General features: G+C 31.5%; 5 protein-coding genes and 1 pseudogene across 5 annotated transcripts; 2 read left to right on the top strand and 4 right to left on the bottom strand.

Moving 5' to 3' along the window:
* Nucleotides 1-18,307: 18,307 nt before the first annotated feature.
* Nucleotides 18,308-24,253, bottom strand: LOC134699381 (ornithine decarboxylase-like). The gene is made up of 9 exons (XM_063560982.1): nucleotides 24,197-24,253; nucleotides 23,613-23,729; nucleotides 23,246-23,336; nucleotides 22,519-22,595; nucleotides 21,598-21,770; nucleotides 21,022-21,159; nucleotides 19,681-19,858; nucleotides 18,498-18,657; nucleotides 18,308-18,336 (listed from the first exon to the last, which is right to left on the bottom strand). Exons 1-9 carry the CDS (start codon nucleotides 24,251-24,253, stop codon nucleotides 18,308-18,310), a joined length of 1,020 nt encoding a protein of 339 aa, XP_063417052.1.
* Nucleotides 24,254-34,688: 10,435 nt separating this feature from the next.
* LOC134699379 (ornithine decarboxylase-like) lies at nucleotides 34,689-48,556 on the top strand. The gene is made up of 10 exons (XM_063560981.1): nucleotides 34,689-34,784; nucleotides 35,615-35,705; nucleotides 36,439-36,515; nucleotides 38,174-38,346; nucleotides 39,302-39,439; nucleotides 40,101-40,272; nucleotides 42,858-43,017; nucleotides 44,329-44,459; nucleotides 46,170-46,381; nucleotides 48,526-48,556. The coding sequence occupies exons 1-10, from the start codon at nucleotides 34,689-34,691 to the stop codon at nucleotides 48,554-48,556; spliced, it is 1,281 nt and encodes a 426-aa protein (XP_063417051.1).
* A 7,759-nt stretch (nucleotides 48,557-56,315) lies between these two features.
* Nucleotides 56,316-71,137, top strand: LOC134699378 (ornithine decarboxylase-like; annotated as a pseudogene).
* Nucleotides 71,138-74,171: 3,034 nt separating this feature from the next.
* Nucleotides 74,172-109,510, bottom strand: LOC134699377 (ornithine decarboxylase-like). Its single transcript, XM_063560980.1, has 12 exons — nucleotides 109,448-109,510; nucleotides 107,231-107,836; nucleotides 90,004-90,036; nucleotides 86,372-86,462; nucleotides 85,544-85,620; nucleotides 84,661-84,833; nucleotides 83,695-83,832; nucleotides 82,657-82,828; nucleotides 81,123-81,285; nucleotides 80,567-80,697; nucleotides 78,974-79,182; nucleotides 74,172-74,279 (listed from the first exon to the last, which is right to left on the bottom strand). The coding sequence occupies exons 1-12, from the start codon at nucleotides 109,508-109,510 to the stop codon at nucleotides 74,255-74,257; spliced, it is 1,881 nt and encodes a 626-aa protein (XP_063417050.1). The 3' UTR covers nucleotides 74,172-74,254.
* On the bottom strand, nucleotides 108,908-126,437 carry LOC134699386 (uncharacterized). Its single transcript, XM_063560988.1, has 4 exons — nucleotides 126,324-126,437; nucleotides 121,836-123,889; nucleotides 113,999-114,160; nucleotides 108,908-110,802 (listed from the first exon to the last, which is right to left on the bottom strand). Exons 2-4 carry the CDS (start codon nucleotides 123,864-123,866, stop codon nucleotides 109,513-109,515), a joined length of 3,483 nt encoding a protein of 1,160 aa, XP_063417058.1. The 5' UTR covers nucleotides 123,867-123,889; nucleotides 126,324-126,437; the 3' UTR covers nucleotides 108,908-109,512.
* A 2,461-nt stretch (nucleotides 126,438-128,898) lies between these two features.
* Nucleotides 128,899-130,777, bottom strand: LOC134699376 (piggyBac transposable element-derived protein 4-like). Its single transcript, XM_063560979.1, has 2 exons — nucleotides 130,491-130,777; nucleotides 128,899-129,997 (listed from the first exon to the last, which is right to left on the bottom strand). The coding sequence occupies exons 1-2, from the start codon at nucleotides 130,775-130,777 to the stop codon at nucleotides 128,899-128,901; spliced, it is 1,386 nt and encodes a 461-aa protein (XP_063417049.1).
* Nucleotides 130,778-132,747: the final 1,970 nt, after the last annotated feature.

The following is a 132,747-nucleotide window of genomic DNA, read 5'->3' as shown; positions in this document are numbered from 1 at the left end:
AAGCCATAGATTTGTTGTAAATTTACACATGGCCTGGGCCGTGATATTCGTTAATTTTATCCCTCGCTAACGCTCAGGATAAAATTCGAATATCACGGCCCAGGCCATGTGTAAATTTCCAACAAATCTATGGCTTCCATGAATTATTTCTTAAATAACATATGGATAAAATGCAAGTGTTGTCTGTTATCTCAAAAGCTGCTGTAGATCGAGGAAATCTTACAGGTATGTTCACATTATCGAGTTGTACCTTCTGTCTATAATTTTATAACATACTAACTGAGAATATTATGGTAAAGACATCTAAATTAAGAAGTGATGTATAGACATTGCAGTTAATTTTTGCTATTTCCGGATTCGCGTTTTTTAAGACAATACAAACCCACGAATTACAGTACGACACATTTATCGCCAAGTCCGAATATTCGCCCATTCGATAGTCAAACATATCGTACATCTCCAGTAGTTTTATATCTGTACAAACTGTCAAGTAGCATTGAAGTCATTACGTTCCATGCAAGTTTTCCTTTGAAATTTTCAAATATAAAAAAGAAGGTGTGGCATAATTGCCAATGAGACAAGTTGGCTCTCCACAAGAGCCCAAATGACACATAAATTATTAACTATAGGTCACCGTACAGCCTTCAACAATAAGCAAAACAAATACCTCTTAGTCAGCTATAAAATGCACCGAAAGGACAAATGTAAAACAATTCAAACGAGAAAACTAACGGCCTAATTTATGTACAAAATGATCGAAAAACAAATATGTAACACATCAACAACCGACAACCACTGAGTTACAGGCTCCTGGCTTGGAACAGGCACATACATGCAGAATGTGGCAGGATTTAACATGTTAGCGGGATCCCAACCCTCCCCTAACCTACGACAGTATGGACTGGGAAAGTCTAATAAACACTAGTCTATCCTGCTATAATATGTTTACTAAGCTTTCCTTTTAACCGAAGTAAACTTAAGTTGCTGTTTAACCCTTTGATGGTTAAATACAGATTTACAAACAAAACAAAATAATTATGTTTTACAGTTTAATGATAGATTCAAACTTTATTTTATCTGTACTGGATATCTGAAAACTCATTCTTTTCCCAAATTTCTATTCTGAATCAACGAAGATCTTCCCTAAAAATAGAAAATATAGTTTAATTAAATTTACAGTTTGAACATATACAAAGGCATTTCGAAGGCATAGGTGAAAAAATGAATAAAATCTAAACGCCATATAGGAACAATATAAGTAAAAAAAAACTTAGTTTTCAACTTCATATTCTACATGCACGAATCCCATCTAAGTTTAACTACTTATTTTAAATAACTAACTTGATCTGAAATATCAATAAAGCTGCTGCACAAGTGACAACAAGTAAAATCACAAAAATACTGAACTCCGAGAAAAATTCAAAACGGAAAGTCCCTAATCAAATAGCGTAATAAAATGTTCAAACAAATGCTGTTCGGTTGTCTAGCTGACTAAATGGTATGTCATTATTAAGTATTTCTAATGGTTGAACCCTTACAGATGTTATGGAAAACAACTTCTTTTAAGATATCAGTTCTGAAATAAAATACTACGGCGATCTAAATTTACTTCAATCTACATGTTCTTTATTTGGACTCTGTTGGATACATGTAGTGTCTCATTGATAATCATATATTCTATAACAATAAACATGCGATATCAATCTCCCGAGATACATGTATAAGTTAACAGTTTGTTAGCTTTTTGCACATACTTATAAACCTACACTGCATGTACACGAATGCAAGTGTATGCTGTAAATATTGCAATACTTGGTATATATGAACTATAAAATAGTTGTGTACAAATGTTGTTGTTGTCAACATTAAAGCATAATATTTTTTTTCTTTTAATTTTTTTTCTTTTCTGTTATTTTTTTTTCTTTTCTCAAACATGACAAATTTACGTTGAATAACAAAGCTACCATAGTTTTCTTTCGCATATGTAGAATTCCTTGACTCTTGACATACTGTTAAAGGATGAAATGTTAGTAAACGAATATGCTCCAATATCTTTAAAGTAAATCCAATCTCCAGTAGATAGCTCAGGTAGCTTAACATTGTCTATTATTAAATCCAGTCCATCACAAGTTGGTCCCCAAATAGTACTGTTGAATAGCTCTTCGTCAATAGACTAGAAAATATTAAATATAAAATTCATATGTTTAGGAAGAAAAACATTTGCTCATATTTGCAATAAAAGTTCGGTATGTGGTTTAGTCAAATAAGATTATAATATGAGTCAAATAAGAACCGATTTTTAAACACTTCCTCATAAAAAAACTGCATGCACATTTTGTATGGTAATTCAGTCATTTTTTAAAAACATAAAGATATTTTTCAATTTTTGTCAGGAAATAAATTACATGTATGCAAGTTGTAATCAGTTCTTGAAAGCTTAATAGAACACTGGATTTTTAACTTCGTACTTATTTTCAACTGAATTTGATTTGAAGGCTTATATTATGTCTAATGTATACGAAACGCGTACAAAATTATACTCTGAGTATATCTGAGTATATGACAAGAAAATAGTTTTTTTTTTTTAAAGATTTTTGATGAAATTTAAAAACAAAACACAGTTTCTATGATTGATATGTCTGTTTATATATCCGTACAATCTGAATGGAGCTGTTTATTCTCTAATATCATAAATATATATATATATACATATATGTATGTACCGTAAATTTTCCTGAAATCACCTTCGCCTTTTCCGAATCTAAAGCCTCGGTCACACCTTACCGGATAGCTCGAACGGACGCCTAACGGATAACTTTTTTTTCAATCCGTTCATGTCCGTTAGACGTCCGTTCTTATCCGTTAGGCGTCCGTCCATATCCGTTAGCCGTCCCTTAAGCGTCCGTTTTATCCGTTGACGTCCGTTCTGTACGGTGGAAAATTTTAAGCATGTTCAAAACTTTGAACGGACGTCCAACGGATAAAATGTCCGTTGAACGTCCGTGAGGCGTCCGTTTTGTACGGTACTCGTCCATTTTGTATCCGTTACGTGTCCGTTATGCATCCGTTGGAGATCCTGTAGACCAATTCACCAACGGACGTCTATCGGACGCCTAACGGATAAAACGGATGTGAACGGACATTAACGGAAGGATAACGGATAAAACGGATGCCTACCGCATGTAAAACGGACAAATGCCAATTGAAATTTCTCATGGTTTATTGCCTTTAATTTTTAGATGGTTTATTGTCATTAGTTTTCAGAATATTTTGTTCATCCGTTTTATCCGTTACGCTTCCGTTAGGTGTCCGTTTTATCCGGTACTCGTCCGTTGGATGTACGTTCGACGTCCGTTCTGTCCGGTACGTATCCGTTTCACGTACGTTCAATGTCCGTTGTGTGTCCGTTATGCATTCGTTACATGTCCGTTAGTACAGCAACAGACTCCCAACGGATAATTTTTTTGTCAATGGATAACTTTTTTTTTCCGTTAGGCGTCCGTTCGAGCTATCCAGTAAGGTGTGACCGAGGCTTAAAAGACTATTGGTAATCTCTTTCTACGTACACCAAACTGAAAATAACGTTACGGATAAATTTTCATTTTTTAGAAGGTTTTAAAGCTAACACAAAGTTTTGTTATACGCTTTTGAAAATATTACCTATAATGCATTTGATTCTGAAACGGCGAATTGGATTGGCCAGTGTTTTATGAAACTGTTGTTTTGTCTTCGAGTTATGATATTGATTGCCAACTTGTTATCTCCCGCTTGTTTTTATACGACCGCAAAATTTGAAAAAAAAAATCGTCGTATATTGCTATCACGTTGGCGTCGTCGTCTGCGTCTGCGTCGTCGTCGTCGTCGTCCGAATACTTTTAGTTTTCGCACTCTAACTTTAGTAAAAGTGAATAGAAATCTATGAAATTTTAACACAAGGTTTATGACGACAAAAGGAAGGTTGGGATTGATTTTGGGAGTTTTGATCCCAACATTTTAGGAATTAGGGGCCAAAAAGGGCCCAAATAAGCATTTTCTTGGTTTTCGCACAGTAACTTTAGTTTAAGTAAATAGAAATCTATGAAATTTTGACACAAGGTTTATGACCACAAAAGGAAGGTGGGATTGATTTTGGGAGTTTTGGTTCTAACATTTTAGGAATTAGGGGCCAAAAAGGGCCCAAATAAGCATTTTCTTGGTTTTCGCACAGTAACTTTAGTTTAAGTAAATAGAAATCTATGAAATTTTGACACAAGGTTTATGACCACAAAAGGAAGGTGGGATTGATTTTGGGAGTTTTGGTTCTAACAGTTTAGGTATTAGGGGCCAAAAAAGGGCCAAAATAAGCATTATTCTTGGTTTTCACATTATAACTTTAGTATAAGTGAATAGAAATCTATAAAATTTAAACACAAGGTAAAAAGAAGGTTGGTATTGATTTTGGGAGTTTTGGTCACAACAGTTTAGACATTTGGGGCCCAAAGGGTCCAAAATTAAACTTTGTTTGATTTCATCAAAAATTGAATAATTGGGGTTCTTTGATATGCCGAATCTAACTGTGTATGTAGATTCTTAATTTTTGGTCCCATTTTCAAATTGGTTTACATTAAGGTCCAAAGGGCCCAAACTTTAACTTTGTTTGATTTTGACAAAAATTGAATCCTTGAGGTTCGTTGATATGCTGAATCTAAAAATGTACTTAGATTTTTAATTATTGGCCCAGTTTTCAAGTTGATCCAAATCGGGGTCCAAAATTAAACTTTGTTTGATTTCATCAAAAAATGATTAAATGGGGTTCTTTGATATTCCAAATCTAACTGTGTATGTAGATTCTTAATTTTTGGTCCAGTTTTCAAATTGGTCTACATTAAGGTCCAAAGGGTCAAAAATTAAACATATTATTTGAATTATTTTCAATATTATCGGTATTAAATTTGAATATCGACACATGAAAGTTTGTCAGCATTGTCAATCTTTTTAACGTTAAAGTACCAATAGTTCGGTCACTACTCAATTAAGTTTGTCAATAACGTAGCTAATTTTGACGGTAAAGAAACACCAATTCGATCACTTCTCTGTTACGGGCTGTACATGTATACATTGAACATAAGAAAGAAACATACATTTTGTGCAAATTGGGGTAAAAGTTTTGTAAATAGACTAGTCCACGTATACCAACAGTATGTAATCATCCAATTCGATAGACTATTGTATACCAAAAGAAGAAGAAGAAGAAGAGGACCAATTTGATTTAAATACAGGTCGATCTATAACTTGCTTTGGTTCATCGAAGTTATGACCATAGTAAAATCACAGATTTATATATCAATTAGATTGTTCTCGAATAAAGAAAGAAATTCGTCATCACCACAACTGTTCCGACATATGCAACTGGACGTACACTAATAATCCCCGAGGGATGTGAATATTTTCTAGGAAAGCTATTGAGTATTAAAGTTTCAAATCATTTTCGGGATTTATTTTCTTTCTTGATATTCAATGACAGCAAATTTAAAGAATAAACTGCTTGTCAGATATTTGTCCAGTTGAACAGACTTATAATTACATTCTAAAATAGGGACAGATGACATTAAATTCGTTGTCTTTTGTTTTTAAACATCTTTGGTCAAATAGCGATTATGATTAAATTTGGTTGACGTTTTTCACACTTGATAAAGAATATCTATTCGTAATTTTTCGATTCCATTCCAAGAAGACCTTAAATTTGCTGTCAATGTTTTAAGACTTCTCAAGTACAAAAGTATTTTTCTTTATTCGTTCATATTATATTCCGCTTCGGTAGAGTTATCTTCAGTGAGTTCCAGTTATTAATTTGTACGTGGCTTTTAAAAAGTCTAAATCTAAGTGTTCTCATTCATTTATTTGCCTAATAAAGACAAATAAAAATACTTTGGTAAAGCTATTTATAATTTCTAAGTTCTCCTTTTTATTAGACATCAATCAAGGACAAAAGGTGTAAATCATTTCAATCGGACATATGAATTAAGTTTCCCGTCTTTAACCAAAAATTGTGTATTTCTTAGTAAATTAACTTATTTGAATTCAAATAAATAATATCACCAAACATAATTAAATAATTCCACGGCGATCAATTTTTATTTGTCACCAACTTGAATATATATTTTAAATATGTGTATTGGATGCTCCCCTTGTCTTATAATTCACTGATCCGAATAGACAGTCACACCTGGCAAGGTGTGCCCGAGAGGCGTGGTTAAATACCGAAGTGCAAATAACAATTTACCTTTCAACAAGCCATCTACGAGTATTGCTACAGAACCGTGAATACACACATAGTATCAACCAAGTCATAGCAGAGATAGTAAAAGGTCAATAAGAGTACACCAACATATTGTCTTTACAGATTATTGTACTTTACTTTGTTCACCTTATCAGTCCGAAAATACATTAATTAAAAATCAGTTTATAACTTTTTGTGTTGTCTACAAAAATAATTCGAATATATACGTTTAACATAGATATATCTCATGAATATGTACAATTGAACGTATGTGCGTTTTATCTTCTTATTATCGGATGGTTATAAGATAAAGCATTAGTCATCGGCGCGCTTACGATTACGTTAAAATATGATTAAAAACCAAGACTTTTAATGATTGTTTTTTAAATCCCGGCATGCAAAAACCAGGAGAAAACGTCACGACCTACAGGAAGTAGTTAATATTTTTTCATTAAATATTGAATTTCTCCTTTATTACTGCACATATAGCGATAAAACTTTGTGAATATATATATTATGTCATAATGAACATATTTAAACCATAAGTAAAAAATCGTGAATTTTCCCTTTAAGGTCCAAAGGGCCCAAACTTTAAACTCTGTTTGATTTTGACAAAAATTGAATCCTTGGGGTTCGTTGATATGCTGAATCTAAAAATGTACTTAGATTTTTAATTATTGGCCCAGTTTTCAAGTTGATCCAAATCGGGGTCCAAAATTAAACTTTGTTTGATTTCATCAAAAATTGAATAAATGGGGTTCTTTGATATTCCAAATCTAACTGTGTATGTAGATTCTTAATTTTTGGTCCAGTTTTCAAATTGGTCTACATTAAGGTCCAAAGGGTCAAAAATTAAACTGAGTTTGATTTTAACAAAAATTTAATTCTTGGGCTTCTTTGATATATGCTTTATCTAAACATGTACTTTGATTTTTGATTATGGGCCCAGTTTTCAAGTTGGTCCAAATTAGGATTCAAAATTATCATATTAATTATTGTGCAATAGCAAGAAATTTTCAATTGCACAGTATTGCACAATTATAGCAAGAAATATCTAATTGCACAATATTGTGCAATAGCAATTATTGTTTTCAATTGGAGTTATCTTTCTTTGTATAGAATAGTAGTTGAATCAACTTTAATCATAGTTTTATACAATATACAATGTATTTTCATTTTTACTACCAACTGATAAATTAAAACAATCTTTACCATTCAGTGATAACAAGCACTTTTTATTACATTTTAATATTGTATGATGTATTTAAATGAGCAGTTATTGTTGCAAACTCACTACTTCATTAGAAATTTGAATTGAAATCAGTACATTATAACTTTAGTATAAGTGAATAGAAATCTATGAAATTTAAACACAAGGTGTATGACCATAAAAGGAAGGTTGGTATTGATTTTGGGAGTTTTGGTCCCAACAGTTTAGGAATTTGAGGCCCAAATGGTCCAAAATTAAACTTTGTTTGATTTCATCAAAAATTGAATAATTGGGGTTCTTTGATATGCCGAATCTAACTGTGTATGTAGATTCTTAATTTTTGGTCCCATTTTCAAATTGGTTTTCATTAAAGGGAAACTTCGCAAAAAAATCAAAAATTCATATTATGTCCATTCTGTATAAAAATGCTCAAATTTATAAATATTAAAGTTTTATTCCGCTAGATAAGAGATCACCATCGATTTTAAATTTTGAGTATCAGTTCTTTGCGTTCCGCCATTTTGTTATCTTGTCCAAATAAAAATCACGATATGTCTATAAACCATAAAGAAACAAAACTACAGTAACCGATGTTGTCGTAAATACGTGTCGATATCTTGTCAATCGTACGGTTGTTTTATCTGACTAACTAACTTGATTCGGAAAATGTTCTTATATTTTTAATAACCATATAGTCTGTTATTTTTAAACTGTTAATATTGGAATTAGTTAAAAAGTCAAAGTTCAAATCATAAATAAGAGTTCCGTGAAAATTGTTTTCGAAAATCTAATTCGTTCATAATTCTTTAAAGTAATATACTTTATCCAAATAAATTAGGATCTTCGCTCCACTGATCACCCGCATGGCTTAAGGTATTACTCCCAAAGGTATTGTGAGGGGTGTAAGGTGACACGACCAGGTATTCAAGCGATTTCCTGTCGGGCCTGCAAGTTCATGCATCGTTTCACTTCTGTAGGTATTGATCAGTGTACACGGCCGATAACTTATAACTTTCCATTTTGAACTATCAGGTGCATGTATAATATACATCTCTGTCTTGCGTGTCCGAAAGTGGTATAATATACTAGTCATTACTGAACTCATACGCTTGTTTATAAATAAAATTTCTGGTGTAAAGAATATTATTTATAAAAAAAAAAAAAAAATGATACCAAAAAAAAAAAAAAAAAAAAAATTGAAGATATACAAATATACGTATTTTTTCCAAGGGTTAATTTGGGGAAAATCAGAGACATATAATTGTATTATATGTCTCTGGGACAATGTAATATTTACTCGTTGTCAATAGAAAAGGACATAGTTGGATCATTCCAGAAATGTTGATTAAAAAAATGTGCGCACTTGTCGACGATTCGTTTATACGCCCGGATAGAAAGTTACGGAACTACAGCGCAATTTAAAATATATACAGCCCGTAACAGAGAAGTGATCGAATTCGCGTTTCATTACCGTCAGAATTAGTTACGTTATCGACAAACTTATTTAGAAGTGACATAATTTAATTTTCTTGATCGACAAAATATTTCATGTCCAATGTGTAAGTTTTCATTGTGTAAGTAGAAGTTTTTTCTTTATATAGTCTATAATCTCGATACTTTCGTTTCCATGAAAAGGCTAATATAGCTAACGTTTACATACAACAAGAACGAATTGCACTGTACATGCTGTAGTTTATACATTGTTTCTTTGAAAGTTGTTATAAGGAATTATTTGAATCACTGTAACCAGGTTCATTTAATTTTAGAAATCACCGATTATTTATTATACACTGCTTGCACTGTGAATATTTATGGGATTCAACACTGTAATAGTTTTTCTTTCGTCTGATACAGAATACCCCATATCTTTTCTTTTCATACCTATCTGTTTATTATGTCCCCGGAATTATGTCAATCATACATTGTTGCAATACCGACAAACAAAAAAGAAGATGTGGTATTATTGCCAATGAGACAACTACCACAAAGAGACCTAAATGACACAAACATTAACAACTATAGGTAACCTTACGGTTATGGTTGTACTTTGTCACAGTAAAAACTGAAATAAATTTCTTTCAAATCGAAGCAAAAAATATAAATGTACCCTTTAACATTTGAAATGTTAAAGACAAAATTGCTCTTTATCTTAAGTTATTGACGAATATTTGAAATTTAAACCTCTACAAGATGTGATGTACGGCATTTCATTATATCATTGGTAGTGATCCATATCTGACAGAGAGAGATATTCATAATTCTCAGAAATTTTTCGTAAATATTGTTAGATACCATTAATCGTTCCAACAATCAAGACAACAGAGACAAACAGGGAAAATTTTGAAAACGGAAAGATATGACTTGAGTGTAAGCATGTTCAGGGAGACGGCACCCAATTTACCAAAAAAATAAATTGATGTTTTAAGGAACTGTAGAGAACTACACAGGTTTTCAACTAGGGTAGAATTCAAAACCTCTAATATGAAAGCCTCGAAATCAATAATACTTTTTCTGTGCGGTAGTTATATCTACAAAATCCAATCATGTACACGACATATACTACATGTATATTCATACATGTATATTTATATATTTGGGAATTTATTTTTGATTATAAGGTTATTTATATATGCCTCTGTTCACTGCACAATTGTGAATTGTCTTCCTAAAGACCAGCAAAAATAAATGGCACAAGTTCACGTAATCATAAAAAAGTCGTATAATTTACGTTATCGAACAAAAAATCACATAATCAGAGATCAATATTTTAATTAGATTGAAAAAATCAAAAATACGGAATATTATAAGAGAATGGTTAGGAAATCCGTTTCCCCTACATGTTTTAAAAGTCAAAGAAAAATGTTTTCCCTGATACAAACGTTTTAAGAACTAGCTTCGTGCAACCTATAGACAAATTCGACTGTATATAAGGAAGTTAATCTGTTTACTCTGATTTGAAACTATCTTATAGAACTTTTTTTTAGTAATTGAGAACCTATGAATAACAGGTGAAATGTTGCATGATCTATCAAAATGACAGCAAGCGCAGTTTTCCGGACGATTTTTATTTGTACACTGCTAAAAACTGTCAGGTCCTGGCCATGGTATATTTTGGAGAATTTTTTTTACTGATTTTTACTAAAAAGAATTTCTCTGTGTGTGCGGCCATTGCAAGACATAGTTTTGCTCGTTATTTTGTCATATTAAAAAAAATCTCAACAAAATTTTCTCGTTTAAACTGTACTAGAAAAAAGTTTGGCATGTGAAACGGACGAAGATATATTCTAACAGAAGTACAAATACCAGTCCTCCCTTTTGTGTATACATATGAGAAAACATTTCAAAGTTATTGATTGAATTCAAATCCATCACACATACGGTACACATTGTAGTCCGAAAAAATGAAGGAATTCATTCCTATCAAACACCTTTTTAATTGTTTACCAGTATATTTCTTTTAGTTTTGGGTAAAATTGTTAAGGAAATAATACTATCAAGACGTCCTTCAATAAACCTTTTTTTCTGTTCTGATTTTGCAGAAATGACTTCTTTTCGCCCAATCGAAATGGTGCATGGACATATTTTGTTTCATATTATTTGAATTATTTTCAATATTATCGGTATTAAATTTGAATATCGACACATGAAAGTTTGTCAGCATTGTCAATCTTTTTAACGTTAAAGTACCAATAGTTCGGTCACTACTCAATTAAGTTTGTCAATAACGTAGCTAATTTTGACGGTAAAGAAACACCAATTCGATCACTTCTCTGTTATGGGCTGTACATGTATACATTGAACATAAGAAAGAAACATACATTTTGTGCAAATTGGGGTAAAAGTTTTGTAAATAGACTAGTCCACGTATACCAACAGTATGTAATCATCCAATTCGATAGACTATTGTATACCAAAAGAAGAAGAAGAAGAAGAGGACCAATTTGATTTAAATACAGGTCGATCTATAACTTGCTTTGGTTCATCGAAGTTATGACCATAGTAAAATCACAGATTTATATATCAATTAGATTGTTCTCGAATAAAGAAAGAAATTCGTCATCACCACAACTGTTCCGACATATGCAACTGGACGTACACTAATAATCCCCGAGGGATGTGAATATTTTCTAGGAAAGCTATTGAGTATTAAAGTTTCAAATCATTTTCGGGATTTATTTTCTTTCTTGATATTCAATGACAGCAAATTTAAAGAATAAACTGCTTGTCAGATATTTGTCCAGTTGAACAGACTTATAATTACATTCTAAAATAGGGACAGATGACATTAAATTCGTTGTCTTTTGTTTTTAAACATCTTTGGTCAAATAGCGATTATGATTAAATTTGGTTGACGTTTTTCACACTTGATAAAGAATATCTATTCGTAATTTTTCGATTCCATTCCAAGAAGACCTTAAATTTGCTGTCAATGTTTTAAGACTTCTCAAGTACAAAAGTATTTTTCTTTATTCGTTCATATTATATTCCGCTTCGGTAGAGTTATCTTCAGTGAGTTCCAGTTATTAATTTGTACGTGGCTTTTAAAAAGTCTAAATCTAAGTGTTCTCATTCATTTATTTGCCTAATAAAGACAAATAAAAATACTTTGGTAAAGCTATTTATAATTTCTAAGTTCTCCTTTTTATTAGACATCAATCAAGGACAAAAGGTGTAAATCATTTCAATCGGACATATGAATTAAGTTTCCCGTCTTTAACCAAAAATTGTGTATTTCTTAGTAAATTAACTTATTTGAATTCAAATAAATAATATCACCAAACATAATTAAATAATTCCACGGCGATCAATTTTTATTTGTCACCAACTTGAATATATATTTTAAATATGTGTATTGGATGCTCCCCTTGTCTTATAATTCACTGATCCGAATAGACAGTCACACCTGGCAAGGTGTGCCCGAGAGGCGTGGTTAAATACCGAAGTGCAAATAACAATTTACCTTTCAACAAGCCATCTACGAGTATTGCTACAGAACCGTGAATACACACATAGTATCAACCAAGTCATAGCAGAGATAGTAAAAGGTCAATAAGAGTACACCAACATATTGTCTTTACAGATTATTGTACTTTACTTTGTTCACCTTATCAGTCCGAAAATACATTAATTAAAAATCAGTTTATAACTTTTTGTGTTGTCTACAAAAATAATTCGAATATATACGTTTAACATAGATATATCTCATGAATATGTACAATTGAACGTATGTGCGTTTTATCTTCTTATTATCGGATGGTTATAAGATAAAGCATTAGTCATCGGCGCGCTTACGATTACGTTAAAATATGATTAAAAACCAAGACTTTTAATGATTGTTTTTTAAATCCCGGCATGCAAAAACCAGGAGAAAACGTCACGACCTACAGGAAGTAGTTAATATTTTTTCATTAAATATTGAATTTCTCCTTTATTACTGCACATATAGCGATAAAACTTTGTGAATATATATATTATGTCATAATGAACATATTTAAACCATAAGTAAAAAATCGTGAATTTTCCCTTTAAGGTCCAAAGGGCCCAAACTTTAAACTCTGTTTGATTTTGACAAAAATTGAATCCTTGGGGTTCGTTGATATGCTGAATCTAAAAATGTACTTAGATTTTTAATTATTGGCCCAGTTTTCAAGTTGATCCAAATCGGGGTCCAAAATTAAACTTTGTTTGATTTCATCAAAAATTGAATAAATGGGGTTCTTTGATATTCCAAATCTAACTGTGTATGTAGATTCTTAATTTTTGGTCCAGTTTTCAAATTGGTCTACATTAAGGTCCAAAGGGTCAAAAATTAAACTGAGTTTGATTTTAACAAAAATTTAATTCTTGGGCTTCTTTGATATATGCTTTATCTAAACATGTACTTTGATTTTTGATTATGGGCCCAGTTTTCAAGTTGGTCCAAATTAGGATTCAAAATTATCATATTAATTATTGTGCAATAGCAAGAAATTTTCAATTGCACAGTATTGCACAATAGCAAGAAATATCTAATTGCACAATATTGTGCAATAGCAATTATTTTTTTCAATTGGAGTTATCTTTCTTTGTATAGAATAGTAGTTGAATCAACTTTAATCATAGTTTTATACAATATACAATGTATTTTCATTTTTACTACCAACTGATAAATTAAAACAATCTTTACCATTCAGTGATAACAAGCACTTTTTATTACATTTTAATATTGTATGATGTATTTAAATGAGCAGTTATTGTTGCAAACTCACTACTTCATTAGAAATTTGAATTGAAATCAGTACATTATAACTTTAGTATAAGTGAATAGAAATCTATGAAATTAAAACACAAGGTGTATGACCATAAAAGGAAGGTTGGTATTGATTTTGGGAGTTTTGGTCCCAACAGTTTAGGAATTTGAGGCCCAAATGGTCCAAAATTAAACTTTGTTTGATTTCATCAAAAATTGAATAATTGGGGTTCTTTGATATGCCGAATCTAACTGTGTATGTAGATTCTTAATTTTTGGTCCCATTTTCAAATTGGTTTTCATTAAGGTCCAAAGGGACCAAACTTTAAACTTTGTTTGATTTTGACAAAAATTGAATCCTTGGGGTTCGTTGATATGCTGAATCTAAAAATGTACTTAGATTTTTAATTATTGGCCCAGTTTTTAAGTTGATCCAAATCGGGGTCCAAAATTAAACTTTGTTTGATTTCATCAAAAATTGAATAAATGGGGTTCTTTGATATTCCAAATCTAACTGTGTATGTAGATTCTTAATTTTTGGTCCAGTTTTCAAATTGGTCTACATTAAGGTCCAAAGGGTCAAAAATTAAACTGAGTTTGATTTTAACAAAAATTTAATTCTTGGGCTTCTTTGATATATGCTTTATCTAAACATGTACTTTGATTTTTGATTATGGGCCCAGTTTTCAAGTTGGTCCAAATTAGGATTCAAAATTATCATATTAATTATTGTGCAATAGCAAGAAATTTTCAATTGCACAGTATTGCACAATAGCAAGAAATATCTAATTGCACAATATTGTGCAATAGCAATTATTTTTTTCAATTGGAGTTATCTTTCTTTGTATAGAATAGTAGTTGAATCAACTTTAATCATAGTTTTATACAATATACAATGTATTTTCATTTTTACTACCAACTGATAAATTAAAACAATCTTTACCATTCAGTGATAACAAGCACTTTTTATTACATTTTAATATTGTATGATGTATTTAAATGAGCAGTTATTGTTGCAAACTCACTACTTCATTAGAAATTTGAATTGAAATCAGTACATTATAACTTTAGTATAAGTGAATAGAAATCTATGAAATTTAAACACAAGGTGTATGACCATAAAAGGAAGGTTGGTATTGATTTTGGGAGTTTTGGTCCCAACAGTTTAGGAATTTGAGGCCCAAATGGTCCAAAATTAAACTTTGTTTGATTTCATCAAAAATTGAATAATTGGGGTTCTTTGATATGCCGAATCTAACTGTGTATGTAGATTCTTAATTTTTGGTCCCATTTTCAAATTGGTTTTCATTAAGGTCCAAAGGGCCCAAACTTTAAATTTTGTTTGATTTTGACAAAAATTGAATCCTTGGGGTTCGTTGATATGCTGAATCTAAAAAAGGCTTAGATTTTTAATTATTGGCCCAGTTTTCAAGTTGATCCAAATCGGGGTCCAAAATTAAACTTTGTTTGATTTCATCAAAAATTGATTAAATGGGGTTCTTTGATATTCCAAATCTAACTGTGTATGTAGATTCTTAATTTTTGGTCCAGTTTTCAAATTGGTCTACATTAAGGTCCAAAGGGTCAAAAATTAAACTGAGTTTGATTTTAACAAAAATTTAATTCTTGGGCTTCTTTGATATATGCTTTATCTTAACATGTACTTTGATTTTTAATTATGGGCCCAGTTTTCAAGTTGGTCCAAATCAGGATTCAAAATTATCATATTAATTATTGTGCAATAGCAAGAAATTTTCAATTGCACAGTATTGCACAATAGCAAGAAATATCTAATTGCACAATATTGTGCAATAGCAATTATTTTTTTCAATTGGAGTTATCTTTCTTTGTATAGAATAGTAGTTGAATCAACTTTAATCATAGTTTTATACAATATACAATGTATTTTCATTTTTACTACCAACTGATAAATTAAAACAATCTTTACCATTCAGTGATAACAAGCACTTTTTATTACATTTTAATATTGTATGATGTATTTAAATGAGCAGTTATTGTTGCAAACTCACTACTTCATTAGAAATTTGAATTGAAATCAGTACATTATAACTTTAGTATAAGTGAATAGAAATCTATGAAATTTAAACACAAGGTGTATGACCATAAAAGGAAGGTTGGTATTGATTTTGGGAGTTTTGGTTCCAACAGTTTAGGAATTTGGGGCCCAAAGGGTCCAAAATTAAACTTTGTTTGATTTCATAAAAAAATGAATAATTGGGGTTCTTTGATATGCCAAATCTAACTGTGTATGTAGATTCTTAATTTTTGGTCCCGTTTTCAAATTGGATCACTTTAAGGTCCAAAGGGTCCAAACTGAAACTTTGTTTGATTTTGACAAAAATTGAATCCTTGGGCTTCTTTGATATGCTGAATCTAAAAATGTACTTAGATTTTTAATTATTGGCCCAGTTTTCAAGTTGGTCGAAATAGGGGTCCAAAATTAAACTTTGTTTGATTTCATGAAAAATTGAATAAATGGGGTTCTTTGATATTCCAAATCTAACTGTGTATGTAGATTCTTAATTTTTGGTCCACTTTTTAAATTGGTTTACATTAAGGTCCAAAGGGCCCAAACTTAAACTTTGTTTGATTTTGACAAAAATTGAATCCTTGGGGTTCTTTGATATGCTGAATCTAAAAATGTACTTAGATTTTTAATTATTGGCCTAGTTTTCAAGTTGGTCCAAATCGGGGTCCAAAATTAAACTTTGTTTGATTGCATCAAAAATTGAATAAATGGGGTTCTTTGATATCCCAAATCTAACTGTGTATGTAGATTCTTAATTTTTGGTCCAGTTTGCAAATTGGTCTACATTAAGGTCCAAGGGGTCCAAATCATAATGTGACATGAACCTATGTTGCGTCAACTATTTAATCACAATCCACATTTAAAGCTGTATCAAACTTAAAAGTTGTGTCCATACTTGTCCCATCTATTCAGGGTTCTACATCTGCGGTCGTATAATGCTGCGCCCTGCGAAGCAACTGGTTAGATTTGGCAAAGCTGATAACAGAACCAATCTCTTTAGAATTTAAAATGATAAGGATTATTATTAATCTTTTAAAACGTTTCCTTACCTTAAAATGTGAAGGTACATAAAATCTTGGGTCAACAAAACATTCGAACAAGCAACCGTATATACCATCATTAATTACATACATTCTGACGGGTGTATTCTCTGTTGTAGGATCGCCACCACATTCTGTGGAATCTGAAGATGAAATTTGGAAAATATAACCGGAAGAAAAGTGACTTCAGGAACTTTTACTATAATTTGCAAAGTGTTTTATAGGAACTCTCGTTTTGAATTGAATATGTATATGAACTCTCTGACACGTTTTGAATATTCTTATGAACTCTCGTTTTAAATATTTATATGAACTTTCGTTTTAAATTGATTATTTCTCGTTTTAGTTTTAAGTTGAATATTTCTTGATTTAAATGTATCGTTATACTGAAATATAATGTTTCTTATTTCAAATATCCAAAGAGATTATAGATTTACTATTTTACAACTTAATCCGATGGCGGTCAAGATTGTGAGAGATAATACATGTATCTAACACTTGAACTACAAAAGCAATTATCGCTATTTTATTAAGTTCAGCTGGTGGACACTAATCCTATTATTATTGCATAACATTGGACAATTATAGTTATATTTTATGAGAACCTTTTATAAACCCTTATATTGGACTTAATTTATATGTTTTGTAAACTGTTGCTTGGGCAGTCTTCCCCTAGCTTTCGAACTGTAAACTTGTGTTAATAAATTTGTGTATATATTTTATACGGTCTTGCGTTTAAAGCAGCCATAATGTCGATTATAGACCTACAGACTTTAATGTAACCCGTGCTGAAGTTCACAGACTTATGCCGGAATTTCACGGGGTTATTAAAGCACCAATATTAGACTATACTTATTCAGAGCTGTACATGTTGCATATAAATGATTTTCGTCGAAGACCATACATTGACCTATACTGATTTACTTTTATAAGTTGTTATTTGGATGGAGAGTTAGTTCATTGACACTCACACCACATCTTCCTAAATCTATTGACTTGAATATCGTTTTATGTTGTTATGTTGCTGCCCTAATTATTATACTAACAACATCCTTTCGTCCATTTTTGTTATACTTTGTGTAAAAACTGTTTATTCAGTTTTGTTCAAATATACCACTAAGTTTAAAATAGAAGATGTGCTATGATTGCCAATAAGACAACTCACCACAAGAGAACAAAAATGACACTGATAAACAACTATAGGCTACCGTAATGTATCTTATATAATTACACCGGGAATTTACATTAATAGTCAAATACACCCGACAAAGTGGTATTAACCGAACTTCATTTGACAAAATCGGTGGGAATTTCGATCCTACATGATCTTCACTATCCAGTGGCTAATCTTAAAATTTTCATAAGTGGGGGCCCACTGACTGCCTAAGAGGGGACCCACTTTAGTCATGCTTCAGTGATTCAGTATTTAAGCAACACATTTTTTCCCACAAAAGGAGGGGGCGGGCCCCCTGGTCCCCCCTAAATCCATCTCTGCTGTCTTACCTGTATTTGGCCTTCTCTATTCGAGTGTACTGAGTGTACTACTTGCTGTAATTTGTTATGGCATATAGTGATATACTCTTTAAGTTTCAAATAAACAGCAACACCGTCCAATTTTCTTATATCTTAAGTGTTTATAATAAAGTTGTCTTAGATAAATATTATTTGCTACATTCAATTTATTTGATTTATTGCAAAATTATACGTACTAGGTTGTACGATTTCTTCGCCCATATCGGTTTTCTTGGTTATGATATTGACGGCAACTGTAAACGCTGAGGCGACGTAGTATCGTCCTGGTTCGGCTATAATGCGAACGTCATTTCCGGGGAAATATTTATCTAAGGATTTGTTTACAACTTGTGCAATCTGCCAAAATAAAAATAACAATTACAAAATCGATAACAAGCTGTCTAGAATGTCCAATTTTTTTCTGGCTATTCTCCTATTACCTAATTCAATAACCATTATCATGATTATCGTAAAACATTAGTTAAATAACTGATAGAATTGGGAAGAGAAACGGAAAATGGATCCAAATATGAACCTATATATAGATATACTGTTCCAAGATATCAGAAACAACAACCCGACCGAAGAGCACAAAACAGTTCAACGCAATCCAATGGGTCTTCAACGAAGCGAAAATTCCAATTCCACGCCCGGAGGCAAGCATCATTTCCCTCATTAACAATGATAATATATATTGTCAATGGAATCCACACTAAAGTTTAGTAAAGAAATATTAAAACACACAATTCTGAAAATGACAAGTTGAGAAACAAACCTCAGATAGTATGCAAAATACGTTTAGTTTTTACGGTCATTAGGCATCTATGCCTATTATAAATTCATGCACTGGACTATTTCGGTAAAACTGCAGTTCTTCAGTCAAGTTAAGTAAACTTAAAAAAGAAGATATGTAATCCGATTAGATTTATATCGCTAATATCGTATGCTAACTTATTGAGTTAACTTTTTCCATCAGGTTCTGTGTAAAAATATGTAAATATGTTGGTTATTTTAAATGTCTGACATTCAATGCGACAGTTAAAAAAACTGAAGTCAACTTCAAGCTGGATCCGTAACGTAACGAAACTCGCCAACAAAGTGCATTTCAGCATTTGCATTTATAAGATTTGATCACATGTCCAAAAAGCAAGGCTGCCAAAAGCATCCAAACAAAGATGATGTAGGTATGTTATATGAAACAATTCATCAAAAATGATTTATTACAAAATTTCATCAACCTTTTCCTCCAATCAGTTTAAACTAAGACTTGAAAAATATTTGTGTCTAATAGCCAATGAAAAATAGCAATGATCAGCAATCTATACTGTCTATCTCGCAAAACATAGGTCGCTAAGATGTCTAAGCTTATCTGAGCGATACCTCTTTAAAGGTGATGTCTGTTTTCACATTTTGTATGTTCTTTCCAGGAAACCCACCACCTATGTCCAGGAGGTGCATGTTAAATCCCATAGCTACACCAATGTCAAATACTTCTCGTGACTGTTCAATGGCTTCCTTGAACGCTCCTGTTTCTAGACACCCACTCCCAACATGGAAACTTGTTTTTAAAAAATTCACACGAAATTATATGCGTAATATTGAGATAATCTCAAAAACTATAAACAATAATATTCTGATTTTTTTCGGTTTGATATGCTATATTGAACTTGATGATTGTTACAGTTTACATAAATAATAATTAAACAACACTTGCATTGAATGTGGAGCTTATAGAAATTCCCGTATTGTTATTTTCGTTCTTACGTACAATACTTCTTCCTTAGAACTCGAAAAGTTTTCTATAAATTAAGAAATGTAAAAATCACAAGATTAATGAAATCCGAGGAAAATCTCATACAGAAAGTCCATAATCAAATGGCAATATTTATACCTCAAACGCATCATACGAAAGGATTACAACTGTCATTTTCCTGACTAAGTACAGACATTTTCTTATGTAGAAAAAGGTGAACTGAATCTGGTTTTATAGCTAGCTAAACATCTCACTTGTTCAAATTGATTTCTAATGTGATGCCAATTTGGAGGGATTAATTTGTTATTATAAAACGACTGAAAACAGAGCATACATGAGGAACATGAACATCATATTTACACTGTTCACGAGAAATAAAAAAACTCTTGAAACAAACTTTTAAGTTTGTTAGTGTTCAATTCAATTGTTTGCAAAGTTATAATTTGGTTGTTGATAGATTATGAATATTGTAAATAGTTATCAAAGGTACCAGGATTATAATTTAGCAAGACGCCCGTTTCGTCTACATAAGACTCATCAGTGACGCTAATATCAAAATATCTATAAAGCCAGCAAGTACAAAGTTAAAGTCCTAACATTGGGTGCTTTAGGAAGGATCTCGTTAATGTTCTTTGTTAGATTAATTCAAAACTAGTCTAGATTCGATGCATTTTATAACTTAGAAAATAATTAACTGCTGGTGGCTATTTGTGTAGCTAGGTTTTTGCCCCGTTTATGTACACCCCAAAGCTTGTTTTCATAGTTCTAAACATGCACAATTAACTAATGTAAACTCTGGAAATTTTCGAAGGAGAAATACTGTCGTGTGATACATCCTCATCCAAGACGGAAACATTCAGGACAAAGCCACAATGTTTTGGGGGAATAAGACATCGTTTAACCAGCTTCCGTATATAGAAACTTCAGTTTATTATGTACGATTATATATTGTATCTTGATGGCCTTACCTTACACCAATGACATTAAGTTTAAGTTTCTTAGCAACTTGGAAGACGTCCGATGCTTTCAAAGGATGACACCCAAACTTTCTTCCCAGGTGAAATTTAACCTTGTAGTTTGATTGTGGACTTATTCTTAGCACCAATCTACAAACAAAAACCCCTCTTTGAAGTAAAACATTTAAATTGTGTTTGTTAATTTTTAGACATCTTTTGAATTTTTTTGCCGCCTGCTGTCAAACACCAAACACAGCCAATCTTAACGCATTAAAGTTATATTATAATATAAAATCAAATGATTAAAATTGTTTTATATAACTTTTACAATGTAGTACGATTTCTTGTGCGATTTTTTCAAACAGTCACACATAAAGTTATTTGCAAATTGAAATACAAATCATAATTTATTGATCCTTACATTGGAATTGAATTCAAATGTGTCAAAAATGAAAAAAAAATATATAAAGTTTTTGGTAGAAATTGTTATGTAGAAATAAACCAACATAACATACAAATGTCTTCTACTATCTTATGATGCAGTAGATATTATGGAAATATTTATCATTCAAATCTAAATGTAAATACTTTGCCCCTGGGTAGACTTTCTTGATCTTTTCTAGTTCATCTTCACAATCGAAAGTCATCAAAGAAACACCTTTATCAGCAGCATATTTGAGAAATGACGGTTGTTTGAAAGTGTTTGCGTAAATAATCCTGGAGGGATCGACTCCGAGGTCTAATATCTTCTGTATCTCAATCTGCAAGTTACATAGATAAACTATTGATCGTTATCAACAATGTTCTGTGTTACTTTTCTATTAAATACTTGGGTTTCTACAAATCAGGTGAATGTTACCTTAGCAGTTATTGGCACATTAGGCTTTTAATCGTCTCCAATTCCATGTTAAAATCAGCTATAAAATCAGGATTAAATTATTCCACCATATTTTACACAAGGAATGCCAATACCAAGTTAGGAATACGATTGATGTTTTCGATTCGTTTGCTAATTTTTTGCCATTTGATAAAGTACTTTCCGTTGTGAACGTTGTTCTGATATTTTTGGTATTGTACTTTTTTATCTGACATTTGTGCGCCATTAATGAGTTATTTGTTGACGACACTCGAGCATTCGGTCACATATTAAAAACTTGTCATCGTCAATTTCTTTTGACTAGTGTCTTTTAACAAATGTGGTATATTTTCAAATTATGTAACTTCAATGTATTCTATTGTGAGGTTGTTGTTTATATCACTGCAACAACAATTAAAATTTGTTAGTATTTGACATTTGCTGATTTATAGACATGGGACCTATCACAAAGATAAACTTTTCAGGTTTGAGAGAAAGCTCCTTCTAATTCATAGAGAATTCTGTTGTAAAATTCTTTATTATTAGTTATAATGCAGTTGTATAGTCTACATGTAAATGTCAAAATTATAATCAGATCATGGTTGAACGTTTTCTGAAACCCTGATTTGATTATAAAAACCAAGTTCGTTTACCTTACTGGCACAATCAAATAAAAGTCCCATATCTGCTATGATCCTAATCACAGGGTCAACATCATTACATTTCACTGCTGTAAACAAAATTAATAACACTATATACAAATAATTCCATTCTAAATTTTATCCAAACGTATTGTAGCATTCCTATGTTCAGGTAACATATTTCCAGGTCAACAAATGACTCTATATAATTCAAAAGACATGTGAAATTACAAGCAAATGAAATCGTCATCAGAATTTAAACCGTAAATCACCTGCTTCTGTTTTGTTTGGTAGAGAGGTTATAATACCTTCACAACTTCTTTTATATCATGTCAAAATATTTTATTATCAGAAAAGCATTAACAACTCTTATAATAATGAAAATTAAGTTATATAACTACTAAAAAATCTGTTTCAATTCAATAAAATGACCGGTGCGAATTTCTATTTCGCAAGTTTTTCAATGATGCACGAGGGCAACTTGGTAAGCAATCCCAAACATCTAACATAGAAATTTGAAAGAGTGAAAAAAGCTTCAAAAACACAAAAGGTTTTGCTTTATCAAAGTACCAAATCATTGATTCTAAAAGCATTGTCGGTCTTGTCATGGTTTTGATAAAAACGAATAAAAGCGAATGACCCGCTCCTGTCGTTCGCTTACCAAATTTTTGCTACCGCTGCTGTACAAAGCCTTTCTATTATCTTACTTTAAAATAATAATAGCCTTTTAAATACGTACCATAAAATGGCTCTATTCGCGGGAAACACTCATTCCAAATTCTGTGTTTTCTTATGATATCTCCAATGTTTCCGATAGCAAATGCATTGACCTATAGTAATATAAAGATTTGAAAACATTTTTATTTTTATTTTAAAACTTCAAACATTTTATTGCATTAACAGATGTTAAAATACTCCTTAGGGTCCTTCTTGTAATATCAATTAGTAATGCAACTAGGGTATTTAATTAGGAAAAGTAATATACATTCATATGTTGTGTTAATTGCATTTTACCAAGAATCTTTCAAGCACGTATATGCGATGTTATTGATACTTTAGAATTGAAAGCTATATCATAAAAGTATATAAAAAAAACAACTTATTACCTCATGTTTAAAAGCGTCAATTTTACCCTGTATTTGGTTGGTGATGAGTGGTAATGTATCTACTAATTCTATACGTGTATTTACATCGACATTAGTCATAATCATTCTTTTGTCTTTCTGTAAAATATATCAAACGTTATGAAAATCAACCATTTTCTATATGTATATACGAGTATACATTTGAAATTAGTAAAAACCTCGCACCTACTCGATACTTTCTTAAAAGGGACCGTGTCAAACTTTTAAAACTACTTATAAGTTGTGTGTGCTGTTTATTCTGATGCTGACATGCTTTGCGTTGAAGATTGGTAAAATTTAATAATCATGTCACTCATGTATTTCTAGAATTTTGATGTTCATAACAAAGTTACATAACTGGTCAAATGCTTGGTTAGATGATTGAATGTACAGAGGGATTATGAATATGTTTGCTTCTTTTGGTTAGATAAGGCCATTTCACAACTAGCAAAGTAACAGAGTTAGTTTGAGCTACACTTGTTTGTTATCAGAACTAATGCAAAACGTTACGGAGTGTACTTTTTTTATATAACATTCATTTGTAGTTTATAATCAAAACTTATAACCTCATATTGTTCATTAGAAACCGTGTATTCTGATCTTGATGCTTGTATATTAGTCATATAGAATAATTTCTTCATCCAATAACGTGTTGAACTGGTTCCTTTATTATTCATATAACTCAACGAATGTAATCACTAAACAATGTCTGATCGCTTTTTTAAGCTTTGATAAGATAATTATAACACACGTTGATGTAAGTAAGGGTTTTCCTTATAAATGTAATGTTCTTATGTGCCTGTCGTACGTCAGAAGCCTGTAATATGATGGTGTTTGTTGGATTTTTTTGCAATTGAATAATGTTATACTTTCCTGTTTGGGCCTATCATAGCCGCCTATACGATATGGGTGTTTCTCATTGTTAAAGGCCACACGGATATCCATAATTACTTACATTCACCTCATTTGAATTTTGGTGGATAATAATCTCACTTCGAACCATACAACAGTTATCTGGTTTTTTGTTGTGTGTGTATATAGATGTTTATTTTTAACTGATACATTTTTAATGGACAAGTGCAAAAAATAAAATTACAAAAAATCCGAGGAAGATTCTAAACGGAAAATCCCTTATCAAATGGCAAAATCAAATGATAAAACATATCGAACGGATGGACAACAACTGTCATATTCCTGACTTGGTACAGGCATTTTCAAATGTAAAAAATGGTGGATTGAACTGGTTTTATAGCGCTAAACCTCTCACTTGTATGACAGTCGCATCAAATTCCAACCAGAACCTCATCATGCTTATAAACTGTTACCATCAGGCAGTTACATTCATTATATATGGTTTACATTTTTATCAACAGACCGTCCTGTTCGTTGAATAGTGTGAAACTAGTATAGTGTCATACAGAGCTTTTTGAAAACAATTGAGAAGCTATCGTAAAAAGTGAAATCGCAAAAAAACTAAATTCCGAGGAAACTTCAAAACGGAAAGTCCCTAATCAAATTTAAAATCAAAGTCTGAAACACATCAACAGAATTGCCAAAAACTGCCAACATTCCAGCAGCCCCTGCATACGGAATATATATCTACAAATTGTTACGACATTGCCGAGTTTTTATTTCCTATCATGATTTCCTTTGTAGAGTGTTCCTGCTCACAATGAAGCTATTAAACCAAGAGTTCCAAATAGTGAATTTTAAATCATAACTTCGTAAAGTTTACAGACGCCATCACGAGTTGGTTAACTGTTATGGAATATCCGTTTAACAGATGATATCAGATTTGTTCCTTATGTCGTAACTACAAACCCGTTCTTTTCACTAATGCGACCTGCCTAGTTAGACTACTTAACGGGTTTGTAATAACATGAGCAACACGACAGGTGCCACTTGTTGAGAAGGATCGACTACAGTTTTTGACCACCTGAGATCACCCCTAGTTTTTGGTGGGGTTCGTGTTGCTAAGTCTTTTATTTGTTATCTATGTTGTGTCTTTTGTACTATACTTTGTTTGTTTGTCGTTTTCTTTTCAGCCATAACATTGTCATTTATTTTTTATCTAATAGTTTGAATGTCCCTCTGGTATCTTTCGCCCCTCTTTGCTATGAAGTATTGGTTTTGATCATAGATGAATGCTAGCCATATACAGTGATGTGAAACTGGTTACTTTTTACGTTATATGTTCCCTGCTTAAGAGTTGCATTCAAACCACATCTTCTTTTTCATTTTTCAAAATATAAATATACTTACAGTTCACTTTATGTTACCCTGAAACTTAAAACGCTCTCCGCATTTATCATTCGAACTATACAATGTGCGTCTTGACATATTCAACACAGTGTCTGACTTATCTCTAACTGAATTAGATAACGTTAACGTTCAAGGTTCGCAGCATACAATATTAAGTATAAAAATATATCACAGGAAAAAAATAACCAGAAATTCCAAAAATAAATCTTTCCCCTCAAAATTGTAAATCAAGTTTGTATTATAGTTATTTTGCTTTAATGGGGAGACATATATAAAATAGAAATACGATCAGATAGAAATTAGCTAAATGGAGTGCATGTTAGGAATATCTGGCTCACAATGTAGTGATATTCGAACGGACACAAAAAATCTATTCATAGACATGTAGTAGGATTTCATACTTCTCATAATGGGTTATTTGCAAAATGCTTTTTAAACACAAATATTCTATTAAAGTAAAACAAGAGAGAGCATATGTTTATAATCCCAGTCCTCTAGCTAAATAAACATAAGAAATGTTATGATCTACGTAATTCACAAGATATTGCCCTGTACGTGTCAATGTTATGAACACTATGTCTCATCCTGCTTAATTGTGAAAGACATTGTCCGATGGTCAATACTATATTTACAAAACAATATAAAATATAGCGATAAGTAAAGGTCTTTTTTGACAGTGATTGTTATTAAACAATTTATCATGTCGCTTTCCATAATTTTTTGCTCGTACCATACTTATAGATGAAAGTAACTTACTCCATAAACCCTGATCATGTTCGTATTGAATATGTTTAATTATCTAGTTTTCTCTATCTACTTGTATAATTACGTTTGTGTTTAATTTGCGTGAATGCGCTCGTGCATATATTTTGCGTTTTCAAGTTGTTATTAGAATATATCTCAAAATATCTTTCATTTGTTTAAAATCTGTAATGTTATAAAAAAAATCATTAAAATTTGTTTTTATTTCTGGAACATTTAAGGTTGGCTCAATACGTACAATGAAGATCATAAATAAAAAAATTACGATGCTTGTATCAAGAAATGAAAAAAAACCCTTGTCAATAATGCTGAATAAAACAAACGTAGTTGCTCTGTTTTAAATAGTTTTCTGTCTTATCTGGATATATGTCAGTTACTTTTTTTTTTAGGAATCTATTCATTGCTGAATATCAAACGTAGAGCAGCCAGAGATATTTGAGCTTTTAAAGGCACAGCTGCAGTTTTCATATCCGTTCTTTTAAGTGTGTAAAAAGATACCTTTCTATTCATAAAGTCATAAACTGTGTTTATCTATTAAGTGTATTAATAAAAACGTATGTTCCTCCATGTAAATGTAATCGCATTAGCATCTTACCGATCATTTTTCCTTCTTATATCATTAATTCTACATGTTACTAAACATGTATGTCATCATAATTACTGTATTTGTTTACCTTAACTATTGTGTCTGTATTTATATTGTATGTTTCTCTGTACTTGTATCAAGTGTTTTAGAGAATAAAGTATCTATCTATCTATCTATCTATCTATCTATCTATCTATCTATCTATCTATCTATCTATCTATCTATCTATCTATCTATCTATCTATCTATCTATCTATCTATCTATCTATCTATCTATCTATCTATGAGTATGTTTGTTTTGTTCATGCATCGTTGACAATTTAATGGAATTTGATGCGACTGTCATATAAGTGAGAGGTTTAGCTAGCTATAAAACCAGGTTCAATCCACCATTTTCTACATTAGAAAATGCCTGTACCAAGTCAGGAATATGACAGTTGTTACCCATTCGTTTAATGTGTTTGGACTTTTGATTTTGCCTTTTGATTTTTGATTTTCCTTTTTGAATTTTCCTCGGAGTTCGGTATTTTTGTGTTTTTACCTTCTATCTATCTATCTATCTATCTATCTATCTATCTATCTATCTATCTATCTATCTATCTATCTATCTATCTATCTATCTATCTATCTATCTATCTATCTATCTATCTATCTATCTATCTATCTATCTATCTATCTATCTATCTATCTATCTATCTATCTATCTATCTATCTATCTATCTATCTATCTATCTATCTATCTATCTATCTATCTATCTATCTATCTATCTATCTATCTATCTATCTATCTATCTATCTATCTATCTATCTATCTATCTATCTATCTATCTATCTATCTATCTATCTATCTATCTATCTATCTATCTATCTATCTATCTATCTATCTATCTATCTATGAGTATGTTTGTTTTGTTCATGCATCGTTGACAATTTAATGGAATTTGATGCGACTGTCATATAAGTGAGAGGTTTAGCTAGCTATAAAACCAGGTTCAATCCACCATTTTCTACATTAGAAAATGCCTGTACCAAGTCAGGAATATGACAGTTGTTACCCATTCGTTTAATGTGTTTGGACTTTTGATTTTGCCTTTTGATTTTTGATTTTCCTTTTTGAATTTTCCTCGGAGTTCGGTATTTTTGTGTTTTTACCTTCTATCTATCTATCTATCTATCTATCTATCTATCTATCTATCTATCTATCTATCTATCTATCTATCTATCTATCTATCTATCTATCTATCTATCTATCTATCTATCTATCTATCTATCTATCTATCTATCTATCTATCTATCTATCTATCTATCTATCTATCTATCTATCTATCTATCTATCTATCTATCTATCTATCTATCTATCTATCTATCTATCTATCTATCTATCTATCTATCTATCTATCTATCTATCTATCTATCTATCTATCTATCTATCTATCTATCTATCTATCTATCTATCTATCTATCTATCTATCTATCTATCTATCTATCTATCTATCTATCTATCTATCTATCTATCTATCTATCTATCTATCTATCTATCTATCTATCTATAGATACTAGCTATAAAACCAGGTTCAATCCACCATTTTCTACATTAGAAAATGCCTGTACCAAGTCAGGAATATGACAGTTGTTACCCATTCGTTTAATGTGTTTGGACTTTTGATTTTGCCTTTTGATTTTTGATTTTCCTTTTTGAATTTTCCTCGGAGTTCGGTATTTTTGTGTTTTTACCTTCTATCTATCTATCTATCTATCTATCTATCTATCTATCTATCTATCTATCTATCTATCTATCTATCTATCTATCTATCTATCTATCTATCTATCTATCTATCTATCTATCTATCTATCTATCTATCTATCTATCTATCTATCTATCTATCTATCTATCTATCTATCTATCTATCTATCTATCTATCTATCTATCTATCTATCTATCTATCTATCTATCTATCTATCTATCTATCTATCTATCTATCTATCTATCTATCTATCTATCTATCTATCTATCTATCTATCTATCTATCTATCTATCTATCTATCTATCTATCTATCTATCTATCTATCTATCTATCTATCTATCTATCTATCTATCTATCTATATTTCTATCTATCTATCTATCTATCTATCTATCTATCTATCTATCTATCTATCTATCTATCTATCTATCTATCTATCTATCTATCTATCTATCTATCTATCTATCTATATATCTATCTATCTATCTATCTATCTATCTATCTATCATAAATAACTTAATTAATATAATTTCTTCCTTAATTGTACAGATAATAATCTGCTTTAGATATATTGCATTTCTTAAGATTATGTATTACTAAGTATTGTACGATTTATTGTATATATTTAAAACAGTATCAACATGTTACATTTTGTCCCATAAATTACTAGAACTAAATATATGCATTGTTTTCCATATATACAAGGGCACGTCTGACCTCATTTCGCGTAAGATCAGCTATTTCACGTTGAGAATGTTTGATATATTCGATATCACGTAATGTGTTTATCACTCCCCTTGTGTAGTCTTGATGACTAATGGATATATTTCCCCCTTTTGTTAACAAATAAGTTCTCAATTATCAATGCATAATCATATCATCCAAATATCTTAAAAGTTTGTCTTATAAATGGTTAAATAAAACGTTACAATTTGAGTAGTATAACACAAGTTTATAAAAATTGAAAAATGTAAGGCAGTTCAACACATCATGCGGTACAAATATCTAGACATAGTACTGGTCTCAAAAATTGTCGTGCTTAACCAGTTGAACATTTTAAGAGTAGGTATGCAACGTTACTAATTGAAAATATACCAAAACCGCAGGCGCTCTGGAACAATTTTTTGTGTATTTCCTTCATTTCAGGTTAATTTCTGTTCGAAACAAGTTGAAGTGGTATACCATAATACAGTTTTGACGAGATGTGGTCCTTTAGAGATTTTATGCTTTGGGCTTTTTCATAGTGTTAGTCTTGAGTAAAAAAGTGGATGTTATTTCATAAACCAACTTAAAACAGCTGTTATCGAAAATGGCATTGTTTTGGAATACAGATAAAGAATAGAAAAATATGTATACATATATTTTGATTACAGAATACTTAATCTAAATGATTATAAATGGAACGATTCATGGATATTTAGCTAGATGTATACTATATATTTCTCGATTACATCAACCCCCCTTCTCCGCACCATAACAACAACAACAACATGAAAATCAAAAACAAAAGCGAATCTGTATTAGCATGGGAGCCAAGTTACTAAGCTTAATATATTAAAACATAATCAAAAGTTCATTGCTATACAGTTATAGAAAAGGATTCATGACAGCTCGGACCAAAGACCATGCACTCTTGAAGATAACTTGGCCCACTATTAAAGATAACTCGAACCAGTGAAAAGACAATAAATAACATTTTTAAAGGCAACACTGAAATGGGAAGTCAAATTTATAATGTGGTTTCTTAAATTTGTGAATTCATATTGTCCTGCTTTTCTCTGACTGTTTATTAAGTATTGTAACTTAATCCATTTGGTGTATACTGATTGAAATTGCATTCTAGAAATACTTGATTAGTTGTGTCTTTTGTCTTTTTTATATTTGTTATAGCAATGTAAAAAGTAAAAATAAATTGAATTGGTCATGTAAAATAAGAGATTTATTATGTAATTATGGCTTAAATCATGTCTGGTTGACACAAAAAAGTTTTAAATGTAGATGTTTTTATAGCTGATTTCAAACAGCGTTTTACTAACAGGTTTATATCTGGAGCAATATCTTTTCATGAGGAGTCTTCTAAATATCAGTTTTACGGATACTTATATGACACTCATGGTTGGCAGTTTTATCTTTTACTTAGTAGACCTGTTAATTTTTTAATTAAATCATTGATAAGCAAGTATCGTATACATGCACATAATTTGAACATTGAAACTGGAAGGTTTTTGAATATAAACAGAAATGATAGAATATGTATGTGTGCAACTGTGATTCTGATGAAGATGATTATCATTTTATTTTTGAATGTATTGGATACAAAGATATTCGTATGAAGTATATCAAACCTCATTATTGGCGAAATTCATCAGTATTCAAATTTATACAATTGTTATCTGTTCGTTATATAAAAGAACTTAATAATTTTGGGAAGTATTCATGTATTGCCTAAAAAATCGTAATCTTTGAATGTGCATATCATACTTTTATTAAGATTGTTAAATTACACTAATTAATATCATGCTCCTACATATGTTTTTAATTTTATTCATTCCATATTAATGCATTACCTTACTGTAAGATTTTTTTGTTTACTATATTTAATGTAATATTTATTGTACTTGATACCTATAAGCTCTATTGAATTTGGAATAAAGAATATATATATGTACGTCGATCACTTCCCAACTTTGTTTTAGTTTGATATTATGTAATATTTTTATATTATTGTTCTAGGTTAGGGAAGGGTTCACCAAGAGTTATCAACAGTAGTCAATATTTAGTTTTCCATGACTTTTAATGCATGGATTGCTTTAGCCGTATTTCGCTCATAATTTCGGAATTTTCTGGGTTTTATTTAGCTTTACAACTTCATGTTAGATTTGTCCAGCTATTTTGTCTTTAATAAAAGTGCTAGAGATGAGTCTTATCTAGATGAAACGTGCGTATTGGGTACACATGCAAGGTATGTTTGTTTAATTTCACAGGCACATACACACACATTTACTGGAATATAACCACGTTCCCCTTATATAATGTCAATCGTTTGATTAATTAATATCAAAAAAAAATTGCAAAGTCCCTTTTAAATGTGACAAAATTTTATTGAACTATGTCGAAACTTAGATTGCGTTTGTTCAATTCTAATAATTTCGTGTGAAAAGATTGAACCTAACTTAATGCAAAAAAGTCCTTTGATGTATTGATCCACAAAACTAAATCCCTAATATGTTATCCGTTGAGATAAAAGTTGAAGATACCAGACAGCTATGAATTATTCATCATAGGTGTCACAACCTCTCTTAATCTCTAGTATTTAAATATAAAAACTATTTTTCTATTTCAGAAAGGTTAGATTTCTACTTTGCTGAGGAGGGAATACTATTCAGGTAATCTAGAACGTATTGCTTAACAGTTAATAACAATAGCATACGTTTTATACTTTAAGAAGTAAATCAGAAAATAAGTTGTATTGATTTTGTTTCCTTCATTCAAAACATTGTTCAATATTTCACTAAGAAAAGATAGGACTAGACATCTGTAAATCCAAACATTTTACTGGCAATACTCGAAATCTTACTTGTATTTTATATGATATAGCGGATTTAGGCTTAAAAAGCTGCAGAGAAGAATAAAAACAATTTCGGTAAAAAAAAACTACAGTTCTCTTAAAACATTTTTGAAGATGTCTCGAATAGTTTTTAAAAAAATCAATGTTAAGTACCCAAATGCGTTTATCTATATGAATAACATTAATGTATATATTATATCAGCATTAATTATCAAAAATAATGAGTGAAATGGTCAGAATATATAACTGTAAATGATTCATAATTGCAGTACATGTTGAACACATCCGGTTTTAAGTGCTGTTACGCTATGGATTTGCATGTTGTCAACAATTTGATACGTGATGTATAAAAGCAAACGAAATCATCTAAATCCACTGATATGTCAACAAGGAAACGAGAACTATAGAGGATAACTTTTTACACTAACGAAGACAAATGTAGACCCTAAAACACGTCAAAACGGTTTTATTGAAAAGATAGTTCAGACTGCAAAGATATGTCGTTTAAGGTGGTATGGGTGTCTTTCGCCATCTTGGATTGTAAAAAACAGAGAATCTAAGGTCCATATGTTCTATCAAGTTAGCAAAATTTGATGCAGGAATGCAGATATTTCATGTGAATTTTCATTTAAAAGAACCAATTTGTAAGAATATAACTTATAAATATTAATTATTTTACAAGAGTAGATTATTTTTTTATTTTTTTTTAATATTTTCAAATTGGCATTTTAAGGGGAAGTAACTCTAAAACAGTGAATTTTCTGAAGGACGCTACATGAAATTTTCCTATTTTGTCTATTAGCCGGAAAAAAACGTACCGTGACCCTATCATCTCTTTTGATTTTCTCAAAGCATTGTCTGAAAGCAATCTTTTTCAAATTTATTTTACAATTCTATCATTTTGTTTAGTGTCTATTCACAAAATGGTGTTTTTTCCTGTATAATCCATACAAAAGTTGTCATTTTGTCACAACCTGTAAAGGAGAAAATGCGGGGTGACCTATAATTTTTATGATATTTTTGAACATGTATCAATAGATACTACATTTTGACAAAGTATGAACACATTCTATCATTTCTATTTTAGACTCCCATACCACCTTAATTGTCTTTATTTATCTTATAAAAGGACAAGAATGTATTCTGACATTATTTTTTTTTTACATACATGACAGTTTTAATGTTTAAACAAGAAATACCGCATATCTAGATTCATTTTGGCATATATGCGAAAATGTTAAAGCAAGTATATGAGACAAGTTACAAAAAAATCAAAATGTGTATGTGGAAGCTAAATTTTACCAATTTAAATATCTTTTATTGGGAGGAAAGTAAATGAAGCTAGATGCACCCTGAGGATGCACCTCCTATGTTGTCTGAAATGCGCTATATAATTCATTATTCGGTGTGGATCTAAATTCAGTCCATACATATGCATATAACTATGAGCCTAAATCCGTTCCATACAAATTAGTATCTACAAAGTAGACGTGGCAAATTTTGTTAAAGACGTAAGTACTACTAGACACATGCCGCTATTATCGTAATGTCTGCTTATTGCTATGTCTTATCCAGTCTCAAAGCAAAGACATACGAAAGATACCCGTAAATATGTAGCTGCAATGCATGATAACTATGATGATGCTTGTTCTTATGTCTACGTTCTCAACAGTAAATATTGTTAGCTTAAATGAATAATTCGTTGTTGAAAAGAATACGTCAAAACGGCACAATGCAACAATGTACAGAATAAACTATCGGAATAATTGATACATGTAATTTTAAATGTATTCAACAGATATGCTTCTATCTAAATTGCCACGTAAATTTACAAAGCTAGACGGGACAAATCGAATTATATTAATATTGTTTTCAACCATATCAAAAATGGTAGTAAACTTAGTTATGCTTAGCAATTCGTTTATCTGTATTGAACTTGTTGCTCTGAAATATCATGAACTTAACGCAAACAAAATACCGACAGTCGATATACTTGTTACTTTCTGTATTGTTTTACTGGTATCGCTGTTACAGTTTACAGTTTATCTTAATAATTTTTCTTAGTTAGTACATGGTTAAAATATGCTTGCTGCTTATATATTATTATTTACAACAGTTTCTAGGAAGAGATATGAATATGGATTTTGGAAACAACATATTTGTAGAAATACAAGAGAAACCACAACCCATCAGCAGTCAGATCCAGGAGAAAATTAACCTTTTCAGTCATAACGTAATCATCTATTCACTTTTATTTTTATCATTGTTAAAAAACTAATTATTAGAAACCAATATATCACGCACTAATTAATTGATTGTTACTGGTTGAAAATTTTAGACTACATCTAAGCCGGATTAATAATTTTCGACAGGTATCTTTTTGCTGGGACTATTGGTCCCTGACTTTTCTATAGTTAGCCATCCTGGTACTCGGTCAAGTAAGAGCAACTAAAAGAAGTATAATCAAAAATCTTATCCGTGCATTTTGAGGGGAAAGTTTCTGTTTTCTGATGATTTTGTCGTGTTAAGAAAATATAAAGCAGTTATTTTTTCGTCATAAATTGCATTAATTAAAAGCTTGATTTTACCTTTTTGCATTGCTCTTACTTGACCTAGTACCAGGATGTCCAACCACAGAGAAGATAAACTGTCGAAAAACTATAGACTCCGGAGTATGCAAATGATTTATGTTAAATTCTTTAATAAAGTAGAAAGTTTATTTGAAAAAGTCTTTCTCCCAAAGCTAGAACTTACAATCACTTGAAGACACTGTTACGTAAACTAATATGCTTTACAATCGTATGGCATGTTAGTAATGGCGATGAATGAATCATTTATATTCATTAGGATAACATAAATAATAGTAGTATATCTTTGTACATGAGTTCGTCCTATCTGGATTATGTGTTCATCTGCATATAAACTACATGTAGTAAGATTAAAGCAAATTATTTAGTTAGTGAGCGTCACTGATGAGTCTTTTGTAGACGAAACGCGCGTCTGGCGTACTAAATTATAATCCTAGTACCTTTGTTTAACTATTTATACTATAAACTTCTATAGGAAAAAGCCATTTCTATAGGCGACCTTGGTGATATAATATCGAAACACAAAAAGTGGAAAGAATGTTTACCAAGAGTGAAACCGTTTTATGGTAGGTAATCCTCTCCCTTTCAAAAATTAATAAAAGTCACTATGGTTATAAATACAATTTCTGCAAGGTCTATTAAATGTTTATAAAAAAATCTTGGAATATGATTTAAGTATATAATGATACCTGTATAAATCATGTTTAACCATTATTTTGTTCAAGATGAGACACGAACTTCAAGGTTAAAATTATACATGTGTCAGTATACAAATATCGTAATGGACTGCCTTTACATGTTACCATTCACTTTTTATATTTTATATTGGGATATTGGACATTTTCAAACTCTATGACAAGAGGTGACATACCATTTTTTTCACAATTAATATGAATGACTACGTAGAACAATTAAAACCAGGTAAGCGTAAAAAGAAGGTTAAAAACACTTTTAAAAAAAATCAAGTTTATGAATAATGATACGTGCGGTGTACAAGTAAATTTTTAGCCCCCCCCCCCCAAAAAAAAAAATAATCTCGGTTTATACGTAAATTTTCCCTTCGAAGCGAATGTAGCTTCAAAACATCCTCTCGTTTGAAAAACCATCGATATCAATATTTTTGTTTGTACCTTATATTTATATGTTTACAATGAAAATCCGTTGAAAATTTCAATATATCAGTCGCTTTGTTAACTATTGTCTTAATATAAAAAGAAAAAGAAAAAAAAGCTTTAGTTAAAAAAGTAGAAAACAGCATTTATTATTGATATTATTCAAGATAATAGTTCTGTTTTGCAGCTGTAAAATGTAATGATATTTATCCTGTAATTAGACTGCTAGCAGATATGGGCCTTTCGTTTGACTGTGCAAGTAAGGTAAACATAAAAAATTGATAAATATAAGTATTAAAAAAATATTCATAGAATATTAGTGGAAAGATATTGTATCCTACCACTGACAACGAAGAATACACGATAACTATAAAACTGAATAATTAATGTAAACTACCTATCTATGTCCACTATATTTTATTAGTTTTAAATAAAACTAACCATATCAAGATACGGTATTTTGCGGTATGTAAAGAAAGAAGTAAGACTTACAAATGTAACCGCACACGGGAGAAAATGTATATAATGTGGTAAATGGAAGATTTGTAAAACAATTTTGGAGAAAAAAATCCCGAACATCTTGGTATATTGAAAAGTAAAATCCCAAATATTGAACTCCCGAGAAAAATTCAAAACGGAAAGTCCCTAATCAAATGGTAAAATCAAAGAATAAAACACATCAATTGAATGGACAATAACTGCCATATTCCTGAATTGGTACAGGCATTTTCAAATGTAGAAAATGGTGGATTGAACCTGGGTGTATAGCGCTAAAAACACAACAGTCAACGTACGTACACATACCACCCGCAGAACAAAATCACCCTAAATGAAGCAGTAGACTGTTGAATGTTATGGTTCATAAAGGAGTAGGTCCGGTAAGGATCGATTTTGGCCTCAAATTTCAGTTTCATCTGATGAAAGATTTTGACCACTTTTTAAACACTTAAGTGGTCTATTTCATATAATTCAATTAATTTAAGTGAAAGATTTTAACTTATTTAGTCATTAAAAACGATCCGAGTCAGGCTCAAATATGAAAAATCTACCAATTATGCAAAAAAATGTCACTTTTCAGATGGGTTTTGTTTGAAACAAAAATGGCCGCATCCGTGTTCATCCTCAATCTTTATATATGTTATGTATTATCATTAAATACAACTTCCATTTCAAATATTTTGGATGAACACGAATGCGGCCACTTTCGTTTTACAAGGAAACCGTCTAAAATTTAACTAAAATGCTGGAATTGTGAAGATTTCAGTAATTTAGCATGACTTAATGGTGCTAGTACTCGATATATGTGCATTGTATTGCCAAAAACAGTCCATATTTATGTAGAAGAAACCATTATGCTATCCAATAAATGACTAAAAGTTTACATTTTAACAATTTTGTAAAACTGCTGTATTTAGGGACCAAAAAGGGCTCTTACTGAACCTACTCCTTTAAATATTAATTAGAATCTTTTTTCACAATGCACCAAAGTAAATATAATTTAATCGAAATCTCGGAACTAACGTTCCCGAACCGGAGTGAAATTGGATTTTTTTTGGTTATCCTGATATGTGATTGGTGTTCTATATCAGAAACGTTTTTGTTTCTGTTGACGAAAGTCGTTTAGCTTGGTCAGGGAAATTTGCAAACTAAGGTTTAGACTATTACATAATTATGTATTTAACATGCGCATTTATATTTAATCAAGTCAAGGATAAAGCATTGGATTATGGTACGATAAATCTCTCTGAGACCAGAAACCCATCAAAGCAAATTCGTTCAAACCAATATGGTACAAAATGAACTAAAACAAGATTAAAACACAACCGTTCAGATAAAAGATCATACATTACAATTGTCGGAACGAAAATATTGCAATGAGTAGTGTCATATGTAATATATTATTTAAACAATTACATTGATAGGCTGAGATACAGAAGATTTTAGACCTTGGAGTTGATCCCTCTAGAATTATATATGCCAACACGTCTAAACAACTATCATTTATCAAATATGCTGCTGATAATGGAGTCAATTTGATGACATTCGATTGTGAAGATGAACTAACAAAGATCAAGAAGGAATACCCCCAAGCAAAGTACAATTTTTAAAATAAAGTAGCTTGAAAATAATTATCAATTATATAGTAATTGATACGTATAGTTGTAGAAAAAAGGGAATAGCAATAAAAATCATTGATGACAAGCAATGAGATGAAAACACTAAAAACAATACGTTATAAAATTCATGCGACCTAGGCACTTTTCAACGCCGTTTAAAAAGACTTAAGATCACATGACCACCAAAAAAAACAACGATTTTTTTTATTATAAACACTACAAAAAACCTTTTAAGGTTGAACCTAGGTAGATCAGATTGGTAAGCGGTGTTGATTTTAGATCTAACTGTATCACTTTTGAATTTAAACAGCTGCACATTTCTAGTGTTTGAAAACAAGCACTTTTTAAGAATAGTTACCATTACGAATTCATGGTGTGGTGTCTTCTTTCAAAGCATCAACCATTTTGTGAATAATTCTAAAAGAAAGCACATCTAGACTGTTTGTTGTTATTTGGAGTAAACATGGTAAATACATCATTCTAGATAGATGTGTTATAAAAGTTCAATTGTAACAGCAAAACCGTATAAAAAATAAGTCTCTGTTGGTTTCAAGAGGTGAGAAGTTTAAAAGTAGTTCAGCATGATATTCAATATGACCATAACATCCATTCAGAAAAGGGCATCATCGTAAACACAGAGATCAATTTTTCTATTGTTTTTTGTAATACATTGATTAAGCAAATTCAAAAAGACTCATATTTGATATTTTGGCCGTTTTGCGTGCATTCAATCAATCTTCAATTTTCATTACACATTCAGCAAATGAATACCGAGTTATTTATACCTACAAATATAATATCCTTGATAATTTAATATCGACTATCTTGTAACATGTAAACATGGAATTTATATTGAGAGTTTTCGTCATATCATATATATTGGACTAAAACTGCCTGATTCCTTTCCATAAAATAATTATCTTCATATTAAAGCTTAGTGCTGAGAATCAATCCACAATCGAACAACAAGGTCATTTATCATCTTGGGAGAAAGTTCGGATGTCACCCGTCGACAGCTTTAAAACTGCTACAATTTGCTAAGAAATTAGAATTAAATGTCATCGGTATAAGGTAAGAATGATAAATCTTAGTGTTGTTAACATACTATTGTTGAGGGTCGATCTGCAATAGTGTCTGTTCAATTTATTCACACATTTTTTTTTAAAAGTCAGGACTGAATGTAAATGTTAGGTTGATTCATAGATGTCTTTTGATTGTCTGCGCCAAAAGGGTGTGCAGTCTCGTTTCTTCTTCACAACCTATGACAAAAAGAAGCGGTATCTTAACTTTTAATAATTAAAATTCGTCTTTCTCATAGCAATCAGATGAATGTCACTAGTTTTCAATAGATTTGGTTTGCTTTCTTTGTTTGAAAATATTTCTACATATATTTTCCAATAAAAATATTTGAGTAAATCAAATTCAATTTCGGTTTTTAGCTTTATCGGTTTGCCACGACCTACATTATAGTCAAACATTGTCGTAAAAACAAGCTAATATCATCTTAATGACAGTCGCCTTATGTATTTTACTTTTTAAAAAAATATTCTGCCACAGTTCAACGAAAATTTCATGCTTATAAAGATATCAAGGTATAATTGCTAAATTTAGAGCAATATGCGCTATAAAAGATACCAAGATATGATTATCATTAAGAAAGCACCATAAGTGGCTTTAGAAACAAATAATTATTTTTCGTCCACTTATAAAGTCTGGGGTTTTTTAAAACTAGTTTTCATATTGGAACTGGCTGTTTAGAAGCTGGTGTGTTTGAGGCCGCGATAGAGCAGTCAAGACGTGTATTTGATTTAGGTCTCTCTGTTGGATTTAACATGAACATCATTGACATCGGTGGAGGATTTCCTGGCGAGAAAAATGTGCAGACAAATATTACTTTTGAAGAGGTAAGCCTTGGAATGCGTTTTTCCAGAGATATAGGTACCGTTTTCAGCTGAAAACATAAGCAAAAGTCAACATATAACGAACAAATTCATTCGAGTTCAAAAACACCAAACTTAATTGATGTATATATTTAATAAATTGCATGTACCTTTTATAAATTTATTGTTAAAAGTAAGTAAGTTCAGAAGCACTGCATAGATGCATTATATATTCTGTTTGTGCTATTAAAAACAACATAGTAACGGTATAGTAACCCAATTGAAGGTTACAAATATCAACCAGAAAAAGATATTTCCATTTATAGTAATTTTCGTCAACAAAATTTAGTCAACTTAACTTGATGTGGATTTCGACGGCTTGTCTTATTCGTAATATAAGCGTCGAAAAGCTGGCAACACCAAAACGACAAAAAGTAAAGGCATACCAGGGAAGGGAATTTGCAGAATTTGCATAACAAAGATATCGATACGTTAATAAAATGATTTCATCAATTTGATAACAGCAAATTTCAATTAAACAATGTTCACATTTGAATATTAGAAGCTGAGTACCGGCTACTTGTCTGGTGATACACTTGGTGTCTGACATTCTAGTATAGGTATCGACCCATGCCAGTGTTAGTAATCCACCATATGTGTATATGAACAATCTATGACTTTACTGGGCTGGTAATATTCTCGGGGACAAATAGTCAACAGATATCGACCAATTTTTAGTAATACAATAAAGGTAGAAATTGTACTGCACAAAATTCGCAGTTAATGTCTCAAATTTCTATGTTTAAATGAGAAGATGTGGTATTATTGTCAATGAGACAACTCTCTACGGGAGACCAAATGACACAGAAATTAACAACTATAGGTCACCGTATGGCCTTCAACATAGTCTTGTTTGAAGTTTATACAGCAGCTGTGTGTTTAAATTTCAAGAGCGTTAAGTGGCCTTCTTTTTCATTGTTTTAGTCCTTTAGAAGCAATTAATATAAAGAAAATAATTTATCAGCAATACAAGAAAGAATTTTGATAAAGACCATACGAAAATGTCTATATATAAAATAAAACATAACCGAATAAAATCAAAAAAATTTCCATACCATAAATTTCCTATTTTTTTTCTATTTTTTACTTAAAAGATTTTATTTGAACGTCTATTGCAATTGTTGAGTAAAACATACTGACACTTATTTTGGTGATATGTTTAGCTCTATAAATGTAATGAATTTGATATAACAAGAGGCTCAAAAGAGTCTTTGTCGCTCATCTAGATATATGTTTATAGTTTTTGCCCAAAGCATAACAAGTGTAAAAATCTTCATTTAAGGGCAATTACTACTATAAGAAGACAATTGACTAATCCATCTACTAAACATGTATGCTGATCTATTTGCAGATCTTGTCTTGATGATCAATTTTACCTTTAAAGTTTTTATCTATCTATTAAAGTTATTTAAGTGCAGTACCTCACATTATGCGTTGACCAACGATTTCAGCAATATCAACCTGTTTGTAGATTTTGCCATGTGTACGGTTTTTGCTCTCAAATCCTCTCGTTTTACTACAGCTTTATTAAAATAGACAACATATCCATTCATCTGTTCATGCTTTTATAATTTTCAAGATAATATGAGAAAAAATGAAAAACGTAAACAAAACAGAGAAATTGTTATTTAAAGGACAATCAATCAAATAAGGAGCCGACTGACAAGTAGACCTTGTCTTGCTAATCAGTTGTGTTCCATGAAGTTAATGTCAAGATTTTTCATATATTTAACATTGACTTTTTTTGTTGTGTAAGTGGATGATTAAACAATATGTAAGAAAGTTATGAAATGAAAAGTAGGGGACAGCGGGCACAGTTTCAATTTGCACTACATGAATAATGCTCGAGGATTCTGAATATCTAACCAAAATGAAAAACTTCCTTAAAACACACCTGGCTGTAACATTTTTTGTCGAGCGTGTGGCACTCATACTACATTTAGCAAGTTAATAAACGACCCTTCTATGACAGGACATGGTTGTTTATTTTTACACCTTTTTCTTATCCCAGGCATATATTACCTTAACCGTAGTTGGCACAACTTTTTGGAATTTTAAATCCTCAATGCTCTTCAACTGTTTACTTGTTTGGCTTTATTAATTTTTTGATATGAGCGTCACTGATGAGTCTTATGTAGACGAAACGCGCGTCTGACATACTAGATTATATTCCTGGTACCTTTGATAACTTTAACATTTACTAAAATTCATATGTGTAAACAGTCATAAACTCCATTATCTTCTTGTTCTAAAATGATAAATGAAATAAAATTGAGAATGGAAATGGGGAATTTGTCAAAGAGACAACAACCCGACCAAAATAAAAAAAAAGACAACAGCAGAAGGTCACCAACAGGTCTTCAATGCAGCGAGAAATTCCTGCACCCTGAGGCGTCCTTTAGCTGGCCCATAAACAAATATATACTAGTTCAGTGATAATGAACGCCATATGCGAGTATCATATAAAGACAATTAACATATATTTGAGTTTTACATGATTTAACAAGTACACATATATAAGTTATATTTAACAGCGAACCTTTTTACAGATAGCTGCAGAAGTGAACCTCTCTCTGGATAAATATTTCCCTTGTAATGACGTTCGGATTATAGCTGAGCCCGGACGGAACTATGTTGCTTCAGCGTTCACAATTGCCACCAATATCATAACAAAAAAAATCGTTCCGGATGAAGAAAATGTGTTACCAAGTTAGTTTTATTTATTTATAATTACCATTGTTTACACATTAACACTCAAATCGAGTATTTGCGACTTACTTCACAAAAATTTTCGTCAGTCATGTATACTGCAGTTAACTTTTAACAGTTTAATCGTATAATTTAAGATAAATTAGCCACCGACTTACAAAATCGGTTATATTTCCGACTTACATCTTTTTTTTAATTTGAAAATGACCAAACAAAAGTTGCTTTTGGCGAAATCGATACCAAACGAGGATTATTTGAGGGGATAATTACGTATTTATATAATTTTTGCCTTGTTCGGTTAAAATGCCCCTAGAATATTTAAAAATATTTGATTAAAATAACTATGGCCGGGCGACGTAACAGAAGACGACGATTAAGAAATGAATTGCAAATTTTAAAATAACAATATAGCGCTACTATTACATATCAATTATGCGGAACACAAAAAGTCAACGAGCCATGACTAAGCGTACAGGGCTAAATATTAGCCTTTGATTTGAGATAAACCTATATCAATACAACTGCATATCAAATACACGAACTTAATGTCACATATTTTAATATCGTTAGAGGAAAACTAAGGAAAATAGTAAGTCTATAGAGCATGACTGAACGGGCAGGACCAAACAATCTCCTTGGATATGAAATGTTGCAATGTCATACAACAACACATTTAATATCTACTTACTATAACTGTTTCTATTAAACTGACCTAAACGCAATCAAAAAGATTGTGCCGCGAACGCCTCCATCAGAAGTCCAGTAACATGCGTTACAAAACAAATAAATGATACACCCAACAACCAAATTGTGATTGCATCCTTTACACATTGGAATGGGGAGTTTATCAGTTTGAACAACCACATACTCAGTCATTAATTAAGAAATAATTCCTTCCTGTCATGCTCTTTGCTCACTTGAACATGGATAGTTATTGTATTTGTCGATATTTTACACTGAACAGGACATCGAAGGAATTATTTCGATTCTAAAAGTACAAATATAGTATTTGTTTAGGTCGAGGCGTACATAAATACCTTATAAATGTTCTCATTTCGTCCTCGTGGAGTCTGTACATTACATTTTTATATTCAATAAGTTAAAAAATCTAAAAGCAGGGTAAATAAATGTTTTTGATATACAATATAAATCAAAAGTTTATCATGTTTATGTAAGCTACTAAAGTGTATATTTTTTATTAGCATAATTTACAATGAAAACAAATAGAGAAAATATAAACTGTAAATTCGTGGGCAAGGACGTCGTATAAGAATTAAGGTTTCTATACAGTATAATAACTTTTGCTTTCAGAAGGAGATTTACTTGAACATCCAACAGCACCGAATGAACACCTGAGAATGTACTATGTAAATGAGGGTATATTCGGAAGTTTTCTGACATGTTTGATTGATCCTGGGTGTAATGTACCTTCACACTTTAAAGTGAGCGTTTTTTTAAATATCTATTTAGTGACATATATTGAATATTTTGCAAGAATATTGCATTATAATTTCCAATTAAAGAAACAGAAGTATACCGCTGTCCTATGCCAACACCTCGCCAAAATATACATGTTTCATTTCATATAATTAGTGAGTATACAGAAAAAATCAGATTCAAATAATAAAAATAATTCAAATGATTGCATTTATTTTTACTCCCAGATGAATAAAACACTTCATAGTTAGTGTGCGATCAAAGTGCTTTTCTGGATTTACCGTCATCAAAAACGCTTACACAAAAACATTTGAAAGCCAAAGATGTATAACATATATGTCTCATTGTTCCGAATTACAATTACATGACCTTGGTAACTGTAGGGTTTCCTTTGAGTTTATAATCAAGTCCCTTGTCGAGATGGCAATATTATCATAACCATTAAAATAACAGCAGACGATTACCGGACGTGGCTCTTAATTTGGTTAAGTATTCATAATCACTTAATTTGTTGTCGCCTTATATTAATAAAACAATAACTGAACTTGTTGTCGTGCTTAGCATATCCCCACTCGAGAATAAAAAGCTCACACACAGGCATCCTGAACTTTTGAGATTTTTGTCCATGAGCTAAAGCTCTCTGGAAGTCATCCCAAACAGGTTCACAAACTAATATAATACACTAACGAGTTATCGTTCAAATATATGTTTATGTCTTCTTAGATCTGGCTAATCTAATTACGTGATACACAAATCAAAAACTGTGAAAAGCGTTCATTTTGTGATTCGTTGTCTCTGAATTATATATATGTATTAACCAGTGGACTTTTAATTATTGTAAAGCTGGATACAAATAATTTATCTATTTCCTCAAAGTTAACCCTATTGTCACTAAATCATATGAGTTTTCTAACCAGTGGAATTTTAATCATTGTAAAGCTGGTGTAACACACAGTTTATCTATTTTCCGAAAACTAAAACTAATCATAATTAATTAATTAATGACATACACGCCTGATAAAATACTGAGGAATATAATAAATACTGGAGATCAAAGACTTGTCTATCAGTTCATTCGAAAAATAATTTAAGACTTCTCTCCATTGTTTTAAGGTGGTACCTAACACTACAGGGAGATAACTCTGTCAGCTAAACGTTTTAATTACATTGTGTTGTAAAAGGAATATTAAGCTTCTCAATGTTCAAAATTGGGGGTTGTCAAATTGCTATATAACCAGTGTAATTTTTCTGACAAAACGGTTGGTTAAATTTTTTATTTTTTTTTTATTTTTGTTAAAGTGTCAAAGTAAATATTTTGACAAATTTTTATGAAAATTAAACGAGCCAAATTAATTTTAGTGAAAGTGTTGGGTACCACCTTAAAGCGGTCCGTGGTGCTGATGATCATAAGAAATGTCTTTTGACATAAAAGCACAAGGAAATAACTAACAGCTTATTAAGGAGGCAGGAAGCAGCGCATTTTTATCATTTATCTGTACAGTCGTTACTCGATTATCATTACGATCTACACACAACTTCAGTTAACACTACCCACAAGGGTTGACATGGCAATATTCTGTTTCCTTAAAATTAGATAAAATATTTTTTGGTTTAAACAATGTTGTGAAATAGCTATATTCGATAAAATTAGATGTCTAAATGTGTTTAAAAAGAAGCAATCTATTGTATTTCACTGATATCATTTTTCATTCAAGGACAATCATGAAGAAGTATTATATAACAGTACGATTTGGGGACCAACTTCCACTGCAGTGGATTTAATTATAGACAACATCAAACTCCCCGACCTATCTCCTGGAGATTGGATATACTTCAAAGACATGGGAGCATACTCCTTTACTACAGCAACTAATTTCAACAGTATGCCAAGAGTCGAGGAGTACTTCATATGTGAAAGGAAACTATGGTAAATTGTCTTTCTTAACAACTATCTCTGTTTTTATTTGTTTTCATTTAATTTTTGATGTAACACGTCTTCTTATTGGCTGAAAGTGTTTTATCTATTGGCCCATAGACATAAAATTTGTCATGTGACCGTGACGTCATCAACGTTATTTTCATGATTTACTCCTGTTTAGAATTAGATGAGCGGTTTATTTTAAAGTGTGCATCACATTTTTGGTGTTATATCGCCATAGACAGAAAAAAATATTCAAGGAATTCCTTACAGAAAATATACATATAGAGGTTAACAGTCACTGTAAAAAAAACCGGCTCTTAAACAATATAAAGGGGGAAATTATTATTTACAAAGGAAAAACAGAATAAACAATAGCTTGCAAAAAAGAATAAATTCAAGTTATTATGGCATTGTAGTGGGGACTTAAGGTAGCACTACCATCTTAAAATGTTTTAAGTGAAATTTTCTTTTTATAACATTATTTAAAAGTATTTCGGAATTTGATTATTTTTTTAAATCCATTATCATGTCACAACAGGAAGTAAATACATACCTATATTAATTTAATAAAAGCACATGATAATTACTGTATTATTTACTTAGTATATGACTACTTATGACAGAAGCTTATCTTTCAGTTATACACCCTACTCAGCATATGAAGGCTTATGGAAGTAGCTAATTTTTCAATTACACTCTGAACCTTGTATATAAGTGCTTATGGGAGCAGCTAATACTTCAAATAACTGTTATTCCAATCGTCCCGCTGTAACTCTCTCACCATTAAATAAATAAGGTGCTATTACCTTATTATGATGTTATCAAAAGTATTTTATATAACTAGTGCGGTAAAAAAGCAAATCTAAAAAGATTTAGAGGAGAAAAAACTAAAACGAAGAAATATATGAGTCAATTGGTAAGAGTAGCCTTGGAAAACATCATCACATTGATAAGGTCTGAATTTACACACGTATGAGCACCTTCAAACAATTGTTGTTAGATCATTTGTGGCAATGCGTTCATTTTTGAATTTTATTTGGCCTTCCAACTGTTTCGACTAAACACAATTCTGTTGCTCCAGTTTGTATGCCAGGAATCTTTGATAAGTTTTTATAATGTGTAAAATAAACCACACTCGATTGACATGCTTACAATTATTTGTTTGTGAAGAACAAATAAAAATATGTTTCAACCAATGTCAATTGCACGATGTATATATATATTCACACTTTTATTGAAATTGTTATTGAAACGGAACATAGTACATGCTTCGTGTGGATAAATAATAAATCTGAAAAGTCACAATTGTATTATACTCTAAAAGATTGATATCCTTACAATACCTTCTAATGTATATTCTTCATAGTTGTTTCTGCATAACCTTTTGGAGCACCAGAGATCACCCCCACTTTTTTGTAGAGTCCTTAAGTGTCTATGTGATATTTTGTAGACTTGCTTCTTTTCTTTCCTCTTTTTTGTCATTGTTTGCTATGGTGCTGTTTTTTTCCATTCTACAAATTAGGTTTGAACATGTTGAATGTTCCTTAAATATTTTCCGCTTTTTTTTATTCAAAATTTGATTGTTAGTAAATCAAGAAGGAAAAACACGATTAATGGTAAATCTTTTTTTTTTTTCCTCAATCTACTAAAATATATACACAGTAAATTATTCTAATAATTAGATCTATAAAGATGAACTAATTGAATTAACAATGTTATAGATTTATTTCTTGTTTTTCTTGTACTTTATTATTATTTTTTTTTGTATTTTACTAGAAATTGATATAGTCCTATTTTTATTGCTCTTCTGCTATTTTTCTTCCCTATTTTTATATGCGACTTTCACATCATTGAACATAAAAAAAGGGTGCTTGATTTAAAAAAAAAATATTATTGATTTTATCAACATGATCAAGGGGAATTGAAGAAGGGACATCCCGTAAAATTTGTCCTTTTCTAAAATTACTGTAGGAATTTTATTTGTTGAACATCCTCTCCCACCCTTGTAGAACGTTTGTATAGTCAACACATTGTATGCCAATGTTATTATTTGAAGATTTTCAAACAAACTACTAGGCAATAACAGAAATAAAAGAAGTACTACAAAAATTTCCAATAAAATTGATGATTTATTTTTTATTCTTTTTCAGGGAACAAGTATATCAACATGATCAATGTTGACTTCTGTCTTGTTATACCAGAGCACAAAATGAATATAAAAAAACTTCGTATATGACGAACTGTAACATTTGGACTAATAACAGCTTAATGAGACTGAAAATACTATTTTCTATTAGAAGTGGGACATTTAAAAACATATCGTATCCGTATCTGATATGTTGACGTATCTAAACGTATATATTGCTGATAATTTATCATCGATTATTTACGTGCAATACTATAGTAATCCAGAGCAGGGAAAGTTAATGGGGGTAAATGAAAGGGCGATGCAAATTTTCTATCTCTTAATTTTTAATATATAAATTGTTTGTTGAATAATTGTTTATCTCATGTACTATCTGTGTTAACATACATGCTTCTTGTATATCAAAAACTAGACTTAATTATATGTATAGCCCTAAACGTAATGTTTCTACTTTATTTACAATACAATAATAAAAATATCACATGGACGACAACAGAAACTAACATTTACACACATATAACAATTTTCGTGTCAACCAATATACTTATATCACAGTTTGGGAACGAAACTGTACGGTTTTCTAATAATTTGGTAATTCGGGAGACTGTCAAGCGGTGCTCCGACATTCGAAAAATAACAAGTTGCTTGATGGAAACTTTGACGAGCTCTTATGTTCCTATATAACGTTTCTGCTTTAAGTTTTGATAGCTAAAACATTCTTTATGTAAATATGAACCAATAAATTAATAAGAAAGATATATGCATCGAAACGTTTTCCTTAGAATGGTGGAGCTCCGTGTAAAACAATCAAAATGGTCACACAACAGCGATCAAAATTGTCAAATAAACATCGAAAAATCAATGTTTGCTACCTGAATTTTCACATGTACCTTTTCTGATATATAGTCTTACCTGTCTGAAAGTTTCAAAGCCATTGTCCCAGTAGAAATCCAAATATATGCATTTTCTCCAAGTCGGATATTTTTATTGACTGTACAATCGCTCGCAAGTTGACTGTAATATCACTCGGAGCCTTCCTGTACAATCACTCGGAGCTTTTCTTTTCATCGTTTGGCCAACTAGACTACTCCGAAAGGAGGGAAACCTACTTAACCTTTCTTATGACTTCACGGTCCAGCTAGCAAGCAAGCTAGTCAATGCATTTTGCTGTAATAGTTTCTAGTGGCATATGACTAATTATAACTCTTAAGTAGATAATGCTAAACTTCTTCTGCCACATTCATGATCAGTGTATGTTTTCCATGATACTTATGTCATCTAAATATTTATTAAAACTACTGCAATCCAATACAATATATGTCTGGTATGATTTCTCTCTCCTTTTTCTGTTACGATTTTTGGTATTGTTATCGATTTTAGTTTTAACCGAAATTACACACTCAAAAGTGTTAATGATTTTTGAACGTTTTATTTGAATGGCTGCAGCCTGCATTAGCGGATCTGGTATGCGGGGAGAGGGAGTTGTTGGTGGTTGAAGCCTATTTTTTCGATTTTTATGGTGTTCCGTGGTTTGGATCCCCCTTTGTAGAAAGGCGGGATCCGCACCTGGTCTGATATCGTCATTGATAGTATGATGATCCGATTATTCATCTGATTTTTATAGTTTGGTCTTGTGCTGTCATAGTTTTGGGGAGAAATGAGCGCACACAAACATTTTTACCCTTGCCAAATTCTTTATGTACCTGTTTTAAGTCAAAAGCTCGTAGTTCAGTGGTTGTCGTTGGTTCGTGTCTGTCATATATGTTTTTCGTAAATTGTTTTATTATGAATTAGGCCGTCAGTTAAATTCGAAAGGTATTGATTCTTATTTTTCTTTTCGGGACCTTTTATAGCCGACTATAATTGCTCAAATCCATTTATTTTTTAACTTTGACAATCGTATCACATTTCCTTATTTTTATGTTGAAAATATAAATGTGGTTTGATAAAATTTTGTTTTCCCTAAATAAAAACAACTGTTTCGTTCGTTTGTCGGATGCTATAGTTGGGAATATTAAAAAGTTCCTGAATCGTGACATTGATATAAAAAAAATAATGTTGCAGAATTTTGTGTTTTCTCTGTCTTTCAGATAACAAGTCCTCTCCGATCCTTGATAAAATTTAATTTTACTGGATAAAATTGAGAATGGAAATGGGGAATGTGTCAAAGAGACAACAACCCGACCAAATAAAAAAACAACAGCAGAAGGTCACCAACAGGTCTTCAATGTAGCGAGAAATTCCCGCATCCGGAGGCGTTCTTCAGCTGGCCCCTAAACAAATATATACTAGTTCAGTGATAATGAACGCCATACTAATTTCCAAATTGTACACAAGAAACTAAAATTAAAATAATACAAGACTAGCAAAGGCCAGAGGCTCCTGACTTGGGACAGGCGCAAAAATGCGACAGGGTTAAACATATCTCAACCCTCCCCCTATACTTCTAACCAATGTAGAAAAGTAAACGCATAACAATACGCACATTAAAATTCGGTTCAAGAGAAGTCCGAGTCTGATGTCAGAAGAGGTAACCAAAGAAAATAAACAAAATGACAATAATACATAAATAACAAAGGACTACTAGCAGTTAACTAACATGCCAGCTCCAGACTTCAATTAAACTGACTGAAAGATTATGATTTCATCATATGAACATCAGGCACAATTCTTCCCGTTAGGGGTTGAGTATCATACCATCATAACATATATGAGAAGAACATAACCCATGTCATGCCAACAACTGTTTTTATAATAAATGTGTTTAGTTCCGACGCAAAGACCTTATCAGTGACTCAATATTAACGCCAAAATATGCAATCTTTAATGACTTGACAACAGTATCGTAATTATATCCCTTCTTAATAAGTCTATTTAAAGGTTTTGTAAGTATCTGAGGTGAATACTGACACCTTTTCTACCAGTAGCTACATGTATAGCTTGTAATAAACAGACATCTCATTTGTAATTATACCACATCTTCTATTTTAATATCATGTTTATTGACATATACGTGTCTTTTTTTGGGTCAGTGGTTAGCTACCACAATTCCACATTCGAATTCTTTGTTATACCAAATTAAAAAGTGTTGGTATGTGTAGAAACACCGTAAGAGAGGCTAACTTTCACGATAAAGCTTTGCTTTGAAATCTAGTTCATCCTGTGGTGTATTTACACATACAGCCAATCACCTTTTTATTTGGTAAATGACACGTGTCAAAGTTCTTAACTGATATCACAGGAAAGAAAATGTGTTACAATGTAGTTTCTTGCTAAAAGTGTGAGGTATCTAACATACACCACATGACCATTTTCAGTCTTCTGGTAAACCAATCAGAGGGTCGATATGGAACTGTGGTGTATGTGTCGATTCCCTCACACTTTTTCAAACAAACTATGGTACCTATCAAGTTACAATATCCCGATCCTGTGCTGACAAATTCTTTGTTGTATTGTTCAAATATGTATTTATTATTTTTCTAAAATTGCTGGTGAATAATATATAAAGTAACATTCAAAATATGCCAATTAACTTTCCAGAGAATCTTTCCGGTATATATAAATATTTATTTTGTACGAGGATTATTTCATTTTTATTTAAGATTAGATTCTTGACATAGCTTGTACTGTCCTTTTCTTTTTGTCTTGTATACTTATTTAGTGGTTGTTTGTTTATGTGTTACATATATGTTTTTCGTTCATTTTTTGTACATAAATAAGCCGTTAGTTTTCCGAAGTCGTTTTTCCATTATTATTTTAACATATTTTGTACTGTCCATTTCTTTTTGTCTTGTATACTTATTCAGTGGATGTTTGGTTATGTGTTACAATACATATTTGTTTTTCGTTCATTTTTTGTACATAAATAAGCCGTCGTTTTCCATTGTTATTTTGGGACATTTTAAAGATGACTATGCGGTATGGGCTTTATTCATTGTTGACGACCGTACGGTGACCTATAGTTGGTAATTTCTGTGTCATTTTGGTCTCTTGTGGAAAGTTGTCTCTTTGGCAATCATATACCACATCTTCTTTTTTATGTATAATGTACACGTTTTGTTTTTGTCTCTGATATAGTCACCCTAAAAGGGTTCCTTGATAGAATCTTAATTGTCAAAATGACTGGTTTTGTGCTTATTTTCACTTCAAATACCATAGATGAACAAATAGGACAGCAATAAACAACCAATGCAATGCATATGCAATGTATTTAATAATTTTGGCCAAGCAATACTACAGGAAAGCTCCAAGTGATTAACAGGAAGGCTCCGAGTAATATTACAGTCAACTTGTGAGCGATTGTACAGTCAATAAAAATATCCGACATGGAGAAAATGCATATATTTGGATTTCTACTGGGACAATGGCTTTGAAACTTTCAGACAGGTAAGAATATATATCAGAAAAGGTACATGTGAAAATCCAGGTAGCAAACAATGATTTTTCGATGTTTATTTGACATTTTTGATCGCTGTTGTGTGACAATTTTGATCGTTTTACACGGAGCTCCACCATTCTAAGGAAAACGTTTTGATGCATATATCTTTCTTATTATTTTATTGGTTCATATTTGCATAAAGAATGTTTTAGCTATCAAAACTTGAAGCAGAAACGTTATATAGGAACATAAGAGTTCGTCAAAGTTTCCATCAAGCAACTTGTTATTTTTCAAATGTCGGAGCACCGCTTGACAGTCTCCCGAATGACCAAAATATAAGAAAACCGTACAGTTCCGTTCCCACACTGTGTATATATGTTTTACAACTTTATTTAAATCATTAGAAATACCCAGGCGTGAAGTTGAATTATAAATCAATTAAAGATTACTTGAACAACATTGAACAATATTCATACATGTACTATTTAAATTTGCTGGGAAAAGGAAATTGAATCATCCATTTCATATGAGTCGAATTGATGACTGATATCAAATTATTGACAATAATAAGAAATGTATAAATTAGCAGGCAATCCTTATTACAAACGCCTTCTAGGGTGCGCTCGACTTAAGTGACTCAATATAAATATTGTTTTTGAATGGTTCTTAACTGATGACTTTTTGTAAACAATAAATGCTAGCACATCAAAGAAGTGAGTAAACTATGTTAAAAATTTGATAATGGAAATCTTTTTATCCAAGTCTGTAGATTTAAACTTAGTCTATATTTGTCACATTGTCCAGATTTCTGAACGAAGTTTCTCCTGTTTATATATATGCAAAATATTACAAACCTTTGTTATACCTGTACTGTTTTGATTTTAATACACCTGGCTACAGAAGGACTCTTGTAAATGATTTTTGCAGTTTAAACGCCGCATTTATGCAATTTTGTGGCAGCCAGTTTTTATTGCAGGGAGAAGCCGGAGTACCAGGAGAAAACCACCGAACTTTGTTAGGAAAACTGAAAATTTGAGTGAATTAAGATTGGAGTCACGTGTAACCGCACGAGCTGGATTCGAACTCACAACCTCGGCAGTAACTATCATGTAATAAAAAGAGTGTATCAATGACAGAACGATATCTAACATAGGAAAACACTTATTTAAACATGAAAATAATCTATTAAACCATAACACATATATATCTTCAGATACGTCTCCGTATCAGAAACGGATACGATACGTCTATTAATGTCCCACTTCTATTAGAGGTCGGTCATTTACAAACGTATCAACCGTATCGTGTACGTTGACGTATCCGCATCTGCAGATATATTAAAAACTATTATGTGATCCAGAGCTTATTAATAAGACCATACTTCATTTAAAAAAAAATAATTGGAATCTTCGAAACAATCAAACATACACTTTTAATATTTGTAATAGTGGTGTTTTGTAAAAAAATAAATAAGGGGTTCTATTAGCTACTTTTACACGCCCTTAAAAGGGAGCCAATGTAGGGCATGTACACGAATATCATACACAATCCTTTAATAATTTAGTTTAAAAACATTTCAAGATCGTATATGAATAAACACAAAAAAAAATCCAATGTACTACTTATATACACGTAAGGAACTTTGAATATTGTTCATTTGAGATTTTATCATAAAAGGTAATAGAAAGTACTGAGTATCACCTTATTTGTCAAATATCAATTTGGTTCTACGTGAGCACAAGTTCATACACAAACAAACGATTTTACCGTATTCACTCCTATCATGTCTGTAAACTGTTCCAACTATCCGGAATATCTTTAAATGAAGGGTTACATAATCCACAAAAAATCGACATTTCCTTATTGTTTTGCATTAGAAATTAATCAGTCGCCCATTTGCATTATTGAAAGTACATATATTAAAGCTCGGGATCATTATACTGTTTTTTTTGGTATATCTGCAGATGCGGATACGTCAACGTATATGATAAGGTTGATACGTCTCTAAATGACCGACCTCAATTAAAACACAGAAGTTGTCCACCTTACTTAGACCACGTAGACGTTCGTACAATATAGTTTTTCTTAAAGATAATACATTTTTCAAAGCGTGAAAATGTGCGAAGTTTCTTAAATTTCTAAACAACGTGCTATTTCATTATTATGAAACATCACTGAATGAAGAAAAATTCGTCAAAAATGTTATGTATAATCGAACCTTTTATACCTTTTGTTTATTGAATAAAAATATTATGAACTCGTTCAGTATACAGTTTGATGGTCAATGGAAACAAAAATCATATTAACCTGTTTTCAGATATACAGAATGTAGAAATTTCAAGTTTAATTGTGAATTATTTAGCAAGAGGATCAGGATATGGATCTTCCTTTCTATATTTAGCCTTAGGATCAGGATAATGATCTTCCTTTCTATATTTAGCCTTAGGATCAGGATAGGGATCTTCCTTTCTATATTTAGCCTGAGGATCAGGATAGGGATCTTCCTTTCTTTATTCTTTAATTTTAAGGACATTTTTATCTATTCTTCAAGATCACTTGTGTTTCCCATTATTCCAAAGAGTGACTGTGATCGAGACTTTCTAATTACAAAACATTAGTTTAATCGTATTAAGGAGGCTCGTGTGTATAAGATTTTCAGAAAAAAATTAAACATTAATATTTCATTACGAATTTTATTTATTACCTTTAGTAGTTGTTACTTTATCATATGGAACAAGAAGTCATTCCAAAAAATCAATTCGTGTTGGCCCGAGGTGTCTTTAAAATGTAGATATCTCATCTGTGACCATATTCTTTATTGATGTTTTCGGATAAGCTGTAAATAAACTAAATAATTAAAAAAATTAAGCGATTTCTGTAATTTAGTTCTTTTTTTATTTCGACATTACCGCTCTTTCTCCTATTAGTTCAACAGAAAAATAAGTACATAAACAAAAATGTATGCTTCTTTCGAAGACAGATTGTGAGCGTAAATTAACGGTGACCCCATTTTTTATTTCATTTTTCTATGAAGTATAAGATTAAGTTATTTAGAGAAATCCTATATTAAATAAAAACAATTGATTTAGATCCGCGAGCCCCCTTTATTAAAAAATAATATTAGTCAAAATTCAACTTGACCTTTAAGCATAACATTAGGACAGAAAATTATAGACAAACCGTAACCATAAGACTTTTTTTAGTGTTAATCCACAAACAAAGTATTTTTATAATTTCTTTAAGATTTTTAACTTCGGATCAAGAGTTGTCATTCTTGTTTTCATAAACAATAATTATTGACGTTATAAAATTTCGCGTGCTTGCAGAATACAGACAGGACAAATTTATACAGGTAACTAGGTAAAGGTGAAGCAATATCAAGTTCATCCAATCGAATTGCGTAAGATTTAGAAACAATGACCAGTTCCTATCAGGTTAAGTGTTAGGGGAAATTGAATAGGGAGAAAATGTGAGATTTTTAAAGACAATTTCTTGTTAATACTACAAAACACTCATCACCAAAATATTCTATAAGAAGCTCGAAAACCTATATGTCTGTATTATCATCGTTTTTCGATCTCTCGTTAGCGTATTTAAAGCTATAGAATATTTGGGCTTTTAATTAAAAGGTCAACACAATTATTGAATATACATAGGAAATTAACCTTCTTAGAGCGTTTACTTATTAATATATTATACCCGTACACATAGAAAAATCATTTCTTAAAATTCGGCAAAAGATTTTTTTTTATTTGTTCAACGGTATTGTCACGAATATAAAAAAAAAGATGTGGTATGATTGCCAATGCGGCAACTCTCCCCATGAGACCAAATGACACAGAAATTAACAGATGAAGTGCGTTAATAGGAACCATGGTGTATCAAACATCGAATTCCCTCACACAACCTTATCACACACTATTGTATTAAAGTACCAACTCATCATGTCTACATACATCTGACAGTAAGATATCTTTTGAGCTATGGTGCAAATTAGTGGGTTTAAGGAGAGGGGCTTCGGTATTTTTTTTTTTTATGCCAATTTTTTCTATTCTGTATTTTTAGTATTAAAACATTTTCTCTATTTTATAGCATATGCAGACCATACGCAAATTATAAAAAAAGGAATGTTAACAAAAAGAGTCATGGTATTAGTTGCCTTAGTCCATGTTCTGAAACATACAAATCAAAACAAAAACATACAACATGTATCTTTTGAAGAAAAACAGATGTTTGTGTTGAATTTTTATTGGTAAATTTTTATTTGTACATGTATACAAATTTACTCTGATATACTGAAAAACAAAATACTAATGTTTTTGTTCATGTATAAATAAAGGCAACAGTAGTATACCGCTGTTCAAAACTCGTAAATCTATGGACGAAAAACAAAATCCGGGTAACAAACTAGAACTGAGGGAAAACGCATTAAATATAAGAGGAGAACAACGACACAACATTAAAATGTAACACATACAGAAACGGACTAAGCATTAGACAAAATCCGATGAGAATAACAAATAAAACATCATAACCAAATACATGAATTTCAGATGGAAAAGTACCATGACAGGTCTTATAGTAGTGTGAAATCACACTTAAATATAAGAGAAAATAAAAGACACAACGGAAACACAAATCCTTCTACGATCACGTCTTTAGTACAACAAGTATCATGAAAAGCTGCTACCCAAGAAAGGTCAGGTTTCTTATCACGCAAAATTGACTAAAGGCCTAAAATCCTAGCTTAAATCTTGCTATAACCTTGATCACTGATCCATAAAATCAGGTGGAGGGCAGTCGAACCGTTTCTGACTCAGCTGGACCAGCTGCTATGTGTGGGGCTACAGATTTCGTTGTTTAATCGAGGTCCTGTTAAAAACTAAGCTGACTGAAATCGTGTTTATTGGTGTTATTTGCATCTGTATTGTGAACATTGATCAATGCACCCCGTTTATAAATTTCGTTTTATTGATGGGAAGCTTAAAGCACCTCGTTTATAAATATATATTTTATATAAAGGAAGCTAAATGTCTCTCCTTTTTGTCTATGTTGTGCTATTTATATAAGTAATAGAACACACCCGTGATATCGCGGGTTTGTGACTGAATTAAAGAATATAACTATGCGAAAGCCTTATTTTAGTATTGGTCTTGTCATCTGATAAAGTCAAGCCGATTATAAGATGCACAGTTTTCTCTGCTTTCAACATCTTTCTGTTTGAACCCGTCGACCTGGAACTTATCAATCATTGGTATTATTAATTTTATTTGAAAAACAAAAGGGCCTGGAAAGGAGTATTTTTTTAATCAACAGCATTGTCCTTTATGAGTTATATAAAGTTGAATTCTTTGATTCGCTGTTTTACGTCATTCCGGCTGACAAATTGAAAACTGTACCTATACGCCTTATTTTAAGTCCAGATTTTTATTATTCGTATTGTCATCTAAGAAAGTCACACTGATTAAAATACTATAATCGGAACAATGTGACATTGATTGAATTAATGTAGTGTCAACCCTGTGATTATGACCCGTGTATATAGATAGATCCTAATTACACCGTTTGGTGGTGCGCCTGTCAGATGCGAAACGTAAAGATAAGATAATAGGTAACAGGTGAATATACTATTGGTATCGGTATCGGATTCGTCCCGGAACTTCTGAATTCTTTGCAATATTAATTATGTGGAAAACAAAAGGGTCTGGAGTGGTGTAATTTTTAATCAACAGCATTGTACTATATTAGTTATATATAAAGTTGAATTCTTTGATTCATCGCTTATACGTGATGACGGCTGACAAATTGGACCTCGTAATTTTAGAACTATAGATAATGCAAAGAGCTAAATGCGCTCCATAGATATGACTATGTCTCTTAATTCTTTCCATACACATTAGTGTTTACAAAAAAGGCGTGACATTTTTTCCAAGACGTAAGTACTAAAAAGTAAAATAACTATTAAAACTACTACTCCAAAATAATTTTAAACGGGAGAAGTCCCTTATCAAATTGCAAAAAACAAAAGATCGAACATCTAATGAAAAAAACTGTCATATTGTTGTGATACTATAATTGTAATTTCTGCTTCTTGCTATCTATGTCTTATCAAAAATAAAATGTGAATTACGGCACAATGCAACAATGTACAGAGTACGCTATCGGAATAATTGTTATATGTTATTTTCAATGTATTCAACAGATATACTTCTATTTAGGTTGCCATGAAGGTGGAACTAATTTAGATATATCAATATTTACAGATAACAGCTGATTAAAAATTATCAAAGATTATATTAAACCTATTTTTAGTAATTCGTTTAACTGTATTTAACTTACCGCTTTGAAGTTCATTGACCTTTGCGGAGATTTGATACCAACTGCCTATATTATAACAACTACTTTCTATAATTGAATGTTCTCGCTACTGGGTTACAATACTTATATTACAGTTTATTGTATCATTTTTTTTCGTTATCGAGAAATAAGAAAGAAAATTACAAACTTAAAATAGGCTTACTGTTTACATATTATTGTCAAACAGGTTCGAGGAAGAGGCAGATGAATATGGATTTGGAAACAATATATTTGTAGATATACAAGAAAAACTGGAACCCATCAGCAAACAAATCCAGGAGAAAATTAACCTTTGTAGTCATGACGTATCCATTATTTTTTTTTATCTATATCATCGATTAAAATCTAATAAGAAACGAAAATATATCAAGATAATTGATTTCTTATTGTTTGATGAATGTAAAAATTTCTTTAACGGAATACCTAGTAAAGACAAAAATGTATGAAAATGATTTATGTTAAATTATTAAAAAAAATGACATTTATTTCAAGAAGTTCATTCTCCCAACACTAGATTTTACGGTCTCTTTTTAATAAAAATTATGTTAAAACACTTGTGTTAATACAATATTCGCGTTTGTCATGTTCCAATGGCGATGGATGAAGCATGTCTATTATTATAATTATATTTGTACTAGAATACACCGCGTCTGTTACTGAATTAAAGTCATTACGCCTTATTTTCAGCCTGGATTTTTAGTATTCGTATCATCATTTAATAAGTCATGCTGATTATAAGGTGCACAGTGTTTTCTGTTTGAATCCGTCCTAGTTTTCTTACTACAGCCAGAATCTATTCGTAGATTTAGTTTTGATTGAATGTAGTAATGTCAATCCCTGCATTATGACGAACTTCAGGTGGGACTATGACCCGTGAATATAGCAAATCCCAAATACACACAGCGACAAAACGTACATATTAGATAACAGGTAACTGTGTGTATCGGTATCGGATTTGATTCGGAACCTTGTAAATCATTTTAATATAAATTTCGTAGAAAACAAAAGGGCATGGAATAGTGTAATTTTTCATCAACACCATCCAACTTTATTAGTTATATTTCTATAATTCGCCGTTTTTACATTATGGACGCTTACAAATTGATTCTCGATTTTTTAGTAATATTGATGTGTTTGTATATGGTTTCGTTTCATGTTGAGTTGTTGTTCATCTGCACATTTACTAATTAGATTGAAGCAAATTATTTAAACTATCCTCAAATAATCCCTATAGGAAAAAGCTGTTTCTATAGGCGACCTTGGTGATATAATATCGAAACACAAAAAGTGGAAGGAATGTTTACCAAGAGTTGAACCGTTTTATGGTAAGTAATCTTCTAGTATATTAAAGTAATAAATAAAAATTCTGCGAGGCCTTTCATATCGAAGTTTTACAAAAAATAAAAATTCTCGAGATATGAATCTAGTATAGTCTGAATCCCATAAATGGTGTTTAAAACAAAATTTGATCTAGGTAAGACAGATTAATAAACTTTTACATTTTATATTGGAAAACCGGAAATTTTAAACGCTGAAATAAGAGGCAAATTACGGTTTTTGGTGGGTTTTTTCTTGTAGCAATTAATATGAATAACCATGTTTATAAAATGAAGCCGAATATACGTACAATGGGTTTTGACTTACTGTATGCAAATGCATTGTTCTTAACAAAAAGTTGTGTTCCGTTGATTTTTTAGATGAAAGGTACAAGTCAACATTGTCAAAAAAAATATCATAATGATTCTAATATGAAGCTCTACTTTTTTATTGTAAATTAAGACATGTTCAAGCTCCAATGAAATATAATTGCCTGATAATGACATCACAATCAAAATTGCAATGTTAGTTGAATTTTTAACGACATCGTCGATTAAAACTGGCATTTATGCTAGAAAAGCATTAAAATCATTCTCCTAATAAGTCATGTTTTTGTAAACTTTGAGCGTTCCTGATGAAGGTTAATCCAGCAAGCGCTTCGGACGCATGTAATTATTCAACGTGTTGTTTTCATTTTTGTCTAGGCTATATCTGATCTCAGGGCTATCGCCCTTCGAAAATATTTAGCTGCAAATCACCAACACGTTTGAAAAACCATCGACAGTCTATAAATATTTTTGCTTGTACACTATATGAATATGCATAAAATAAAAATCCGTTGAGAATGGTTTAATACATCGATTCAATAGTGTTGGTAACTATTGTGTCGATGTAAAATTGAAAAAAACGAGACAAAAATATTTAATAAAAAAAACAAATTGAAATGGCATTTATTATTGATATTATGAACGATTACAATTTTTTTTACAGCTGTAAAATGTAATGATATTTATCCTGTAATTAAACTGCTAGCAGATATGGGCCTTTCATTTGACTGTGCTAGTAAGGTAAACATTAAAAGATGATAGATAAAGTTTCAAAAAGTATCCACAGAATGTAAGTAAAAAGATATTGTACCCTACCATAGACAACAAAAAATACAAGGGAGCTACAACACTTAATTACTAATGTAATTTACCTATGTTCAGTAAAGATTCCATTAGTATTTAAAAATCTGAGCAGATCAAGAGACATCATGCTTGTTTACATAACAGTCATTATGGCGGGGTTAAACGTGTGAGATGACGTCCAATACGCCCATCAACATTGGACAGTGGTTTAACAGTGCAACATAAGATCAACTATAACAATCAGTTGAATGAGGCTTAACTCATTAGATGATATTTATGGCAATTAAAACCTAGGGAGGTAACTTAAGTATTTCGAATGATTCAACATTTTATAAAGTTAATAAAAAATTTACAGAGAAAAACAGTATTGATGACAGCTCATTCAAAAGTGCGGACAACTTTGTTGGCTATACTCTCGAGGATGCAATTCTCACATTGATCGAGTGGTTGCTTAATCAGTGATATTAGGCTTCTCTATATGATCTCTATGCACTCATTTTATCTACTTAAGACTCATCACTGGCAATCCAATCAAAGTAGAATAACGTCCATTTAAAAGCAATCAATGAAAACCTCAAATTCTAAAAGAAAAGGATACGCCACATTAGAGTGAAAACATACGAAAGAAAAAAATAATATGAGGAATTTTCCATAAAATAATGAATTTGTTTACTAGTAGTAGAAAAGATATTAATTAGCCAATGTAAAAAATCCAATGAAAAGTTTCTGATCAGGTTTAGTTGGCATATATTATTCATTGTTAGAATTCTAAATATCTCTGCAAACTGAATATCATGTTGCGTCACAATACGGGTGTGTGTGGTATGTAAAGATAGAGAAAAAACTTAATAAAAAACGCAAAAAATCAATATAATGTGATCATTGGAATACTTTGAAAACAATTTTGAAGCAAGCATTCCAAACCTCATGGTATATTGAAAAGCCTTCCAATGTACACATACCAACTGTGGCATAAATCACTCCAAAGGACTACCAAAAGAAGCAGTAGACCATTGAATGTCATGGTTCAAATATTGGAACATTAATTGGCATTGTATCTCACAATTCATCACAGTAATTTGAATTTACTCGAAATCTCGGATGTTACGTTCCCGAACCTTGAAAGTGTTGCTTCTTCTGATATGTTATTGATGTCCTATATCAGATGCGTTTTCTATAATGGTTGACGAAAAATGTCTCAGATTAGCATTGCAAGAGAAATTTTCAAGCTTAGTCTTACACTATTCATAATCATGTATTGAAATGTGCATTCATATTTTATCTGAAATAAAATTAACGGTACCAATTGTCTTGCACCAGATGCGCATTTCGACAATTCATGTCTCTTCAGTGATGCTCGTGGCCAAAATATTTTAAATCCAAAGCTTATATAAAAGATGAAGAGCTTGAATCCAAAAGGTCTAGAAATTATAGCCAAATCCGTGAAAGGAATCAGAGCTTTGGATGAGGGAGATACATTCTTTAATTTATAATAATTTCTAATGTATATATTGAAACATATCAGGACATAACACTGGCTTTTGGTCTGATAAATCTCTCTGAGACTAGAAATCCACCAAAGCTAATTCATATCAACGAATATGGAGGCAAATGAACAAAACCAGATTAAAACAGATCTTTTTAGATATAAGTTAAGCCTTTTAAATTGTTCATGTTGTCGGAACGAAAATATTACAATGAGTAGTGTCAAATGTATTGTATAAATAATTTCATTGATAGGGTGAGATACAGAAGATTTTAGACCTTGGAGTTGATCCTTCTAGAATTATATATGCCAACACATTTAACAACTATCATTTATCAAATATGCTGCTGATAATGGAGTCAATTTGATGACATTTGATTGTGAGGATGAACTAACAAAGATCAAGAAAGAATACCCCCAAGCAACGTACGCAATATTTTAATGGAAATAGCTTGATAATACGGTAGACTTTTGATTTCGTTAAGCAAAGACCACAATATTTTAATTAAAATAGCTTGAAAATACGGTACATTTTTGATTTTGGTTTCATTATCTGTAATTTAGTAGCTAGCACGTATATGCATTCGAAAGAAAAATGTAGAACCAATAAAAATTATTGATGAAAATTGTAAAAACAACAAAAGATCTGTCACTATACCAATGAAGTCACGATTAATCAATATAAATACACCAAAAACAAGATTGAGCTGATGAAGTTCAGATTGGTAAACGGTGTTGATTTAGGTGCCAACTGTGTTACTTTTGACATATTAAAATCTGGTCATTTCTAGTGTTTGGCAGCAAGTTTCTTTTTTGTTACTTTGGGCAACTTATGGTGTTGTTTCTTCTTTTTGAAGCACAAACTCCTGAATATCCGTTGTTATTGTGAGTAAAAACTCCATTCAAATAAAATAAGATACATGTGTCACAAAAGTTCAACTTTTAAACAGCAAAACGGTAAACAAATATGTGTCGATTGGTTTTTGTAAATATATTCAATTGGTCAGAAGTTAGTTAGTTCCTCATAATATTCAATAAGACCACACCATCCTTCAGAAAAGGCGTTATGGTAAACACAATTATCCATTTTTTATACTGCAAGTTCGAGTAGTCCGTTAGTTAAACCAATGCAAAAAGACTCATAGTTGATTTTTTGAAAATTAATGAAGTGTATTGAATTTCCATCTATCTCCTTCAATTTTTGTCAGCAATTCAGCAAATTGATAACAAGTTATGTTATCTACAATGAGAACTTCCATCAATCTTCTCCAGTTTTATAAGTAATTCAGCAAAGTGATAACTAGTCTTGTTATCTACAATCAGAAATTTCTATCAACCTTCTTCAATTTTATTAGTAATTCACCAAATTGATAACTAGTCTTGTTATCTACAATCAGAAATTTCTATCAACCTTCTTCAATTTTATTAGCTATTTAGCAAAGTCATGTCATTTACAATCAGAATTTCCTCGTCTTATTCAATTTTTATTAGTATTTCAGAAATTGATAACAAGTTATGTTATCTACAAATGTAATATCCTAAATACTTCGATATTGACTATCTTGTTTCCTACATGTATAAGCATGGTCATTATATTTAGGAGTTTTTGTCATAACTAATATAATGCTAACAAAAACTGAAAACCATCTAATTCTAAACACCAACAAAAGAATTCTCTTCTTATTAAAGCTTAGTGCTGAGAATCAGTCCACAATCGAAGAACAAGGTCATTTATCAACTGGGAAGAAAGTTTGGATGTCACCCGTCGACAGCCTTACAACTGCTACAATTTGCTAAGAAATTGGAATTAAATGTCATCGGTATAAGGTAAGAATGAAATATCTAATGTTGTTTACAGAATATTGTTGACGCCAGATTGTCGATAGTTTCTGTTTAATGTATTCACATTTTTTTTAAACTCAGGAAAAGTTTTAGCTTGATATTAAAGTGTCTTTTGGTTGTTTGCAATCTCATTCCGTGTTTACAAAGTATTAAATAAGAAGCAATATTCTTAAATGTTAAAATTCGTCTTTTTCATCGCAATAACATGAATGTCACTAGTTTTCAATAGATTTGGTTTGCTTTTTTTGTTCAAAATGCATTCTACATATATTTAACAATAGAAATATTTGAGTAAATCAACTTTAATTTCGTTTTTTTTTAGCTTTTACGATTTGCCACGACCTACATTGTTGTATAACAATTTTGTAGAAGCCAGTAAATATCAAATAATCTATTGACAGTCGCCTTATGTAATTTACTTGTTATACAAAAATTCTGTCACAGTTAAACGTTAATATCATACTAGTTGAGATATAAAGATATAATTTAATGGCAATATGATGTTTATTGGGATATCGAAAATTGAAGAAAGAATCGTGTGTGGCTATAGAGACAAACAATGCATTTCTTAGACTTAAAAAATCTGATTTTTTTAAAACTAGCTTTCATATTGGAAGTGGCTTTTTAGAAGCCGGTGCGTTTGAAGCCGCGATAGAGCTGTCAAGACGTGTATTTGATTTAGGACTCTCTGTTGGATTTAACATGAACCTCCTTGACATAGGTGGAGGATTTCCTGGCCAGAAAAATGTGCAAACTAATATAACTTTTGAAAAGGTAAGCCTCAATCAATATAAACTTATAGTGTGTGTGTATTGAATTCGAAAGAATCTCCATTATGAGCTCGAGGGTATTTAAATGAATGGTAAATCAAAATGTTGAAACTCTTTTATTGTCGAATTATAGATACCGTTTTAGAATGTAAATATGACGAAAATTGTTCCGGATATTGTGCCTAGGTCATACATTCACAGATTTTACGGCGGATTAGCTACGGATACGATCCGGTTTCATTCGTGGCAATATGTATTGGTCCGTAGATTTCCGTATTGTATCTGTGGTTACAAGAAGTAGCTATAATTGTATATTCGGGACAATTTTTTAGCATGCTCAAACAATACCCTTATGTAGTATTTTAACCTATGTCAGTCATGTTGGTCGGGAAACTGATTCAGTGGTAGCGGTTTGGAAACTCGATGATGAGTGTGACCAAGATTGGTCAAATTTGGCCACCAGTTTCAAGGGAGATGATAATTGTAAACGTTAAAGGACAACGACGGACGCCTAGAAATGATGCATTTGACTTGATTAATTGTAATCTCCTAAACCTAATTTTCAAATAGTTCATGCGTACATATAGGACAATAACGAAATAAGAAATTAATCCAATTGATGAGAATTGCAATATGGATTGATAGTGGTTCAGGTATTGGAAATGAGTTTAGATTATATCGAACAATGGCAAGAAATTTTGTCTTCCAACTGTGGTTAGGAACCACACAAGGACTTTTATCCACTAGAGTCTTCATTGGCACTATTGGGATTCCACAGTTAGTTGACTGATAGTTCAGGAGGGTACTGACATGATTACATTTTTTGTTATGCATGTTATTAGCATTCCTTGTAAAGGTTTCCATTAACGTGTAGAAAGTGTGGCCGTGACAATGCATTTGGCAATAATTAAACATCCCTTTTCTGACAGAACATGGTTGCGTATTTCTACAATTGTTGATATTCGCTACAAGTCATATGTAAGCAGTCATAAATGTCATTTTGTTTATGTTGAAGTATAATTAATGAATAAACGAAATTATTTTAAAAACAATTGGCCATACTTTTCATGACTTTTTGCTTATACAGCGTCTCACGTATTACGGTATTAATACACCCCTGGCTATCACATTTTGTTTTTGTTTTTAGCATTCTTTGTGAAGGTTTCCATTAACGTGTAGACATTGTGGCCCTGACAATACATTTGGCAATAAATAAACATCCCTATTCTGATAAAACGTATGACTACAATTGTTGAAATTCTATACAAGTCATATGTTAACAGTCATACAAGATATTTTTTTCTGTTTAAGTATAATTAATGAAAGAACATATAAGTGTATCATATAAGGAAAATTAACAGATATTTGTGTTTTACATAACTTAACAAATACACAGTCATAAGTTATAACTAACAGTGACCTATTTTACAGATAGCTTCAGATGTGAACCTCTCTCTGGATAAATATTTCCCTGGTAATTACGTTCGGATTATAGCTGAACCAGGACGGTATTTTGTTCTTTCAGCGTTCACAATTGCCACCAATATCATAACAAAGAAAATCGTTATTGATGAAGAAAGTATGCTACAAATTTTTTTGTATTATTCTTTACACTCAAATCAAGTTAAGTATTAGAAAATGTTGCCAACGTAAAATTTGGGTACAATGCATTTTTTTATTTTTTTTGACCTGTCAATCACATAAAAAGGTTTTTAAAATCTAATTTTTAACATTCTTCAGAATTTTGCTCAGTTTAGCATGTGTCGAAGAAGAGACAATGAGGATGATGTAAATAAAATGTAGGCTCCAAATAGCATGTGACTTATTTCACCAAAATATTATTAGGAATTCGGAATTACGCAGTAAACTGTGATCAGTTTAGTCGTATGAAAAGTAAGCCACTGGCAATATTTTTACTTAAATTTTAAGCGATCTTTGAAAGTTACAACACAAAACATTTGATGCCATGCTTATAAGCAAAGTTGATACCAGATGAAATTATTCGAGAAGAACATTATATACATCATTGTTGCTTTGTTCGTCTAAAATTTGCATAATTGTAGATTCTAAGATCATGAATTAGCAAACTTTGGACGGCCGGGCGTCGGTAGACGAGGATCAAAATGTGAATTGCAAATGTTAAAATAAAAATGATAATAATTTTTCATGTAAACAATGCAGAACACACAAAGTCAATGTGCCATGACTGAACGTACAGGGCTTAATATTCTCTGTTGAACTGAGAAATATAGCTTCATATCAAATAAGGGGACTTTATATAAGAGGTTTCTCTGAACTAATCACAAAGTCTAACATTATTACAAGAAAAACTAAACAATCTTTCAGTCAATTGACCATGACTCAGGCGGCTGGACCGAATACTCGTCATGGGTATATGAGATGTTGCAATACTCATCAAAAACACATTGAATATCTATTTACAATTAGTTTCCCTTTTAACGGACATAATCACACACAAATAGTCTCCAACAATTAAGTGTTGTCTTCGAGACAAAAATAAACGTGGTCTTAATAAAAATCTGAGAGGAACTCAGGTTTTTCGGTAGCATTGTCGACTTTTACATGTCAAGTAAAAATTAAAAAAAAATGTATGATATATCCATCGACCAAGCTATGATTGTAACCTTAAATCTTTGAGATAGGGGATGTTTTCAGTCTTAAAAACCACATTTCTAGTTATAAAAAAAGGTTTCTATACAGTAAAGTAAACTTTGCTTTCAGAAGGAGATTTACATGACCATCCAACAGCACAGAATGAACACCTCAGAATATACTATGTGAATGAGGGTATATACGGAAGTTTTCTGACATGTTTGACTGATCCAGGGTGTTATGTACCTTCACACTTTAAAGTGAGCGTTCTTTTAATCTATGTATTGACACATATTTAGCCTTTTGCAAGCATATCGCATTACAAATACCTATACCTGACAAAAATTTAAATGTTGTATTTCACGTAATTTACTATATATCTAAACTAATTAGGTCCAAAGTGTTAGCTGGTATGATACAAAACAGTGAATAAACAAATGGAACTTTATATATAACTGATATAGGACAATATTTATTTTTACAAAATACACCATTCCAGGCCCTCTTGTTTTCGACATAACATTTCCAGTAATAAGCAAGTTCCGGGATCGAATCCGATACTTTTTGTCTAGAGGTATAGGGGGAGCGTTGATATTTCACAAACATGATTAACCCCGCCGCATTTTTGCGCCTACTAAGTCAGGAGCCTCTGGCCTTTTTTCGTCTTGTGTTATTTTATTTTAGTTTCTTGTGTACAATTTGGAAGTCAGTATGGCGTTCATTATCAATGAAATAGTATATATTTGTTAAGGGGCCAGCTGAAGGACGCCTCCGGATGCGGGAATTTTTCGCTACATTGAAGAACTGTTGGTGACCTTCTGCTGTTGTTTTTTTTTCTATGGTCGGGTTGTTGTGTCTTTGACATATTCCCCATTTCCATTCTCAATTTTATCAATAGTATGTGTCACATGTAGTTTCAAGTTTCAGTAAGAAACCAGGACGGGTTTAAACAGTAAAAAATTGAAAGCTGAGATAACTAGCACGACTTTATCAGATGACAATAGGAACACTAAAAATCCAACCTGAAAATAAGATGTAGGTACTTTAATGTCGCGGGTGTGTTCTAGTTGGTTAAGTATAAAACAAACAGATTTAAATAATATAAATATCTAAAACGATTATCAATTATTATTACTATCATATAGAAGTATTGTGTGTTGAAGCACCTTTCTTGATTGACCTTCATCGAAAAGGCTCAAACCCTAACATTTAAAATACAAATTTGTATCAAAAATGTTTCGCGTTGTTAAGAATTACGATCACATGACCTTGCTACTTGTATGTTTTCTTCGAGTTTCTGACCATGTCCTCTATCGAGGGTGTCAATGTTATCGTTACCCTAACGACAACTTCAAGAGATTACCGGAAATTGCCCTTCATTTAATTGTCATGAGTATTCATTATAAGGTTAACACAACAACAGAACATGCTCTCGTTCTTAGCATATCCCAACTCGAGAAAAACGCACTCAAACATTACTGCCCTGGCAGCACAGTTTACACAACCAGAGGGTTGTCTTTGTCAAAATTAGGTTCTCCTAAAAAAAGAGATTCCCCCTAATTTGTTTGTCAAATGTTGTGAAATGTCTGTATTCGATAACTTCGGATGTCTAGCTGTGTCTCTGTGTCTCACAATTAACAATCTTTTGTTTAACACAGATGCCAATCTAAAATATATATAATTCAAGGGAAATCATGAAGAGTTATATAACAGTATAATTTGGGGACCAACTTGCGCTGCAATTGATTTAGTTATAGACAAAATCAAACTACCCGATCTTTCAACTGGGGATTGGATATACTTCAAGGATATGGGATCATACACCTTTTCTACAGCAACTAATTTTAACAGTATGCCAAGAGTCGAGGAGTACTTCACATGTGAAAAGAAATTATGGTATATTGTCTTGATTCATAATCATCTATGTTTTTATTTGAGAATAATATAATTGTGATGTAAAAAGTCTTCTGATTTGCTGTAAGTGTTTTGTATATGGGCTCATAGACATAAATATGTCATATGACTGTGACGTCATTAACGATTTTATCATGATTTATAGAATTAGAGTATAAGGAATTACTGAAATATGTATCTGTCAATGAAGAAAAATTACAGTTATTCCTTTAAGAAAATGTATATTTAGAGGCTAACCTTCACTTTAAAATAAGCTCTTAAAATGGTAAAGGGGGAAAGCAGTTTTAACAAAACAAAAACAGCTAGCAGAAAAAAATTGATTCAAGTTTTCATTATGGTAATGTAGTGGGGACTCAAGATAGCAATACTTCAAGTGAATTCTACCAGCAATTTTTATTGTGCTATTTTCATTGTTTTTCCGATAATTGTCTTTCCTTATTTTGTATATGCGATTTTCACATCATTTAACATATTAAAAAAAATACAACTTTAGGGTGCTGGATTTTTCAAAAAATCAAATATGATTGATTTAATCAAGGGGAATTTGAATAGGGCCAAATTTCTAACATTATTTTCGGGATTTGATTTGTTGAACCTCCTCCCCCACCCTTGCAGAACGTTTGTAAAATCAACACATTGTGTGCCAATTTTATTATTTGAGATTTTTAAACAAACTATTATACAATTTCAGAAACATTTCGTTTTTTTTTTTATATTTCAGGGAACAAGTATATCAAAATGATCAATTTTAGCTGTAGTCTTGTTAAAGCAGAGCACAAAATGAATATAAAATGACTTCGTATATGACGTACTGTAACATTTATCAACTTTGTTATATATCATTTACAGTATATTATTGCTTATATAATTGGAAACATGTCCCGATTGTTATTGGCTTTGAACTAGCTGTCAGATAATTGCGAGTACTCTCAGATCTGTTCATTGTGTCTCTTTGTGTCGGGATGTATAAGTACCCTGCCACGTCCACTTGTATGTTTTGTCTATCTGATGAGTTAAGCCTTTTTCAACTGATTTTTATAGTTCGTTCTTATGTTGTACTGTTATACCACTGTCCCAGGTTAGGGGGAGGGTTGGAATCCCGCTAACATGTTTAACCCCGCCACATTATTTATGTGTGTGTCTGTCCCAAGTCAGGAGCCTGTAATTCAGTGGTTGTCGTTTGCTTATGTGTTACATATTTGTTTTTCGTTCATTTTTTTTCATAGATAAGGCCGTTAGTTTTCTCGTTTGAATTGTTTTACATTGTCTTATCGGGGCCTTTTATAGCTGACTATGCGGCATGGGCTTTGCTCATTGTTGAAGGCCGTACGGTGACCTATAGTTGTTAATGTTTGTGTCATTTTGGTCTTTTGTGGATAGTTGTCTCATTGGCAATCATACCACATCTTTTTTTTTATATTATGTCTGCTAATCTTTATACTATATATGCATATACACCTACACTTAAATACGAATTACTTCCAATGATCTTCAAGAATTTTCACAGAATACATATGTTTCATGTTATAAAACCATAGGCGGATTTTATTAAAGGGGCTGGTGCTACATTCATGGTTATTGCATAGACTTTTTACATGTTTCACTTATAATATGTTTCCTACTTTGGGTCCCCCTTTTTCACGATTCAAGATCTGCATCTGATTTAAACCAAATGATATATAAAATAAAACGGCGGAGCCACAACCACAAAAGCCCTCCCCTCCCCCATGTCATTTAATATGATTTAATCATATTTATTGTATCTGTTAGAATATGTGAGGGTCGAGCTCTTTGTTCTCAAAATATCTCTATATATCGATTTTAATTTTGTTTAAAGAAATGCAGAAATTACTTAAACCATGTTTCAAGAGCAATAACTCCTACAATGGTTCATTTCCAATTTTTTTTCCAAAATTTTCCGTTTATAAATTTTGAAATTATGAAGAAACTTAGGTTTTTCAAAACTCCTCAGATATTTAAAAAGGCCAAATCAAGTACAAAACTGAAGAGCATTTTGAAAACCGGGTCAAAAATCTAAAAAAATTCTACCTCAGGCATAGATTACCTTAGGTGAATTTGGCAAAACTTTTAGGAATTTTGGTCCTCAATGCTCTTTAACTTCGTACTTTATTTGGCTTTTTTATAATTTTTGGATTCGAGCGTCACTGGTGAGTCTTTTGTAGACGAAACGCGCCTCAGGTGAATATACAAAATTTAGTCCTGGTATCTATAATGAGTTTATTAAGCATACCAACTAACCCCAAGAATTGTTTTTTATAATCAAACAGGATTTTTTTTACCCTATGACCTTAAGGGCATACCATACAGTTACAGCAGAGGTAATGACGTTGATAACGTAATATGGCTGATAAACTTACATACAAAGAACAAATCTTTTGCAGAATGTTGGAAAATAGTATAAGTTTTGTCTGCAAATCGTCTAAAAGTCATCAGTGAAACAGATCCAAACACCAAATCTCAAACAAATTCGATATTTTTTAAATCTCGACAGTTTTAAAATTAAAAATGTAACTTTCTCGAGTATAGAAATATCGTACCGCACTTGATGCAGTGGTAGAATCTATATATATACTGTACATGTATGCGTGCATATATGAACGTGCATGTGTGCACATATGTACGTGTATGCATGCGTTTATGTACGTATTGTGTTGTCATGCTTCATTGCGTTAAAAATTGTTTTAAAAAAAATATCTAAAGAAATCTTTGATGTTTTGTCCGAGGCGTATAATTCTGGCCTCACAACTTTTGGGAACTATTGGTCCTCGGCGATCTTCAACTTTGTAGTTGTTATGGCTTTCAAACTTAGTACATATGAGCATAGTTTTGTGTGGACGTAGCGCTCGTCTGGCGTATAAAAATATATTTTAACCTGTTACCTGTTGATGGCTGTTGTTCGTTGGTTTCTCTGTCCTATATTTTCTCCCATTTATCTGTTTATTTTTTGTCACCCTGTCACATAAATGCTGTCATTTCATTGTTATAATTAACACTGTCTTTGAAGCGGGAGGTTTGGCATGCCACAAAACCAGGTTCAATCCATCATTTTTTCATAAAAGGCCCTGTACCAGTCAGGAAAAATGGCCATTGTTACATTATATTTCGTTTCTGTGTGTGTTACATTTCGATGTTGTGTCTCTGTTCTGTCGTTCTCTTATATTTGATGCGTTTCCTTCAGTTTTAGTTTGTAATCCGGATTTGGTCAATTTATGAATTTTGAACAGCGGTATACTACTGTTGCCTTTATTTTATTTCATTGCTTTTAAAAATTGTTGAAATAATTGTTTTTATTTCTGGGAGAATTGGGTTAATACGTGCAAGAATATTAAGAATAAAACAATGTTTTTTTCAAGAACTGAAAGTTTGAAAAAATTATTGCAAATAACGTGAATAATGCGGAATATAACAAATGTGGAAATTCTATTATTTTCTGTCTCATCTGGATACAAATAAGCTGATGAAGCCTATGAAAGTCATTCATTGCTGTGGATGTGGATGTAAAAATCAAAGTGAAGAGTTACCGGGGACTGATATGTTAAAGATAGTTTTTAGACTGCGAAAAACGAAGACAACTTTTTCCTTATAAATTATATATACATCAAAACGAAATGAATTTTTCTTCTTTTACAGATAATCATCAGCTCTAGATATATTGCATTTCTTATAATTATGTATAAGTGGTGTACGATTTATTTTTATTCATTTAAAACAATATTATCAATTCGTTACATTTTGTCCAATAATATACCTGAACTAAAAATATTTATAGTTTTCCGTGTATATATGACATGTGTGACCTCATTTCGCAAGATAAAGATCAGTTCTTACAAGTTGTGAAGGTTTCATATACTCGACATAAACCAATGTGCTTATCATTCTTTTTGTGTAGTCTTGATTAGTCGACTTTATTCTAGTGGATAGATTTCCTCCCTAAAATAAAAAAAAAAGTTCTCAAATATTATTGCATGACCAGATCATCAAACCGTCTATCGTTGGCTCTGAAATGGTTAAATAAAACGTTGCAATTTAAGATATCATAACGTATAAAATAGGATAATACAAATTTACAAATTTTTTTGACAGTACAAACATTACCCTGTATAAATATCCAGACATGGTACTGGGGTAAAATAATGTTGTGGTAAACCAGTTGTACATTATAGAGTAGGTATAAAACGCATTAAAGTATGTACCATGTGTTTGATTAAGGTTCGAATTCAAATGGTTACCGTGTTCATTTGAATATCTATACAAATAGAAAGGATGTTATATGATTTTATTCGATGTTTTATAACTACTCTATTTCAAACGAAAATTAAAAAAAAGATAATCGTATAAAGAGTTTGACTTGTATTAAACCTAAAAGTAGGTCAACAGACATCGTTGTACTTGAAAAAGATAACCTGTGTATTAAGAATATTCAAGCGTAATTCTTGGGGACCTAAACTTTAAAATGTTTGATTTGATTTTAAATGTTATATATATAAATATATATATTCGAGTCTAAATTGAAAACTACGTTCAAACCTATGATTGCGTTGGATAAAAACCGCAATTTTTATACTTGTGCATGTTAAACAAATTTCGTTGTAGAAGGGTCTAAACACAGCACAAACAACATTTTCCAAAAGACCAAAAAAGTGAAAAAGTATATTTCAACAAAACGCATTTGACTAACAGGTCGAACAACTGATGTTCTTGAACCCTGCTGACTGCCATTGGAGATTGCCAAATAAAATTGATCACAAGATGTAACAAAATGGATCTTAAAATGAATTTAATACTAAACAGAAAAACTTTTTAAACTTGTGGCCATGATGTTATGCCACAAACATACGGTGTCAATATATTTTAGTACACCAGATCCGGATTTCGACAATAAATGTCTCTTCAGTGATGTTAGGGATCGAAACGGTATTTGGAAGGCCATATTAAGAGTATCCTCATTTTTAGAAAAAGTACCATAATTTTTAGATAAACTCTTGAATTTAAAGAGTCAATATAGGATGAACGGATCATATAAACCGGAGGGAAAATATGATACAAAGCCCAAACAAAAAAATATAAACGAGTCTAAATTGAAAACTACGTTCAAACCTATGATTGCGTTGGATAAAAACCACAATTTTTATACGTGTGCATGTTAAACAAAATTTCGTTGTAGAAGGGTCTAAAAACAGCACAAACAACATTTTCCAAAAGACAAAAAAAGTGAAAAAGTATATTTAAAAAAAACGCATTTGACTAACAAGTCGAACAACTGATGTTCCTGGACCCTGCTGACTGCCATTGGCGATTGCCAAATAAAATTGATCACAAGATGTAACAAAATGGATCTTAAAATAAATCTTGTAACAACAATTAAAATCGCAATCGATATGACCTTTTTACCCGTACAACTGTAAACATTGCGTATAAATAGAACTAATTTATCAAATGCATATGTTGATACACTGATACACACACTTGAAAAAAATATATTTATATAATTATATTATAGGTGTAATATCATCATTGATTTTCCCTATTAGTCTTTGCTAAATTTGCACTTTTGAAAAAAATGTACAGTATTTACCTTTATGTCAACCAAAGAAATACTTTGCATGAATAAAGTTAAATCCTTGCCAGTGCTACAGTGAAAATTTCACACTACATTTTATTGCATATAAGAAAGTAACCATCACCAGAAGTAAACAACCCAATTTTTATACTGTTATTTACTGGTTACCTGCTTTGGTAACTATGTAACCTTAACTTTCCAAAATATCTTATAAGATCATCAAATAAAAAAAGAATGATGCTTTGAGACACCCAACATACATGTTAATGACTCAGAAAAATTTAAGTGCATTGAAATGCAGTGTTAATTTTCTACAACTGTCAAATTCAAGGGAATATTTTTTAAGACCTACGTTCGTATGCAACCGGATGTGACGTGCCATGATTTGGTGGTATTACACCTATATAATAGGAGATGTGGTTTAATTGCCAATGAGACAACTATATTCTTCGATCACTTCCCAACTGTTTTTTTTTTCTTCAAGTTTGCTCTTGTGTTTGAGTTAATAAAACGCTTTTTCATGTTAGGGAAGGTTTTACAAAGAGTTATCAATAGTAATCAAATTTTAATTGTCCATGGCTATTAATGTATAGATTGCTTTAGCCGTACTTGGCACAACATTTCGGATTTTTTTTTTGTTACAACTTTAAGTTCTGCGAATTTTTGTTTTTTCGAGCGCTACTGAAGAGTCTCGTCTAAACGAAACACGTGTCTTGCATACAAAGCCATGTATATTTAATGAATTTTTACAGACACATAAATCATTTTTCGGAATACAACCTTGTTCCCTTTATATTATGTCATTCAATGGATTACTTAGTATTTAGTAAAAACTAATGGGATATAATTTTATTGACGGATAGCACAATTGGGAAAAAGATTATTTGGTGTATAGTAAATAGATGAAATTAGAAATTACGCGTAATTACTAAACATTTTAGTAAATACCTGTAATAACTAGCCAATTTAGTAATTACATGTATTTACTAGTTGTTTCAGTGATAACTGGTATTCACTGATTTGTTTTTTTAAATTTACAGCTATTTACTTACTTGATATTTTTTTGTTTTTAAATTAAAAGATAAATTCCAAATGCCAGATAAGAAAGTTAAATTGTATGTGCTTTAGGACTTTGTGAGAAGTTGATAGGCAACTTCGCCATATCTTTTTGATAAAAGAAATAGGATAATGCAAATTTGGTAAAATAATCTTGATAATTTTTTAATCTCATAATTTCTTTTAAATCAAAATCTCCTTTAGGCATACTTTACATATAAAATTTCCAAATGACGTAAGTTAGACCCCTTTTACACTAGCATCTTTTTAATCGATCAAATTTGAATCAATCTAAATAAAACCAGCTAGCGTTCACATTATCTCTTAACTTAAACGATCTCTATCTGTCTAATCTGAACCAGTGCGTTCGCACTACAATTAAAAACGCAATCAATATGACCTTTTTACCCGTACAACTGTAAACATTGCGTATAAATAGAACTAATTTATCAAATGCATATGTTGATACACTGATACACACACTTAATTAAACAATTGGATGAAGTTATTGTTTCTTTTGAATCACAAGTTAAAACTTTCACCTGTTTAAGAACCATCTTTTTGTGGATTGAATAAGTCAACTTAATCATGTAAATGGTCCATCCCATTTGTTTTTACTTTCAATGTTGTCATTCTGTTTCATTTTGTCGAGCTTGCGACTTTTGTTGAAAAAAGGAGACATAGCAAACCATTCTGTCGTCACCAGCGTCCACAATTTTTCACTATGTGGTTCTTTAAATTTTAATAACCTTATTAAATTATCCTGGATTTGTAACAAACTTGAACAGAAGCTTGTTTCATATGATCATAAGATAATTTCCAAGAGGTAAATTTTGTAAAAATGAAATAAATTTATTCGTATTTTACTTATTGACTTAGTTTTTATGCCATGGCAGTTAACAATACATTCATTCTGTGGTTAAAGTTATAAAGTTTAATGAACATCTCAAAACATCCTACCCTACTTTGACATGAGCTTGTTTATGATCATAAGAATTTTCAAAAATGAAAATTTGTAAAAAAAATCCTTTTTCATCCTTTTTCATATATTCCTTATACATGAACGTTTTTTCCAGTTAACATTACAAACACTATGCGGTACCTGTACACGAAGACCACGAATTTTATCCAGCACTAGTTTTATAGTTTTAATGATGATATTCATCCCACATGTACCATTAGTTATCAAAGGTACCAGGTTTATAATTCATTACGCCAGATGCCCATTTCGTCTACATAATACTCATGAGTGACGCTCATATCAAAATATTTATAAGGCTAAACAAATTTAAAGTTGAAGAGCATTGAGGGTCCAAAATTTCCATAACGTTGTGCCAAATACGGCTGAGGTAATCTATGCCTGGGATAAGAATTCCTTGGTTTTTCAAAAAAATAAAAGTTTTGTAAACAGGAAATTTGTGAAAATAACCACATTATTGATATTCATGTCAACATCGAAATGATGACTACTGGGCCAGTGAAACCCTCGGGGATGAAACGTCCACCAGCAGTTGCATCGACCCAGTGGTGTAAATAGTTATCAAAGGTACCAGGTTTATAATTTATGGTTTTCCAGTTTAAATTTTTTGACACTTAGTCTAGTAATTTTTGGGGCCCTTTGATAGCTTGCTGTTCGGTATAAGCAAAGGCTCCATAAAGACTGAACCTTGACTTATAATGGTTTACTTTTATAAATTGTTACTTTGATGGACAGTAATCTCATTCGCACATAGACCACACCAAGTTATTTATATTAAATGAGCTTATCATACGTAAAGTATAGGCAAATTTGGATAATGAGCTTTGCATGAGAGAGATATATTTCTTAATATGAATTCATTGATAGAATTTTATAACAGCAAATTCCTACTTAATATGCTTTTATACCTAACAACTCATTGTTTCTATCTAAAAGAACCATAGCACCATTTTATTTACTTATTTTTCACTTTAGTGCTGCTTACAGTCAAGTCATAAACTTTAACGAAATAAATACAAAAGAACTGACCATAACATTCGATCACATATGAAATATTCTTTTACTTTGGGCATGCTATTGAAAGAAGTCACACATTGGAATGCATATGCTCCCATATTCTTGAAGTAAATCCACTCTCCTCTTTTCAAGTCTGGTAGGTTGATGTTTTCAATAATTAAATCTACAGCATCACAAGTCGGTCCCCATATAGTGCTGTCATACACTTTTTCGTCGTCGTCCTAAAACGAAATAAACCTGTATGCTTATCCATTTTCCCTAATATTGAGGTTCGCTTGAAATACTATATCCAAAAAGACACAACGTTTCCTTATCTTTTCAAGTTGACTATCTTTTTTCTGGTAATTAAAATTTTAAAATTTGTAAAAAATCTTAGTCTAAAACTGCTGTTAAAGGTTAAATAATGATAATGATAATGATATTTAGATATACCCGACGTATTGTATAAAACCCGACATGAAGTGCATTTTGGAAACACGCACAAAGGATATAATTAGATAAATAAATAGTCCATGTATTTCATGATCAATCACCAACATGCGTCATTAAGCCCACCGAGTATTCAAAAGTAGAAAAAAATTGTAAATAAATTCTTGTATCTGGCATTCGATACGACACGTGCATTTACAATGAAAAACGGTGTGAACTTTATTCTGAAATTGTCATTTAGATCTTAATATAATCTGAAAAGTCCACAATTGTAAATTCAGTGACAGTCAATTCGGCAGTGTTCAATGGCTTTTAAGACAATTTGGTATAGTTGTGTAAAGTTAAATATATATCAATTACTAAAACAGGACAGTCTAAAGATAGACTGAACAGATCTAACGGTAAATTGGGTGTCTTTCTCGATCTTGGAATTTGAAATTATGTGATTTATCATATTTACAGCTATATTTTACAAACAATCGAATATTTTTCTTAAATTCATTATTTTCAACTATGTCACATCAGATAAAATAGCTCAGATAAAAGGCGAGGAAACTCAGATAAAGGTACTTTCTCATAGAATGTTTTGTGCATTTACCTATATCATTATGCAACAAGAAAACGAGTCCGGTGACCATATTTGATTCTATTTCTTACCCGAAAGCATACAATTAGCGGTACCTTCTCTTAATAATCAGATTCCATGGTGTAGTTTGTGTCTTTTTATCTCACAAAAATAGTTTTTTCCATGGAAAGTATAATATACAACATCTGACTATTTTGCACACCCTGCAGCTTGGAAAAAGCCCAGTGGCCTTTGCTTCATACCACATTTAAAAAAAAGCGTAATATAAACTACATTTTAAGAAATTGTAAAAAAAAAGATTTATAATTTAGATCCCCTTCTACTTTAACTGACTGCAAGTAAGTCTGCCAATTGTTTAAAAGACTTCATAATTTTTGGTGTGCGTAGTTTTTTAAGAGGGACCGGTCTAGATAGAATTTACCGTTTCATATAAAAATTAGTTTACAATTTTAAACAAAAAACATTGTCACACTCGCTAAATGAATTGTCTTGTCATAATTATTGTCTATGAGAAGGATTATTTTGCCAATTTGTCATGCGAAATCAAACGCAATAGCTAAATCTTCCTTTGATATCATATTGTATATTACCTTAAAATGTGATGGAATGAACCAGCCAGGGTAGAGAAGACAATCGAAAAAGCATCCATAAATTCCATCATTGACATAATACATTCTAATTTGTTTATAAAGTGTATCTGTGTTATCGTGAAATTCACCATCTGAAAAATAATGTACTGCAATAAGTGACGTAGGTATGTTGATAATATTCCGATCTACAGTAATAAGTTAATCTATATCCTAAATGAATGAGTGCTTTGCATGATAAGATGTATTCGAATTCGTTTGTTTGAAATCTTTTACTATGTTTATTTCATAAACTATATAACGTAGTGTAATGCCACTTCCGGTTGCTGGGCTGGTGAAACTATTTTGGACATTTTTTCAAAATATTTTCAAAACAGTTAATTTATGATAATTACCATATCAATGGTATTTCTTGTCAACACGGATGTGCTTAAAACTGAGCTGAAGGAAATCTCCAGAATTTGATAGTCAAAATGTTTCAGCATTCTCATCAATAGTCTTCATGAATAATACATTTCGCTAATGGTTTTGTTAATATATTTATCGAATGTATACAAACCAGTTGTTATATTTTCAATTTCTTTATCGACAATTTTCTTCGCTATAATATTGGTTGCTATTGTAAAAGCTGAGGATACGTAAAACTGTCCAGGTTCAGCTATTATTCTGACGTCATTCCCATTGAAATATTTGTCTAATGATTTATTCACTACGGTAGATATCTATAATAAAAGTTTGCTTTTATGAGTAACCTTCTATTTTGAGCTTCTAAAACGAATCAATGTTCACATGGAATAACTTTTTTTCTCTATTTGATAATGTATGCATACTGCATTAACGAGTTTTACCTTTTTTTTTTTTTTTTAACTTCGATGAATAATTGTTGCATGTTATGATAGAAATGCGAAGGATATGGGCATCCATCCATGACACATTCACAGCAAAAAAGATTAAAAAAAAATAAAGGAACGGCGCTTTCTTTTTCTGTTCTTCGTATGAAAGTCACATTGCAGCCATCAACACAGAGCAAAACAAGAAGGTGTCATAAGTACATGAATGTCCAATCCGCACTATCATTTGCATGTTCAGTGGACCGTACAAATGGGGTAAAATCTCTAAAAGAAGAAAGAACAAATCATACGTAACATGTGTACTAAGTTTCTACTTGATTGTACTTCAACTTCTTCAAAAAATACCTCGACCAAAACCTTTAACCTGATTTTGGAAAACGAACGGACGGACGCACAAACCAGAAAACATAACGCCCAAAAATGTGTCATAAAAAACAAAATCATCTCACATAAAGTTTAAAATGGCCCCTATCACCGGCTTGAGCGGAATTCTTTCCAAATATAATTTGAAAAGACTTTGTAAGATGTAAGACATGTACCACCTAATCGGTCCAGGTCACAATAGAACACACTTGAAAGCAGTAAATATACAAAATAGTTTCTGCACATTAGGGTCAGTCGCGAACTATAAAGCATTTATTTTAATAGTAAAGGTAATTGATGAAAGATAAGGAATGTTGATCCTTGTAGAACACACTATTTACTGATATTTGGGATTAAACAAAAAAGTATGAACTTATTCTAAAATCTAAGGCATATATATCCTGACTCTCAGATATGTAGTGCCTGGTTATGACTTATCCAAAATTTTTGCAACCAGTGAAGTACTGTGATATACAAATACAGGTATATTGATCCCAATTGCATAAAATGTTCACTATGTATCAAGCTATGCTGCTTTTTACTTGTAAATGTGCTATTGGTTTCATCAAAAGTTTTGTAACAAAAAAAATCATTTTAATTAAATGCATTTTGTTGGATAAATCAGTTGACAATAAACAAAAAAAGATAAAAGTAGATAGAAGTAACTTTTTTTTTATCCTATTCCAGTAAAAGTTCAGATCAAGGCAGTAAATAGCATATAAAAAATATTTACAGTAAAAACGAAATAGCCCTAAATAAAACTAAAGATCGCTATAACGATATACATCTCCTTGAGTACATATATACAGATATTTCACAAGTCAATGTGACAATAAAAACAACAGTCCAAAGTAGTATTATAGTAAGCCATTTTAATACCTCTTTAAAAGTGTTTTTATCATTTTGGACGTTTCTTCCAGGAAAACCTCCACCTATATTCAATAGAGTCATATCGAATCCCATAGCAAGTCCTAATTCAAATACATATCTTGACTCCTCTATAGCTGCTCGATAAGCTGCGGCTTCTTGGCAACCACTTCCAACATGAAAACTGTAATATCGTAAAAACGCTCAGACATCAGACAAGATGGCCCCACTCGTTTTTCATAGCAGCAATTTCTTTTATTAATAATAAAAATCAAATATATCAATTGAAGAACTGTTTAAAGCTGGTTATTATCTAAGAAATTTTATCACTTCTTAGATGATTTTGAATATGAGTTGTCCGTGTAAATTTGACTTTCTTTTTATAAAATGAACAATAAACATTTAACCTACCATCTCTTCAAAAAGTGAAACCAATTGCGACTTACATACGAAATTCTATCAATTTGCTAAATTCTGTTCGAATTTTCTTGCAGCATCATATTTTGTTAAATTTGTTCACCAAGGAATAAAAAAGGGGAAGCATATGTCACGACCTTACTAATTTTAGTTCTTAAATTAAGTCACGAAAACGTCAGTTGAATCCAATTTCTTTTATTCATTTGAGATTGTGATTTTACCGTTTGTGAAGGGACTTTCCGTTTTGAATTTTCCTCCGAGTTTGGTATTTTATTTTCATCTTTCTTTTATATTTTCATTAGAAATACTTTTTTATGCGAAACCTTATATTTATAGTCATCTTTGGAAACGAATTCATACTGTTGTAAGACACCTAACTCATGTAATTTTATATTGTTCAGTATGACATGTTTTACAAAGCTATGTAATATAAACTGTAACAATGGACAATCTGAATAATACACGTATATGAACCTTGATGATAATTTTATGCAGTAACACTTCAGCAATTTAATTTTTACAAAATACAATTGTTGATTGTACTAGTTTTATTTTACACATTATGATTTTAGAATTAAACCACAACACAGGCAAATTCGGGTGAAGGGAGCTATATCTAAATGATTAACTTACCTTACACCAATTACGTTTAATTTCAATTCCTTTGCATATTCAAGAAGCTGTGATGCTTTTAAAGGATGACATCCGAACTTTCTTTTTAATGGATGTTTTACCTTGTGGTTTGATTGTGGACATATTCGCAATACCAGTCTTTAAAACAAAAAAAATAAACATTTAGATAACAACGATATAGAATACCAAGAATACAAATTAAATATGCAAATACATTGCAAAAATGAGATATTACACAACGAAATAAATATAAAAACCAAACACTTTGTACCTGTTTGATGTTAAAAATATAGATTATATATATATATATCTATGTTCACGGAATTACTAAAAAGTCATTTAAATAAAGGATATGTTCGATATCGTCAACGATGCATGATACCTTAATTTCTGGCTTGAGAGTTCTAAACATAACATCCTTTATTGATAAAACCACATTTAATTTATTCAGGAACGTCCGAATTAAGCTATTAAGGGGCGACCAGCTTGAGAAACAAGAAATTACCAGTCAAAAACGACAACACCAGCGTTACAAAACATCAAATTGGACATTTATTATCATATATTATGTACTCACGTTTAATGATTTATTTTAAACGAACATAATGGACTTTTATAGCATGTAGTTGCTTAAATATGCTTCTCCTAGAAAAGAGGAATCAGTCCTCTCTCATTTACTATCTTAACTGGCCTTTTACTGTTAGTACTAATTTTAAGAGAATTCGAAAAGTAGATTGCATGATGAAATTGTATAGAATTCTTCTACGTAGAAATGACACCATTTTATCCGATACGTCTCAGAAAAACAATTTAAAGAGGCGAATGACCTATGCCTGTCATTTGTCAGACTGTCAGTATTATAATCGATGTTAATGCAGTATTTTAGACCATTAAAATAATAAACAAAAGTAACTCCACAATATATATGTAAATTCATGTATAAACATCAAGTCTATTTCTAAATACTTTGCGGCAGGATACTCTTCTTTGATCTTTTCTAGTTCATCATCACAATCAAATGTCATCATAGCAACGTCATTATCAGCGGCATACTTCAAAAATGATATCTGCTTATATGGATTAGCATAGATGATTCTGGTCGGATCAACACCAAGATCCAGAATTTTCTGTATTTCAATCTAAAGAGAAACAAATATCTTACAAATTCAATTACTACATGAATTAATCAATTTTCCCTAACGGTATATATAGTTTCGGCAGGATCAACATGCTATAAAAGGTAGCAGTACATATATATAAAAAACACAGTACTGCATGCATCTTCATTGCATAGTTTTACTTGCGGGGGATATATAGAGAATATACATCAGCTTCTTACATACTTACAAATTAAACTGTTTTCTATACGCCACATGTTTTTAATCACAAAGTTACTTTATGTCCTACGGGTATTTTTTAGCTCTCTTTCAAGGTAGGTCAACAATAACGAATCGTCTATATCAATGAGCACAGCTTTTAAGATTTAAATGATTTTGTATAATCAAACAAAAGCTTTCCTCAATATATAGATGGAACTTCTAAGTATATAAAATTTAGAAAGAGAATCGACGTTATTGTTTATGTTCACCATTAAAATCATAATATACCATTATTATTTTAGAACGTAAGACGCGTGCCTTTTCATCAACATGTCAGTCATAAAAGGTGATCAAATCAAACAGGTAATGAAATAAATTAAATAACATATAGAGGAAAATATACAAGACTAACCTTTGTCCTATCTTTGTATTGACATATAAAATAAATTTGCATATCGTGAAGTATTTATCGTGTACCCATATATATGAAAAGTAACTATTAAATGTGTCCTACTGATTTATCATATCACCTTGCTTGCACAATCAAAGGACATCCCCATGTCAGCCATTAAACGCAGCACGGGGTAGAAATCATTGCATTTCACTGCTGCAAGGAATAAATAAAAACAATACTTTATGGTCTTACAAATGAATGATTATAATGATTTGACTTTGTTTTGTGATTTTGTACATTGTGCTGATTATTTTTCTTTGAGTTATTCTTTGTGTTTTATCATTGAATTGACGGTTCGTTTTCGACTTATAAGTGTAATGTATCTTTTGTTATCCTTTGCCTTTTTATTACTATGTTTATCAAATATTTAGTTATGATCATATATCGTAAGTGAGATAAATTATAATTACCTCAAATATATCAAAATGTTTCATGATAATAGCAATTTTAATATTATCAAAGGTATCATAGTTAAGTAAAGTGGTCTTCGTTGTTTAATGTCTGGTATATTTGTTTTTGGGTAAATTGTTTCGATAGAAATAAGACCTTTTTTAATTTATATTTCCATTTCTGTGCCTTTTATAGCTCATTTAACGGTAACATTTGTTCTCATGATCGAAGGCCATACGTATGCCTATCAATGCTTACCTCGATCTCATTTGAACTTTGGCGGATATTTATCTGATTAGCAATCTTACCATATCTACTTCCTTTGATTTGGGGACGATTCTTATGAAGACGAAACTGGAGTCTGGCATACACAATTATACGCTTGGTATCTTGGATTAGACTCCAAACATCTACGTCGATGTCTTTGCCCTTGTCAAGCCCCATTTGTTTTCGTGTTGAGTAAGAGTTACAAAGAGTAACGTACAGAAAACAATTATCATCTTTAAATATTTACCGTAGAATGGTACAACCGTCGGAAAACTTTTTTGCCAAATCTTGTGTTTTCTGATAATATCTCCTAGATCACCAATGAAAAAAGGATTCTCCTGCCGAATATATAAAAAAAATATCTATCATAGTTTTATATGTAAATTATAGGGTTGTGAAGGTGTCACATAAGTGTTACACGTTGACAAACGCGATGGTTTCAATTTTCCTATAGTCAACTTCCCATTTCTGTGTAGCAAAATCCTAGTGGCACCAGCATATAAAGTGTATTTGTCTCAATTGATATGTTACTCTAGGGCTAGCTAAAAGAACGTTGATTTTGTTGAACGAGGAATACTGCTTTCTGAAAAATGCTAAGACGGGGCTATGAATCAATCAAATTAAGTTCATCACTCAAGAAATTTTACGGTCGCCTTCAGAGCTGATTGGCCATTATGACAAAAGTGTGTCAGAAATCATATCTGATATTCTTCCTCAGTCATAAAAACCTTCAATCATTACCGAACTGAAAAAAGAAAAAAACACGACGGTTGCCGTATACGATGCAGGAAATGCTTACCCGTCCGGAGCACCTGATTTCACTTCCGTTTTTTAGTTGAGTTCGTGGTGTTTCTTCTTTATTATTTGTAACTGTTGATGTAAATGTCTTTTGGTTTTTTGAGTCTCTTCTATTCCTTGGTTATTGTCATATTTTTTGAGTCAATGTATTTATCTAATATAAAGGTGTTGTAAAAAAACATCTTTAATATATTCATACATAAACACATACCTAAAACATATGGATTGTTTTCATGAAGGTTTTGAAATTTAACAATAAGAAATCGCGTAAGTAGTAAGTTTTGGTTTTTTCAATTATCATCATCATCAAATTATCGAAAGAAGTGATAATATGAAATATTTCTTATTGTCTGAATAGTCAATAGTGCATTTGTCGTAATATTTCACCTATAAATATTCATCGTATGCTTACATATCAAAGCTTTCAATATGTGTACGGAATATAATTTTATTGATCCAAATATCTACTTTTTACAAAACATTGGCGGAAACTATGTCTTTACCTAGGATTATACTTTGACTTACGATAACAGTTGACGAAAAATTCGGGGTCTTCTCAAAATGGATAAGTAATGTATATATATATATATAAGTACGTCTGAGTCAGTGACAACTCTACAACAGATTTATCCATCGGATCCCCAGCAGTGATGGTGATACATGGCTGTGTACATTATGTATATACAACTCGTCTAAACATCAACCCAACAATGTTAGACCTGTACCTTTGCTTTCGCAAATTTGCTTTCTACAGGGTCTAACATTGTTGGGTTGATGTTTAGACGAGTTGAATAAAATATATATATATATATATATATAAACAAATTATTGAGAGATTCATAGTATAATTAAATGGGTTTTTTTCTGGTTATTCTTATACTTTATTTCCCACCAATATGTGTTGCTGGTCAGCATTCAATATAACTTATCCCGTCGTCTTTCAATATTACAACTTGAGAAAATGTATGTGTCCTTGTCAGTCTTTTTGATCCGTTATCGGTCAAAAATTAACCGTAAATAGAACTACCGAAAACGAAAATTCTGGCAATGTCTGCCAATCATTCAAAGAAGGCAAAGAATAAGATTGATATATTTTCTTGAAGTAGGTACATATTTATGTGTTCATCTTTAGTTGTTGAAATTTGACTGGGACATGTCCCTTATTATAAACGATTGGTTCGTCGGTGGTCAAGCTAGGACAAATAGGCTTTAAATCGAATAATGAAAGAAATGTGTACCATTACAACTGGTGGAGTCTGCATCAGAGCAGGTAATGTTGCTATAGTAAATTTGTGTTCTTCATCTATGACGTGGGGGATTAAATAAATGCACAAAATATAATTATCATATATTCATTTTTATGTATTCATAGATCCTATCGCTTTATAGTAGGAGTCAAAAACATATAAAAGATTATACATTTGTATCCGCAACTGCTCATTATCCGACATAATTATTGTGTGATTGTATAACACTTACGTTTAACTCTTGCTAAATGATGTACATACGGTATTTTTCTACTGGTCATGGCGTTAACGATACATGTAGTAAATTTCGCGTTGGCGAGGGGTTTTAAGACTTTTAGTTCATTACATAATCCTAATTACATATGAAAATATTTCTTGACGTGTAATTACGTTTTTGATTAAAATCTTAAGGATATTTGGTGCATTCAAATGTCTATACAATCAAGTAGCATTTGAATTTTAAAGGGTGTAATGTACTTTTATTTGAAACATATACATGATATAACAACTTTATTTCTTTAGATATATAAAAAAAATATGTTTGATTGCATTAAATCTAAAATAATTAGGTTCACAAACATCCGTGTACTTTTAAAAAGACAACCTGGCTGCTTTAAGAATATTTTAACAAATTTTCCCGATGTAATTTAAGATGTAATGCATGTATATGTAGAATACAACTTAAGTTACTTTTATTTTTTAAACGAGGAAACGATGCAAAGGGTTGTTTAGAATCATTAAGTCGGACTCCACCATGTTAAAAAAGAGACGAAAATAAAAACAAAAGTCCTTTAAAACTTCACAAGGAAACATAGAGTTCATTTTGCCATGACGATTTTAAAATCAACTGATTTTGACGAACCATGGTTTATTAATTTTCCTATAATATCGATAACGTTTAAAATAATAAAAGACCTCTGACAAATTAAGATAACTCAAAACAAACCCCAATATAAAGTTGAATCAAATTTACGCTAACATCCATTGTATGTACCGATTTTTCTTTCAAATCCCTTTTTTTGACTATTGAAAAAACATCATAGTTTTTAATGTCTACTATGCATTAAATATGTCCGTTATTATTTTGCACCTATCATTTCAAAGGCAAATTATGAATAATCATGACTATGATCATGTATTCTGAATATGTGTATACTCAACGATTTATGTGTGTTTGCATGATTGTGTGTGTGTTTCGAATTTATCTATTTACATTAACAAAGGAGTATCTGATATCAACCCATTATAATAATAATATTTAAGATTTTAATAGCTCATGTAAATATGAAATCATATGACTGTCAATCAACATACATCCGCTCCAATCTGATTAGTCTTCTCTTTGATTAGACTATCAATGGAGTCTTGTCTTTCCACTAACTCCACTAACTCAACCAGGCTGTTCATGCCTTTTCGGACATAGTTCGTCATACTTCCTTTAGTCTACCTTAAAGTACATGAGGTAATAATGGTGAATTGCAATAATCTCACATGCTATTTAAAATTGAGAATGAAAATGGGTAATGTGTCAAAGGATAACAATCCGACCATAGAAGCGAAAACAGTAGAAGGTCACCAATAGGTCTTCAATGCAGCGAGAAACTCCCGTACTTGGAGGCGTCCTTCATATGGCCCATAAACAAATATCTATACAAGTTCAGTGATAATGGACGTCATACTTAACTCCGAATTATATAGAAGAAACTAAAATGCAAATCATACAAGACTAACAAGGCCAGAGGGATACCTTCCAAAATGCAATGCCTAAATAAACTCATCACAGAGATCAGGATTACAATTTTGTATTATTTATCATATTTACCATAGTTAATACTGTCCTTTCAACCTGTCTGATTAAAAGTTTCCCCTGTTTTGATACATCTAAGCTTTATAAACGGTTACAACATGGTCCTTTTTTGCAACTGCAAATAAGCGCTATAAGTCCATAAAAATTCTTAACCGGTTTATGTAGAATATTTCGATAGTTCATATCACAACTCAACCTTAGTATTTCAATTAAAGAAAACCACCACTAAAATTTTCTTTTGATAATTTTTATCTAATTTGTTTGGTGCAGTTAAGTAATTTAAAACAAATCCTTTACGTTGTCCTCCATCCCCTTTTATTTATATATACCATGTTTTTTATAAACCCGTATCATACAAATCTAATCTATATATTAAATAATCAGCAATCAAGTACATGGAGTACCCAGATCACCCTCCATATCAAAATAGAATTGAATAGCTGTCACGTTAAAATTCACACAAGAATTAATAGTTAAAACGTTTAAAGTTATTTTTCATATTTGATATAAAATAATCATAAACTAGTCTATCTTTTGAAATTCTATCTCACGATCTTTGTACGCCCACACTACTTGAATACACTATAAAATGCTAAATGTTTAAAGTTCAAATTGTATCACCTAGTGCAAAAAGGTATGTGTCAAACTTTAAATCTTGTAAAAACCAACATGTACAAGTTATAATTTGTACAATCTTACATCTTGTACAAAGCATATATGTGATTTATTCAGCAATCAAGTACACGGAGTACCCAAATCACCCTCCACATCAAAATAGAATTGAATAGATGTCACGTTAAAATTCACACAAGGTTTAATAGTTAAAACGTTTAAGTTATTTTTCATATTTGATATAAAATACTCATAGACTAGTCCATCTTTTAAAATCCTATCTCACGATCTTTGTACGCCCACATCACTTGTATGCACAATATAATGCTTAATGTTTTAAGATCAAATTTTGTCACCTATAGATATATAGTGCAAAACGGTATGTGTCGAACATACTTTATATCTTATACAAATTATAATATGTACAATTTTACATCCTGTACACAAGATATATGTGATGTAATCAGCAAACTAGCACGTGCAGTACCCAAATAATCCGTCACATCAAAATTGAATTGAATAGTTGTCACGTTAAAATTAACAAAAGGATTAATAGTTCATACGTTTAAGAAAATACTTATATTTCATTTTAAGTACTCATAAACTAGTCCATCTGTTAAAATCGTATCACACGATCTTTGTTCGCCAACACCACTTGTTTACACAATCGATCTTTGTTCGCCAACACCACTTGTTTACACAATATACAGATATAAGTCTTAATGTTTCAAGACCGTTGAGCTATTAAATTTCCTAAATGTGTATTTAATGTTTATCTTAAAAAGATCTTTATACTTATACATAACATTTTGTTTAATATTGTTTGCTACTCTGTTAATTATTTGAAAGTAAATAGATAGGAATTGAAAATATGAAGGGTCAGTGTGCTTATTTTCGAGATTTAAGCCATTGAAAGTTTGGTGGAAAATGAATTTTACTTATGCTTAAAGGATTTAAGCTGATGCTAAGATCAATTAATCTGATACTGAACAATTATTTAGTTTATGATTTATTAATTGTGCTCTCAAAAGAACATTTGGCTTCTTTACTATTTGGTTGGACAGTTGCTGCATGCGGTCCTTTTTCATACTAAACATATCGCACCTAAATTTAGAATTATATATGGTTACAGAGGACCCTGTATATACTATTGTTCTTATATTTATTTTCTGACTACGTGATATAGAATTGTAGAGGATTGGGCACATTAAGTAAAAGTTAGAAATCAACAATGAATGTCAAAATACTTACTTAAGGTGGTACCAAACACCTTGACTGAAATTAATTTGGCTCGTTTATTTTTTTTTTTTAACATATTGTCATTGACCCTTGACAAATATATAAAAATTTGAAAAAATTTGAACCTAACATTTTCTTGAACAATTTCATTGGATATAAAGCAGTTTGTCAAACACCTAGTTTGATCATTGAGAAGCTTAATATTTCCTTAACAATACAACGTCATTAAAACGTTGACCTGATTTTACAGACTTATCTCCGTGTAGTGTTAGGTACCACCTTTAGGGGCTATCATTTCATTTTGATGGGACGTGGCAAGGACAATTGAACCAAAAAAATGGCAGGTGTCAAAACCTAAGATTTTTTTTTAATAAAAAACATTCTTTCTTCGACAAATGGCGGGAACAGCGCGTGGAAACAAGCCGATTACATATTTTGTGGAATAAATATTGCGCAAAAAGTCCTTACTATCCCCCCCCCCCACACACACACACACACCCACCCTAAGATTGCATATGGTTGCATTCTAGCGATTAAATTAATTATGACTTTGATTCTGCTTAATAATTTAGCATATTGTAAATTGAATTAAGCATACCTTGAAATGATTTAAGCGTATGCTATGGTCAATTAAGCATATGCTAGATTAGTTGTTTAAATACGCTAAACTGGTTAAAGCACATGATTTATGACGTATGCTAAAATATCAGTGCATATGATATAAATTGATAAAAAATGAGGAATTTTTGATCAGCTGATTTAGAAGCAAGTATCAAGGAAGAAATCACTACTACGGATAGTAATATCTTTAATCATAAGAAACACAATAGGCCATCTGCGAAACTATTGTATTCTTATACATGTTTTTCAAGGTACAAGATCCCAAAAACTTGGTCGAGTACTGAGGTATAATACTACTTGTTAAGCTTCATACGATAATAAGACTGTTCCTTCATTTTTTTCTGTATCCGTTTTACTGAATCTGTCTATATACTAATTCGTCATAACTTATTTTATATTAATCTTTATCAATGAAACTAAGGATAATCTGATATTGTAGATTCAGAAAGGTGCGAGAGTTTTATCATTGCAAATAATGCGACAGGCTGAATTTATCTGTATGAAAATGTACCTGTTATTGCAATAAATAACTGGCATTTATTATCTGTGCTTCAACATTTGCAAAAATAAATGCACGCTTTAATTTTTAAATTTACAGTACATAAACTTACCAGTGCACTTGCCTAATGCCAAATAAATGTAAAAATAAAACGTTGGGTTAACAGACCGAATATAAACGGATGAATCCGTCCGTTTATTTTCCTATTTTTAAAACATGTTAATAAATTCTTAAAAAAATAGTAATTTCTAGTCATTGGTCGTCACAGTTTGTGGAGCCTTCAAATTTTACATAATCCATTCCCCCCACCATTTTTGAACTAACAAAATATATGTATCGTAATAACTTTGTGTTCTTTCACGTTTCACATGACAAGGAAATAATTAAATTGTCAAATCTATAACATCGTCCATATTCCCTGAGCTATTTTGTCATTCCGTTTATATGTTATTAAATTATTATAACTACATTGGTAGGGTGATTGGTAGTAATAAAAACCTGTGATTTTAGTAATAGTTATACACTTATATTGTAGGGATTCAGTGGAGTTGTTTCTTATTCCGAAGTTTATAACTAACTTACACCCGACCCTAACCCATATATATATTTGTTTAAATTGTATATCAAAAAAATGAGAATAGATAGTATTTTTATTGACATTTTCAAACCATAATTAATAAAAAAAAAACAATATATAATAAAACCCCACTTGTAACCTTACTTTATTGGAAGATTTTTCAAATGTCAGAATAATCATTTCGTATATATCCATGAAATGTTTTATCAAGGATGATCGTATCATGCATTTTGGAAAAAGAAAAGTACACCACGCTCATTGTATGCACTCAATATGAACTGATACGAGATAGACGCGAAATTTTGAGTCAGGAGTTGGATTTGGCATACAAAAATATAGATAACGCAATATTTATAACTCACAGTACATCAGCCTAATGAAGGTAATTATTCATCATCAATTCTTTTTACAGGTTTAATTATAAAAAAGCACCCCATTTTTTCACCGACATTAAAAAAAACACCTTTGAATTAGTATTCGAAAATAGTTAGTGATAGATGTGTCTTCATAAGAAACCCCAATACGCACAAAACACCAAAAAAAACCCAGATTACATGCAAAGAATATAGAATAGAAACCTTTATTTTCTTTTCTTTTTTTTTTTTATAAAAAGTAGCTTTTGTATCTAATTTTTATCGATTTAAGTTATCAACATTATCGCAGTTTTCAAAATAAAGAAGCCGTGGGAGGTGGCGGGGTTATCACCTCTCCCTTAAATTAAAATTAGATAGTGGTCTGCCAAGAACATAAACGTGTTAACACCATTGGTATCTTTTTTCTAATTCTTAAGAAAGTTGTAGGTACTAAATTACAACAACAAAAACTCGCCGCTTGTTTTGAGAAAAACTGGTGTATATGTCGTTTACATTTTATTATTTTGTATACGTTATTAAAAAAAAATATGAAGCGTGCGACAACTTGTACACTTCAGCTATAAATTAGACAATGTTTTTTTTATTAAAGGAATGACTGTACTATTTGTTTTGGTCTATGAAGAAATCTCATAAAAATGTGTTTCCCACTGAATAACGTGATTAGCGGGTTATTTTAAAGAGTGCCCCACATTTTTATTATGTTACTTCGAAAAGACAGAAAAAATATAACAACCATTCCTTATAATTTCATTCCTAAATTCCATTTTAAACCATTGTAAATTATGAAAAACTTCAATGACGTCACAGTCACATGTAAAAATTATGTCTCTGAGCTGATAAACAAAACAGTGTTAGCCAATCAGAAGACGCATTACATCCTAAATAAAATTATTTATATCTATAGCGATAAATTATTGTATTATTGGTGACTATTTGAGATTATATTTTTGCGAACCCGTGTCGATATTTTTATAATTAGTGTATTATTACTACGCGGGCCTCTTCATATTTTAAATCGGAAATGAATGCAAAAAATGTGAGTTTTTGTGTCTTTCAAACCACAAACAATATACATAATTAATTTACGGATAAAGAAATAGCTGTTAAGTGGTTTTTTTTAAATATCAGCTGCATTTGTACTCGGCTCGAAACAGTAGTAATAGCTAAAGCCCCCATTGAACCTGTATTTTAATCCCGTACAAATTAAGCTGATATTCAGAGACATTAAACAGTTATTGTCTCCGGAATCGATTTGTAAACGCATCACAAACTGCACGACAAACCCACGGAAGACATAACAACAGAATATCTGCTCAAACAGTTTGTAACCGATTGCGTCAAGTTGGTCTAAGAGCTCGTCGTCCATTGAAGGGACCTATCCTTACGCAGTGCACAGGATAACGCGACTTCAATGTACACGGGTACAGATTCGATGAATTAGGCAAACATGGAGACAGGTTCTTTTTACCGATGAATCCAAATTCAACTTGAAATTATGCAACGGCAGAGCCAGAGTCTTCCGTAGACACAATAAACGATTTTCTGATGTGTGCGTGGAGGAAATAGATCGGTTTGGTGGTGGCGAAATCACCGTATGGGCGGAATTACCTACCAGGAACGAATCGAACACAAAATCATCGTTGGTAACCTTAATGCAATAAGGTATAGGGACGAAGTTCTGGCTTCAGTTGTTCTCCCGTTTCTCAAAAGACATCGTTTTAACCACGGTTTTTTTTCAGCAGGACAACGCCCGTTGTCACGTGGCACACATTTCGCTGACCTTTTTGGAGAATATTATAACCATATTCGTGACGATGTGTTGCTTTGGCCATCAACGTCTCCTGTTTTATCACCAATTGAACTTCTTTGGGACGAACTTGGACGACGTATTAGAAATAGCTAAAATCCACCGGAAACACTAGCTCAGCTCCGAACTGCACTTTTCAGGGAATGGAACAACTTCCCTCAATATTTTATTCAACGTCTTATTGATTCCATGCGACGGAGGTGTCAGGCGGTCATAAATGCAAGAGGTGGTCATACAAGGTATGGACATGTTAACCCGATTTCTGTTCTCGTCCTATTAAAATTGTCCGAAAATGTGCGAAATTGTTTTCAATAAAAACAAACTTGTTATTGTTCTCTTCAAAATCATGCTAGCTAACTATTGCTATAAATTATTGTTATCAATTTTATGTTGTTATAAAAAAATTTAATGATCTTATAAGCATGTAACGTTTCTTTTTTTTGCCTAGTATATAAGACAGTATTTTATTATAATACGAAATATCGGAATATTCATTATCTTTAATTTTTGCTAAATGAATGTGCTTTGTCTATGTGCCTTTTTGTGCTTTTTTGTTACATATTTAAAATTGAGAATAGAAATAGGGAATATGTCAAAAGGACAACAACCCGACTAAAGAGCAGACAACAGCCGAAGGCCATAAATGGGTCTTCAATGCAGCAAGAAAATCTCAGTGATTAAGATTCTAACACAATGCTGGCTGCTGTTCCCTATTTTTGACATGTTTACACATCGTTGTCAATATAATGGAATTCGATGCGACTTTCACACAAGTGAGAGGTTTAGCTAGCTATAAATCCAGTTTAATCCACCATTTTCTACATAAGAAAATGTCTGTACCAAGTCAGGAATATGACAGTTGTTATCCATTCGTTTGATGTGTTTGAGCTTTTTTGGTTTTGCAATTTTATTTAATAGGGGCTTTCCATTTTGAATTTTCCTTGGAGTTCAGTATACCGTTTATTCCGTTAAAATGCAGTTTGTCTTTTTAATTAACAGAATAAACTGTACTGATAGATCGATATATAGTAAGTGATTGTATCAGTTTTGGTAGAAATTTTCGGATCACTATATACAGATATATGAGATATTATTTCATAGTTTTGGGAGAAATTTGCGGATCAGTGTATATAACAATTGGTGTAGTGACACTAAAGATATTTTCACTGCACTTAATATGTTACATTATTACGAAAGTAGAACAATGGTGGATTTAAAATCTTTTGACTGACAGTTGCTAGAAATATGCATTATAATAATTTCTTTAATGTGTTAGTGTCTAAAAAGTTCTCTTTTGTGGAGTATCAAGAAAACATGGCGCTTGATATTATTATAAGATATAAGAGGATACAGTCATAAAATCATATTGTCTAATTGAGAGTTCTTTAGAATTTGTAAATTCGTCACAAAATCATGAGGATATCAGCGTCATGCAATAAACGTCTTGTAAAGTGATCTTGATTTCTTCGCCTGTTAATTATTAATCATATGTCAATCAAGTTCCATTTTTTTTATTCCGAGTAGTTTGCGGATGGGTAGAACCACACTTACGTTAAAACATGTTAAGTAAGATTCGAGTTTTGCTCGTAAATGCTTAATTTGACGCAAAGAGTTCTTATTAAAGGACCCAAAATTTAAGATTGTTTCGAGTTACACAAATTGTTAAGTTTATGATTAGGAGATGCAAAGAATTCCTATAAATCGGTAAGAAATTCAAATGTCTTTAGGATTGTCAATCATTCTTAGATTGATATGAAATTGCTTCTCGTTACACTCTAAGTCACTTAGACAGTTTTTAGATGATCTTTAGTGCTAAGAGAGCTTCTCGTTACCTGCTCCTGGTACCTTTGATTACTAACTACAGCTAGCTGATCTTCTCACCTGTATGACAGTCGCGTTAAATTCCATTATGTCGACAACACTATGACGTGCTCACGAAAATCAAATCGTGTTTGAGTACACAAATTAATCGACTATTCTAATATGACGTCCTTATTACGCTTTGCAAACAAAGCCGTGTTCTAATGAGCGCAACATATGTTTGACACATGCGTACGATCTTATTGTGTATATTAACGTTATTTCCACCGTTATTCTTTAAAATATATACATTTAAGCTGCTAGCATAAACTCTTATTATATATTTTTATAAAACAACATATATTTACCCTGCTCGCAGATTTTAAATTTATCAAATATGAAATGTAATGCACATACTTCTCGGGAGGAAACGGGAAAGCCAAACATGTTTACGGTATTTTCGTACGCTTCGATCTATAAAAATACTACATTTGTCCTATTAGAATCGAAATAATTCCTTCGTGTCATGCTCTATGCTCATTTTAACATGGGTACGCATTATATTTGACCACATTTTACACCTCGCTAACGCTCTGTGTAAAATATCGACAAATATAATGCCTACCCATGTTAAAATGAGCATAGAGCATGACATGAAGGAATTATTTCTTACGTATTATCGATGCTGTCATATATGACACTGGACAACGGTTAAAGGTTCATCATATCAAATGGACAAAAATGGCTGTATTTTCATCCCAAAAACTACTCTGAGTACAGACTAACCTGTGAATTTGAAAAAGTTTAAAGCCCTCGCATCCACTAGATATATAAAAGTCTAGCGATTATACTTAATATCATTATATCTCACTTATACAAGGGGGTACATGGTTAAATGTATTCATAAACGGAAGTATAGTAATCAGCTTTATACTGATCAAACTTTTGTTAAAACCATTAATATATAGCATAGCAATCAACATGGGATATAATATTAAGGATGTACTAAGTTGAGTTTTTTTTTAAATTTGCGTCAGATATTTGAACTCCTTGGTTTCTCTCCAACAATCCAGGGTAAAATATTTTGGCCCAAAACACTCATTTTTCCTCAAAATTTCAATAGCTCATAAAAAGTCATTATCTAAAATTTGAGCAGATTCTTGATTTCTTTTCTTTCGATTTGAAACACAAACAAAATCTGCATGGCACATGCAAGGTTAAAGACCAAGTCTTCCTTTCCCTGTTATTTTCTATAACTCAAATATCTCAAAAAGAAGCTCCATAACCTATCAATATGTTTAGCTAACGTTGTTCCTTAACTAATAGGCTTTCAACTTATAGCAATTTCTTTTTTTTTAAATCTCACCTATAAGTACATCCTTAAATTTAAGCTTTATATCTGTTTATACACTGTACCTATACGTTAATTCTGCTTGAATTATATCTAATTTGAACGTACTGTCTTACATGATCCTTTAATTACTGTACTATGTCAAGCGATATGAATTAATACACAATTGAAAAAAAAGACTAAGGTTTTCTTCACAAAATTTCCTTTCTTCACTGTTTACATCTTTACACTTTTACAGTTTTGCTCATGCATTTGTTATATAAAAGGACTAATATGTCGAAACTTTATAATTTTAAGCGAAGTAATAAGTTTTTGATAAAAGGGAAACGATGTGATGTGAACCTTAAAAAAGGCCAAGGTCATGAAGGTATTATAATGATTTGTATATTAAGTTATTATCTATTTCTCAATGAAATTGTATAGGTAATTACTTGTACAATTGTATTTGTACAAGTAATAACAAAAAAAAATTGTTTAAAATATTTGTACAATGAACTGCACAATATAATAACATGTACACGACAGATATATGATTATGTGTTTTGCATTTGATTTGATCTTTGATTAGTCAATATTTTATAACTTTTTAAATTTTACTGAGTAAAACGTAACCGAATCTACATTTGACATCGGTATAATTCAACTTTTACTACAAGATGAGTGTTAAGGTTGCCGCTTAATTAGAATGTGTCTGTGACTGTATGTTTGATGGTTTATAACGTATTAATCTGCTGCATAAAGGAGAAGGGGCAATAAGGCCCTTATTTGGCCCAAAAATTACTGCAAATTTAAAAGTTATCACACATAATCTTTAATTACTGAAAACTTGACTAAAGTATAATGTACAAAGAAATACAAAACAAATTTGACATTGAACAAGTTACCATGGCAACAAATCATGACCTAATTTGCATATTTTGTTAAATATTGTGTTTTTCCTTGTTTTTTCATCCAATTTTAAGCATTTTTCAGATTAAAAAAGTATGTGCGCACCAAAGAAACAACTTTATATTTGGTGAGATTATGCCAATATTTATAATAAAGCTTCTGTTAAATTATTTTGTTGTTTCTCGGTTGTGCAGGATGTTTCCACAACGGAAATAAAGACAGAAAACTGCATTTATTCTGTATTTTTCATCGTTTTTGTGAAAACAGTACATAACATGACGTAATTGTGACGTCATCAGATAAAAATCTTTATGTTTTTCATTTATATTTCTTGATCCTATGCATTTCTAAATATTATGTGCTGATTTGAAATGGTTATCAAACATTTTATTTTCTTGGGCTAAAACTAGGCCTTAATGCCCCTACTCCAAATTTGATAAAACAATGAAAAAGTCTGAAACTTTGAGCTTATGCATATTTTATATGTATATGTCGTGTAAAAGTTGCGATTTTGTACATGTTATAATATGTACAAAACTAGTGTACATGTTATAACTTGTATAATGCAAAAATACAAGTTATAACATGTACAAAAGTACCTCGTACATGTTATAACCTGTACAAAATATTACTGAAAAATAGATTCAACTTGTACAAAATCGAAAAATAAGGATCTGTTTCTATTATTGCAACAGATGTTATTTACCTCAATAATATTTTCTTAACTTTTTTATTATTCCTTCATGCTAGTGTGTTTTGTCCTTTTTTGATACAGTTAATGCCCAGGGGTCGGTATTACGAGGCATTCCTGCGACCTGTCATAAGATATATGGGGTATGTATCTAAAAAACAACCCGCACATGGAGCAGACATCATCCAAAGGCCACAAATAAATGAATTCAAAGTAGAGGATATATATTTAAAACAATCAAAATGACATTCGCCTCATGCAATGAGCTTATAGTTTATAAAATAAAAATTGAGTTATAAATTTACAAAAGTATACTGAAGGCCAAAAATGTTGAAGAGTAGATCCAAAGATATTGACAATGAAGCGTGGTCCAATGAAACTATTTCAGCTTTATCTTGCTTTATACAGAGTAAGCATACGAGAAATTGTTTTAGTCTTTGCATGCTATACAAATAGAGGGAGGAGTATTACCCAAAGTTATAAGGCATTGTTTTTTTAATTTTTTGGATAAATTTAGTTGCTAGTATATAATGTAATTGTCATTGAGGAAATGCAACATTTTAGTAAATCGTGTCACTTATGTATGCCATGATGGAACGCATAAAACATATAATTACATAAAAACACATGTTGCCAACATAAGTCATGAAACATACATTTCTGAAATTTTGTGATCACTGTCCTCTACAGAGCATTGGTGAATTTAAATGTATTTTCGATATCATTAAGATTAATCTTAAATTCTGTACAAGTTAAAACAATTTTAAGCAATATTTTGTACTGGTTATAACATGTATGAGGTACTCATTTTTGTACATATTATAACCTGTACAAAATCGCAACTTGTACACGACATATATATATGATTCTGGAATTAATAAACTATAATTGATTTCAGGTAAACCCCAATCATTGATTTCATGGATAGTAGATTTCTTTGAATGTTTTGTGCCCAAAAAAGCATTTCCTATCGCCAACTTCTATAAAATATGTATGCATTTTGAATAAACAAGTGACACATTTTTATTTGTTGGCCTACTTCCTAAATCAAATACTTTCTTATTGAGATATATGGAAACTAGATGTAGACAACGTACTTTACGGCAGAACCGATATCTTTTCTTGATTTTCGATTTAAAAGCATCGAAACAGCTGATTGTCTGTATGCGAGTCCATCATAATGAGTTATAGATCAAGATTACGTTTTTAGTTTGCTTGGCTGACGACGACGTGGTACCAATATACCACATTTTTTTAAATCCATGGTTTTCGAACACAGCGTATTACTCGTGACATGAATATGTCATGCCATACTAGTTATCAATATCTATTCTCGGAAGATGATGTTTTCATCATAGGACTGCTGAATATGTCGACTTAATCATTTTGGTTAGATATGCGTCATTTCTGGAATTATGTCTCTTATTATATAACATAAGGCATCTATATACGAAATATGAATGATTCGTGTCTTCTACCTTCTGAAATTTCAAGAGATCACTATCCCTATGTCGAGCTTTCTGCGACAAAAGTGGCAGGCTCGACAAAAATAGATGTTGGCATGATACGACATGTATTTTATGTTGGTATGATAAAAAAAAAAGACGGGAGGGATTGTGATTGATTTTCATATGACACGATCTGTCAATCAATTTAATCAAGGTATGTAGCTGGCATTTCAGTAACTGCTAAAATTCCTTAGTTAATGTATGTATCATAGCCATTTTGTTCAGTTTCTTTTGTTACTATTCAGGTCTTTCACATCCAATTTTTTATGGAAATATTCTTTATAAAGCACAAATGTGTCAGTATTCACCTCAGAACCTAACAAAACCTTTAAATATACTTATTAAGAAGGATAGAGTTACGATACTGTTGTCAGGTCATTAAAGATTCACTAATATAGGTTCTTTGCATCGGAACTAAACACATTTATTAAAAAACCAGTTGTTGGCATGACACGGGTTATGTTCTTCTCATATATGTTATGATGGTATGATACTAAACCCCAAACGAGAAGGATTGTGCCTGATGTTCATGTGATGAAATCATAATCTTTCAGTCAGTTGAAGTCTGGAGCTGGCATGTCATTTAACTGCAAGTAGTCTGTTGTTATTTATGTATTATTGTCATTTTGTTTATTTTCTTTTGTTACATTTTCTGACATCAGACTCGGACTTCTCTTGAACTGAATTTTAATGTGCGTATTGTTATGTGTTTACTTTTCTACATTGGCTAGAGGTATAGGGGGAGGGTTGAGATCTCACAAACATGTTTTACCCCGCTGCAATTTTGAGCCTTTGCCAAGTCAGGAGCCTCTGGCCTTTGTTAGTATTGTATTATTTCAATTTTTTAGTTTCTTGTGTACAATTTGGAAATTAGTATGGCGTTCATTATCACTGAACTAGTATATATTTGTTTAGGGGCCAGCTGAAGGACACCTCCGTGTGTGGGAATTTCTCGCTACATGGAAGACCTGTTGGTGACCTTCTGCTGTTGTTTTTCTATGGTCGGGTTGTTGTCTCTTTGACACATTCCCCATTTCCATTCTCAATTTTATGATATCAGACTCGTACTTCTTTTGAACTGCATTTTTGTGTGCGTATTGTCGTGCGTTTGCTTATTCTACATTGAAGTCGATAGCGGTATAAGGGGATGGGGGTTGAGCTCTCACAAACAATGTTTAACCTGGCCACATTTTTGCACCAATCATAAGTTAGGAGCCTCTGTTCTTTGTTAGTATTGTGTGAATTTTGTTTATCTTACTTAATTTTTCTCGCAGTTCAGTATTTTTGTCATTTTACTGTTTTCGGATAACGATTTTTACACAAAGTGGAACCTAAGAGCCAAATCTAAAAACATTTCTTTTCTTTTCTTCAACAAGAACGATACTGCTGATGGAAGACTATCGGCGAAATAAGATATCATCATAGCAGTAGTGTCGTCAGTCCTTAAAAGTTTACCACTGATATTTTTTTTTAAATACTTTTGATTTGTTTTGACTTATTCAAAATTTATCAATAAAACATAGGTTTCTTCTCCTTAATTCAAACAATGTTGCCCCTCAATGGGTACGGATTTTCATTGTATGTCCTCTTTGTTTATAACGTTTCTCCAGTATTTAGTCATCCTTGACTTTGGAGTCAAAGTTCTCAAACCTTCTTGATGAAGGTAAATGTAGATAATATATTATGATGCTCCAAGTTTCGGTAACTTTGAATCTTTTTTAATACATTAAAACATTAACATTCATTGAGTAATTAAACATCCTGATATGCAACAAACTTTAATTCTAGGTACAACAGTGTAATAGCCAATTCAGTCATTCTCTGTTTCACTTTTAACAAAAGTGCACACATTAACATGTTTCCCTCTGCATAACACATTAATACAGGTACAAAATGTATAACAAAAACTTAATATTATCAATGGCACATGTCAAGGAAAATCATCTTCTCAGACAGACCAGTAAACCCTTACTGTAATTCTATTATCTAACATAAAAGTCGCTGTTATGATTTAAATCTAAGAAACAGACCTGATTTAATTAACACCTTATGAAAATGTTTGACTTTTTAAAGTTTAGGGTTTTGTTTATTAAAAATGTAAAAAAACATCATTGTTTTTATTGGTTAACACAAGTCCAATGGGACATTTAATTCCCTTATACTAGATTTTCATAAGGATCTGTTTTCACCTATTCAGGCAAAATTTTGTTTTGATGGTTGCTGTGGCAACAGGCATTAAAAGGAAGAGAAATTAAGACACAATTTTTTACTTAAAGTTCATATGATATAGGACCCCAAAAAAATACTTCAGTGAATCACCCTCTGCATGATCTTTATAAAGACAGCTACTTTAAAAGGAACATAGATATTTAAGTCAGGTTCAGAGATCCTGTCAGACAAAATTGATACACAAAAATCATTCTTTACACCATATACTCTATATATAGAGGGTCTATTAACATGAATATGAAGTCTCTGAGAACTTATCCTCATCAAATACATTAAATTAAAAAATAATCTATAGAAATAAGGTCAGTTAGACGGATATGTATACCAAATATGCTTAACCTATTTCAATAGCATTTGAACAAAATGGACCTAATCACTAAAATTTGAATTGACTTGTAATCAATGAAAAAAATGGAGCCAAGTTCAAATAAACCCAATGTGTCACACAAATATGTAATATTTAATCATTTTAAACCAGATGCTCCGCAGGGCGTAGCTTTATACGACCGCAGAGGTTGAACCCTAAACGGTTGGGGCGAGTATGGACACAACATTCAAGCTGGATTCAGCTCTAAATTTGGATTGTGATTTAAAAGTTGACACAGCATAGGTTTCTGACACAGAATGAATGTGTTCTAATGAACTAAAAATTTTTGTTTTCTCTTAGAGCAATTCACTATGCTGTTGAATATTAATCCTCTCAAAAAAATGTTTGAAGAAATTTTCTTTTTATTTATGAAATTTCAAATGAGAAAAATTGAACCCAATTTTTTAATCACATCCCCCTTTCCCTTATTCCAAAACTAATCTCAATTAAAATATTCTAATGGAGTTTGCAACAATAACTACTCATTTAAATACATTATAAAATATTAAGATGTAAAAAAAACTGCTTGTTATCACTGAATGGTAAAGATTATTTAAATTTATCAGTTGGTAGTAAAAAGTGAATATACATTGTATATTGTATATAACAAAGAATTAAGTTGATTCTGGACAAAGAAAGATAACTCCAATTAAAAAAAAAATCTTGCAATAAGATATTTCTTGCTTACTATTCTGGACAAAGAAAGATAACTCTAATTAAAAAAAAATTTGCTATTTCACAATATTGTGAAATTAGATATTTCTTGCCATTGCACAATACTGTGCAATTGAAAAGACTTGCTATTGCACAATACTTAATATAATAATTCTGATTTGGACCAACTTGAAAACTGGGCCCATAATCAAAAATCTAAGTACATGTTTAGATTCAGCATATCAAAGAGGTCCAAGAATTTAATTTTTGTTAAAATCAAACTTAGTTTAATTTTGGACCCTTTGGACCTTAATGTAGGCCAATTTGGAAACGGGACCAAAAATGAAGAATCTACATACACAGTTAGATTTGGCATATCAAAGAACCCCATTTATTCAATTTTTGATGAAATCAAATAAAGTTTAATTTTGGACCCAGATTTGGACCAACTTGAAAACTGGGCCAATAATCAAGAATCTAAGTACATTTTAAGATTCAAAATATCAAAGAACCCAACCGATTCATTTTTTGTCAAAATCAAACTAAGTTTAATTTTGGACCCTTTGGACCTTAATGTAGACCAATTTGAAAAAATGACCAAAAGTTAAGAATCTACATACACAGTTAGATTCGGCATATCAAAGAACCCCAATTATTCAATTTTGATGAAATCAAACAAACTTTAATTTTGGACCCTTTGGGCCCCTTTTTCCTAAACTGTTGGGACCAAAACTCCCAAAATCAAAACCAACCTTCCTTATATGGTCATAAACCTTGTGTTAAAATTTCATAGATTTCTATTTACTTATACTAACGTTCTGGTGCGAAAACCAAGAAAAGTGCTTATGTGGGTCCCTTTTTGGCCCCTAATTCCTAAAATGTTAGGACCTAAACTCCCAAAATCAATACCAATCTTCCTTTTGTGGTCATAAACATTGTGTTTAAATTTCATTGATTTCTATTTACTTAAACTAAAGTTATTGTGCAAAAACCAAGAATAATGCTTATTTTTACCCTTTTTTGGCCCCCAATTCCTAAACTGTTGAAACCAAAACTCCCAAAATCAATCCCAACCTTTCTTTTGTGGTCATAAACCTTGTGTCAAAATTTCATAGATTTCTATTAACTTTAACTAAAGTTATAGTGCGAAAACCAAGAAAATGCTTATTTGGGCCCTTTTTGGCCCCTAATTCTTAAAATGTTGGGACCAAAACTCCCAAAATCAATACCAACCTTCCTTTTGTGGTCATAAACCTTGTGTTAAAATTTCATAGATTTCTATTCAATTTTACTTAAGTTAGAGTGCGAAAACTAAAAGTATTCGGACGACGACGACGCCGACGCCAACATGATAGCAATATACGACGAAATTTTTTTCAAAATTTGAGGTCGTATAAAAACAATATAGCTAGACTATTTCTTTGAAACATATCTAATCAAGAAAACTTTACACTTACTGTGGATTCTCTATTATTTGTTTGATACCAATTTTCATAGGTTTTATGAATCCATGTACTGTGGATTCATTTATTTTCGTGGGCACCAATTGTCAAGGATTGCAAAAACCTCACATATTCAAGGATATTTAAATTTGTTGTTTGGGAAAAGTTTGCGTGCATTCCTGTGGAAAATTTGTATTTTGTTGAACATTTAAATTCATGGTTCCCCTGTTCACACGAAAATTGGTATCCAACAAACATTAATGAATCCACAGTATGTAGACACAGTCAACAACCATTCTACATTGTTCTAAATTGTAACAGGTGACCTATTGCTTATAGTAATTGTGAAACCAACCGTAAATAAAATAATTCCACATTTGTAACAATTGTCATGGTAAAAAACTTGAAAAAAAGATATCAAAATGTAGACAATTGCTTACACCAAATATAAGTGCCCATCTAATTATAGCATAGATCTGACTGTATGAATATCAGATCAAATCCTGAAACCTTACCCTTAACCTTGACCACTCATCTTATAAATCAGATCTGGTATTAGTAGCCTCATCTCCAAAAAATCTTAGATATCACTAACATGATTTCTCTCATTTACAATTTCTGCTTCTGATAAGCTATTGTCTTCATTTAGTAAATGTAAGTCAATAACATTCTCAACCTGGCTTTCTTCAATGCTTTCAGAGTCAGTGAGGCATAATGCTTCAGATGGTTCTAGTGGCAACTCCATGACATCTTTGGTGAATGGATATATTCCTGTTTTTCTAAAAGCCGACTGCAAATTACTAGTTGATAATGCATCTTTGTAAGCTTTGCATACCATGGGACACACATCATTATGATCTAGTGCACAGTTTTTCGTTCTGATAGTTTTATGAGACAGACTGTTGTAAATATCTTTAAGAAGGCCATAACAACCTACATCTAGTGGTTGTAAAAAATGGCTGGTGAGTGCTGGTATTAACTGGAGTATAATATTATGATTCCTTGCCCATTCAAATGTGCTAACAGGGATATGAGATGCGTGTCCATCTAACAACAACAACACAAGTTCATTATCTGGGACTATCTTCCTGAAATGATTGCGTAGAAAATCCATAAAAATGTTTGAATTAGACTCTCCAGTTTTAGAGAATGTGACAACAGATCCTGGTGAAGACCCCTCCAGCAGCTGGTCATTCACTTTCTGTACAGTTCTCAAGCCTTCTTGATGAAGGTAAATGTAGATAATATATTATGATGCTCCAAGTTTCGGTAAATTTTAATCTTTTTTAATGTATTTAAGCATTACCAATAATACCTTGCATTCATTGAGTAATTAAACATCCTGATATGCAACAAACTTTAATTCTAGGTACAACAGTGTAATAGTCAATTCAAAGTCATTCTCTGTTTCACTTTTAACAAAAGTGCACACATTAACATGTTTCCCTCTGCATAACACATTAATACAGGTAAAAAATGTATAACAAAAACTTAATATTATCAATTATGTCAATGACACATGTCAAGGTAAAATCATCCTCTCACACAGACCAGTAAACACTTACTGTAATTCCATTATCTGACATACAAGTCCTGTTATGATTTAAATCTAAGAAACAGACCTGATTTAATTAACACCTTTTGCAAATGTATGACTTTTTAAGTTTAGGGTTTTGTTTATTAAAAATGTACAAACCCTTATTGTTTTTATTGATTAACTTAATTCCCATGGGACATTTAATTCCCTTATACTAGATTTTCATAAGGATCTGTTTTCACCTATTCAGGCAATTTTTTTTTTATGGTTGCCATGGCAATAGGCATTATACAGGGAAAATTAAGACATAATTTACCCTAAAAGTTCATATGATATATATAAGACCAAAAAAAAAATCAGTGAATCGACCTCTGCATGATTTTTATAAAGACAGCTACTTTAAAAGGAACCAAGATATTAAGGAAATGTTCAGAGATCCTGTCAGACAAAATTGATACACAAAAATCATTCTTTTCACCATATACACCATATATAGAAGGTCTTTTAACATGAGTATGAAGTCCCAGAGAACTAGTCCTCATCAACAAAAATTAAGTCAAGAAATAATCTATAGAAATAATGTCAAAGTTAGACAGATATGTATACCAAATATACTTACCTATTTCTATAGCATTTGAACAAAATGAACCTAATCACTTAAATTTAACTTGACTTGTAACCAATAAAAAAAAATGGGGTCAAGTTCAAATAAACCCAATAAGACACACAAACATGTTCAATTTAATCATTTTTAAAAACCCCAATATAGCTGGAATATTTCTTTGAAACAGATCTAAACTGTGGATTCATTATTTTTTGTGGGATACCAATTTTTCGTGGATTTCATGCATATGGATGAATCACAAAATTTTCTATAGGCTTATACAAATGTTGTATGGAGAATTCAGAAAAAAAACAATAAATTGAATTTCCATAAACATGTAAGTTTCCTGTATCCATGAAAATTGGTACCCCTAAAAATATATAAATCCACAGCAAACATAGAAAATAAAGTCTACGTTTTAGTAATCCATGTAGATAGAGTAAACATTACTCATTCAATTTCTAAATTGTATAAAGGTGACCTATTGCTTATTGTAATTGTGAAACCAACCGTAAATAAAATAATTCAACATTTGTAACAATTGTCATGGTAAAAAAAATTGAAAAAAAGATATCAAAATGTAGACAATTGCATACACCAAATATAAGTGCCCATCTAACTATAGCATAGATTTGACTGTGTGAATAGCAGATCAAATCCTGAAACCTTACCCTTAACCTTGACCACTCATCTAATAAATCAAATCTGGTATTAGTAGCCTCATCTCCAAACATTCTTAGATATCAGTAACATGATTTCTCTCATTTACAATTTCTGCTTCTGATAAGCTATTGTCTTCATTTAGTAAATGTAAGTCAATAACATTCTCAACCTGGCTTTCTTCAATGCTTTCAGAGTCAGTGAGGCATAATGCTTCAGATGGTTCTAGTGGCAACTCCATGACATCTTTGGTGAATGGATATATTCCTGTTTTTCTAAAAGCCGACTGCAAATTACTAGTTGATAATGCATCTTTGTAAGCTTTGCATACCATGGGACAAACATCATTATGATCTAGTGCACAGTTTTTCGTTCTGATAGTTTTATGACACAGACTGTTGTAAATATCTTTAAGAAGGCCATAACAACCTACATCTAGTGGTTGTAAAAAATGGCTGGTGAGTGCTGGTATTAACTGGAGTATAATATTATGATTCCTTGCCCATTCAAATGTGCTTACAGGGATATGAGATGCGTGTCCATCTAACAACAACAACACAAGTTCATTATCTGGGACTATCTTCATGAAATGATTGCGGAGAAAATCCATAAAAATGTCTGAATTAGACTCTCCAGTTTTAGAGAATGTGACAACAGATCCTGGTGAAGACCCCTCCAGCAGCTGTTCATTCACTTTCTGTACAGGTAAGATAAAGAAAGGAGGCAACGCACTACCAGCTGCATTTCCACAACCCAAAATTGTGACTATTTCACCTTTTCCTGAAATGGCAACACTTTTCTCATCAACATTGTAAATTAAATGAGGTTTGTCTATGAGATTGTATTTAAGTAAAGCTTTTTCAAGTTGATTAAAGTACTTAGAAATGGTCTCTTTGTTGGCATTATTTGCTTTAACAACTTCTAAAGCCTTTAATTTTACAATTTTAAAATCTGGCCATCGTTTAATCATCCCTGAGTACCAGGTCAGAGTCAAGGGTTTATCCTTCTTGGTTTTCAGATCAAGTGCAATTGCATAGTCCATAGCTATGTCCACCACATCCTGACGATAATATCCATACCCAAGTTCACCCATTTCTATCAAGTGAGTCACCAACCTGCTTTCTTTATCTATGGGAAAGAAAGGTCCGTTGCCACTTGTAGTACAATCAGGGTCTATTCTACCATTCACCCTATCCATAAGAGTCGTGAATGGTACACCATGTAACTTTGATGCTGAACGCATAGAAACCTTGTCCTCTACTACAGCTTTATAAGCTGTTGCCATTGCTGACGTACTATAAGATCGATATTTTTTATTACGCTTACGATGTATACCTTCAGTAATTAGAGTATCATGTGGATTGATCTACAAAATAAACAAATAATGAGGAAATTGCAATATAATGTATAGTCTTCATTACTGTGGAATCATTGTTAATTGTGGTGTAATAAATGTTGGTTTATTTCTTAGGTAAAATCTAAACATATAAAAAAAGAAGATGTGGTATGATTGCCAATGAGACAACTATCCACAAAAGACCAAAATGACACAGACATTAACAACTATAGGTCACCATACAGCCTTCAACAATGAACAGAGCACATACCTCATAGTCAGCTATAAAAGGCCCCGATAAGACAATGTAAAACAATTCAAATGAGAAAACAAATGGCCTTATTTATGTAAAACAAATGAAAAAAAAAAAAATATGTAACACATAAACAAACAACAACCACTGAATTACAGGCTCTTGACTTGGGACAGGTACATACATAAATATTGAATGTGGTGGGGTTAAACATGTTAGCAGGATCCCAACCCTCCCCTTAACCTGGGACAGTGGTATAACAGTACAATAAGAACAAATTATAAAAATTAGTTGAAAAAGGCTTAACTCATCAGATGGAGAAAAATACAAGTGGATGTGGCTGGGTACTTATACATCCTGACACAAAACGACACAATGAACAGATCTGAGAGTACTCACAGTTATCTGACAGCTAGTTCAAAGCCACTAACAACTAATAAAATAATCATGCATCTAAGACTAAACTATCAATCCGTACACATCCAACATAATGGATTTAGTGTAATGATGCATAAACAGCCAGAGAAAAACATGTTTTTTTCATGTGCAATTTTTTTTTTTGGTGTCTATAAAGAATTTGGCAAACCAAGAAATAAATTATTAGCGAAAACATGCATATTATGTATACTATACACACAAAAAAATCCACACTAAATTATCTTAATTAGTAAATTTATCTATGAAGCTTATAGTCCACCTAATCTAGCATAAATTTAACCATGACCTTGAAGTAGTTACAACAGAATATTTTAAAGTTTTTATCTTTGGCATTATACCCAAAATATTCACAGAAAAAAGTCCCATAATATCTGACCTGAGGAAAACTTAAATATCACGATTTTAAAATTCCTATGCAGATTTGCATTGATTTGGGAATTCTAGGCAAAAAAGGCAGAAATATCAATAAAAATTTATATAAATCATTACTTTAGGGCTTTTATCAAAGAAAATGTGTTGATTTTTGATATTTTAGTCGTCTTTATAGTATAACAAACTCTAATTAAAGGTGTTTTCAAATCTTTTATTAAATTCTTCACCATGTCAAGGTAAAGAATCTTAAATTGAATAAAACAAATTAAGTATATACTCTTCTTTTTGTAGTGTAACGTTTCTTTAAACATGGTAAATGCTGAAAAAATATAATTTACAGATATAAACAATACCAACATGACCAAATATTCACATTATTTTTTTTCAAAATGGTCTTAAAGCCATAATTTGCTATTTCTTGAATGAAAAAAGTGCAACAAAAAAAAATACCAATAACACTTCCGTTTCTTACATTTCATGAGCAGAAGATTATATAAGATAGTCAAATACGAACTTATGACCCCATCAAAGTATCATACTTTACATGAATGTTAAGAAAATCAACCAAAAACAAGAATGTGTCCAAAGTACATGGATGCCCCACTCGCACTATCATTTTACATGCTCACTGGACCGTAAAATTGGGATCAATACTTTAATTTGACATTATAATTAGAAAGATCATATCATAGGGAACATGTGTACTAAGTTTCAAGTTGATTGGACTTCGACTTCATCAAAAACTACCTTGACCAAAAACTTTAACCTGAGCTTCACACTATCTTTTTCTTTGTTCAGTGGACCAAGAAATTGGGGTCAATACTTTAATTTGACATTAAAATTAGAAAGATCATATCATAGGGAACATGTGTATAAAGTTTCAAATTGATTGGACTTCAACTTCATTAAAAACTACCTCGACCAAAAACTTTAACCTGGAGCGGGACGAACGAACAGAGGCACAGACCAGAAAACATAATGCCCCTCTACTATCATAGGTGGGGCATAAAAACTCATTTTTGCAGAGTTACCTCCCTTTCCAATGTGAATTTCCATAAGAAATTTAAATTTTGATATGCTGATTTTGAGTTTACTTCAAGTTATATTTTAAGGGACTTTTTTCTGTATTTATTTTGGTCTAAATGCTATAGATTGGAACTGAAACATTTTCTGTTGCAATTAGTTTAAGGTTCAAACTTAGATTGACTGAATTATTAGAATTGATCTAATAAAAATCTTGGTCTTTTTTAATACTTTTTAATAGGATTTTGTGCTCTATCAGTTATTTTAAAAGTGACATTTCATTTTTTTTCAGCTATTTTCTTCTGACCATCATATGCCAGGTAACTCTCCACGTTGAAATAGGAGGTTGTCATGTCTATTTTGAATCTGCCTGTACCAAGTCAGGAATATACATGACAGTTATTGTCTATTCTTTTGAAGGGGCCTTGGTGGCCTAATGGACTAAGTAGCTTCTACTGTAATCCCTAGCCAGTCAAAACTGAGGTTGTGAATTCAAACCCTGATTGTGCAAGTGCACTCCACTTCAATCTTAACTGACTAAGATTGTTATTTTTGCTATCAAAGGTCCTGGTTTTCCGAAATAGCCTAAATGCAGTGCTTAAAAGTTGCGTTTAAACTACAAAGATCAAAATCAAATCAATCCATTTGTTTGATTTGTTTGAGCTTTTGTTTTGATTGGGGACTTTCTGTTTTGTATTTTCCTCAGTACTTTTGTGATTTTATGTTTTATACAATAGCAGTACTGACCAGATGGAAATCTTTAAAATTTTCATTCTTACAGATGTCCAAGTGCCATATATTATACATGTAATATGTGCTTTTAATGCAATGTGTCACATGTCAGCGAATATTTCATGGAAAAACAAAGAATTATATATTGACATGTTGCAAGCTTAATCATGTTCATTGCTCAAAATGTTGCTTGTTTATTTTTGTGATATTGAGAATAAGCCTGTTCATATAAAAAAAAAGTTTAGATTAATGTGATTATAACCTTGTCTCATTTTACACAATAAAATAAAACATCCCAATAATTTCTGAATTAAAGGTGTAATACTATAAATGTTTTTGTTTTCACCAAAAAGTTGATCAGAATTTAAGTAATGTCAGAGTCTTGATAGGTACATACAATGTACTTACATCTATACTTATTTTCCCGCTTACTCTTCGTTGGAGTGCTAACTTGGTAACACAAAAATGTTTGCAGGCTGCCTGAATGGACATTCCTCCCTCCTTCACTGCATAATAAGCGTCCACTAATGATTGATAATCATACTGCATAACCTTTCCACTATGTAATTCCTTTAAAAATAAAATGGAAAAAGATACTGATATTGATAATACCAAAAGTATAAGTCCAAGAAAAATGAATTAAAGTGATCTAGATGACTTATTCACTTGATTCAATGATGTGAACGTTGAAATACACAAGCTTACAATTTTATATATAAAAATAGGATGTGGTATGATTGCCAATGAGACAACTCGATCTCCAAAAGAGACCAAAATGACACAGAGGTAACTGTACCGCCTTCAACAATGAGCAAAGCTCATACTGCATATATATACACATGTATATATATGTGTTTCAGACCGTATGAGTATTTGGACCGTACGTGTATGGTCCAACCACACGTGTACAGTCGGACCATATGAGTATATGCGTATGGTCCAGTACGAGCTAACCATACATGTACATGTTTTAAGATCATATGGGTTAAATTTAAACAAATTAACATTAATTACAAGTTTTCTTTTGAGTTTTACTTATTAATATTACTACAATTACACGGATGAAATTAACAAGTAAACAATTGAAATTAAATATTTGTTTAATTGTTAATCTTGATCCTAGTTTTGGTACTCTCAACAAAATGTTTACAAATGTTACACTTGCTATACCACAAGTAACGTACTAATATTTTTTACATTTACATTTTTGCAGTTCCTGTATGTTCCTTATCATTTGCATCTTTTTGTAAAGTTGCTAATTTATATATTAAAACAATTGTCCTCCCACATTATATTTACTTCTGATACTTTCAATTTTAGTGATCATAATTCAATTTTACTAAGTGATCGACATGCTAAATACAAGAGAGTAACAGATTCAATTAGCGTGAATTTTTTAAATCATCAAAATATAAGGTTTATTTTCAATTTAACTTTTTTTATATCAATTTTAGAGTTAAGTTATATTAATCTGTTATATATGCATCTAATTAACTTTGCCAACTTCTTAATATAATGTATTAGTTTGAGACCGTACACGTAATCATATAATTGGTTGTAGTTGTAACCTGAAGAACCATTGGTAAATAGCTTCTTATAATAAATTCATGACTTTCATGTGACGGAAGTTTTGTTTGACTGTTTGACATTTTGCAAGTCAAATGTCACATCTATATATGCAATTTGTCATGGACTTCACAAAAAAATATGATGCATAAGTTTCCATACCAGTTACTCAATACTGGACAACTGGTGGGTCAGAATAGTTAGCAGTTAGAACTACATGTATACATAGGTGGTTGTAGAGGGAACCTAAAGAATAAATTAAAAATTGATTCTAATAATAGTTCATTTGTTTAGTGTTACAGAGTTTGACAATTTGACATAAAATTTCTGTGTCTGCAAATTGCAAATTGGTTGGGAGATCTTTAAAATCTATGATAAATAAGTTTTTAGCTATTTTCTTAATTTTCCTTAGACCTTGTAAATTTCTATATGATAATTTTCCATATAACACTACCACACTACTCAAGTGATATGGGTTTTTTCTCAATTGACTAGAAAGAGAATACATGACGTCATGAGCCTACTTCATTAACATGATTACATAGACATGATACATGTGATAGACACACAGCGATAGTCAAGGATATTTCTAGTCTACATCACATCTCCGTTCTATTACCCTTTAATGATATTGTATCTGTGTAGTTTACAGTCGATTTGAAATACCATCGATAATCTAAGAATTATAATAAAATAATTCTTATATGATTTGCATATCTATAAATACTTGTATTGGGTTGGTCAATTAGAATTTTTCTCTTATAAGTTTACACTTCGATAAACCATGTTTCCGAAACTACTTTTGTAATCTATTCATGCGCGATACACAAACTTGCAGTGATCCATGGATTTTCAACAAATAACAGACTATTATTTGAACTTGGAATTATTTTTAATTATGGAATTTGCTTGATTTCTTGTTATTGAAATTTTTAATAAATTCCATGTTTATTCTGTACTGAAATGTTCTGTGCTGCGCACAACACTTTCTATTACAAATAAAATAGTAAATTTTCAATGGAATGTACTGTGCCGCGCACAACACTATCTAACCAAAATACATTGTATGGAAAGTGTTATAACCGCTAAAAAGTTTATAATACCAAATAAAAATGGAATTTATTAAAAAAAAATAAACACAAGAAATTATGCAATTTCCATAAGGCCATAATAAATAATAGGTTTGTTTGCCCAAACGCTACCTACCCAGAAAAAAGCTGCCTACTCAAATTCTTTTATTGTCCTGATTTGAAGAAGTTTTTTTTTAATCAAATAGGCATGAAGACTAATAAACATCTGATACTTTAATTTCATTTTTTGAATAAAACAAAAGAAAATGCCTACCTACCTACCCACTGTCTCAACTTTGGGTAGGGTTTGGGCAAATAAAAATATTTTTAAGTGTGGCCTAATTGAAATAATTCCAAGTTCAAATAAATGAAATAAAAGCCTATTAAATTGAGATTAAAAAACAATTGCAATAGGGAAAGGAAGAGTAAAAAAAAACTTCTTGCAGCAAACCAGTAACGGCAGTGACAGTCCATCACGCAGTGTTACCAGTTTTAAAACAATAAAATGTACCACCGGTATTGTAAATAAAACCAAACACTTTGCATATATACGGCAATGACTAAATTATGTGTTTTTCAACACTACCAAAATAGTTCGGAATGTGATTTGTTATTGATGTGTCATTTAAATTATAATCTTAACCTGTTTAGGCTAATAGACCAATGATTACTCTGAATTAAATTGGCTGTTATGATAGACAAGCTTTGGAGTTTCTCGGACACCCTGCTGTTTTTATTGCAAAAATCTATTACTTTGGAATACTGTCCTCGTTATGCTTCCATGAACAGGAAGAATAGCAGTAACTGTGTAAATAAGTTAACTGTCAAAATATGTTTAATACACCAATAATCTTTGCACTATGCCATTAATAACTTGTGTATTTCAAAAATGTTTGACAAAATAGTTTTAGTTTCTTCCCACTAATGACTATTCTCTAACCCTACACAGGATATTTTTTTGTTTGGAAATTTATCACGAATGTACAAAGGTGACCCTCAAAACAATATTTTTCTCTGGATTAAACAATATATATATAATACACGATATTTTAAAGGAGAATTAAGTTTAACAGCATTGATTGAAAAAATAAAGCATCATTATATTTTGGAGAAGAAGATATCAGTTAAAAATAAATGTTTTGAAAAGTTTAATCAAGCTTGGTGCATTTACCAAGAGGCTTTACAGGATAATTTGGTGGATTAGCAACTATGAAAAAATTAGCAGACATCAAAATGATTTTTGTTTTTTTTATATTGGTTTTTTGTTTTTGTTTTTTGTTGCTTTTTGTTTTTTTTCTTTTTCTTTAATCATCTTTTAATTCTTTTATTTATTAATTCTCTATATTATTTTTTTTGTATGTCCTTTTTAATAAGATACAATTATAAAATCCAAACAAAATGTTATTTTCAAGTTCTATACATTTTCTAATAGGTTGTATTATATTACATTTATATATATGAACTTATTGTTTGATAACTGCACTGTTGTATATTATATATGTTGGATAAAAAAAATAAAAATAAAAAAAAAAAGGTAAAAAAAAAAAAAAAAAAAAAAAAAAAAAAATCTCTAACCCTACACAAATCCTGGCTAAAACACTATTTTCATGTGAATATTTACTTTTTTTAACAAACAACAGATAATTTTAATCCCAAAGATTTTCTTTCTTATTTAGTTGAATTTGTGATATAGATTATATTATTTCTTAAGTCTCAATACCAGGAATCATCCAGGACTTTAATTTTTTTTTGCATTCAGAAAGAATTTGTAAAGTATCTGAAAGTTGGATGAATGTTGAAGGAAAAGTCCTGACATATCCTGGTCTATATTATATATATTTTTTAAAGTCTTGAGATATCCTGAGAATTCCCCTAGTTTAAAGCTGCTTGATTTGAAAGTCCTGACATTTCCTGAAATTCTCCCATGATTTTTTTCCCTAGAAAAAGGGCTAAATGCTTTACAGGATATTTTCAGGATATCCCAGGATAATCTTGAGATATCCTGATTAAAAAAAATGTCAGGATTTATTTCTGCAAGGGAGGTTTCCTGTCAGGTTTAAATTTTTTTTTAATATAACATTGAAAATAGATTTTAAATATTAACATGAAGCAAGTAACACTAGTAATGGTGTTTATTTATGCCTTTTGAATTATATTGTGCAAAATAAACAAAATAAAGATTGGTTTCCTGTTTGGTTTCATGTCACGTAAACGGTGAATCAAAATGTATTAATTTTTTCTCGAAAAACTCAATTGTTCCATTCATACTATTCTAACACCAACACAACCCACAAAATAAAAGTTAAAATTTTAGAACTTATAAAAAAGGATACAAAAAGAAACCAAAGGCCGAATACCAAATTATGGTCTTTACCATAAAAAATCACAAAGGCAAGTCGTAACTAAGGAGTACGCCGCCATCTCTACTTTCTAAAAACCATAAATGTCCTATAAATACAACGGAATCTTAAATGAAATAGCACCTACCTCAAAAACCTCATTTTAATTAAATGTTATCCGAATTTGAAGTGTACACGTAACGAAATAATCTTTCCCTCGAAAATTTCCATTCGTATGACGTCGTGTTTAGCCATGACGTAAATTCGCCAAATCCTTCATGAAATTTCGCGGAATTTTATCAAATTTAATTTTTGTACATTTTCGAAGCTTTAGTGCAATAAATTTAGGCCATAATAAATAATAGGTTTGTTTGCCCAACGCTACCTACCCAGAAAACAGCTGCCTACTCAAATTCTTTTATTGTCCTCATTTGAAGAAGTTTTTTTTTAAACAAATAGGCATGAAGACTAAAAAACATTTGATACTTCAATTTCTTTTTTTGAAAAAAAAAAATAAAAAAAAATGCCTACAATGTACCTACCTACCCACTGTCTCAACGTTTGGGTAGGGTTTCGGCAAACCAATTTTTATAAGTGTGGCCTTATTTCTTTTTTTGTTATATGCACTAGAATAGTCACAACTGTTTAAACATTCTTTAAATCCAGTAAAGAAAAAAACTTTTAACTTGGAATTAAAATCTTTAAAATAGGCACAATGTGATACATGTGACCTGTACACCATCTACATGGTTTCCACATTTTAACCTACTTTAGTGGGCTAAAATCAATAAAGTACTTCCTTTCAAGTCATGCATGGTAAAAGTTTACTTCTCCTTTGACAAGTTTTTTGCGTTTCTGATAAGTGTTTGCAGAACATGAATAAAAAATATTAATTAAAAACTGTGACAAAGATTCCAACTTTGTACATTCTAAGTGTAACGGTATATTAACATGTATTTGTTATTAAATTATATTTATTCACCTAAAATATCCAGTAATATTTACTGCTGAAGTTAAATCAATCCAACGGGCATTGGTACAATGATAAGAGACGTAATTTCCATTAATTTTTCCAAGGACTCTTCTCGTCATTTTCGGGAAACGAAGTGTGTTCTAACGTCTGTCAAATATGAAATCGATTTTGTCAAGTCATTGGGCATTTATTTTCACACAGGATCGTATGTTACATTATGCACATAGGAAAAATAACAGACCACCGGCGCAATCTCTTTGACAATTGTATTTTCCTCTTTTAAACAAGACGAAACAAGTCTACAGATTATGTTTGCTAACATCCCGTTGGAAACAAAAACAATGTGTAGACCTAGTATTTCGTACATCCGGCCGTAATGGCGTTATCACATGTTAGTCACATGTTTCACGTATGACCCGAAATGGATAGAACTTAAGGACAAAAACAATTTTAATAAATAACTGGACTTCTGTTTCGTGTGAAATGTAACGCATAACGACAACGTAATTTTCTTACTTAATTATTAAGAAGATCAAAACAAGAATGTAAATCATCTCGGATTTACCTGTTTGAACATCTCACAAGAGTTCATATTTGCATATCGTTTTTAAGAATTCTATTACAACAAAGCAGATTACATCATCTAAAAATTGCGTTACGAAATCGGACACAAAAATCACGCCACTGTTCTTACATCTGCTACATAAATACTTATAGTTCTCGGCATTTTCTTCTCACTATTCTTATTGGTCGATGTTCTTTGTTATTTGAAAGCAAAAGTTACGAATTTGCCGGTGACGATTATCTATAAATCAGTCAGCGTTATGCTCTTCGGAAGCAAAAAGTAACGCGAGAAACGACACAAAAATACGGTTGTAGAATCTTTGAAATTTGTATATTTTAAAAAAATTTCTAGGGAAGAGTAGCATACACTTGTATGTTGATAAAAATAATGGCATCTTTAGATGTAGTTGCAACTTTTCTTACAGAAATTCACATTTTATCACTTTTCTATAGTTATAGAGAACGGAGCCCAATAGCAAATTATGGTCCGTAGCCATCAACAAAATAAATGTTTATTAAATATAAAAAATGTTTGGCTGAAGAATTATAAGGATTAAACACATTTTTTCTAGAGGTTATTGATTTGTCAACCGGGGCTCTTACTCACAAACTCAACATAAAAATCCTTCTGACTTTTATTCAGTTTGTGAGTTAATTGCCCCGGTTTACACATCAATAACCTCTAGAAAAAATGTGTTTAATCCTATAATAGATGCCAGTATGCATCATATCAAATCAACATTTTCCTCTCATCTGGATACATGTCATGCATGTATGTGACAGAGGCTAGGAAATAACCCCTTTTTGGTTTATTTTTTAGCAATATTCAGCTTATCATGCTTATGTGCAAAACTAACCAAAAATATTATTGGTCATGTTTAAGAATTTAAGAAGAATAGCATTGTCTTCTAAAGGTCTAAATTCTGTCATAAGCCTTTTATAGCTTTGATACTGTACAGTATGGGTTTGGCTCATTGGTATATTATGCCAAATAAAAATAAATGTGTGGTTCCAGTTACATACTTTTTAAAAATAATAGAGTTGGTAGGTCGGCAATTTTTTTTTTTTTAATCATTATTTTTTAATGTCAAAATCCGGGAAAAAAAGTGTGTTTACTAAAAATATTTCCGGTAATATACACGCCATTTTTCATGTGTTTGGTTGTAAAATAAACAGTCATGATACGTTTGTAGTTAATTTTGTTGCATTCTGTTATGAATTGTTGCATTTTAGCCATAACAGATACTTGTGATGGAAATTCAGATGACAGACATCTATGAATTTAATTATTTTTATTCACAATCCTCAAAATTTGATCGTTTGAAAATTTATTTTTCAGAAATGAAAAAAAAAGTTCTAGGTTGGGGGGTATTGAACCTTTCAGTAAAATTTCATAGAGGTCATGGAGGTCAATACATACAAACTTAAGTTATTGTCCAGAAACCAATTGTCTTCCGATCCAGACGACATGATAACAATATACAACCCCAAATTGTTTTTCTTGTTGTATAAAAATCATTTGTTGTACTTTGGTAAATTTGTGTTTTAAAACTGAAAAGTTTGTAAATTGTGCTTTAATATCTTTAACAATTATCATGATTATAATTATGTATAAAAAGTTAAAAATTTCAAAAAAAGTCCTAAAATTATTTTTTTTCATGGTCAATGATTATAATGATGTACATGTACAGTTGTATAGTACTTTTAAGTGTCATAAAAGTAAGTAACAGTACCTTTTTCTCTTTTTTTATTTCTGATACTTTTCCCATATTTTCTTGGTCATCTGTCTGATTGTCTTCCCCTTCTGTTGGATTGTCTTCCCCTTCTGTTGGATTGTCTTCCCCTTCTGTTGGATTGTCTTCCCCTTCTGTCTGATTAGCTCCACCATCTGTCTGATTGTCTTCCCCATCTATCTGATTAGCTCCACCATCTGTTTGATTATCTTCACCAGAAAAAAGACTATCACAACCTGTACATATGTGCTGCCCATCTTCATTTTCAACAAAATCTTTTGAAACTTTCTGACAAAGTTGACATTTCCACCCTTGTCTTTCAGTTTTAACTAAAATACCCTGGCCTTTGTTTGTTGGTAAAGTTTTTGAATGTTTTGAACTACTCATGCTATTTGTTAAAGCTTTCGATATTTCTGAACTATCCACGCTTGTTGATAAATTTTTCGATTTTTCTAAACTTCCTTTACTTGTACATGTTGGTAATGTTTTTGATTTTTCTGAAATACTTTTGCTTTTTGTTAAAGGTTTTTGTTTTTCTGAACTTCCCATGCTGGTTGATAAAGTTTTTGACTTTTCTGAACTATCCCTTGTTGTTGGTAAAGTTTTTGATTTTTCTGAACTATCCCTTGTTGTTGGTAAAGTTTTTGATTTTTCTGAATCAACATTGTCTCCTGGTAAAGGTTTTGACTTTTCTGAACTACCTTTACTTATTGATTTATCTAATTGTAACTCAATAATAGAGCCATCGCTACTATTTTCATCTATATCAGTAATTGTTGCTTCGCTACTATTTCCATCTATATCAGTAATGGTTTCTTCGCTACTATTTTCATCTGCCTCATATATCAGGCCAGAAATTGCTGACAGTCTTTCAGTTTTTTTCGACACCCTTTTCTTATCTTTTACTTCAAATGTATGATTACTCTGTATGGTACTATCTGGGCTATCTTTATCTTCTGTGTGTTTAACAATCTTGGGTTTTTCTTTTTCTACTTTTATCTTTTGTGAACAAATTTCTGACCTTGTTTGAACATCATTCTTTGATTGTTCTGAAACTCTTGCCAGTTTTTTAGGAATGCCACTGTCAGATTTAGATAAATCTACATTGGTTTTTCTCTTATTATTGTCTACACAATTTGAATTCAAAATGGATGTCAACGTCCTCATTGAAATTGCTAAACTAGATTGAGAACTTTGAACTTGAGTATTGTTGCTGTCAGTAGTCATGGTATTTGATAAATCTACATTGTTTTTTCTCTTATTATTGTCTACACAATTTGAATTCAAAATGGATGTCAACGTCCTCATTGAAATTGCTCCACTAGATTGAGAACTTTGAACTTGAGTATTGTTGCTGTCAGTAGTCATGGTATTAGATAAATCTACATTGGTTTTTCTCTTGTTATTGTCTACACAATCTGAATTCAAAGTGGATGTCCAAGTCCTCTTTGAAATTGCTCTACAAGGTTGAGAACTTTGACCTTTAATATTGATAGTACTGTCCTCTATTCTTTCCAAAATAACGTTATCTTCCAGAAGCTTCATAGGTATCTTTAGAGGAGCAGAGAAAGAGTCTTGGGCAATTTCTACGTCATAAAATATACTATTCCTGTTGTTGCTTTTTTGTCTCTCCTCACGTTGCTGTTTCAGATTGGCATCACTGTTCACAACGCCTTGAACAGAAGTTGTAAATATACTCACATCCAAAAAGGTGCAAAGATTCAATAAATCAAATGCCCGCTCATGATTTAAGGTAAAACTTCCTGTATACAGAGCTTGTACTAAATCATAAACAGTTTTCAACGAGTAATCTTTCAAGAAAACTTGACATTGTGTATTAGAACTGGTATCTGTTGAGAGCTGCTGCAGAAGGTAAGCACTGCCACATGCCACCAGTACCAGTTTATGAACAAAGACTACCCCATCTTTACACACTAGCCATGCATCACAAAACAGACCAGACTGCTGTAACCGGTACATGTGTTTTGACAGATCTTGGGAGTATTCAGGAATGGTGATATTATAATCCATATTGGACAGATGGACACTGCTACCTAGAAAAGAATAAATTTGTTATCATAAATTACATAAACATGATAAATTATAAATATGTAGATGTATAGATATTATTATGGGATAACATTTTGGCATGTCATGATGAACTTGGGTGTGGTTTATGAGATTTTACAGCTCTATAAAGTGGTTGAGATGTTATTTCATTTTGAAATTTGTAAATTTGTGGTTACTAGTATTGATCTGTAACTTGACATCAAAAGGTGACAATTTTTATGTTTTTGAGTGGATTAATTTGGGGTTTGAGTTATTTCCTTAAACCTTTTGAACAGAAAAAATTGTGTATTCTAAAAATCAACAGTCATTTATTTTAGCTTTTTTTTTTGTGTGTAAAACAATTTTACAAAATACATGACACAGACATCAAATATTTCAATTTATGCAAGTTTCGGTACCCAACTCAATTTTATGCTAATTGCATTATTCCTTGCTTATCCAGCATTTCATTTTGAATAAAGATCAAAAAGCACTTGTAATCCAAATAATAAAAGAGTCTTGAAAGTGGCTGTTAGGCCTTTTATTTGGTAAACATGGTAAATTATGCTTATTTTCTAAACAAAAAATTCTGTCCACTAATTTGATGGGAAAAATATTTTGGTAAAGTAGATGACAAAAGGACCCAAAAAAGTATTTAAGTGTGAATTCCCTCAAACATTGTTTTTTTTGGCAAATGAAAGGACCTCAATCATGTCAATAATTCAATTTTTGATGAAATCAAACAAAGTTTAATTTTAGACCCTTTGGACAATGTTGGATCTCATTTAAAAACAGGAACCAAATTCCCAAAACTTACATGGACTACACAATTGATTCAGCATATTTAAGAACCCCAAGAATTCAAGAATAAAACTCCATTGAAATTGGCCAAGAAATAAGCAATTTATACAAAGTATTAGAAAAGTATTGTATTTGGCTTACCATGCTTATGTATACACACAAGTTATTGTCTGACACTGTTGTCTGAACAGTGAACACTAGAAAAATAATTATTTTGACCCCTCTTGCCCGCCCTGGTTCCTTGTTCATTAACCATTGTAAACTGTTGGAACCATTATATCCCAACCTTCCATTAAATGTAGTCTCAAAATGTTCAAACCTTGTGTTTAAATTCAAATATAGAGATCTGTTCACTTTAAAAGCTAAAGTTAGTGTCTGAAAGCTTAGTGTCTTCAGACTATGCTGAAGACTATGACTACAGACAACAACTTGATACCAAAGGCAAAAAAGATTTGCTGTCTTAAAATAAAAAGTGTCTTGAAAGTCGCTGTCAGGCCTTTATTTGGTAAATTATGGGTTTTTTTCAAGAAAAATATTCTGATCCCAAATTTGATGGAAAAAAATAATTTGGGCAAGCAGTAGACCAATTATGACCAAAACAAATATCTTCTGAACGCATCTCCAACCCACTCCCCCACCCCCCATCCCCGATATACAGTTTTTTTTGTACCTTAAACAGTCTGTGCCAAAAACATTTTCATCTACCAGTCCTGACATTAATTATTAAAACTTGTACCTGTATGACTATATCAAATTTTCACAAGACTGAATCAATATTTTCTTGTCTGGGGCATCAGACTAGTGGCTAACAGGGCAGACTGCAGTTTTAAATAGTGTTAAATATTGAATTAATATTGAAAAAAAATTCATTGATAGGTGAAAACTAAATAAATTTGTTTGCGCTTGTGACAACATCGACATGACGTGATATAAAAGCTGTTGTAATGTCAGGAATAACGTTGTTAAAACTTAATTCTATGTCACCACAACATTGATGTATGATGTTGTGGCAGCGTCAAAAAAAACATACACTTTTACATAAATACAACGTAATAACCTGATGTCAAAGTGTCAATGCGACGAAAACATGACATTGTCACGACGTAATTACGACATAATATTGTTAGCTGGGTAGGACCTTTATAAGGACTCTGGGATCGTGTGTTTTTTAGCTTGGGATTTCGGGATTGACCCTTTTGGGATCCTGGAATCCTTTTTTTTCATATTTCGGGACGTCAGGATTTATTGATTCATATTCGGGATCTCGAGATTTTGTTTTTATAAGGCCAGATTTCGGGATTCGTACCCCTCCTACCCCCCAACCCTCTCCCCCATGTCCCCTTTGCAGTAAAATGATTGCTCCCTAATTATTTTTATTAAAGACAGGATTTTGATTAAGATTTGTAAGAAAATCTTTATTAAACTGCAATATTATCGATAAAAAAAACTTAATATCAAGCCAAAAAAAGCATGGTTAACATGAAAAACAATGTCAATGTTTAAGGTGACCGATTTTATAAAATGTTATGGCCGATCTTTCAAAACACTGTACTTTTATCTTCTTTTAAAAACCGCCGTGTTAATATGAACGCTAACATGTGCGAACCAATCTGACTTTAAATGTCAACTGTTTTATACCTATGATATCAAGAGTTTTGGGCAGAGTCTTCTTCCCTGTCTAAATGAATGTCAAAATAGGTTCAAAATTTGATCCTGAGCACGGTGCATATCAACGGCTAGATTGTTTACCCCTAGAAAGTTTGTACATGATATGAGTATAAACTAACGGGAATTAAATTAACAACGCACTACAACCAATCTTTCATTCGTGAACAATTACTGGAAAAATCAAAATTACTTAAAAATAACACAAGAAAAAAAGCATAGAACAATTTCTGGTAAAATTTTGAAAATTATAAATAAATAAATAAGAAAAGTAATGTTTGTGCAATTTCTTATTCCATTAAAAATAATTCGTATAATTTTAGGCAAATTTTGAACCGTACATGCATGCAGATTTATCAAGACCTAGCCCTATAAAACTACATTTTTTAAAGAGGTATATGGTAAGAATTTCTTTCAGGTATGAGACTGCCCGATTTTGGAAACATCGCCAAAATGTGACTAGATGCAGAACTACAATTCTAACATGACGTCCTTCAAACGCTTTGAGTACACACCCGTGGTAAAATATGAATATATTGCATTGGCTATTCCGATCGTACTCCCACGTCCTATGTTTTTTTTATGAATGAAGTACCCGACGTCATAGAATGGTGACGTTATAATTTAAGCATTTTACGGGAAAATACACGCTTTTGATACCGAAAATCATCACAAGAAGGAAACGTAAACAAACGATGCTAAAATGTGGTATAAGCCCATTTTTTTTATATACATGTATAGAAGACATATAAGTAAGTTATCATTAAAATTCATCCAAATCTATCTAAATAAGTTCTGTGGATAGTTTGAGCATGTCACTTATTCTGTTTGCTCCGTTCTTTTACGCCTATCTAAAAGTGCGTTAATTAATGGGAACGGCAAACAATGGCCTCTACATAGAGCGTTTTGATCCAAAAAAATTGCCGTATTTGTCCTATTAGAATCGAAATAATTCATGGGGGCTTGAATATATCTAGATTTTACCACGGGTTGTCCCTTTATGCCGATATTTTACCCCTCGCTATCGCTCAGGGTAAAATATTTGTCATAAAGGGCCAACCCGTGGTAAAATAACGATATATTCAAGCCCCCATGAATTATTTCTTAATTCTAACATGACGTCCTTCAAACGCTTTGAGTACACACCCGTGGTAAAATATGAATATATTGGTTGGGCTGTTCCGATTGTACTCCCACGTCATATGATTGTTTATGAATGAATTACACGACGTCATAGAATGATGACGTAATAATTTAAGCATTTTACGGGAAAATACACGCTTCTGACTCCGAAAATCATCACAACAGGGAAATGTGAACAAACGTTCTAAAATGTGGTATAAGACCTTTTTTAATATAAATACAAGTATGGACACAGACGCAAATTGTCAGTGGGGTTAAAGGTCGTTACAAATGTATTGAAAGCTAGACTGGAAATGTGTATTAACAAATTGAGTTGATGTGTACATGTCTTCATTCAAATGCATTGACTGATAAAAAAGGGGGCTTCAACTTCCACCCCTCTCTATGAATTAGTTGTTTCTAGTGTTTGAATATGGAGTTTGTTAATAAATAGCTGCACTCTAAGCGCATGATATGTCTTGATTCCTTTAAAGCTTGCTTAACGTTTTCTGTGCCATGGGCCGATTTTAGGCCGATTTGTATAAACTACGTTGACTGCCACGGGCCGATTTTCGGCCGATGTTTTTTTTCTTGACGTCGAACAATAGGTTTCAGTGACGTCGCTTTTTTTGTGTACTGTGGGAGGGGCTACGGCACGCTGCTTAGTTGCATGCAAAGTGCTTTCAATTTTTCATTAAGCCGCGTTGGCCATACTTTTATGCTATTCTTAATTTGTTTTAATTTGTGTGGATTTTCTGCTGATTTTTCTTTTTTGTATTGTATAAAAAAAAAAAATCAAAGAAATATTACAGTTTCACTAAATAATGATAGCAGTCGAAAAACCAATTTTGATGCACTGCATGCGCAACTTTTATGGAATAATGATTCTTCAGAAGTACGCTGAATCGAAATCAAACAATACAACAAGCATAAAACATTCAATGAGCGAATTCCAATCCAAATAGAATGACCGATTAAAATCAATTTAAAAAACCCCAAATACTATCAAGAAATAGGTCAAATAGGGTAATTTCTAAAGTGCTTGTCATGCTCCTGGTACAGAGACATCTTTATTTGAGGGATGAGAATTCGATGCAATATACATGACTAATTTATGTAATTGTAGTGGGTTGTCTGAACACCTGCTATAAAATAAAAACATTTGATAAGAAACAAAAAATGTATTTTAATCATGATTCAACACATAAATGGTTGTCTTTACATTCCCGGTGAACACCTTTTCCGCAAACTCGACATACAGTCCTACTCCTCCTTCGACCCCCGTAACCATTTCTGTCTGAACATACATCGCAATCTTTTTCTCTGTGACCGGGCAACTTTCTGATCCCGTTTTTGTTCTTATTTTGTCTATTGTCGTCTTGGTTTTCGTTTCTTAGCACCATGTGATTTTTAGCGAGATCCTCTATCAGTCTTTGTGTGAAGGATATAGTCTCGACAATTTCGGATTATCGGAAGTGTTTTCTTTATAAATAATGTATGCATTTATTACCATACGGTGCATAAGATTAAAAACAACCTTTTTCCAAACCTTCAACGTTTTTCGTCCATCATTGTAACTCTCTGTCATCATGTCAGCCAAATCTACGCCTCCCATAAATTTATTATACGAGCAAATCAAAGCCGGTTTATCATTTTCTTGTGCTGCTTTAGAAAAAGAGGATATGATTCTAACTGGTTTTCGACCATTCCTTTCTTTATATGCACATAACAGAATTCTTCCTTGTCTAATATAAATGCTCTCCTTTTCCTGCAAAATAGGATTCTTGATTGTGTTTGGCATTTGCCGATTAGCGCCTAATGTTCCAGTGAACAATGTTCCTTTTGCTAAAAGCTCTTTAGCCAGATTAATTGAGGAGAAAAAACTGTCAGTAATTAAATGATAAGCTTTGTTAAACAATCCTGCGGCATCTAACAGTTTGTTGACTACGTAAGCACCCTGTAACATTCCTTGTGGTGTTGGGTCATATTGTTTGCCTTTGTAAACACTGATTTGACAAATATAGCCACTGACCGAATGGACGGCCTCGGCTAATACCCAAAGTTTGACTCCAAATTTCGCCGCTTTTGAAGGAATATATTGTATTATTGATGACCGGCCTTTAGATGCGATTAAGCTTTCGTCAATACTTAGGTTCTGTTTTGGAATGTAATGGTGTTTCGACTGTCGATTAAAAAGATCAACAAAGCACTGAAATTTTGATGTAGGTGAATAATTATCGTCGTTCCGATTCGGTATTGTATTATTATCTACGATATGAAAAAATTTCAAAATGCTCTGAAATCGATTTCTAGAAAACATGTTACGAAACCAAACAGTATCCTGACTTTTAAATTTGGTGTTCCAATATTCTGTAATGGATGGTTTACGTATGAGGCCCATGTTAAGTATTACTGATATAAATCCTTTCATCTCATCTAAAGTTACAGCACCAACTTTAAACCAGGAATGAAGACGCGAAAATCTTCTTATCCTCTGCTGACTAGTGATGAAGTCCTGTGCATACCTGTAAAAAATTTGACAGTATAATTGATATGAAATATACAAATAGTAAAAACAATCTTAGAATTAAAACATGTTAACATTCTCAAAGCGTGACTTAATAAATTATTAATTCACGAATGCTCGTAGCCCATTCGGTAATTTTTAGTGCTTTTTTGTTTAACGTCCAGCGTCAAATTAATGTGTATATTTAGGACAGTAGGACGAGAACATATACTCATACTAACGTTAAAAAAAAATCCTCTACTTTGTACTAGTTCAGAAGACATGTCACCTCACTCTGACCTTTTATTGAATCAGCAAAATCATATACCAATTTTATATCTATAGTTTATATTATATTATGTATTGAAACGACCGGGCAAAGGTAAGAAAAAAACAAAGACAAATGTCTTCATAATCGCAACGTGTGCATTAATATATCGTACTGAGTAAACTTATGACTATTTTCATATGTGAAATGTAACATAAAACGCAACAGTTGTTGAAAATTTTACCTGTTTGTCTCTCTGACAATGTGTCGTAGAAAATCAAGTGTCAGAAACAGCAAGAAGTAGTCGATAGGTTTAGCGTCGGCAGCAGGGACATTCTGAGGGCCACTGTTCTCTACAAATCTTTGGTCGTGTAAATAGTCAATCTCCGGAGGTCTGACTCGAAACCAAGGATTGGCATTCATTGGAACATCATTCATCTCATCTTCAGATTCTGAGCTACCGCTTAAAACTTTAAAATCACCATCACTCTCCCCGTCTGAAAACTGCTCTGAATCACTGGAGTCGGCCATATTTGATTCACGAGGAATATGACGTCAACCGATATATTTTTACATGACGTCAAACATTAAATCGGGTGATATATTTTTGCGCCAAAAATGAACTTATTTGCGCCAATGCTACTTCTGCGCCAGTCCATTGAAAAAATATAGGTACCATTTGCGCAAATAAAAATATTCATCTAATTTCGCCAATATTTTGAATGTAGCATCTATTTGGTTTTTTTTATATATTTTTGATATATCAACTACTTCGTAATTGATTTTTTCCCTTGTCTCGGCCTTCGTCCGGGCTTGGGATCGGAATTTTACCTACTGAGTTGAAGTCTTCCGGAGCCATGAAAATTATTTTTGAAGGTCATTTAGATAAAATATGTTGCTTTTCGTTTGCAGGCGGTTCTTAAAAATTTTGAATATTAGCCGGTTCTATGTCTGATTCCGAGCCTAATTCACTAAGCATTTTGTTTGGATATCTTGCAAATTTGAACATCAATTTATTATTCGAACGAGCAAAATATATTCAATACAAAGTAAATAATGTACTTTCAGAAAATGTTTTTTTATTAGTACCAAAGTTGAAAGAATTTGACAAATAGTAAAAATGATTACAGCCAGAAAATAATTATATTCACCAACATAAGAAACACATCAACTCAAGTGGAAAATTTTCAATTGTCTATGACGGCATTATATAAGTAACTGTGCTTGCAAATGGGCCCATACATTTACACAATGCTTGTTGCTGGGGTCATTTGTTTTAAGCCGGTGTATAGAGGAAAATTCTTCTTTTTCAAATTGTTTTTATTTTGTAGTAATGTTTCAATAGTTTCGGACCTTTCTCATCGATGTTTTTATAAATTGTTTGGAAAAGAAAAAAACAAGGTGGAGAAAAAGGGAGACTAGTATTCAGTTTCAACAGCGTATCCCTTTTCAATCATTAATTTGTTAATTTTTTAATTGCAAAGATTACTCTTCATGTTTGCAATTATTTTTTCTTCTTTACTTTTGAACATTTAAGCCACAGTACTTGTATCTTGATAAAGAAAATGCGTAACTATAATTCTTCCGTTTTCAAAAACTCTCCGAAATTTGTTAAATTTTGTATCAGTATAAATTGTAAAAATAAGGAAATGTGTAATGGTTGCCAATGAAACAACTATCCACTGTTTATTTGAACACGGTGGAACCATCTTTCAACTAAAAAAACAACGAAACTTACTTTTAGTTTAAACAGTATTTATTAATGATATATATTACAATGTTGCATAAAGTTCAAATAAATGATTCGGAAACAAGTGTGAAAAAAACTTATATAAATCCGTCTCCCTAAACTTACGTTTGCCCATGGAATTTTTAAAAGTCATTTTTCATAAAAGTATTACCGAAAAAGAAAATAATATTTCTACGCATAGAGAAGCAAGAGGTCTCAAAATTGTCAATCAATCACTGAAAGACGTCATACCCTTTTACTCAAAATCTTATGACGCGACGTTATTGTTAACGTCACTGACGGCAAATATTCTTGTGTACTTTAGAAAAAAACAAGCTTGGCAGTAAACGGAAAGTTGCGGATTTTTTCCTGGCACTATTTTGTTTTGTACAATTATTAGTCTATTTGTTTTCTCATTTCATTTGTTTTATATTTGTCATTTTAAGGTCTTTTATAGCTGACTGTGCTGTATGAGCTTTTGTCATTGTTGAAGGCTATTTGGGGACCTGTAGTTGTTAATCTTGTTTTAAATTTTGGAATGTAGCTGAAGTCAACAGACATAGACAATTCACCCAAGTTTTATAAAATGATGTGGAAGTGTTTATGTGAATAATTAAGATGGGAAATGAGGAAAGTGTCAAAGTGACAACAACCCAACCATAGAGTAGACAACAGCTGAAGGCCTCCAATGGGTTTTCAATGTAGCCAGAAACTCCTGCACTAATAGGTGTCCAAAAACTATAAAATCCCTTATCTTTTTTATAGCATATAT

This window comes from Mytilus trossulus, unplaced genomic scaffold (genome assembly GCF_036588685.1).
Source record: "Mytilus trossulus isolate FHL-02 unplaced genomic scaffold, PNRI_Mtr1.1.1.hap1 h1tg000050l__unscaffolded, whole genome shotgun sequence".
NCBI classification, from domain to species: domain Eukaryota; kingdom Metazoa; phylum Mollusca; class Bivalvia; order Mytilida; family Mytilidae; genus Mytilus; species Mytilus trossulus.
Note: the sequence above shows the minus strand (reverse complement) of the source record. Positions and strands in the feature narration are given on the sequence as shown.

Coding starts and splice junctions, on each gene's coding strand:
- LOC134699381 (XM_063560982.1), bottom strand. CDS start 24,253: ATGACTAATATACAAGCATCAAGATCAGAATACACGGTTTCTAATGAA. Junction 22,596..23,245: donor GCGAATAGAGCCATTTTATG/GTACGTATTTAA, acceptor TTTTGTTTACAG/CAGTGAAATGTAATGATGTT. Junction 18,658..19,680: donor CAGACATCACCTTTAAAGAG/GTATCGCTCAGA, acceptor TTATTTTGGCAG/ATTGCACAAGTTGTAAACAA.
- LOC134699379 (XM_063560981.1), top strand. CDS start 34,689: ATGGATTTTGGAAACAACATATTTGTAGAAATACAAGAGAAACCACAA. Junction 34,785..35,614: donor TTAACCTTTTCAGTCATAAC/GTAATCATCTAT, acceptor AAACTTCTATAG/GAAAAAGCCATTTCTATAGG. Junction 44,460..46,169: donor ATGTACCTTCACACTTTAAA/GTGAGCGTTTTT, acceptor TTTTCATTCAAG/GACAATCATGAAGAAGTATT.
- LOC134699377 (XM_063560980.1), bottom strand. CDS start 109,510: ATGTTTGGAGATGAGGCTACTAATACCAGATTTGATTTATTAGATGAG. Junction 86,463..90,003: donor TCAGACAGGTTGAAAGGACA/GTATTAACTATG, acceptor TATATTCGGCAG/GAGAATCCTTTTTTCATTGG. Junction 85,621..86,371: donor GACGGTTGTACCATTCTACG/GTAAATATTTAA, acceptor TATTCCTTGCAG/CAGTGAAATGCAATGATTTC.
- LOC134699386 (XM_063560988.1), bottom strand. CDS start 123,866: ATGGATTATAATATCACCATTCCTGAATACTCCCAAGATCTGTCAAAA. Junction 114,161..121,835: donor AAATAAAAAAAGAGAAAAAG/GTACTGTTACTT, acceptor TTATTTTTAAAG/GAATTACATAGTGGAAAGGT. Junction 110,803..113,998: donor GCGGGAAAATAAGTATAGAT/GTAAGTACATTG, acceptor TTTATTTTGTAG/ATCAATCCACATGATACTCT.
- LOC134699376 (XM_063560979.1), bottom strand. CDS start 130,777: ATGGCCGACTCCAGTGATTCAGAGCAGTTTTCAGACGGGGAGAGTGAT. Junction 129,998..130,490: donor ATTGTCAGAGAGACAAACAG/GTAAAATTTTCA, acceptor AATTTTTTACAG/GTATGCACAGGACTTCATCA.